The sequence below is a fragment of the Aethalodelphis obliquidens genome, unplaced genomic scaffold (assembly GCF_003676395.1).
Source record: "Aethalodelphis obliquidens isolate GAN/ISIS:26980383/991018 unplaced genomic scaffold, ASM367639v1 scaffold88, whole genome shotgun sequence".
In the NCBI taxonomy this organism is placed as follows: Eukaryota; Metazoa; Chordata; class Mammalia; order Artiodactyla; family Delphinidae; genus Aethalodelphis; species Aethalodelphis obliquidens.
This window is the reverse complement of record NW_020838032.1, coordinates 379185-496555: the sequence shown is the minus strand read 5'-3', so window position 1 is coordinate 496555 and position 117371 is coordinate 379185. Positions and strand designations below refer to the sequence as shown.

General features: G+C 39.4%; 1 protein-coding gene across 11 annotated transcripts; it reads right to left on the bottom strand.

The window, feature by feature from the left end:
- Positions 1 to 2227: 2227 nt before the first annotated feature.
- On the bottom strand, positions 2228 to 103480 carry CDC14B (cell division cycle 14B). 11 transcript variants are annotated; one of them, XR_003430277.1, is made up of 15 exons: positions 103155 to 103436; positions 63614 to 63704; positions 62995 to 63070; positions 60563 to 60655; positions 41240 to 41316; positions 35491 to 35557; positions 32835 to 32897; positions 30662 to 30749; positions 30146 to 30376; positions 27166 to 27304; positions 26834 to 26993; positions 26025 to 26122; positions 16347 to 16463; positions 15949 to 16153; positions 7739 to 11418 (listed from the first exon to the last, which is right to left on the bottom strand). XR_003430277.1 is itself a non-coding variant. In XM_027094239.1 (14 exons), exons 1-14 carry the CDS (start codon positions 103312 to 103314, stop codon positions 3719 to 3721), a joined length of 1476 nt encoding a protein of 491 aa, XP_026950040.1. In that variant the 5' UTR covers positions 103315 to 103436; the 3' UTR covers positions 2228 to 3718. The 11 variants fall into 11 exon arrangements, 10 of the variants coding, with proteins under 10 accessions (XP_026950040.1, XP_026950039.1, XP_026950041.1 ...); XM_027094239.1 differs by lacking the exons at positions 7739 to 11418; positions 15949 to 16153; positions 16347 to 16463 and adding exons at positions 2228 to 3791; positions 4770 to 4829; XM_027094238.1 differs by lacking the exon at positions 15949 to 16153 and having other exon boundaries at positions 103155 to 103480.
- Between the last annotated feature and the right edge of the window lie 13891 nt (positions 103481 to 117371).

Here is a 117371-nt window from a genome sequence, read left to right as displayed (position 1 = left end):
AAAGACACAGTGAACGTGAGTACCTGACCTGAGAAGTCTCGTGAGAGTGAATGTCGTGTTCAGCCGTGATAATCAGCGGGTGCAGCGTGAAGATGTGTCACTGCTCATCAGGCTTGAGCTGTGTCACATGAAGTCCTTTTGCCTTGCCCTGGCTTTGAAGATTGGCAAAACAGATCCTTCTCAAGAAGATCCCCTTTAGTGTTGTGAATAACGATGGAAAAGCCCATTGCGCTGGATTTAATGTATTTGCAAACACTGCGTCCTTCCCAAACACATTGAGGATGCCCGTACCACGGAGCAGTCTCGGGTCTTGTGGTCAGAAAAAGTTTGGGGGAATAGGGGACGGTTTCTGAGCCCGCTAGCGGTCTTCATTTGCTCACCAGGACTACCTCTTGCCAATCTGGTGGGGCAGATGAATGTCAGGCTTCTGTCATGTGGTTGTCCACAGTCCGGCCCCAGAGAAGACAGAGCAGAAGCAAAGGGCAGGGGAAATCCATGATGTGCTGTAGGGAAACTCAGGAGGCAGGATTGTGTATTCGGACCTATATACAAGGCAGAGCCTTCCACGTGACAGTGCCTTGCGAGACTCCTTTGAGGTGCTTGGGTGTAGACGTGTTGTCATGAGGCAGGACACGTTTCTGGCTGGTAACCTTAATACTAAGCAAACTAACCCCATTAAAGAAAACGTGTGAGCCTAACAGACTCTCTTGGAAAGTGGGAGGTCAAGCATGTTTGAATTCCAAGGGCAGGTGTACCAGCCCCAAGCCTGACTTGGATCCCTTCTGATACAGGCGCTCCCTGCCGGGGCTCCTGAGGATGAGCTGGTCCCAGGACCTGCATCAGTAGGAGGAGGTGTGACCCCTGACAGGTTTTGGTGCCCTGCTTCGACTGGAATGAAAACCTAAGTCACACAGCTGACAGGGTCTGGGAAGAGGCGGACTCACTGCAGAAGCTGCTCCTGGCTGGGAACCTTGCACTGGATGGTTTGAACGTCTGGCCAGGCTACTTTGAAAAGTACATCCTTAGCCTAATGTTACTGATAAGCATTTGACATCTTCATCCCGTGCAAGGCAGGCTCCTCAGAACCACAGAAGCCGCAGCAAGCACCCCGTTTTCTAGTGCTGGTTTCTAGTTGAGGTCCTTTCCTTCTCTGTTCCCTCGCTCCTCCGTGCCAGCCCAGGGCATAGGTGTTTCATAGGTGAAGGCATTGTTTCTCCTTTGGAACCACACCATGTGTGGTGTTGGCAAGGCCTACGGAGCAGCAGGACCCGGGTCTCAGAAGCTGGGAAAGGACAGCCCTCAAAGTGAAAACAACTACCATCTTCTAAGCTATTCAGGAGACAGCCACGCTGCCCTCCCTCTCAGCAGAGCATGACCCAGCAGGACAAGCAGAGGTTCACTTTGAGAAAAAAATCTGCCCACTTCCCTTTCACTGCTGCTGCTGCTGCCACCCTCAGCCTCCATGGGGATCACACGCTGAACAGCTTGCAGGGTCCTGCCCTCCTCACCTCCACATCCTCCCGACATCGGCCTGAAGTCGGGTACTTGGGTTGCCGGCACCACTGCCCACAACGTGTCCCAAGTGTAAGGCTCTGCCTGGCTCTCTGTATTTACGCAGTAAGGAGAATGAGGAAGGAAAAAAGCAGAAAATAAAGAAATGTTTATTGTAAAATACAACACGGATAAAAGTGCAAAAACTTTGTTGTAACCACCACCTAGGTCAAGGAGCCAACTCCAGAAGCCTGTCCATGCGACCATGCCCATCACAGCCTCCCCTCCTTCTGAAAGGAGCCGCTCTCCTGACTTAGAGGAAGCACTGCCCAAGGATGCACCCCTAACAATACGGCTCTGCCTTTCGCCTGAATGGCCTTTAAATCTGAAGGATCCCCCTCCACCCTCTTTGCAGAGCCTGGGTAACCTGAGGAAACAAGCATTTCTTGAGCAACTGCTATGTGCTCGTCTGTACTTGTCTCATCACTTTTCAGTCAGGGAACAGGAAGGGACATTCGTCTTCCTTGCTCCCTAGCTAGTGTTTGGGCAGGGATGGGGTGAGAAGATGATTCGGTGCCCAAGCTGTGTTCTTTCTACACACTCCTGAAATTTCCAGTTAATTGATTAGTCCCTCTGACAAAGCTTCCGAGAGAGACAGGGAAAGAACAGAGGACACATGGACCTCTGTGGGGGCCCCGAAGGACCACATGGGGCTGTGTGCTGCCATTGCCATGCCAATGCCACACTGTGACACGTTCTCCTGAAAACATTTGAAGTGCTCTTAGAAAGCTTTATTAGGTCTCCTGCACAGGTGGAGATGCCAAGACTTGAGAGGCCATGAGACCAGGTTCAAGGCTGCCGGCAAGGCGCTGGTGGAGACAGGAGCAGAAGCTGGGCTCTCCCAGGGGCCTCATGGAGCCTGAGGTCCGAAGCACTCCAGGGGCCTCCGCTGGCCCAGGCGGCCTCTGCCCATCTCCTGCTGCTCTGGGAAAGCCTTTTCCTTGGCCATGGGTTTCCCATGACTCCAAGGCAATAGGACTTTCCCCAACCAAACCACAAAGGTTCTCTAACCCATCACAGCTTTACCACGGGCAAAAGTGGCCCCATAGTGTGGGGAGAGCACCAGCTGCCTTGTTTCTTCGCAAAATGTGGCCCCATTTCAGAAGACTGACTTGGAAGCACAGTCATTTATGAGTTGGGAAACGCCTGTCATGAGAATGGAGTGGCATCAACTTACACATAAGTCCCTCAGGGGGCTCTGAGAGTTCTCAAATGTTCTCAGAAAATAGGAAAACTATTTTCTTGAGAACAGCCACCCTGCCAGAGGCATCGAGGATACCTCCAGAGAGGTGTGCACTGCCCAGCCCCGGGGGACCTCACTCACCTTGATGAACCACCCACATAACTGTGCTGGGGGCTCTGGTCTGCACTTCACGCACCTGCTCAGATAGGAGCAGCATTAGAGCAACAGGGAGGAAAACTTAAAGTACCTGAGGTGAGGCCTACATTCTTGGCAATGCAAAATGATCAGAACCTACGTGTTCTGGTGGTGAGGGGAAGTGAGAGTGGAAGTGAGCGGGGACGCCAGAGAAGTGTTCAGTAAGAGGGAGAGGACGGTGGGTAGAACGGAAGCAGGAGAAAGGCAGAGCCCAGGTGGCCCAGCGAAGGAAGTGGCAACCCAGGGTCCTGGGACCAGGGTGGAAAGACATCCTTCAGGGGTTTTCACCGAGGATCCTGAAGGCCCAGAAGGGGGCGTTGGGATGACTGGTGAATAGGCTCCTTCATGGCACACGTCTAGGGGGCACCCTTCACACTGCACCTGTGTGAACAGCACCTCTGGATGCTGTGATGCCATGGAGGGCCTGTCTATGAAGTCTTCAAAATTTTGCTTTTGGGGGGGCCATAGGGACCAACTCCCATCAGATAGTCACAAGGACCTCTAACGTAAGAAAGTTCAAGGAATGCTGTCGACCTGGACTCAGGATTGCACCACTACCAGAGGGGGTGCCAGCCTGGTCATGTCCCCAACCCAGTCCTCCCCCCAGGTCACCTACAGGAAGTCACAGCTCTGGCTTTGGGCTGAAATCTCCGTACCCAGTGGAAGAATGAGGCAAAAACTCCTTTGCTGTGACTCTGAGGCACGGGCCTGAGGAAACAGGTTTAAACTGCACCTTGAGAACATCTCTGATGGTGAGCGCTGTGGTGTCCAGGAGAAACCGCTGAAGATCTAGTCCCTGCGGATCCCGAGCCAGATTAAAAGTCGGTCTAGAAAGCTTACAGCCCAGGACATCCAACCATCGCTGGAAAAGGTGGGAGACACACAGAGTTGGACTTACAACACCAGAACCTGTCTTAGGGGGGTTACTAGTTTATTATGCTGTCTGGAGAAAAGACCCCAGGGTTCATCCTCTAAACTCCCTGGTTAACCGCAAGGCATCACGCTCCCTGCCCTCACTCCTGTCCTGCCAATGTGGAGGGAACGCTCAGCTGCCGCTTAAGGACGTGCCAATCACTGGTCTGCCTAGGGTACTCTGTGTGTTGTCCAGCTGTCACAACAGACCCGTCACAGGGATGGAGACAACAGGATGGGCAACCTCCCCACGGCTGCTACACTGATAAGCCAGGGCCAGGCAGGAAGGCCCCGCCTAAAATCTCAGGGTCCCCCAGTCTCATGAATACTCATGAGCCCTATACCCAGGGTTAGCCTCTGCTGCCTCCTATATAGATGAAACCTTTTCTCCGACCCCTTCCTCTGCCAGCTGGGGCTTGGGCCAGAGCAGAACGAGGCAGAACAATATTCACTTTACAGGGTCCCAAGAGCATCTGCTGCTGTTTCTGTGACATCACAAGTAAAACTGTGAACCTAATCAGCAGTTCCCAACTGGGGGCAGCACTGCCTCCTGAGGGTGGCTGAAACTATGGTGGTGGGGTGGGGGGGGCGGGGGGTTGGATTACTCAACAGCCGGGACATGACTGGCATTTAGTAGGTTGGTGGGGGGTAGGTTTGCAAGGAATGCCAGACTGGCTGCATTCTCTGGAGTCCTACACAAGGAAGAACTGTCTGCCTGAAAAATCATCTTGCTTTACATAGGGAAGCAAACCCACGATGAAGAGAAACCATTGTCTTTCTACAAGTAAAACGACGCACAAACCTCACTACCTCCCCCACTCTTTCTATTCCCACCCAAAGGCTCTCCTCATTTAACCTATGATATTTGGCCATAATAAGAATCAGAGGGGCCAAGGCCAGGCTCCCGACCTGCAGGAGGCCTCCTTACCTGGGCACCTCAGTGTGGATAGAGCGCCCGTCATCCGGAAGCATGTCAAAGTCATGCAGACTTTCTAGCAAAGAAATGAGACACAGTTAGAGACAAGGCAAGGAGACCAGACCTGCTTCAGGGGCAGCGCAGAAGGATCTCCATTCCACACGGACTGGGCCAGCTTCCCCATTGAGGGAGCTGGGGTTACCTGGAGAGGAACCTGAAAGGGGATCCCAGAGTCCACGTGCTTCTCCCATAAGCTGAGAAAATGGTGAGACTATATATAACATAGGGGCGTATCATGCCAACCACTTAGAAGACAAAATGCCCCGAATCTGAATAATGGGGCAGCTAAAAGATAGGACAATATATAGCAGGGAGTGATGGTGACCACGACCCATGGTCCTAGGGCCAGTGTCCTCCTGTTAATGAACCAGCTCAGCAGTGTCACAACAGCTGCTGATGGGGGACAGAGGGAGCACAGAATGTATCATAGTCCTTTTGAAGAGCATTAAGCTAATATTTTAATTTTTAAATTAAACATAATATATACGGGTCTTAGTATGTACCAGGTGCTTGTTCTAAGTAATTAGCAAATATCAAATCATTTAATCCTCATACAGCCACATTAGATATTGTCACTCTGGCCCAAATCACACAGCTAACAAGCAGCAGAGCAAAGGTTTACACCCAGTCTGGGTCCAGAATCCGTGTTCCAAACAATGACACCAAGCTCCTTTTTGATGCACTGTACAACGAAAGCTATAAACTTTTGCTATATCCCTGACCTAGAAATGCCTTTTTAAAGAATTTATCCCAAGAAAATAAGCAGCACCACCCAGGAAGAATCTACATATGGGAATATTCAAGCAGTGGTATAAAGGTAAGAGGTTGGAGACTACCTACATGGGCAACAATGGGGAGAGAACGGTTATTGAAGTCATGGCATATTGCAGAGAAGGTAAAAATCACATTCGTGGAGAATTCCTCCCACTACACAGCTTTCCAATGCACCCACAGCTGCACTGAAGACCCACGGGCAGAGGAAAAGAAAGCAGTGGTGGATGTTATGCTCCACGCTGGCACCGGGCCCCATACTATGCCACAATCGCGTACTTCGGTCTCTCTTAATCCAAACACTACGCGTTTATTGGTCCAATTTTACGGATGAACAAAGGGAGGGCCAAGAGGCAGATAAAGGATCCCCAAGTCACGGAATAAGCGGCAGAGCTCATTTTAGAACGCACATTGCTAATTGCTCTTTCCATTATCAACTTGCTATTTAAATAAACTCATGGCGCCTCAGGAAGGGGCCTTTTCTACTTAACTATGCCCCCGCTCTGCCTTGAACAAACCACTCTCAAGAGACTCAGAAGTCAAAATAGTCTGACCTCTTCAAAAACTTACACCATGATACTTACATGGAATTATGCTACAGGTACCAAAAATAGTGGATACTGAGGGACCATAATCTGCTATCAAAAAATTGGTCATCACCTAATTATCTAGAGAAAATTACCTTAAATGTATGAAAAAATTAATTTATTGAAAGCTGTGTGCCAAATGCTGTTTTAAGCACTTTCCAAATGCTGTATTATCTCATTTAATTCTCCTTGTAACTGTTAAGGTGGGAATTCTCTTTATTCCCATTTTACTTGAGAAACAGAAGCAGAGGGATTTAGCAAATTGTCCACGTGGTAAATGAAAACTGGACAGTGGTCAACAACAGAGAAGGAGACCAAGAACCTACAGGGCCGGGGTCTCAGAGGCTGGTTGCCCACACTGCACAGTCCTGGAAGCCACAGCTGCTCCCACGAGAAACAGACACGCCCTATGGTTTCATCCAGAGCCTTGCAAGCCTCAGAGCCTTGCTGCCAAGCCTGCCCCTTTCACACTCTCATGTACCTTGAGTTGCTTGGCCCATGCCAACTGAGCTCCAGTGGGTCAGCAGGAGGGCACACGATTCAGCACGGGTCTCAGGGTAAACCATAGAGGGGCAGGCAGACGCTGCAGAGCCTGGAAATCGCTCTTTGCGAGTAGTGGTGTGCAGGAGGAGTTTGGATAGGGGTGAGAAGACAGATCCCTTTGCTTTGTACTTTGAAAACTCATATCCTAGCACAAATCAAAGCTAAGTTCCTTGGGGGAACTGGACAGCACTCCTTGACAGACTCCTACAACCTAGACACAACCTCTGCATGATGGTGTGGGCAGCTAGGTCTTTTAGGATTCCGCCCTGCAAGAGACCGACAGGGAAGGCAGGTGATTAACCCTGTGGATGCCATCCTGGGTTATACATTGGGATGTGAAGTGCTCTAGCACTGGTCCTGCCCTTTACTCAGCACTTTAATCCTGACCTTGGCAGGCAAAATGAAGGGGCTACGGTGCATATAACCTACAAGACTCTAAGGGCCTGACTTACTTGTGTCTTATCCTTAGCGGTTTCCAGAAAAGTCAAACCTTTGCATGCCTTGAGCTGGTTAGTGGGTGTGTGTGAATGCGTTCTTAGCAGGAGCCCCCTCACTTGCTTACTGTCTTATCCTGGGGAAGATGTTATGGACTAAACTGTATACCCCCAAATTCTTAAGTTGGAGCCCTTCCACCACTACCTCAGAATGTAACTAACTGTTTCTGGGGACACTGGCTTTAAAGAGGTAATTAAGTTAAAATGAGGTCATTAGGATAGATCCTAATTCAACCTGACTCGTATTATAAGAAATGGAGGACAGACAGAGGGACACCGGGGACTGGAGGGCACAGAGAAAAGGCCAAGGAGAGAGGCATCAGAAGAAACCAACCCTGCTGACACCCTGATCTTGGATTTCCAGCCTCCAGAACTATAAGAAAATGAATTTCTGTTGTTGAAGCCTCCCAGATCACAGTATTTTGGTATATAGCAGTCCTAGCAAACTAATACTACAGAGGGTTACATCCACTTTATACCGCCTACCATGATTCAGAATGATAAGTGAATTAAAAACTCAAAAGGCTGTTTGGTTAATACTTTTAATTACATGATTATAATTATACAATTTCCACTATTCAACATTTCGTATAAAACCAGTTACAATACACAAATGTGACAATATGTATCAAACTATATAGATATGCAAAGTTTACACGCCATTATGAAGCTTTATCTTAAAAATACCTTCAGGAAAATAAACATTCAACTAGTTCTCTCAGCTTTATAAAATATGATTAGAAATATACATTTTAATTAAAAAAAATCAAGACAACGATTGATCCAATACTGATTAATCAGTCACATTTTAAAAGTTTTAATAATCTATACATGAGTGCAGGTTAGATAAAAGTCTGCAAATCATTAATATAAAACTGCAGTAATATAATCAGATGAATATACCTGCTGACAGTTAATTCTACTGGGCAATTAAGGAGGTAATTTCCTACACAGATTAGGTGAACTGTCCAGTCAATTAAACACATCTGTAGTATTTCCACTTAGTGACATGGCGAATACTCAGATCTAGGAGAAAAGGAAGAGCAGCAGCTAGCCCCACAAGGACAGTTTCGGTGGGAAAGAACTAGGAAAGAATGAAAACATGTTTTTAAAGTTGTTTGTGATGAGCACTGCTTTCCAAAATGCAATCATCACTTCAAAAACTGTATGAAGAGAAGCAGCTCAGCCACTTTCTGACAAACATCAAAGGAACGCAAGGCCCACTGGTCAAGCAAGGGAAGGGCTCCCGGAGCTCTTGGCATGACGCGGCCCAGAACACCAGATGGTCCAAACGGTTCACCCAAGGGGAGACACTTGGGGACTCATGAGAACACTTGGGGACTCCTTCAATCTTGTCGGGGCCCAAGAGGTAGAAATCACCCCTGTGAGAGGCGGAGGAGGGCAGGGAAGGAAGTGGGTGGGGGACAGGCTCAGAGGATCGAGTTCACAGCAGAAAAATTCTGGAGACTAGAAGAGTGGCGGGCCGCTTAGATGCAGCTACGTCTTGACAAGTAAGGCTGCTTGTTTTAGTGAGGCACTGCTCAGGATCCGTCCCTCTTCACCGACAGGTTAGAGGGATTTCTAGTTTTCCTGTAGCATTACATAATGGAAGTCTGTCTATATGTCTAGGTACCCAGTTTGGCAGACCACCCTTCTTTTGGACCGTCCCTAACTCTTGATGGTTTGAGTCCCCAGAAAGCTTCAAGGGCACCTAAAAATATTCATTTCTAATTTTAATTCCAATGGAAACTGTCTTGGTGTACTTTCAAAGTTATTTAAGGCTCTGAAGTTAAAGAAATCTCTCCATCTGACATGCCCTGTTTCATATTCCATAGCAACAAGATCTTCTATAACAAATTAAAAATGAGAATCTCAGGAGATTCTTGGGTATGTTAAAGTTTCAGTTGGGGGCGGGGGAAGAGTCTACTTTTATTCACAGCAGGAGGAACTTTCCATCCATCAGATGCAGAGACTTCCTAGGTTCCAGATGTCCCCATACATTTAACACCGCTATATACGATCCGTCTGAAGCACTATCCCAGATTGTGGGTTCCAAGGAAGGCTTCTTTAACAAATGACTAGTTTGCGATGACTCATTTCAGTGAGCCCGTCAAATACAAGGATTTTTAGAAAGAACCACAGTGACAGCAATTCTAGCTGGACACTTGAGCAGCCACACAGAAAGGCAATTTGTAAAACGAAAGGTACATTGAAGCCCAAGAGACACCAAATGGCTTATTCACGGTGAGGGTGACGGCACGTTTACTTGTTCTGACCAGCAAGAACGGTTCAGACGGAAGTTTGATTTTCACAACTACCGGGATTGTTTATGCAGGAGATGGCCTTTCAAAGTATAAAGGGAAGAAGAGTTGCCCTGAGAATTCAGTGTTTAATGCCTGGGCACAGCTTCAATATTTAGTATCATCTCCCAGACCAACACAGCAAACAGAAGGTTTCCCCTCCCACTCAAAGCTTAATGAAGAGCTGTCTTCCCTCAGGTAAGTAGGTCTTTATATTTATGAACTTCCAGGGATAGAAAAACACTGTTTTTCTGAGGTCCAGTCCTCAGAAAAAAGCTGGCATGGCCCTCATGGTGCCCAATGAGGAGCACCTCAAACAAATGCTTGTTTGGCCAAAAACAATGGCATCTTCCATCTCCCCTCAAAACTAGGCAACCTGACAATTTACTCCAAGAGAGTAAATACCAAAATAGATCCACCGTCCTCTAATTACTTTCTGCATTAGCAGACTTTAATCTGTTTATTCCAACCACTCCTTATTCTTCCTATTTGTATTAAAAAGGCAGCTTTTTAAAAATGGAATTGCCTACTGACCTGATTCATTCATCTTATAACGTGAAGGCATTTTGCCTTTTAATATTGTATCATCTCCCCATTCTCCAGACTAGGACAGGCAAACACTGGTTAGCAATAACTAAACCATTCACTTCCTATGGAGGTAACCAAGATGATTACAAATATTTTTTTCTTTTGGGACCCACTTTTTTTTTTTTTTAGCAGCAAATAAATTCTGTTTTATGATTGTTTTACATTACAGACTCTGCTGTGTTTCTGTGGGGTTGAGGGGAGAAGGCACTCTGCAAAGAGTTATTAGTTGTATTCCCTAACCAAAGGCAACAGTGAGTTTCTTATTTACAAACAACTGAAATCCAGATACGAATAACTGTCACTGAAACCAAAGGGTGTGTGAATGGCCTTAGGTCATTCACATAACAAAAAAAATCCACAATGCCACAGAGAAAGACCCTAACAAAGTAACTTTTTTAAAAAGTCACCATTATTTGGGATCACTGTTTCCAGGGGAAACACCAACAGTGTGGGGGTTTTTCCTGCATGGAAGGAAATATGATTTTAATTTGTATGACTGGGCAACCAAATAGTGGGCAGCCTTGGCATTCTTCAGTCCCGAAATGACAAACGAATGACTTAACAACAGTCTTCCAACTCTGAAGCCAGTTTCTCCTCCTGAGTCTTCTAAAGCTACTATTAACATTCTCTTGAAAGTTTTAGGTTACCAAAGTACCGCAACATGCAACAGCCTTCAAATGTGGTTTTCACAGATTCTTGTTAATAAAGCACTCTTTGGTGGAAGACAAGCAGCTTGGGTACTTGACAGAGTTAACATTATAACAGTATTACAAATACTAAAGTGAAGATGATTAAACCAAATAGTATCAAATTACAGAAAGTACCATTTCAGTAATGCTTGTTTTATCTTTATAAATTTTGACACAGGGTGAACAGCAAATAAATAAGTAAAAAACCTCCATCAGACCCTCAATTCTTCTGAAGGCCAGCAGCTAAACTGATTGCCATCACAGGGACACACCTGCACCACACAGACTAGTCAGCTCTCCTGATAACAGAGGGCTTTGATATTTACACCTGAGACTAATTTACAACAGCTTTTTTTGTTAAAGACATTTCTATAGAAGGAGAGTTGGGCCCTCTTCAAGTCATTCACTTGTACCCAAACTCATGTAGTTATTTAAATTCCAGTGGACATTTTCTTCATTGAATAAACTTCTTAGGTGGAAAGCAGCTAAGGCTTTTGCAATTCTGTTTTGTTTCCAAATAAATTGTGCTAAAGTCCCGTTGTAGTTTTCTGTTCCTAGAGTCTTCCTTCAAGTTCTGGTCACAGGTTTTTACTTAACGCAAGACTGTTTTAGTCCTTGAAATGGAGGGACTACAGGGGAAAAAAAAAAGGATTTTACCATGAAGGCTTTTAAGTGTCCCATATGTAGTTATCAAAGACAAGGAAGGCAACATAATAAAAATATTGACATGCTAAAAAGTATACACTTTGTATAATTCTTTAATGACAGATACTTTGGAAAAGACAGTACAATATCAACCGTAAAGTAAAGACAAACAGGAGAGAAGAGGCAGAGCAGAAAAAGGTTCAGTTCTGCAAAAAATTAAAAAACAATAGAAAAACAATAAAAAAAGAAGGGAGTGCAAAAGCGGCCGAGCAATGAGAGTACCATAATGCCATGAAGGGCATTTGTTGCAAAGCATTCCTTTTCCTTCTTTCCCTCTGAGGAATCAGGCTGTGGGAAAAGTGGAAAGAATGAAAAGATAAAGAAGTGTTACTTGATTATTTCCAAAGCCAGAAGTCGGTCACAGAAAAAGCTGGGGCACAGCACGCAGTTTCCAGTTTAGCAGAGCGCAGCAGGCACCCCGCACCTGCTCCCACCTTGCTCCGCACTGCTGCACAGCTGCAAGGGGACAGCCGCCGACCCTCTTCTGTTCGTGAATAATGGACCTACATTGAGCTTCACCCTACCTCCTTTCTTTCCTTCCCCAACTGATCACTTTAACTTTCAACGAAATAGCAACTTTCAGAGAACAACTAAAGCAAAAGAAAAGAGAGAAACCAATTCCAATCTGGAGGTGACCCCCACTTGGATGATGGTAACGGTGCTCTATCAGAGCAGCTCATCCGAATCAAACATTTAGTTTTCCGAGACCCCAACAGAGAACTGAGTATAAAGGTCCAGGTTAGTTGGTGGAGCCAAGAGGGAAAGTATCTGAAATTTCAAAGGGAGATTAATATTTTAAAGGAACAGAGGTAACCAGCATAAAAGAGTACTTAGATACAACATTCTGGGGCTTCTACAGTGATATAGTTTTTAACCATAATGGCAATGACAAAGAACTAAAGCCCAGAGGTGATGGAACAGACACTGAGATCTGAGACTCTAAGGAAGAAGAAGCAGTGACAGGTATGATGATGGCAAACGTCACAAATGAGAAGACTTAAAAAGCCAAAGTCCTAAATGTCGTTATGCCAACTGAAGGGCTTGTGAAGAGACTCATGGTTTCAGAGGCTGAAGAAAGAGCCTGAGCGTTTACCTTCCTCCAAACTATGAATAATTAGGTACAAAATGCCCCAAAGCAATGAACATTGGTTTGGTTTGGCAGGTGGAGCAGAAAGTGATGGTTCCCAATGATGCAACTTGGAATAAACAAGGCACTTATACATGACAGTTTTCTTAGAAAACAAACGAAGTTATAATTTTTTTTAAAAAAAGAAACAAAAGACTGCCCCAAAGAAACAGTATAAGCTTACAGAAACATGCACTCAATGGGTGAGCAGGGTACAGACATGAACCGAATTGAATGACATCAAATGAGGTGGCTACAGGTTGTCAATCGGGGGCTCGATGATGAAATGTTCGAGACTCATTCTCAGGGAGCCCTTCAGAGTTGATACAACAACACTAAAAAATGGGCCAATTCTATTTAGCTGGTTCTTCAGTGGATTAATTATTAAAACAGAAACATTAAAATGGGTTTCTAGCTCTAACAGGAAGTGGGAGGTGTAGAAGCCCATTAATTTACTTCTCTGGACTGAAGAAAGGGGATGAGGAAGGTGCTACACAGGCTCCTCTCAGCACCCCATCCGCCACCAGACGCTCCAGTGTTTCCGTGCCTGAACTGCCACAGCTGTGCCAGAGCAGAGCTTGTCACCCACGATTTAAGCTTAGATGTGGCTAATGTTCAATGGATACATGGGAGAATAATCAGTCACCTGCCATGAGAGAAACATGGTGGCAATTCTTCCCCACAACTCATATTTTTTCAGTCTCCAAATAACTGTTCTTTTAACATGTTTGTGGAAAAGTTCTTCCAAGATGTAAAGCCTCTCAGTAAACTGTCAAAAATCAAAAGAGCCAAAACAATGGAAAGTGAATGTTGGTGAGGTCTTCATCCTGGAAAGCCTCAAAGAGTAGAATAGAACATGGAAATGAAAGGTCAAGCTCTACGGCTCAATAGAGATGATGATGATGACGTACAAACAACATCAACCTGCAAGAGAGAAGGCCTCACAAATGGGAATAACAGCAGACTGGCAACCCTGGCGCCTTGCAAGTGTTTATGAATGTACACGGAAATGGTGCAAAAATGGTGTACTATTTTGTGTGTGTGCGCGCGCGTGTGTGTGTGTGTGTACTGCTGTTCAAAGAAAAGATTTCTATTCAATACTTTAAAATTACTCAACAATCTTAGCTCATATTATTTTGTCCTGAATCAGATTATGTACAATTGTGTTAATTCTCTCACTACCCTCCAACCACAAACGAATACTATCCCATAGGACAAAAACTTCAGGCTACAGCTTGGGTGCTGACTCCCGTTATTTCCTAGAAGCAGGGAATGGGACCTGTGCATAACGTATTTGCCTTTCTCTGGTGAGCTGTATGTGGTCACAGTTAAGGTGATGCCAATACAGGTCAAAGCCCAGAAAGAGGTAAAGGAGACCCGGCATGGAGGGCATGGTTAAAAGCACTGTGAAGCCCAATTAACTCTCGTTGTTTTACTTCTTCGCCCCTCCAAATCTCTGAAAGTCCATTTCAGAATTTAAAAGAAGTTTTTTTTGGTTTTCAGCACTATCCCGAATGCCTGAAAACTGCTTTCTTTGGGCCATTTCAATGTTTGGTCAAGGTATTCAGTCTGAACTCTACTTTAGAGCCCTCAAAGCAACAAGTCCAGGGACCTCAGGCAGATGCTCACCGCAATCAGGAACCACCTCTGCTGAGAAGCACAAGTTTAGATCACTAGACAAGACCTAGATGGAAAAACTGCCATACGGCCACACCCTAAGAGGAACGTGGTATGACCAGGCAAGTGCAGTCCCGGCTCCAGGACTCTAGCCAACTCCTCTGAAACCTGCAGAGCGCCATCCAGAAAAGCAGAGAGCAGAATTAAATGTGCAAAACACACCCGGCTGTGATAAAAGTCTGAAAAGAATATGTCCATTCAAAACATGTCTAACTATCATCAACAGCAGGCCCTTTATTTGAATTTTTAATAATTTAATTTCCATAAAAGTGTCAAAGTTAAAAAAACTCGCATTTCCCCTCATTTACTGTAGAAAAGTTAGAAGAAAAGAAAATGATAGAAAAAAAGAAAAAAAATCCCCAAATGCCCTACCAACCGGAAGAGCTGTTAGCGTTACGGCATATTTTTCCTTTATCTTACTTCTCTACATATATATTGGATTGGCCACAAAGTTCTTTTGGGTGTTTTGGTAAGATGTTACGGAAAAACCCGAACGCACTTTTTGGCCAACCCAACAGAAATGTCCACATCTATAAATATTTAAGCTTATAAATATTTACACACCTATACACTTTTACACACACACACATATATATAAAGTCTATTTTACATTTACAAAATTAGAGCAATACTTCATAATTTTTACGTGTAGCCCTTTTCACTTATTGCTCCGTGAGCCATTAACCCAGGTCATTAACTTTCCTTTGAAAACATGACTCGCAATTCATTTGGCAGAATTCATCAATCATTTCCGATTTCTTACTATTATAAATAACATTTCTGATATTATGTTATAATGTACCTAAATCTGACTTTCTGTCAGTATTTCTCTAATATTCTTCTCAGTGAATGAGAGTACAAAGAGTATGAATATTTGATACCTTTCTAATGAAAAGTTTTAAACCCTAAAATCAGGAGTCAGTGCCCAATTCTCAAATACTTGTATTGAGGCACTATCACGTTCTCTGACACGTAAAAGATTGTAGTAAAACTGTAAAAAAGAATCAGCAAAGAAGGAGAGTGGCGGAATGGAACAGTTCCTTACAAAAGCTAAACACACAGAGCTCTCTAGATTGTCAGTGAGTCCCTCAGGACACACAGGCTGCCGTGGGACTGCACCGGAGACTACCTTAGCACTGAAGGTCAACGCAGGCCCAAAGCCTCAAAGATCTGAGGGCAGGGAAGCCAAAAAGAAGCAAGGAAAACTGTGAAGGACGTTTTAAAGTCTGGTTCAGATTATCTTCAGCTTGCTCGTGGTCTCTATAAGACAACACTGTGCCCTGAGCATGGTACTGTCATGCTCAGGACCGCACGGGTTGCCAGCTCAAGGCAAAGATACACAAACACAAAAAAGGTGCCTGCCTGCCTATGCCTCCTGAGATGATAGGAAGTGGGCAAACTGCTCTCCCCTAAATGGGGATCTGTTTTTGGAATATGTTAAAAATGAAATGTCTCAGTTCATGATAAACATCCAAAAACAATGGTGAGTAATGGATTTGGTCACAGAACATGTCCAATTTTTTGTGAAAGCCTCTATTAATGAAGGAAGTGAAAGATGCTGGGCCAGAAAGTGAAAAGGCTAGCGCCCTTGGGTATATAGAGACTGTGGCCAAGAGGATAGTCGCTAGGTAAAGAAGGATCCCAAACTCACGGGAGTTCTCATTTTTCCACCATCACACTTATTTACAACTAATTCTCCAACAATTATGATGGATCTGATATACAGACAGAAAGATTTCCTCCAAGTCCTGACAGAGAGCTTTGGAAGTTCTTAATTTAAGAACTTAGAAGTACAGCATTCTCAACTTTCCCATATCATGACCCAGAGACCACATTTCCAGTGTTGAGAATCACCTCTGTAAACAAAACAAAACAAAACCCCAAATTAAAATGGTCCAGATTTTCTTAGATGATGAACAAGTGAAACATTTTTGATTAATTTCCTACCACAGGGACTCTGCTTTCTCCTGTCTTCATTTCTATCTCCAGAAGATTAAACTGGAAAACCAATGCTTAGAACATTTCAGAAGAGTAGGATTCTTTTCTCACCTTTTAAAACTGCTTTTTCTTGAAGCAGATCTGGTGGTTCTTTTAGTAATGCCTGCACTGCCAGAAATGTTAGGTTCAGATGTTTTACAGCTCTGAACACTGGACTGAAGAATTACTCTGAAAACAGTTGGAAAAAGATAACATTATATTCACTGAAGCGATTTGCAAATACTTGACAGAGGAAGGCATTTTTGCACTTTAGTGCAAACTATTTTCTTGAGAACGGACAGGATTTTCCATAAGCACATTTGCCAAAAAAAAAAATCTGAAACACACTTTTACATCAAGGTCTTTTGAAATAAAGCATCTCATTTCCCTATGAAGGTTTACACAAAGATAAACAAAGAACTTTGCTTTTGGAAAATGAAATGACCTGGCATGTCAAGCGATTCCCACACCAAAGAAATCAATCAGTAAGACAAATTTTTGTGCCCCAAAGTAAAAATAAATTCTCAGAATTCTAGTCATGAAAACAAGAAATCATTTAAAAACCCCAAATTCTAAAGACTACGAATATAAATATATATACAGTATTCACTCTTCAGAGCTGGAAGTACAAGCAATTGACATCAAATCAACAGTAATTTTTTATAACATTTCAAATTTTAAAAGTATGTTCAAACAGAATTTTTTGGGCTGGCTTACAACCACTTACAAAGTCACCCAGTACCATTAAAGTGAAGCTGTTTAAATTTTGTAAAACTTGATTTCATTAAACTCTAGATATCTCAAGGAACTGAGACCTATGGGAGTAGACTGCCCAGGAGGCAAATTCATGAATCAGAAAGAACACCCTCAGATAAAGCCCACACAGAATACCTGTTCATAAGTAGAGGGTGTTTTAAAATTCCTCACTGAATTGTCAGAGGGACAACAGCAGAAAACACCAAAAAATTTTACAAGCAATTCTTTTCTTCAAGAGATAATGACTAAAACACTGAACTGCATACATACACATTTACATATACTCAACTTTTATTTATCTGTGAGAGAAAATACTTTAAAAAGCTTTCTCCTCTCATATCCAAACATAAAGGTGAGATAGCCAACAACAACTTATGAGAACCCAGCTCATGCGTAAAAAGAAACCATTACAACGAACTAGCAGCCAGTCCTACCTCCTATGCCTGTGTTAACACCACATTAGTTAATAACCAAAGCCAGGTCCTTAAAATGTAGTAAATTCTTATAATCTTAATATTACTCAAACCATAGGATATTCAACATTTAGTAAAATACTAACTTCTCATCATTAAAAAAACAATGGGTTGTACTGCACCAGAGCAGAAGTCTGGAGGGCAGTAGTTTTCGAGCCATCTGGGGGAGAGGAGTAGAAGGCTGAGGGAGGGAACTCCTAGCCTAGCTGTTTCTCTTTATCCAAGAAACATTTCTGAAAGCCTTATGAATCAGGCCTTCAATCTCACTGAGGGAAACTGATCCTGGGTAAATGAGCCAATGCTTGATTCAGGATTTCTGATAAAGTTTTATCATCCTAAATGCTGACTGTTTTAACAAAATAGACAATGTATATGCAGACATAATTATATTATCGAAGAGGTAGTACCAACTGCCCCGGCATATAAATTCTCTCCTTGAAAACAAGGATTTATTTTTAAATTCTTTCTGATTGTGTAAAGTGAAGAGGAAATATTTAGTTGTCTTTGTTAAGAATGTGAATCTAGAATTTTTCATTTAAAAAAACAAAACAAAACGGAAACCAACTGCAATGCTTCCATGGCTATTTCTAAGGCCCAGGCCCAGGGCTTGGTGCTGCCACTGCTGTCCCGAGGGCTCTCACCCACTCAGTGAGGCTCATGAATTTTATCTCCATTTTTTACAAATGGAGAAAATGAGACTCCTGTTGGCTTTTTTTTTTGAAATACAAAAACTACTTTTCAAATAATTTGAGGCCACTTAGGGTCAAAAGTATCAACCATCACACTGTAAAATCATTAATATGAGGGAAAAAACAAGAGCCAATATACATTGCCTGCTTAGGAAATTTACCTCCTGATTTCTTAAGTTAGCTATTATGTTTAAATACTATTCAAAACAAGAAATTACTGCTAAATCACATTTTAGGCTGATAGGAAACATCTTTTTAAAAGTACTTATTTCTCTATAAAATTAGTATAAACAATTCATGTGAAGTAATATACTATTAATAGCTAATAATTTAGGTGCAATTTTGAAAATGAGAGCATGCTAGAAATTTGGAATGCATTAATCTCATCAGTAAAGATTCAGGTCACCAGTTATTTACATTAAAAACAGAGCAGTTATTACATCTGTAGGTTATGCATCAATAAAGTGCGAAGGAAACACAGCAACTACACTTAGTTATTACCTGAGATATCCTACAAGTTAACACCCTAAGGTGGGTGAAGCTAGTAAACGTGTGAAGTATTCACTCTGCCACAGGGATGTGGGAGCTCACCACCCCCCACCTTGCACACTAGGCCAATCACACGGCTCTGCAGGACAACATTTAGCAAATGTCATTTCTCCTTTCCATCTTTTCCTGATAGAACCCTCAGTCCTACCTTCTATCTCTTGCCCATACTAGAGTTCGTTTTCTTCTCTGCAGTATCTTTTGAGGCCCAATATTTTCCGATTTTGGATACAAAGATAGCTGCAACTTGAGGCAAAGCAAAAAATGGAAAAGCCAGGTCTCTCACCTATCAAGTCACAGAGTACTTTGAAAATAAATGTTCATTCCAAGAAGAGAAGCCATCAGCACAGCCATGCCCTATTTACGCTGGTTGTCCACCACTGATACAAAAAGAGCCTGCAACATGATGGGCCTGAGGCCCTGCAACCTGCAGAGATGCTTTTCCCACTGTCTAAAAGGTCTGAAGCAGCGTGTGAAGTGCTGTTATAGGGAAGCTCTCCAGGCATGCCAGGAAACAACCTATCAGGCGACACTACATCATCAGCCAATAGAGGTGAACGTCAACAACAGTGCCCATGAGTAGTCACCTCAAAGGATAATTCTAAGGATTATATCTGTTCACATTATTGTTATTGTTGAAAGCTTTTGTTTCTGTAAATTCCAAATTAATCAGGGCAGGCTAAAGTGAATACTCTGCTTTGGGCTAGAAATACAATGGCAAATGTCAGTAATAACAAAAAACGTTATGTCTTACATAGAATATTAAAAAGAAAAGAGCCTGATAGAGACCATTTTTTAAACTTACCCTGCAAAAAATAATACAATCATGAAGCACCTAAACATTATTAGCAATGACCCCGCCTGTTTGAAATTGCCACTCGGAATAGTTTGAGAAGGATAAATCTATGCAGTGTGTGATGGCCCTGAGTCCAAATGTGTGACATCTAGGCTCGGTAAAAGAAGTAAACGAACAAAACACCTAAAGGGATAATCCGTATCAGAAACACAGTATATGTGCCTATGTAATAAGCTTGTTATTAATAAGATTTTTTTAAAATGTCATATATAGGTTCATGTTAAGCAGCTTTTCCTTAATTTTGAAAAGAATGGCATCTGCTAGTTTTTTAAATCTTTTCTAGCCATTTGAAAACATTCAATGAACCACAAAGTACTAGAGTTGGTTGCAATGGAATTTTACTTTGGAGGAGATCCTAGAAGGCACTTTTGTATTCCTTTATAACCCCCAAGTCCAAGTTGGAACAAGACAAGAAATTCTTAAAATTTGAGCTAAAGAAAATGTTTCAGAGAAAAAAAGAATGCAGCCTAGACATAAGAGGGTAATGGTGAACCACAGTCTCACAGGATACACCCTCCTTTCTGTGCTCTTGGTCTTAACATGATGTTCCCAGGAAAGTTTCTTGTCACATTCTTCTGCAGAAAAGGAGTCTCTTCACTGTGAAGGTATTCATTTAATGATGAAAGATATCAAGAGAATACAAATTCTGCCTCTATTAACCTAATAAAAGCATTCTGGTTACTTTTGGGAAAGGAGGAAAGTGGGAAGGAAAAAGGAGCACAGTGACTGTCATGTGGAAACACAAACATAAACAAAGGACTCCAGTTTTCTCTGCTTTCCTATTTTCATTCAACACCAAGTGTTGAAAACTATACTTAACTGTATTCCCTAAAGGGGAGGAAGTGAAACAAGGAAGAGGAGAAAATTCTGCATATTCAAGACAGAATATTTATTAGGGAAGCAGGTGCCTGCTGAGAGAGCACCGTGTACAATGGCAGAATCAGAGGTGAAAAAGGATGCAATGCTCACTAGACCTCATGGCTACAAAATAAAGTCTTTACTAACAGCAGAAAACCAGCGGGAAAATTCTTTTTGCTAGATTGGAAAGGATATATTAACAATATTTACTCTAGAAAACAGGAAAGTTGTACAGACAACTGACTGAAAGAAAACCACCCCAATTACCCCAAACTAACTATACATTTTTGATGAGAAAAAGAAACTACGTCATTGTCATCATAAATCGCTATTTCAAAAAATCTGTTAAGAGTAAGCACATCTCAAACGAAGCGTGTTACTTTTAATATCCCTGATATGAAAGTAACAGAGAAGACTTCCTTCCCTGCCACCAACCCATGAAGTGCAAAGATTCAGAATAAGAACCTTTGAAAAAAGGCAAATCAACAAAGCTAGAAGAGCTGATAGTGAGAAAAACATGCATCATGAGAAACACACTGGACACCAGAGGTGAGCGCTAGTAGAGAAGTGGAATGGGACACTTACACAGCAGCTATCTGTCAAGGGTCCTGATGGCTACTGTGTTCTTAAACCATCGAGACAGAATAGCAGGATGGGGAGAATGTAGTCACAAACAATCCACCAGATGACAACACTACACAGTGCAGAGGTCAGCACAGCTAGGGAACATCTGGAAAGGGGTGAAGGGGAAAGAACAGATGTTCAAATTGGGAAGCCAAAATAAATAAAATAATAAATAAATAAAGCCACGTGTGAAATTTAGATACCCTGCAATGCAAAGGAGCAGGAAACAGGGATCAAATTTTGCCATTTTACGTTGGAAAAAAATGCTGTCTTCAGTTTTAAACCGATTTGATATTTGGTAAAGAAAGACTAGACCCAATCTCTAGTTGGATAACTACCCCACGTTAACTTAATTGTATGATACTGAAATTAGAGTCATAGCTATGCGATTGAAATTCTTCAAAAAGCGTAATATGCACACAGAAAAGCAAATCACAGAGAAAAAGGAGGCAAAACCAACCAGACAAACAAACAAAAAAAGCCCTGAACTGACACAGGCATGTGTCTGCTTTATAGATTTTCATTTGTTCCTCTAGTAAAGCTCCTGACGTGAGAATTATTTTTCAATGATGAAACACACCCACCTACACTGTACTGTTAAAGGTGGTTTTAAGGGATTTTCAAGGCTAACTATATCTGTATTTTTACCTGTTCCCATAGGATGCGCTTCCACTCTTCATGCATCATTTCCTTTGTCCCTAATAAACCTAGCAGAAATCATCAGCACAATGCAGAAAAATAGGCAGCATGGATGAAGTTACAAAATCTACCCAATCTGTTTTGGCACAGACAATAATATACTTGCCGTCATGTCCTGAAGATCACTTCAAGATCATGGTGCTACATAATTTCCTGTCCTCATGATAGTCAGGATCAGACAAGCTCTCTGACAAAATTACTAATTTTACTGGGCTTCCCTGGTGGTGCAGTGGTTGGGAGTCCGCCTACTGGTGCAGGGGACGCGGGTTCGTGCCCCGGTCCGGGAGGATCCCACATGCCGCGGAGCAGCTGGGCCCGTGAGCCATGGCCGCTGAGCCTGCGCGTCCGGAGCCTGTGCTCCGCGGCGGGAGAGGCCACAACAGTGAGAGGCCCGCGTACCGCAAAAAAAAAAAACTACTAATTTTACAATTTCTAACACTTAATTCTCCCCAAATATTGACTGTAAAACAGACACCAATGACTGGATTACTTTATGTACTATAACTTTCTTTTAAGAATCACCAGTACTCATATATTTTTCATTAACTTTCCCTCTTAACATTTTCATTTGGCTAAGTACCAACAGTGAAGCAAAATAACATGTCCATGCTGACAGATGGGTCAAAATCAGGAGGCAGGAATTGAATTTAGATTTTTCAACCCAAGCTGCTGCTGTAAACTCTCTCTCAGGGGACTTTTAAATATTTCTAAAATCACAACAAACACTTGGCAAGGAAAGGAAATCTCCAGTTGACCTCCTCTTCTAGGGCCAAAAGAGCTACAAATAAGAGCAAAAATGAGAAGACTGTAACAGCAAAGAGGGTCTGAAAAAGCAGGAAGGGATAAGGAAGGAGAAGGAAGGAAAATCTGCTGTGACTAATCTTAAATCTCTCAGGGTGTTTACGCATAATTGTGTGTATGGGAAGAGGGTGGTTTGGGGACTATTCTATTGTTTGGGGGATTACAATTACAATTAAAGGGAATCTGGAGCTAGCTTTTTTTTTTTTCTTTTAACTTTTACCAAGTAAAAGGTTGTTTTAGGGAATTCCCTGGCAGTCCCAGTGGTTAGGAATATGCTTTCACTGCTGAGGACCCAGGTTCGACCCCTGATAGGGGAACTAAGATCCCACAAGCCGCAAGGCGTGGCCAAAAAAAAAAAAAAAAGAAAGATTGTTTTAACACATGCCAAGAATGCCAAGAGTGCTTCAGAGCAAAGGGCCAGTGTTCTTTACTCCTTTTAGGGTAAGGTGGGGTGTAAATAGATAACTAAGCAAATGGATAGCACAGAGGCTGGTCTTTCCTCCACTGGTCTTTGCTAGTTACTATCATTTAGCCATCCATCAACTACCATCCCAGGGAACCTCACATACCAAGATAAATGTCATAGCATCTAGTGTCATCTTCTGGTTTCCAACAATATTTCTAATTTTAGTCTACATTTATTGTTTTCTTTTATGTTTCCACAAATCCATGAGCTATGGAAGAGACTTTTATAGTCTCATTTTTCTAGAAAGGAGCATCAAATGATTTGAACTCTTATAAAACATATTCACAAGACAGCAGACTCAGAGTAACTAAAGAAAATTTCCTATAAGCCCTATCGAACTCCAGAACCTTTGACTAAGCAGAATTCCCATCCCTGACTCCCAGCTTGACTTTTGAACAGAAGGCAACAAGCTATTGAGAAATAAACTGATGCTGAAGATTCTTAAAAACAGAACAAAAAACCTGGACATGACTAACGCAGCCCACAAAATCATCCACCTTCTAGGGCTTGTGATTCCAAGTGTGGTCCCTGGACCAGTAGCATCTTTTAACACCTGGAAGCTTGCCAGAAATGCAGAATCAGATGGTACCGAAGACCCACTGATCATTATCTGCATTTTAACAAGCTTCCCAGGAGACTCAAATGCACACTGAAGTTTGAGAAGCACTGTTCTAAGGCACTAGCTATTTCCTCCTGTCTAAAATTGGGTTCAGAATGATTATTTGGAGGGACCATACTATTTCTAAATAAAAAGAACCATTAAGGGCTTCCCTGGTGGCGCAGTGGTTAAGAATCCGCTTGCCAATGCAGGGGACACGGGTTTGAGCCCTGCTCCAGGAAGATCCCACATGCCGTGGAGCAACTATGCCTGTGCGCCACAGCTACTGAGCCCGTGTGCCACAACTACTGAAGCCCGTGCGCCTAGAGCCCATGCACCGCAAGGAAGAGTAGCCCCCGCTTGCCGCAACTAGAGAAAGCCCACGTGCAACAATGAAGACCCAACACGGCCAAAGATAAAATAAATTAAAAATAAACTAATTTTAAAAATAGTAACTAAAAAAAAAAAGGAACATTAAGACCTTAAATGAAGACTTATAATGAAATTAAAAACAAAATGGCATTTGGAATTAAATAAATTATTTAAAGCATTCTAGTTGATTGAATGCACAACTAAACAGCAAAGAGAATGCTGAATTAATGCCTATATCAATACTGATGCCTTTCATTCACATAGCATTTTATTTTGGAAAACTCATTCCTTTACTTTGGGTCTTTTAAGAATCTCCCAAGGTAGTGGCCCATGATGACACATCCCTTAAGTGTAATTCTACTTTGGATTTTAAGATTATGAGAAGATACCAGTGAAGAACTACTTTTAATTAAAAAGGCCTGTTCTTCTCTGCCATAACCATTTACTATGTCATAGTTCCTTGCCATATTACAAGATGCTTACTGAATACTAAGATGACCTATCTCCATCACCAAAAAAGGGGGGGCGGTGCAAAATTTGACACCCACCCCACAATGAAAGGTACTAGAAGGAAAGAATCCATTGGTATAGGTGGGAGCATCTACTAAAGAATACCCTAGAGGGCTTCCCTGGTGGCACAGTGGTTGAGAGTCCGCCTGCCGATGCAGGGGACACGGGTTTGTGCCCCGGTCCAGGAAGATCCCACATGCCGCGGAGCGGCTGGGCCCGTGAGCCATGGCTGCTGAGCCTGCGTGTCCGGAGCCTGTGCTCCGCAATGGGAGAGGCCACAACAGTGAGAGGCCTGTGTACCAGCCACCCCCCCCCAAAAAAGTACAATGGTCAAGTTTTTGATTCTACATACCTTTCTAACAATCCTGTACATTCCATGAGATTGAATCCCAACTAACACTTACAGAAGCAAGTATAAGTGGACACACACACAACCCAATAACTATAAAACTTCCTAACTCCATACTAAACCTGCTTCTGTAACTTGAAAAATTCCTCCAACGAAAAATTAATACAAAAATATAGTTTAATCAATTCATTGTTGACTTAAAATAACGACATTAAGCCCCCACGTCACCACTAATTAAAGTTTACCATATCAAAACAAATTATGTGTAATACGGTAGTAAATTTAAAGAAATTAACAATTTTAATAACTGGACAAATCTACAGTTATTCTACAGTTTATATCTTCTGTCACTCTCTTGAGGATGTAACATGTTTATGAGAAATGGAATACTGTGTGTCATATCAGTAAACAAAGGATGTCACGGTCATCAGTGATTATAGCCACAAGCCAACAATGAGCTGGTGAGCCCTGAGGGAACTCAGGAAGGAAGGAACACCTGCCATCTAGCAGCCATCAGACTGCAGCCACTCCCACTCCCCATGGTGAGCCCTGAGGAAACTCAGCATGGATACTGGCCCCAGAGAGCTGAGGTGCATATCAAAGGAAGGATTTCAGTGAGCCCAGACTCTTGCATCTTCCCATACATAGAAAAGCGCTAAATTCCTTAACTTGGGATATCTGTTTTCTCTTATTAACAGTAATCTTTTGACATTCAGACTACCTTTGCTGCAAAACTCCTATATATCCTGGCTCCCTCCTCGCCTCCTTGGAGCAGTTCTCTCAGGGTAACTTGAGATGCTGCCTCCCGGGCTTCTTCAAGTTCTAAAAATTTCCTCCAAATGAAACATAACTCTCAACTTTTAGGCTGTGAATATTTTTTTAGCCGACAGTTATTATCCATGGAGAAAAATCACTCTGAATAGTGCTTTCCTATCTATACGAGCTAGCGAGGTTGCAACACAAGACAGAGATAAACAAAGGATAGTTAAGAGCTTCTTAGGCAACACCCTTAGATTTTCAATAAAGTAGATATTCATTTCAAAGTGGCATAATGGGCATGCAACCATGGAGAAAATGTACAGGAAAAATTGCTCATGAAGGACCTTATACACAAATTAAATAACTACAACCACACGAAGGAAATCAGACTCACGTGAGGGGAATAGCGTTTGTTTTTGATTGTCTTCTGCTTTTCAGGGCCCGAAGTCTATCACCTTGTGTCACTGCATTGATTTCGTCATCATCACTGTACTGTGTAAGTAGAAAAACACTGAGCTAATGATTTAAGCTGTACTTAGTAATGCAGCGAAGCATAGCAGCTACATTTACCCATACAGATCATACACAGACACACATAAATATACTTCAACATTCTGATGAACTCTAAAATATTTTGCTGCTTTCAAAATAAAGGGACAGGACACAATTCAAGACAACCAAAAGTTGACTTTCATAGACAAAGAACCCAATAGCACTCTTGTTATAAAACATTTTGACAGTGAAGAGGCATAATGGGTTTTCAGTATTGAAAACACTCTCTTTTAAATTCCACAATCTACTTACCACCACTTAATATAGTACTGCTACCCCCTAAACTCTTGGTTCTTTAAAGTTCCCATCTGAGAACAATTGGTTCCCTAAATCAGCTACCATGAAATAGGAAAAAAATGGGGGAAAGGGGTGTCACGAGGTCCATCTAAAGAGTGTATTTCACATACCTCTTTTTATCACCAGTGCCTTGTGAGTAAACAAAAAATAAACTTTAGTTTTAAGGACACATAACCTTGTTTTAACTATTTTGACTAAAAAGTTTCTAGAGAGGGCAATAAGTACAAAAAATGTGTGATGATAATCCCTCAAAATGTGCTTTATTATTTGTATCTACAATTTTCTCCATGCCCTAAAAAGTTCTCAGCAGCATCTAAAGCAATGACAACAGTGTGATGGGGGTGGTTCGATTACCAGTTCATGTTCTTGCTTGTCTTCATTCTCGACCCCATTGATTGAAATGTCATCAACAGCCAAGAGGAGTTTTGAGACAGCTGCTCTGTGTCTTCCATTCTCCTGACCCTTTAACTTTTGACGAAAATAGTCACCTTCCATCCAGAGGCTTGCCTGTTTCCTACAGTATTTAAGTAACAAGATCAAAATACAGCCTTCCGGAAAGATACATACAAACAACTTTCTCCTACTAGACTATCTGCTGTTACTGGAGCCTAAGGAAAATTCTACTTCCCATCACTTTCCAGACCCGTGCGTTCCTGAGGAATTACAAAAGCTCTCCATCCACTTACATCATCAAAAATTGTTGCTGAGGTCCAATCACTGAGCCAGGTCTGCAGATTCTGACCCAAGCAATGGCCTCGGTTGCTGTCATCCTGTAATGCTTCATGATGTAGCAGGCTATCAAAGTGCCTGTTCGTCCAAGGCCAGCTAGGAAAAGAAACAAACCAATGAGACCTGGTGTCATGTGCTCCAGAATTTTGTTGGGCAGGTAGGATTTTTTTAAAAAAGTTTCCCATGATTCTGCTCCCCTCAACAGTGGTTCTCATGTTTTGATGCACAGTACAATCAACGGGAGAGTTTTTTGTTTGTTTTTATTATTATTTATTTATTTTAGGCTGCATTGGGTCTTTGTTACTGTGTGCGGGCTTTCTCTAGTTGTGGTGAGCGGGGGCTACTCTTCGTTGCAGTGCAAGGGCTTCTCACTGCGGTGGCTTCTCTTGTTGCAGAGCACGGGCTCTAGTCGCCAGGGCTTCAGGAGTAGTGGCTCGTGGGCTCTGGAGCGCAGACTCAGTAGTTGTGGCACACAGGCTTAGTTGCTCCGCAGCATGTGGGGTCTTCCCGGACGAGGGCTTGAACCCGTGTCCCCTGCATTGGCAGGCGGATTCTTAACCACTGTGCCACCAGGGAAGCCCAACTGGAGAGTTTTAACTGGTATGTGATGCAGCCTGGACACGGAGATTCCTAAAATCCCTCACATGATTCTACGTTTAGCCAAGATTGAAAATCACTTTCTAAGCGATGATTCTCAGTAAGTGCAGTGTTTTATACTCTGGGTTTTCAGTTAATGGAACCACCATCTTTCCAAAAATACAGGCTTAACATCTTGTACTTTCTCCCTCATCCAACTGTTTTTTCTACTCTACTTTTAAACCTATTTGCACGTGGACTTTTTTCCCCACTCTGTTCCTGCTGTCTTCCTTTACTCTCGTCTAGACTAGTATCATTACCTCCTGTGATGGTTAATTTTATGTGTCAACCTGGCAGGTGTATTTGGATGAAATTGGTAGACTTTGAGTAAGCCAACTGACCTCCGTAATGTGTGTGGGCCTCATCCAATCAGTTGGCAGTCTGAACAGAACAAAAATACTTGCCTCCCAGAGTTAGAGGGAATATTCTACCAGACAGCCTTTGGACTTCAACTGCACCATTGGCTCTCCTGGGTCTCCAGCCTGCCAGTCCACACTGCAGGTTTTATGGTCACCAGCCTATATAGTCACATAAGCCAATTCCTTATAATAAATCTCCTTCTCTCTATATATACATCCTACTAGTTGTTTCTCTGGAAAAATCCCACTAATACAGATTTTGTGAAGTGGCATGCTACTGAAACATTATGTAAAAATGTGGAAGTGACTTTGGCATTGGAATTCTAAAGGCTGGGAGAGTTTTAAGGCACATGTTAGAAAAAACCTAGATAAATACACCATTATAAAGCAATTATACTCCAATAAAGACGTTAAATAAAAAAAAAAAGAGAAAAAACCTAGATTGCCTTGAAGGGGCTGTTAGTAGGAGGAATACAGACGTTAATGGTGATTCCAGTGGACTCACATGGAAACTGGAAGAAAGGCAATCCTTGTTAGAAAGTGGCAAAAAAAACCTGGCTGAATTGTGTTCTAGTGCTTTGTGGAAGGTAGAACTTCTGCATGACAACCTTGGATAATTAGCAAAGGAGATTTAAATTCATAAGCAAAGTGTTAAAGGTGCAGCCTGGTTTCTCCTGACTGATGTGAGACGAGAGAGATGAATTGAAGAAGTAATTGTTAAGCAAAAAGGAACGAGAAACTAAACATTTAGAAAATTCTAGGCCTATTCATTTTGAAAAAAGTAAGAAACTGTGTTCTGGATACCAAGGGTATGACTGAAAAATCAGCTCCATAAAGATATTACCCATGGATTTAATCAGCCATCTCGGCACAAGCTAAAAATACTGATGGGATTACACTGGAAGACTGCCAGTTTGGACTAAAGGGGACAGAAACAGGATGAAATAAAGGAAGGCTTTTACGTTTCAGGGATCCTATAGGACTGGACAACAGAGGTAACTGGTTGCAAACATGGCTCATCCTTCAAAAGAAGGTTAGTATGACCCTGAGGGTGATGCAGAGATCAGCTTCCACTGCAGGGGGCACAGGTTCAATCCCTGATCAGGGATCCTTGCATGCCATGTGGTGAACAACAACAACAAAAGACAGTTGTTTTAACGTCTTTGTCTAGTGAGTCTCCCATCTGGTCTTTCTTTGGGACAGTTTCTGTTGATTCATTTTTTTCCTTTGAATGAGCTATCCTTTCCTGTTTCTTTGTATTCCTTGAGATTTTTTGGTGAAAACTGGACATTTGAATCTTATAAATGTGTGAACTCTCAGGATTAGATTTCTGATATTCCCCAGGTTTGCTGTTTAGTTTTTCTTCTCCCCAGTGTTGGCTTTTTCTTAACAAAAATGTATCCCTTGCCTTCTTAGTTAACTAACAAAAGGAGAAAAGTTAAATAAATCCTAGTATATTCATACGATGTGTTATTACACATTCATTCAATAAATATTTATTAAGTGCCAAGCACTGTTCTAGCTGCTGAAAGCCTAGCAACTTGTTAGAATATAAAGTCCAAAAGATAAGCTCTTGGAGTCTGCTCTGCTCACTGACATATGCCAGAACCTACCAAAGTAGGCACTGAATAGATATTTGATGAATAAATGAATGTGATAAGCCTTTGTAGTATTACCCATGAATACAGCTTAATTTACTAAACTTTCCATATGAAATTAGGGTTTTAAAAGCATTCTTTATATGTACAGCCTTTTTATGCCAGTCATACCTCCATAAAGTGGTTTTAAGAAAAAAAAGTAAATCACAAAAGGAAAAAAAAGCACTCTATAAAAAACAAAGGCATCTTCATGTGTCCTTGCATATAATCTAAACGAGTATGGTATGTTTCTACACACATATACATTCACGTCCACCATTTCTTAACCAACACTAGAAACATACCTTTACAGTGTACTGCAATGGCACCCTCTGCATTTTCACAAACATCCAGAAATTCTTTAACAATGGCATCAGTAGGCGTGCTGCCATCCGCAAAGAAAAGATCATAGTGATCGAAACCAGCGTTCGTAAAGCGTTTGGCATCATACATCCTTTTATTCAGACGAATAATGGTAGTAACGTTGTGATTCTTAAAATACGGAATATAAGCCTCAGGAGAATGTTGGTGGTAACCTACATAAAGAAATTCACCAGATGCTGTAAAATGCAGAAAGAAAACAATGGATAACAATTTCACTTGTAACTGGGTGGAAACAGTATCTGGACTGGGGATTGAATACCAGTTTGATTATAACTGTGAAAAAAATAAATTTAAAAAGTTAAAATCCAGGCAGAATGATGTGCTAAAATGTCCAAGTACACTTAATTAAGACAGTCGAGCTTTGGCCTCTTTTAAAAGAAAATACTGGATGGATACTTTTAATAACAAAACTATACTGGTCCCATGTATTTGCATACCACTTTCAAGTCTGGTTCTTGAATGAGGTCCACAGAAGGCAAGAAATCGGTCTGGTATTATCCAATTTAAATCTCCATTTTCTGCTTTCTGCATAGGGAAGACCAAAACAAGATCAATGTATGTGTATGTACACGTGTACCTAAGAACAGGTAAGAAATAAATCAAGAGTTCCCTTAAGATCTATAGGCCAGGCAAGTAACCCCAAACTGATTTAGTTGACTTAATTATCAGCCAAGGGAATGGATGAGTTCATTCCATGCTAAAAGATGTAAGCAGGAATGAGGACTACTGTTGCCACATGTTCTGATTTTGAAGTAAAACCAGAAGTTTGGAGATTTTAATGAGAAATGTGTGATAGATTTCATTGAATCACAGGCATCATAGATTGTAAGATATATCCTGAATTCAGAGAATTCCTATTCAAAACAGGATAAAATGGGCATCGTGGATTCAATGAAAAATACTAATCCAAAATTTCTAAAAATACTTATAGAGACTAAACAAAGCTACCATGGTGGTCTGTAGCTACCCTGTGTCTCAATGCAGTTTCACTGAAAGTAAAAGTCATTTGTGGGTGACCCTGCTACTCTCCCGCAATGCTGCAATTTCCGCATTAGCGAGAGGGAAGCTAATTAGCACCTATATTACTCCTTAGTAAAAAACACATAAAGGCATCACTGTGCTACACTGAAGGAATAGCAACTGGTGTTTTTCTTAGTTTTGCTTATCTAAAAAGAGAAAGTATATTTTATTTTAAATGTTTAATTTTATAAGGAGAAGCACAAAAAATGGTGTTAATAACTCAATTATATTCAGTAGTTAAGATGGTAAATAAATATTGATGTGTATTGTACTTTATAAATGTACTGCTATTACAGAGAAGTAAAGGCAGGGTTGGCCTAATGAATCACACAATATGCTTTTATATGTTTGGTACATCACAGTAATGACTAGTAGTAACTATGAACCCAATTTATCAATAAAATAGTTCAGTTATACTTAGGAGTTTAAAATAATAGTTATTTTAAAAATTGATTGTGAAAGAACAGTTATCTGAGGATTCAAGATACTGCTGAATAAAGTGCCATCTGTGGAATCATTCCAATATTAGTGAGACTGTCTGCTCAAGATAACTATAGCAGGATAAAAAAAAACAAGACTCCACAAGTATTCTTGGCTGGAAAAGACCTTTAGCATAACATCTTACTCATTATCTACTTGGAAGGTAGAATGGTAGAATCAAATTACACATTAAAAAAAAATACACTACTTTAAAAAACATAGAGGACACCTGTGGTTTTGCCTGCCTGGATTCTCTCCTCTCTGTGCCCCCCCCACCCCACCTTTCTTGGTCTGTATGATTTGATAGGGCTGACCCGATTCCACTGCTGTGATGGCCAAAGTATTCTATACCTACTCATCCCCCACACCCACCAAAAACACAATCTAGTTCAGGGCTAGAGACATGATCTAAGCCAGGCCAAGGAGAGGAGTTCGAGAGTCTTCTGCTGGAGCTATGAATTTTCTTTTCCAATGAGTTGGGTAAATCAAACGGGTAAGTCAAAGCTGTTGGTAGCCATCTTTATCCCAACTGGGGAGAACTGACCTTGGAACAAAGCTAGCTTCAGCCCAATTTCTGGTAAGTGCTTGAGTACCTGAATCTGGTCATGAGTGAAGTTACACTAGCTCCTAGACTTTTTATTTACGTAAATCAATAAATTTTCCCCACTTTATTTAAGCCATTTGTGTTTACTTTTTGTAATTTGCATCCAAAGGTGTCTTGACTTCACAGAAACAATAGGTTCTGACAAAAACAAATATTTTCCAGAGTTAATTAGATGTATAATGGCTATTCATTTCATCAGCTCCTATGCTAAGGGTTTAACAAACATTATCTCATTTAATCACTGTATGAAAGTCATCAATAATAAAAAAAATTTAAACTAAAAATTAAAGAAAAATGCCAGAGCACACTCATTCACTCTGGAAAGATGTATCAAATGCAAAAATCAATGTGAACTAGGACTGCAGAAATAGGAATAAGAGAAAAAAAGACGAGTTTTTTTCACTCTATACACATCTAAATTGTTTGATTTTTCAAAAAATAAGAATACTACTTCTGGAAGTAAAACATGCATAAAAGAGTTAAAAACAATATCCTTGAAAACTTACTTCATAGTATTCATATTCATCGAGGTTAAAGGAGTTGAAATTAAGGAAGCCATACTGCATTGCCTAAAATCCAAAGGAAAGCTTTTAATAACAAAGATGCAAATAAGGAAACAGTTTCCAATCCAATTTCTTAATAATAAGTATCAGGAGGCACCCCAGAAAAACATTCTTATATTTAGATTATGTTCCATTGAGTAGTTTTCAAAGGAGGTGGGCTATGTCTTTTAAATGCTTCCATTATCAGGAAAATTAGTTATAACAGTATTTATTTTAATGAAATTTTATTTTTTATTTTCCTTCATCAGTCATCCTATCCATGCAAGATCTAAATAATCAAGCCTTCAAAGTAATCCTACTCGTTTATTAGATCAACATCATTCAGGCTTCAAATATAATGCATAACCCAATGGTTGCTAAATAAATAATATAAAGGAAAGAAACCATGGGTTAGTTTATATCAAACAAATCCCACACATTTCATAAACATCTTCACTTTCAAATTCTGAACAGTCTTGAATTAAAAGATTAATGTTCCCTATACTAAAGACAGCCCAGAGATCAATACTAAAAGGCAAACTTTTGAGGGAAAAAACCCTTGCTTCAATAAGGAAAAATATATGAATTTTCTCTTCTACTCTGTAGCCTCACTCTGAGTTGCAATGCGCAGAGCATCATGCTAAGCAAAATAAGCACAATATCTATTTTCTGAGACAAGGACAAGCTGGCAGCCTCTGACAACTGTTCTCCCAGCTTACTGAGCCAGACAGTATGTAAGCAACAATTCTTGATCAGGAAGGTATTCTTGGTTCAAAAGGGGTGATTCTGCAAACCCAGTGTGCAAAATGTAAACTACTGAAATATGAATGAGAAATAAGAAGGCTATAACACCAAACCAAAAAAAAACTCATTTTGTAAAATATAGTGGCTTAAGTCCTAACTCCAAGACCAAATCCACGATGAATTTTATTTCTTTGAATTTGGAGTACCCAATATATGTCATATTTGGACTAGAATGATACATAATAATACAACAACAGAGTGACACAATAAAATAACAGAATGATACCATAAAATGTATCAGTTTGCAGGGAATTTCTATTATTTGAATTTCATAAGGAGACCCTATTAGAAGTAGCACTTAAAAAAAAGCACTACTAAAATCAAGACATAATTATTGATACATTTATAAAAATTTCAAATATATAATAATATTCAAAATCAGTCACAAACAGAAAATGTTTAAATGTAAAATCAGAAGCTGTTGTCTCTTGAATAAAATTAAATGTAGCATGAAAAAAGCAATCTTTGATCTATAGTTATAGCTAATTAAACTGTGGATATAACATCTGATAAAAACAAAGCCAATGTTATAGTAGACCATCTCCAAGGCCCTCATAAGTGTTTCTTCTTCTTCTTTTCTTTCTTTTTTTTTAAAGGTGCTGGGAGCAGAGAGAAGGGAGCCCTAGGGTCAAGGACAAGGATGCCTGGCTACATCAGCAGTTCCCTGGGGTCCATCTGGCAAGGACTGTAACTGTAACTAGAAGGGGTCATCTATACCTACTATCTCCCCATCTCCTGATCACCTCCTCTGCCCATGACCTGCCTAAACTGTGGCCTCATGGAGCTGTCTCAGAGCCTGCAGCAACTACCTCCATCAGCTCCATACACCACAGAGTTGCTGGGCTCAGTCCCAAAATTAAGGTCCATCCTCATTGCCTTATATAGGAAAAAAGATATAATAATTAATCTCTGAAGTTGTACTAATTAAGTCTCTCAGTTTAACCCCTAAAATTTCTGTCAAAATTCTCAGAAAGCCACCATGTTCCATTATACAAGAAAGTAAACCTGGGTTCCTTGTGCCTCTGAGAATACAAGTCACACAAACTTGAGATGTTTTCGAAGGCTTATTTGATCCAAGGGCTACTGACTGACAATTCTAGTTTCTTGCACGGCCCTGATGTTCAAGAAATATACCTAAGGGAGTGAGTGTTATAACCAGGGTCTGCTGCATCACATGACTCCAGGGGACCCTGTTTATTTAGAACGTGGTATGACGGTTGTCCCCTGGAGTCAAAGACAGCAAGTAGCCCTGGTTATAAAACACAGGAGTTATTTTTAAATAGCTTTGACAAAGCAGTAGTGACCTATACTTAGTATTATATAAAACCTAGTAACAAACTAATGGGCTACTCAAATACTTCTGTTGAACTAGAAATTGAATGCTTGAAGATACAAAAACAAAATATTTGACAGTTACTGTGTTATAGAAATGTCTGTTGTAAACAGAATCGATGGGAATCAGACCCATAAAATACATAAATCAAAGAGAACTTAGAAACCAGTAACCTATTTACTTCTTGTTTTTCTTTGAAATCATAACACATTCAAAACGAATTCTGAATTTAGAAGCTAATTACAAAACTGTTTCTTATTGTTCCCTGTGTTCAAGTGGCTTTTCCCCCAACTCGTGCACAGAAGCACTCAGATTCAGAATAATCTGTTTTCTAGTTTAGTGTCATTCTAATGTTGGCAGGGAAATGGGATACCTCTCACATCATATACATCTTGGAAGATCTTTGAGGAAGAAGGCCTGTCTTCCTTGCACTGTACTTCAGTTCTCCAGCACAACACTGGGTGTATCCTACGAGTCACTTACCTTCTTTACTGCATAAAAACAGTCAAGAAGTGTAATGTAGAAATTGCAACTCCCATAGGCAGCATCTCTGAAATTCCAAAAGTATTGAAATACATAGCTCAGTTAATTTAATTTTCTGCTGTACACTTATCTCAAGACAAAGTTGATTAGAATTTAAAATCAAACACATACTCAGGATCAGTCTCAAAAAAAAAAAGGATTCCTGCCTTTTGGTTTTTAAATAAAGGATAAGTCACTGTTATACAGTTCATTGTAATTTCTACCTATTCCAGTAGATACTGTTTTACAGATGTGGATCAATAATGACCACATCTTAAATTTCAAATGATCTGTCTAGACTGTTTTTGGCTTTAATAGTTGAGCTTCAAAAGTTCCTTCTTGAGTTCAACTTCTCAATAGTATGTACTCCTCCCCTCAAAAGGGAAAGGCATTTGATCTTTTTCTTCCAACTGGAGAATACTGTGTCAAACTGTTAGCAGGAAAGACTGCTTTTTGATTCTGTATATGCATGTTGTGTGCGCATGTGTGTGTGTGTTTATCTCCATCCACGTAGCAAAAAAAAATTTGGAAAGCAAGATAATATTTGAAATAATAGGTGCAAGCTAAAAAGCATTTTGCTCCTCTCATTATGCTCTTATACTTTTTAACAATTTAACTGGATAACTTCTTTCTGGTTCTTAAAGGACAACAGTACCAATAAAACCACAGAAACTAAGGAGTCAACTACTGTCAGGAGAATCACTCTACGTTGGAGAAGTGCTTAAAATTAAGTTAGACAGCCCCACCCAACACTGCATCAACACCTGTTAGTAATCTTACTACAAATGTCTTATGTCAGTTAAGATTTTGTCCAGAAAAATAAGGTACTCCTCCATTCCCACCTGCTTCTCCTTTTTGGCTAACTTGAGTCATTTCATTACAAAGTGAAAATTTTAAGAATTAGGCAAGATAAAAATGAATTTTATTATGATCATTCTAGGCATGCCAAGCAACTGTGCCTATCAGAATGGTACTCATTTGGTCCCTATGTGGAACCAGGCTGCTACTGGAGCCATAATTAATTGCCCGCCGTGGTTGGGCTTTCACATTGTAATTCACTTACCTGAAAAATTAAGGCATGTTTAAAATGTTTAGTTCTTGTACAAACTTTAAGAATATAGATTATTATAGCAACATTAACATCAAAGAAAAGGGCATCCTTTTTAGCTAAGACACTTTTAGACATTACTGTCTGAATTGGTTAGATTTACTTCAGTATATGTTAGGCTTCATGAGGACTGGACGCAAGGCCTTACAACGTGCCATTTTTGTTCTGTAAGCTTTTGAATTTAAATGCTGCTCTTCCAAAAGCTAGGAAAGGTCTCAATGCAACCGAGAAAATGATTTTTACCAATAGCTTACTGGCAATATTCAGGAAGGAGGAAAATAAAATGACCTGCACCATTACTTCTCAGAATATACTCCCTGGGCAAGAAGCACCAACATGCACCCCACTTGCTGGAAATGCTAATTCTCAAGCTCCAACCCAGACCAGTTCTAGGGGTGGGGCTGGGTCCTCCAGGTTCTTGTGATACACGTTCAAGTTTAAGAACCACTGACTTACAGGATCATCACAAATAATGTTTTGTACAAGTAACTGTTTCATGCAATAAGGAAGGTTTCTAAGATAAAGAAGCTAAGGTAGGAAAATGAAGTAGTTTAGTCTAAGTCAAAATGATCAGTGGAAAGACGATGAACTCTCAAATTGCATCCCAATGTTTTCACCACGTCTCCTCAGTTAGCTATGATTATTATCTTCTTAACCTATGATAATTCTTTTCCAATCAAGTTAAAGCCATGTTGATTCAGTTTTTGTGACAACTTGATGCATTTATTCAATGCATAACTTGGAATAAACCTACTGTGGGCCAAGCCCTGCTCTAGTCAAGCTTTGATCTGAGCTTGGATAAAGTTTTGCCACATTATCTGAAGAGACAAGAATCTTTCTTTATTCACTCATGTTTATTTCATTAACACCTCCAACTTTAAACACATCCACACCTCCTTCCTCCCACCCAAGCAATCAGACTTCTTCAAAATAGCAGCTATGAATCTGGATATAAGCCTTTGTGAGGGGGAAAACCTTGTCACAGATCATTTAACAAACTTGGAAAAGCAGATGAGAATCAATAAAGGAATACTGCTTAGAAACTGCAAAACAATGTCAAATACTAGTTTAAAAAAATAACAGTTTTCAGAGCAGCTTGCATTCGTAACAGCCTAAAACTACAAATAACCCAAGTGTCCATCAAAAGGATAATGGACAAATAAACTGTGGTATATTCATAGAATGGAATGCTACAAAAGCAATAAAAAATAGGACAAACTATTGATACTAACACCTGCCATCACATGGATAAATCTCACAGACATTATATATTTAAAACACTAGATCCCAGCTCTCCAAAAATGTATACTCTATGATTCCATTTATATGACATTAAAAGAAAAGAAAAACTTTTAGAAAGGGGGTAGAAGAGAATCTTCACGGAGGCTGACAATTTTCTGTATCTTGAACTGGATGGTAGTTACATGTAAATATGTAGGAGTTTATTGTTCTGTACACATAGGAGTTAGAGTTGTTAATTGTGTCTAAGTTATACATGGTTTTTAAAAGGAAAAAACCATGAATGTTTAACAAATGTTATCTAAGGATCAGCCACCAAGTGTTTCATAAGCAGGATGTTACTTAATCCTCACACCTCATTAGGGTGATCCTACTATCATTCCCACTTATAGACTAAGAGACCAAGGCTCACATTTGTAAAGAACCACGGAGATATTAGTGGCAGAACGGAGAGTCAAACTCCCATCTGTCTGATGTCAATAGCCAAGCTATTAGCAGCTCTGCAATACTACCTCTCAAGAAAATAAAGAACAGAGCCCTCCCCCCAAAAAAACCCAAAAAAACACACACACAAAAAAACAATTAAGAAGCAAGGAGTATTATAGGTAATACCAAAGAACAGAAGTATATGCTCTTCATATAACAATGATCCAAAAGTATCAAGAAAATGTTGAACTATATTTTATACTGTTTTTTCAGGTAGACAGGTAGAGAAATGTCTAATATAATTCATTAAGAAATCATATATATATATATATATATAGTTTTTTAAAACTCAGTGGTTGAAGAATTATATGTAACTTAAATTACATCTAATTAAATATTGCTAGGAGCCTAAAAGGAGTTATTAAAGACAAGTGAACACTATTCTTGCACAATCCCTTGTTAGCAGTTATATTTATTCTATGCTCTTGAATTGGCAAAGATAAAAGACTATAGTGTAATTTCTGTCAAAATATTATCAGGTTTTATTAATCCTGATTTGCCTACTTTCTTTTTTTTTTTTTTAATATTTATTTATTTATTTGGCTGTGCCCGGTCTTAGTTGTAGCACGCGGGATCCTTGTTGTGGCATGCAGGATCTTCAGTTGTGGCATACAGGATCTTTTAGTTGCGGCATGCAGGATCTAGTTCCCTGACCAGGGATTGAACCTGGGCCCCCTGCATTGGGAGTGTGGAGTCTTCACCACTGCACCACCAGGGAACCACTGGACCACCCGCCTACTCTCAATTAGTAAGTTCTTCAGAACAGTAAAATGTGGTGAAGCACAGATTTTTAAATCTGTCAAAGGCTGATACTTTTGTAAAATACAATAATATTTGTACTATTACATACCCACAATAATGCAATAATCTTATTTTGTAAGTAAAAATGAATTATTAGAAAAACGAAAGGAAAAAACACATAAATACAAGCTTAAATTCTTCTATTATTTGATTCCACAGACATAAAAATAGTCTATTAAATTGCTAAAAAGTCTGTAAAATCTTACTCGCAATTCCTGTACTTATCACAAGCTGGTAACAAAAAGTTCACAGACTGGCACTAGTTCACAGGCCACACTTGGAGAATCATTAAATGTCTGGCATCTATGACTAAAGAGATTCAAATTTCACAAACCTGAACTGCTTCTAGCTAAGTCCTGTTTTTTAGAAAATTAATGATTTTTGTTCCTGGAACCAGAAGCAACTAACTACATTTTTCAGTGCCAAACTTTAAGAATTTAAACATGGGTACGGCAGTAGACAACATTTATTCTATTTTTGATGCCTGTATTTAAATTAACACAAAACTTCTCTTACATTAACAATGCTTCATGGATCCTTACTTAGATTATGTGAAATGTGTAAGCTTATCCCTGTTTCAGGACCTTGCGTTATAAACTTTAAGAATGGCACTATTATAAAGGATTACTATTATAAAAGAAGAGTTCTGCAGAACAAAATTATCACTACAGCAATGTGCCTATGACTCAGGGACCACAAACACAATCACTTCTTCTGAAGGAAGTATACGGTTGCTGTTATAAGTTGAGAAGAAAAATGGAGCACTCTCCAGTTTAGAAAATAACCTTCATCCCTTCCTACCCACCACAAAGAATACTTAAGATGATCTCTGAGCTAGGAAGAAAGGCAGAGTGATACAGGGTCCAAAGCAATTCTTCTAATTGGCTAAATCACTAATATACATGCAGTCTTTAGTGCAATACATAACTGAACTCTGCAGACTATCCTAACAAAAATCTCGAATTCATGGAGTACATCCATGGACAGTCCTACAGAGTTATTTACGAAGGAGACAGATTCTGCATAAGGTTAGGGACACTCACCCCAAAACTTGTCCACAATTAAGTCAGGTTCATAACCTCCCCTTTAAAGGCAAGCCCACGTCTTCAAAATCAGGCATTTGAGGTATATGCAACAATTCTAAAACTAAGTTTAACTAATTTGCAGGCGGAAGAATAATGCAATATTTGAAATTCTCAATACAGTATGCAATGAGTAAAATCACTTCACACACTTATTATACTTAAGCACCATACAAGTATTTAATTATACAGCTAAGTCAAGTGTTTTGATAAACAGGAAGAGCAACTTTTAGAACTTCATTTGATTTTTAAAAAAAGAAAAAAAAAACACAAGTTTTTGGGTTTTTTTTTTTTCCAAAGTATCTTCAACACAATCACCTGGTAACTTTGACATAAGGATGAGGATGTCATTAACTTATATAAAGACATTACTTATCTACCACCTCTATGACACAGCCGTTTTGGTTTTTCAAGTAGTGGTGCTATATTAGCAACCTCACCCACTATTTCTGCTGGCTGTGTCCCTAGGAAAAGGGGGTTCGTTTCTGCCCCAGAAGTAACTCCTGATTATTGGGAAAAACTTATTTCTTAACTCCTCAGGACCAAAACTCCGCAGTACTGGAAAACGGTAGTTTGTCATACTATAACTCCAGGATTCTCATCTGATTACAAAGCACAGTTTCCATCAGTGAGAGTGGTTCTGACTTCTCATGTCGGAGCGATTCACCACCACTACCCCTAGCACCACCACAGACATCTGGCAATGTCTGGAGACATTTTTGGCTTTCACAGTTAATTTTCTGGGGTGAAGGTGTTACTGACATCTAGTGGGCAGAGGCCAGTGATGCTGTCAAACATCCTGCAGTACACAGGACAACCACCCCCCGACAAAATGTCAATAGCATCACTGTTGAGTAACCTAGATCTATGGTGTTATTTGCACCCACCTCAAAATAACTATTTATGAGGTCTTCTTTTTTCAGAAACAACTATACCAAGATATTTCTGGCAAGGGCCTGATTAAATGAATCTACCATAACATTCTTATATTTACCTGAAAGGAATATAGGATGTATCTCCAAACATTAATATTCTATATGCTTCTTCTGGAGTTTTCCCCAAATATATAACCTACATTTGAAGAGAGAAGAAAAAGACAATTTACTTCTAAATAAAGATATAGTACTGTCACTGAGAAGTAAGCTTTGTACAATCTTTAGCCAATCAACTGAGCCTGATTCTCTAGCCTTCCCAAGAATCCTATGAGTTGCCCACTACCCAGTCAGAGAATTCCCCTTTTGTTTAAATCTGCTGTCACAGCTGGTTTCTGCTGCTTGCAGAGCCCTGACCAGCAACTTTCTACAACAGCCTTTTGTAGTAAGAAGTAGAGCATTTCAAGAACAGATTTTCTAAATCAAGATGTTAGACTGAGCACATGCTTTGACCTCATGTCCTTTCTAAAAATACACCGAAATGATAGTAAAGAAGTGTGTGGGAGATGGGGATAGGGGATGGACTGGGACTGGGGGGAGGATGAGAGCAACATAGAATCAGGACAAACATTTTTATTAACTCCATCCATTTAGATTTAACAACGTACAATATTGTACGGGTTTCCTATAAAACTTCATTTGTTTACTATTGTCATTTGCTTCTTTTATCTTCAGAACTACGTTATGCTTCCATTTTTATCTGGTAGAATACTTCAAGTGGGTTCTTCAGCATTTGAGGTCCACAGCTGGTGGACCTTTTTGTAGTTCCAAAGTATCTTGTTTTCTGCCCTGACACTGGACTATGTATATGGTTTCAGGTCTGCAGTCCTTTTCTCTCAACAGTTCATAGATGTTGTGCCACTGTCTTCTCACTTCCAGTATTGCAGAAGTATTTTACTGGTCTCATTCTCTTCTCCCCCTCCCTCTTCCTCACAAGCAACCTGTTCTAGAAACTTGGAGCTTGAGAATGTCCACTGGCATCCCTCTAAATAAGTCATCCCCCTAAATAAGTCATCCCCCAGCCCCAATTAAGTTTGCCTCGGACTTTCTGACCCTCGCTCTATCCGAAGGCACATCTTTTTCCAACTCAGAATCTTCTGGCAGGACATTTTCCACCCATACATGAAGGCAAGGGGTGAGAGAGGCCACAAGCATTAGATTTGGCACACGTATTATTACCCAAATTCAATTCAATTCTTAAGCTTACTTTGGGAGAAAATACACTTTAAATTTTGACCAGTAAAAATAAATAACTAAAAAATTTAATTACAAACTTTTTATCTCCATTACTTAAATTTATATAAATGAGCTGTTTCTTCAACAAAATTCTGAAGTAAGAACCCATGTCTTATGTTTCATTGTAACTCCAGATTCATATTGGGTTGGCCAAAAAGTTCATTCAGCTTTTCCATCCCATCTTACGGAACAACCAAATGAACTTTTTGGCCAACCCAATACCTTTTATATGGACTCAGATTCGATCCTTAATTCATTGAACTTAAATCTACTTATAATAGAAAATTTTAAAATAATTGATAAAAAGTTAATACAAATATATCATTGGATTAAGAAAAATTATAAAAATCAAAGACCAGCACGAATCTTTGAAACTTAGAGAAGGATATATCTTAAAACAAGTCAGCTTCCAGAGGGCATTTTACCAATTTTGTTTTAAGACTCATAAATGGAAATGTTTACCCTGTTTCTGAAAATGATTTTATCCCATTTACTCTAATAATACAGAACTATAATTAACTATACAGAATCTTCTAACATTTATCTATAGCAGCATACAAACCCTCAAAGAACAATCAATCCCAAGAACAAAAGAATGCCTTCTTACCTAGTATCAAACAAATTTTCAAAGTACAATATTACTGACTCAGAGAAGGTTGTAATTTATCATGAATTAACTAATCAAAATCATCTATAATTGCACTCAACATTATATTTATCTATATATTACTTATTTAGATCTTTTAAGGATCAATCTATCAATTGACTTTCTATTGTCTTACTATTTATTTGGAAATAGAGCATACCAGTTCCTTTAAGAAAAACTAAAAAGTCTTTTAAATCTAGTGCCCCCCCGCCCCGTTCTCTACATTTACTCCTTCTCTTCTAGTCTCCAACCTGCTTCCTTTCTCTTCTAAGACTTAATGAATAACTTTAGGAAAGCCTTTTCATTTCTCCATTCTATTTTAGGTCTTCCTAGCAGGACTCCTCCAAAAAATTTCCTCTAAAAAACAACAACAAAAACACAAAACAAAACCAAATAAAAAAATACCTTGAGGCCAATGAGGGTAAGAATAGGATTTGATTCACTGATGTACGTATATACATACATAACTTAAATAAATTAATTAAATGAAATCCAGAAACCTCATTCAGATTTTCCCTAAATTTCTAATACGAAATTCTCTCAAATTATATAAACTTTTTCTTAAGCACCAGGTGAAAGATAATTCCTCCAACTCAAGATTGCAGTTCCTTGGTTTCTTTAATAACTAAAATTGCAATGGTATTATTTCCTTCTAACTTTCAAAACAGAAATAGTCTCTAATACATTAAATAATTGTGGGTTAGCCTTGGAATACAAATTCAGTTCAAAGAACCCAAGAAAAATGTAACATTTTTTCCTATGGAGAAACAAAACCTATATTCCTAGTGATGAACTTTTAAAAAACATAACCTTTAAACCCAACTGGGGAATGCTTATACGTAGAGATTTTAGGTACAATGTAATAAGTTGAAGGAAATTTACAGATTCAGAATAAGTTTTTTACATGATGCTATGGTCCAAATGTTTCTGTCCCATCCAAAATTCATATGTTGAAATCCTAACCTCCCAAAAGTGACGGTAGTAGGAGATGGGGCCTTTGGGAGACAGCCATTAGAGTGAAACCCTCGTGAATGGGATTAGTGTCTTATAAAAGGGACTCCAGAGAGATCCCTAGGCCCTTCCACCATGTGACAGCCCTCACTGGACCATGCTGTCACCCTGATCTTGGACTCCCAAGCTCCAGAACTGTGAGAGATAAACTTCTGGTGTTTATAAGCCTCTGGTATTTTGTTATAGCAGCCCAAAAGGACTAAGACATATAACAATCAAAGAAATGTCTGCTAACAATCTATAATTCTTAATTTTACACCCACTCATCTTCTCTAGTCAAAAGCCCTTCCCCATTAAAATTATTATAAATTTGTTACTTGAGAAGAATCCTTAAAATGGCTCCTATATTAGTTCTCAAATTAGTAAACTCGAAATCAATGAGATTTTATGATGTATCCGTGTGATCCCAGCAACTTGGAAGCTATGTGCTTCTCAAATTTTTTTAGTGTATTTTCATGAAAAGCTATATATATAGCATGGCCACTCTAACTGCACATTGCTGTCCAAAAATAGAAAACAACAAGAGATGAACAAGAGAGATACTAAATAGCTGTGGTAGCCAGCTTCCAAGACAGCCCCTACGATGCTCATCTTCTGGTATTTCCACCCTCAATGACTAGGTCACCATTGTGTAAACAATAGGATACTGCATTAATGGTAGAGTGGGACACCTGAAGCTAGATCACGAGGACGTTGTGGCTTTTGCCTTGCTTTCTTTAGGACTCCTCACTCCAAGAAAATCAGCTTCTTGTTTTGTGAGCGCAGCCCACGTGGTGAGGAACTGAGGCTCCTTGCCAACAACCAGTGCAAACTTGCTGGGCATGTGAATGGGCCATTTGAGCAGTGGACCCTCCAGCCCTAGTCAAGCCTTCAGATGACTGCAGCCCAGCCAGATCCAGAAGCAGACCCCCCCCAAGTTAGCCAATCTCAAATACCTTCCCCACAGAAACTGTTTCAGAGAACATTAATTGTTGTTTGAAGTCACTAAGTGTTGGTGTAATCTGTAAGGCAGCAATAGATAATACAGCAAGTAACACAGTAAAGAGTGAGCAATTGATCATTTCAGTTTGTTGAAAGTAGATAAAGTTTTTAAAAATGTGACAAGTGCAGAGATGTAAAAGTAAGGAAGCCCCGTGGCTTAGGAAACATGAGTAAGGAGAACCTGCTGTCTCTCTCCAGGGTAAGGAATCTCTCTGAAGGAGCAAAAGGCAATCTCACAGGAAAAATAAAGTACTGGGATAGAAAATACTTAGGAAGTTGGTAGTGCTTTTCAAAGTCATGACACAAACTTTCTTGGTTTTGTTTTTTGTGGGGTTTTTTGTTTGTTTTGTTTTTTTGCTGAACAATATTGCAGCCATTAGAATTCCACTGCCCCCATTTAAAAAGTTACCATCTGCCTAACCCAGCCCTGTGAAAACTTCTGATCTTGAATTGCTGATCAATGTTTCAAAACCTAGGAGAGCCTCAAGTAGCAATGGATAAATTAGTGGACTGAAACAAAAAGATCACAACTTGATCATGTATAGTTTTAATCTTGACAATTCAGGTCTCAAAATAATAAAGCCCAGTTATTTAGACACGTACTTCTCATTTCTATTCTCCCACAGAACATTTTGAAGTTTAATCTATGTACTTAGAGAAGCCTGTGGTAGAGTTTAAAAAACCAAAACATTGAGGGGGACCTTCAAGATGGTGGACGAGTAAGACATGGAGATCACCTTCCTCTCCACAAATACATCAAAAATACATCTACATATGAAACAACTCCTACAGAACACCAACTGAACACTGGCAGAAGACCTCAGACTTCCCAAAAGGCAAGAAACTCCCCACGTACCTGGGTAGGGCAAAAGAAAAAACAGAGACAAAAGAATAGGGACAGGACCTGCACCTCTGGGAGGGAGCTGTGAAGGAGGAAAAGTTTCCACACACTGGGAAGCCACTTCACTGGTGGAGACGGGGGTGGGCTGGGGGGAAGCTTCGGAGCCTAGAAGGACAGACAGCATAGCAACAGGGGTGCAGAGGGCAAAGCGGAGAGATACCCACACAGAGGATTGGTGCCGACCAGCACTCACCAGCCTGAAGCATGTCTGCTCACCCACCGGGGCGGGTGGGGGCTGGGAGCTGAGGCTCGGGCTTCAGAGGTCACACCCCAGGGAGAGGACTGGGGTTGGCTGCATGAACACAGCCTGAAGGGGGCTAGTGCGCCACAGCTAGCCGTGAGGGAGTCCAGAAGAAAGTCTGGAACTGACTAAGAGGCAAGAGACCATTGCTTCGGGGTGCGCAAGGAGAGGGGATTCCTTCCCTGTCTGCCCACAGTAGGCAGGGCACCGCCTAAACGAGCTCCAGAGATGGGCACGAGCCACAAATATCAGCTCGGACCCCAGAGACGGGCATGAAATGCTAACGCTGCTGCTGAGGCCACCAAGAATCCTGTGTGCAAGCACGGGTCACTATCCACATGCCCCCCCACCCCACCCCGACCCAGAGCCTGTGCAGCCCGCCACTGCCGGGGTCCTGTGATCCAGGGACAACTTCCCCAGGAGAACACACGGCACACCTCAGGCTGTTGCAACATCACTCTGGCCTCTGCCGCCATAGGCTCGCCCTGCATTCCAGTTATAACTACCATACCCCTCCCTCCCCCGGCATGAGTGAGCCAGAGCTCCCTAATCAGCCGCTGCTTCAATCCCACCCTGTCTGGGTGGGAACAGAAGCCTTAGGGCAACCTACACGCAGACATGGGACCAAAACCAAAGCTGAGCCCCAGGAGCTGTGCGAACAAAGAAGAGAAAGGGAAATCTCTCCATGCAGCCTCAGGAGCAGTGGATTAAATCCCCACAATCAACTTGAGGTACCCTGCATCTGTGGAATACCTGAACAGACAACGAATCATCCCAAAATTGAGGCGGTGGACTTTGGGTGCAACTGGGGTACGCTGTCTGCGACTGACTTCTTTCTGATTTTTACGTATATATTAGTACAGATTTTAGCGCTTCTTATCATTGGTGGATTTGCTTATTGGTGTGGATGCTCTCTTTTTTTAAAAATTACTTTTACATTTTTATTTGTTTAATTTTTTTTACTTTCATAATTTTATTTATTTTTTAATTATTTTTTTCTTTCCTTTTTTCTCCCTTTTCTTCTGAGACGTATGGCTGACAAGGTCTTGGTGCTCTGGCCTATGTGTCAGGCCCAAGCCTCTGAGGTGAGAGAGCCAAATTCAGGATACTGGACCACCAGAGACTTCCTGGCCCCACATAATATCAATCAGCGAGAACTCTCCCAGACAACTCTGTCTCAACGCTAAGACCCAGCTCCATCCAATGGCCAGCAAGCTCCAGTGTTGGACGCCCCATGCCAAATAACAAGCAAAACAGGAACACAACCACATCCATTAGCAAGGAGGCTGCCTAAAATCATACTAAGTACACAGATACCCCAAAACACACCACTGGACACAGCCCTGCCCACCAGAAAGACAAGATCCAGCCCCACCCACCAGAATATAGACACCAGTCCCCTCCACCAGGAAGTCTACACAACCCATTGAACCAACCTCACCCACTGGGGGCAGACACCAAAAACAAGAGGAACTATGAACCTGCAGCCTGCAAAAAGGAGACCCCAAACACAGTATGTTAAGCAAATTGAGAACACAGAGAAATATGCAGCAGATGAAGGCGCAACATAAAAACCCACCAGACCAAACAAATGAAGAGGAAATAGGCAGTCTACCTGAAGAAGAATTCAGAGTAATTATAGTAAAGATGATCCAAAATCTTGGAAATACAATGGAGAAAATACAAGAAACGTTTAACAAGGACCTAGAAGAAGTAAAGAGCAAACAAACAATGATGAACAACACAATAAATGAAATAAAAATTCTCTAGAAGGAATCAATAGCAGAATAGCTGAGGCAGAAGAACGGATAAGTGACCTGGAAGATAAAATAGTGAAAATAACTACCGCAGAGCAGAAAAAAGAAAAAAGAATGAAAAGAATTGAGGACAGTCTCACAGACCTCTGGGACAACATTAAATGCACCAACATTCGAATGATAGGGGTCCCAGAAGAAGAGAAAAAGAAAGGGTCTGAGAAAATATTTGAAGAGATTATAGTTGAAAACTTCCCTAACATGGGAAAGGAAATAGTCAATCAAGTCCAGGAGGCACAGAGAGTCCCGTACAGGATAAATCCAAGGAGAAACACGCCAAGACACATATTAAACAAACTATCAAAAATTAAATACAAAGAAAAAATATTAAAAGCAGCAAGGGAAAAGCAACAAATAACATACAAGGGAATCCCCACAAGGTTAACAGCTGATCTTTCAGTAGAAACTCTGCAAGCCAGAAGGGAGTGTCAGGACATATTTAAAGTGATGAAAGGGAAAAACCTATAACCAAGATTACTCTACCCAGCAAGGATCTCATTCAGATTCGAAGGAGAAATTAAAACCTTTACAGACAAGCAAAAGCTAAGACAATTCAGCACCCCCAAACCAGCTTTACAACAAATGCTAAAGGAACTTCTCTAGGCAGGAAACACAAGAGAAGGAAAAGACCTACAATAACAAACCCAAAACAATTAAGAAAATGGTAATAGGAACATACATATCGATAATTCCCTTAAATGTAAATGGATTAAATGCTCCAACCAAAAGACATAGACTGGCTGAATGGATACAAAGACAAGACCCGTATATATGCTGTCTACAGGAGATCCACTTCAGACCTAGAGATACATACATACTGAAAGAGAGGGGATGGAAAAAGATACTCCATACAAATGGAAATCAAAAGAAAGCTGGAGTAGCAATTCTCATATCAGACAAAATAGACTTTAAAATAAAGACTATTACAAGAGACAAAGAAGGACACTACATAATGATCAAGGGATCAATCCAAGAAGATATAACAATTGTAAATATTTATGCACCCAACATAGGAGCACCTCAATACATAAGGCAAATACTAACACCCATAAAAGGGGAAATCGACAGTAACACAATCATAGTAGGAGACTTTAACACCCCACTTTCACCAATGGACAGATCATCCAAAATGAAAATAAATAAGGAAACACAAGCTTTAAATGACACACTAGACAAGATGGACTTAAGTGATATTTATAGGACATTCCATCCAAAAACAACAGAATACACTTTCTTCTCAAGTGCTCATGGAACATTCTCCAGGATAGATCATATCTTGGGTCACAAATCAAGCCTTGGTAAATTTAAGAAAACTGAAATTGTATCAAGTATCTTTTCTGACCACAACACTATGAGACTAGATATCAAGTACAGGAAAAACACTGTAAAAAATACAAACATATGGAGGCTAGACAATACGCTACTAAATAACCAAGAGATCACTGAAGAAATCAAAGAGGAAATCCAAAAATACCTAGAAATAAATGACAATGAAAACACGATGACCCAAAACCTATGGGATGCAGTAAAAGCAGTTCTAAGAGGGAAGTTTATAGCAATACAATCCTACCACAAAAAAACAAGAAAAATCTCAAATAAACAACCTAATCTTACACGTAAAGCAACTAGAGAAAGAAGAACAAAAAACACCCCCAAATTTAGCAGAAGGAAAGAAATCATAAAAATCAGATCAGAAATAAATGAAAAAGAAATGAAGGAAACAATAGCAAAGATCAATAAAACTAAAAGCCGGTTCTTTGAGAAGGTAAACAAAACTGATTAGCCAGTAGCCAGACTCATCAAGAAAAAAGGGAGAAGACTCAAATCAACAGAATTGGAAGTGAAAAGGGAGAAGTAACATCTGACACTGCAGAAATACAAAGGATCATGAGAGACTCCTACAAGCAACCATATGCCAATAAAATGGACAAATTCTTAGAAAAGCACAACCTTTAGAAAAGCACAACCTTGTGAGACTGAACCAGGAAGAAATAGAAAATATAAACAGACAAATCACAAGCACTAAAATTGAAACTGTGTTTAAAAATTTTCCAACAAACAGAGCCCAGGACCAGATGGCTTCACAGGTGAATTCTATCAAACATTCAGAGAAGAGCTAACACCTATCCTTCTCAAACACTTCCAAAATATAGCAGAGGGAGGATACTCCCAAACTCATTCTACAAGGCCACCATCACCCTGATACCAAAACCAGACAAAGATGTCACAAAAAAAGAAAACTACAGGCCAATATCACTGATGAACACAGATACAAAAATCCTCAACAAAACACTAGCAAACAGAATCCAACAGCACATTAGAAGGATCATACACCATGATCAAGGGGGTTTATCCCAGGAATGCAAGGATTCTTCAATATATGCAAATCAATCAATGTGATACACCATATTAACATACTGAAGGATAAAAACCATACAATAATCTCTATAGATGCAGAAAAAGCTTTCGACAAAATTCAACACCCATTTATGATAAAAACCCTCCAGGAAGTAGACATAGAGGGAACTTACCTCAACATAATAAAGGCCATATATGACAAACCCACTGCCAACATTGTTCTCAATGGTGAAAAACTGAAACCATTACCCCTAATATCAGGAACGAGACACAGATGCCCACTCTCACCACTATTCTGGAAGTTCTAGCCACAGCAATCAGAGAAGCAAAAGAAATAAAAGGAATCCAAATCAGAAAAGAAGAAGTAAAACTGTCACTGTTTGCAGACGACATGATATTATACATAGAGAATCCAAAAGATGCTACCAGAAAACTACTAGAGCTATTCAATGAATTTGGTAAAGTACCAGGATACAAAATCAATGCACAGAAATCTCTTGCGTTCCTATATATTAATGATGAAAAATCTGAAAGAGAAATTAAGGAAACACTTCCATTTACCACTGAAACAAAAATAATAAAATATCTAGGAATAAACCTACCTAAGGAGACAAAAGAGCTGTATGCAGAAAACTATAAGACACTATGAAAGACATTTAATATGATTGAAACAGATGGAGAGATATACCATGTTCTTGGATTGGAAGAATCAATATTGTGAAAATGACTGTACTTCTCAAAGCAAACTACAGATTCAGTGCAATCCCTGTCAAACTACCAATGGCATTTTTCACAGAACAAGAACAAAAAATTTCACAATTTGCATGGAAACACAAAAGACCCCGAATAGCCAAAGCAATCTTGAGAAAGAAAAACAGAGCTGGAGGAATCAGACTCCCTGACTTCAGACTATACTACAAAGCTACAGTAATCAAGACAGTATGGTACTGGCACAAAACCAGAAATATAGATTAATGGAACAGGAAAGAAAGCCCAGAGATAAACCCATGCACATATGGTCATCTTATCTTTGATAAAGGAGGCAAGACTATACAATGGAGAAAAGAGAGCCTCTTCAATAAGTGGTGCTGGGAAAACTGGACAGCTACATGTAAAAGACTGAAATTAGAACACTTCCTAACACAATACACAAAACTAAACTCAAAATGGATTAAAGACCTAAATGTAATACGGCCAAACACTATAAAACTCTTAGAGGAAAACATAGGCAGAACACTCTATCACATAAATCACAGCAAGATATTTTTTGACGCACCTCCTAGAGAAATGGAAATAAAAACAAAAATAAACAAATGGGACCTAATAAAACTTAAAACCTTTGCATAGCTAAGGAAACCATAAGACAAAAAGATGGCCCTCAGAATGGGAGAAAGTATTTGCAAACAAAGCAACTGACAAAGGATTAATCTCCAAAATATATAAACAGCTCATGCAGCTCAATATCAAAAAAACGAACAACCCAATTAAAAAGTGGCCGGAAGACCTAAATAGACATTTCTCCAAAGAAGACGTACGGATGGCCAAGAGGCACATCTATTAAGATGCTCAACATCACTAATCATTAGAGAAATGCAAATTAAAACTACAGTGCGGTATCACCTCACATGGGTCAGAATGGCCATCATCAAAAAATCTACAAACAATAAATGCTGGAGAGGGTGTGGAGAAAAGGGAACCCTCTTGCACTGTTGGTGGGAATGTAAATTGATACAGCCACTATGGAGAACAGTATGGAGGTTCCTTAAAATACTAAAAACAGAACTACCATACAACCCAGCAATCCCACTACTGGGCATAAACCCTGAGAAAACCATAATTCAGATAGAGTCATGTACCACAATGCTCATTGCAGCTCTATTTAAAATAGACAGGACATGGAAGCAACCTAAGTGTCATCGACAGATGAATGGCTGAAGAAGATGTGGCACATATATACAATGGAATATTACTCAGACATAAAAAGAAACGAAATTGAATTATTTGTAGTGAGGTGGATGGACGTAGAGTGTGTCATACAGAGTGAAGTAAGTCAGAAAGAGAAAAATAAATACCGTATGCTAACACATATATATGGAATCTTAAAAAAAAAAAGTTCTGATCAACCTAGGGGCAGGACAGGAATAAAGATGCAGATATGGAGAATGGACTTGAGGACATGCGGAGGGGGAAGGGTAAGCTGGGACGAAGTGAGAGAGTGGCATTGACATACATACACTACCAAATGTAAAATAGCTAGCTAGTGGGAAGCAGCTGCATGGCACAGAGAAATTAGCTCAGTGCTTTGTTACCACCTAGAGAGGTGGCATGGGGCAGGTGGGAGGGAGGAGATATGGGGATATATGTATACATATAGCTGATTCACTTTGTTATACAACAGAAAGCAACACAACATTGTAAAGCAATTATACTCCAGTAAAAATGTTTTTAAAAAATTACACAAGTCGGGCTTCCCCGGTGGCGCAGTGGTTGAGAATCTGCCTGCCAATGCAGGGGACACGGGTTCGAGCCCTGGTCTGGGAAGATCCCACATGCTGCGGAGCACCTGGGCCCGTGAGCCACAACTACTGAGCCTGCGCGTCTGGAGCCTGTTCCGCAACAAGAGAGGCCACGATAGTGAGAGGCCCGCGCACCGCGATGAAGAGTGGCCCCCACTCGCCGCAACTAGAGAAAGCCCTCGCACAGAAATGAGGACCCGACACAGCCAAAAATAATAAATTAATTAAAAAAAAAAATTACACAAGTCATCATATCTCAGAGTTAAGTATAACAAAGGATATTTAAATTCCAACCCAATAAACCAGTAAACTAGTTTTTTGACAGAATTTTCAGAATTTTTATTTTTTAACATCTTTATTGGAGTATAATTGCTTTACAATGGTGTGTTAGTTTCTGCTTTATAACAAAGTGAATCAGTTATACATACACATATGTTCCCATATCTCTTCCCTCTTGCGTCTCCCTCCCTCACACACCCCCCATCCCACCCCTCTAGGTGGTCACAAAGCACGGAGCTGATATCCCTGTGCTATGTGGCTGCTTCCCACTAGCTACCTATTTTACGTTTGGTAGTGTATATATGTCCATGCCCCTCTCTCACTTCAGTAAACTATTTTCAATTATTCTTCATGGAGAAATGTCACAACGTTTCCCATATTTAATTATTTTCACATCAGCCAGATGACACAGTCATCCCAATGCCAAGAACTTGATTGATCTTTTTTAAAAAAAATCACTCTATCCAGATTAACATAGAATTTTCATGAATCTATGCAAATTGGAAACAGGCTTAAAGATTCAACTGCTGAATAAAAAAGGTGAACAGGGAAAAGATTATATATAATAAGCAATTTTATGTGATAAAGTAAGTAAATAAGATAAAATCACTCTCACAGCTCCTGCACAAATACCAGTAAGAAAAAAAAAGCATAAATCTCTCTAAACAATTCAGATGGCCTTATATTTCAATAGTTTTAACTTCTCAAATTACTTTTATTTGTATGTATAGTATGCTGGTATAATGATGCTCAATTTAGATAAAAGGAAACTGGAACTCTAGAGTAGCAAACACATCTTTACCAAGGCCAGACTAATAAATGTGAGGGAATTGGCCTTGGGTATAAGCACACATGGATATATTCTATGTGAGTGGCAGGGACTTTTTTAAGACAAAGCAAAAATCTTGAATATTTAAAATAAAGGCACCTCATTTGTAAACATTGGCAAAAACAAACTACTAATTATAAATACTCTGAGTTATATAACGCTGGCAGGCTACTACTTTCCAACCTCTGGTGTTAACTGCTCACCCAAGATCACACTGCTTGTTATTGATGGAAGAGGGCCTACTGTTCAAGCCTTATTTAAAGATAAGAAACCACACTGTGTAAAAGAAGTACTGAAACAAGAATAGGATCCAAAATTACACAGAACTTAACAGATCTGCAATCAAAGATCATAAATGGTCAGAGGGGCCATTTCTCTTTACTCTTTCGCAAGACTTGTTAGCCCCTAGCAAGTCTCACAGGCAGCTGAAATATCAGATAGGCTCAGTAAGGTGAAAAGGGAAGTAAAGTTCTGATGAATGATGGGGACGACAGCCAGCTGCCTCCACCACAGGGCCTTTTCCTATGGCACAGGGACATGCTGGCCCCTTTCTGTGGCTCTGGTGCACCTCACACTGCCTGGTGTCTGGTTGCTATTTACCTCTGCCTGGTTGCTGTTTGCTCTGCCTTTCACAGGTACCCAGGAAGGGTGTTTGCCCAGGGATGGGTGTTTACAAAGACTTTGGCCATCCCACCGGGTTCTGTCTTCCAGTCTCTGTTGCCCTGTCTAGACTGCTATTTGCTGAACTGGATTCCCACCCACTGCTTCCAGATCCTCTCCCCTCAGCATTCCTTGTCTTAAGTTCTTGTCTAATGCCTTCACCCTGTAGCTACCTTAACCCAGCACTGAGTACTCTGAGTCCAAAATAATTAAATCATTAAGAAAAATGGAAAACAGGTTCAAAAGATCATCGTTAAGTAACAAATGAAGCCCCTGAGCTCTTATTACAACTGTTGAAGCAATCTCAAATTCAATGCAATTTAGGATTCTACTCAGATTGCTGAGTTAATATATTCCTAGAATTTAATTAGTATCACAGTTTTTAGTATAAGTGTTTACAAGGTAAACCATTCTGAAGGCTATAAAAATTGCTTAAAATAAAAATATAATACAGTGATACATTTTAAACAGGGAATCTATGTTACCACAATTAGCTCTACCAAAGTAATCTACTGAACATTATAGGAGGGCAAATTTTCAAATTATGTACCAACAGTTTGCTTGTGTCATTTATTTTACACTCAGGATGCTTTAACCACAGAAAACTGTTAGAAACAATGGTTAATTTCCCAGGCAAGCCCTCAAAAGTACATTTAACCTATAGAAGAACTAAGTACTATGTATCTATAGGAAAATATAAATGCTGGGGCAGTAAGATGTAACCAAAGTTGATAATCAGTAAGATACAATGGTAACTTTCTTGTTTTTTAATATAAAATGCAGATTTAAGGTGTAATAATGGTAGACAGAACCAAAAAAAGAGAAAGAGAATGACATCTAGTAAATGCTTAATTTGTGCCAGAGAGTCTACCAAACTGAAATTAAAAGCTAGCTCAATCTGAACCTAAATCCCTAAACTTCATCCCCTATACAATGGCCTCTTCCAAATAACTGTTCGCAACTAGGTATTAATGTTTGCACCTACTGGCGCAGTGGTTAAGAATCCACCTGCCAATGCAGGGGACACGGGTTCAATCCCTGGTCCGGGAAGATGCCACATGCCGCGGAGCAACTAAGCCTGTCACCACAACTACTGAGCCTGTGCTCTGGAGCCTGTGAGCCACAACTACTGAAGCCTGCGTGCCTAGAGCCCGTGCTCTGCAAGAGAAGCCACTGCAATGAGAAGCCCGCTCACAGCAACGAAGAGTAGCCCCCACTCGCCGCAACTAGAGGAAGCCCGCACACAGCAACGAAGACCCAAAGCAGCCAAAAATAAAATAAATATATAAAAATAAATGAAAGTCTAGTTGTAAGTTCACCTATTTCAATTCTTGATTTTAATGGCTGCTGTAACTAAAAAAGATACATTACCATGATACGTAAATGCAAATGCAGGAATGATTACACTTACTTTTTTAATCCCATTCAGCAATGATGTGCATTTGGTTAGTAAATGTCCAACTTCCCAAATGCTAATCAGGTGTTGGGAAAGTGCTGCACATTTTTAAAATGTTTAGCAAATGAGTTCAAAACCCAATGAAACATTATTTAAATGACTTTAAATAAGGTTTTAAAATTTTGTTTTGTGGCTATTCATGTAATACTTCAAAAACTGGTGATTAAAGGGAAACGGCCACTCTTTCTGCCTTCTCGGTAGGAAAATTCGTTTCAGGGTAACCAAAGAGCCCCAACTGAATGAGGGAAAGCTCAATTTCCATAAAAGTAAGCCAGCTAATAAGTGAAGGAGGAATGAAATAATTAGAAAAACGTTATACTGAAACCCTAATAAAATTATTGATTCAGGCAAGAATGATCAATTGTTGTTTAAAACACCAACATGCACGGTTGATGGGGAACTGAATATACAAACAGTTCCAAAATAACACCACACAGAATGCTTAAATCATAAGGAGAAAACAATATATTGAAGGGCTTTGATGGTTGGCACCTAATCCAGTGGTGCCGTTTTTAGCACCACTAATGGTAATTTAGGTATTACATGTCTTCTTAGGGGATACAACATACACTACTAATGCGCAAGCCTATAGGTAAAACTTCCAGTTCACAAGAAATACAAAGAATGGAGAAACAAGTTAAAAAATACCACAAAGAAGAAACCAGAGAAATTCAAAAGGTGGAACTTTCTACAAGAAAATAGGTCTGGCCTCTTTATAAAAATCAGTGTTAGCAAAAAAAGGACCATGTGTGAGAGAGATTAAGGACACTACCACCACATGCAGTGTGTGGTCCTGGATGAAATATTGGTTTGGACACTTTGGATCAACTGAGAAAGACGAATACAATCTGGGTATAAAGATGATAAAACATGTACTAAAGTGAAAGAACAGATCACTAACTAAAAAAATCAGGTGATAAAATTATACTGGTGAATGTATCCTACTTCTATAAATAAATATAAAAGTATTTTTTAAAGGAAGTTTTTCTAAATTTCTCAAGGGTACAAATATGGGTTTTGCACATGACATTTTTTATAGCAAAATGGCCAAGTTTCAAACTTTTATTTTAGAAATACACTCTCAATCGTTAATTTGTTTTGAAAAGCACTTACTTTGCCACTTAGAATTTCACCTTTACTTGAAATGACAGGTTAAGTACCGCCACCCCAAAATCTGGCTAGGAAACAGCCACTGACTTATCACAACAGGGTAGCAAACTTATTATTTTGTAAAATGATATGGTTCACTTACCTTTTTGTTAAAAAAAAAAAAATCCAGTTATCTTTTATGTCCCTCAACTCTTTTATGGTGAGTGGTACAAAAAGATTTTTAGTGGCACCCTAATTTGTTACCCAAGAATCTACCATTTCAGATAGTTGGCAAATCCATTTGCCAGGCCACATAAACTGTAATATTTAGAAATACAATGTATTTGAAAAGTATGGGCATGTCAATCCTATTTTAAGTATTTGAGTATTTTAAGTATTTATAAAGCCTAACCTCTTCTGTTTTTAAGGTAAAATAATAAATATAATTACTAACACTTTATTCTCTCACTCTCTCCACATCCCCTATTAGGTCCTTTTCAGTACACAAGAATGAAGGGAGAATGATTCCTTTCAGAGGCCCAGAGTTTAAAAGGACAGAGTCAGTCCTTTTAAATAGAATCAGTCCATTTGGAATACTTCCATCCTGTCTGTACTTCCTCCAGACTTTGTTTTTGTTTTAATATTACCACACCATCCTCTAAGTCAGTCATTAAAAAGACTTATTATCTCCCAAATTCCTCAAACAACTCCAGAAAAGGTCATCAGGCCTGAAGATCAATTTTGGGGGAATTCTCACTCATCTCTACAAATCTTTAATCAGATGATCCAATAGACTTCAACCAGATTAAACCAACACTACTTACTTACTTTTGATGTTTAATCTTTTGGGGTATCCATATCACATCTTGACACTCCTTTCCTCCTATTAATAAACCTCCTCTTCTTAGAAGTTTTTCTCCCGTTTCCCCACCTAGCATCATTACAGCTCCAAGCTCCTACTTTAGCCAGCCAGTCATGGTGCAAAGACATTTACTACAGCCAAGAGCTGTAAACCTCCTGCCAACCTGGCTTCTAACTGAACAAAGGAATGAGCTCAAGTTCATTCCTTGAGTCCAAATCGCTTACCTGGCACTTTCCTAACCAATCAAATCAGTGCTGACCTGGGAGTGTAAAATCCTGGAAGGATTTCTAAATGTAAAATATATTAACTGTAGAAAAATAAACTTCTGCATGCCAAAATACAACCATAAACAAAGTCAAAAGGCCAACACCAAACTAGGAACAAGCATGCTAACACATTTTCAATCAGTGTGCCAAGGGGTTACTGCTTTTTCACTAGCTATAAAAAAACAACAGCAACAAGACCTAAAAAGAGAGATTTCTTTTCTCTAAAATTATCAAGTGTTTTGTTTCTAAGACAATGCTTGGTTTGCATGATGCCCACAGCTACCCTCTAAGGGGTTCTTTCACACTGAACTTACCATATCTGGCTACTCAAGACCCCACCGTTTTAGGGACATCTCATCTAACAAAGAAAGACAAATGACTGACTCCAGCGCAGCCCAGGCAAGCTCTGTGTGCTCTGATCAGGAGAACATTCTCTTAAGTGGAACTGCTTCAGCCATCCAGATTTTCTCCTGGGCAGTGTAATGACTTTTACTGTTACACCAGGGCCATTTCTCCACGGTTCCCTTTAATACTTTATGAACACCAAGAATTCTGGCTGTGTCCCTTTTCCTGTAAAGCTGTCACAGTTTACTCTAATCCATGGCATTCCTCTCCCCAGTGACTGGCCAAGTAATGGGACCAATTACCCCAGTGAAAACAGCTACCTTCTCCATTCTTTTTCTTGGGACCCTGCAGAGGCTCTTTCCACCCACCCTCCCCCCTCAGGATTTTTGCTGCTAAGTACAATAAACATCAGGAGAGATGACAAAAGCCAAAAAACAAACAAAAGTCCTTATCTGGGTAAGCTTAAAAAAAAAATCAATTTTTAAGAGATATAATCTACAACCTGTGTTTCATACAGAGATGATAATAAAACTTAGTTATCTCAGAAACATTTCTCTCAGTTACTTTTGTGAGCACAAATATAAAAACAAAACCCAAAAAGGCCTTAGTCATTGTTAATGATATACCTTAAACGTAGAAAAGGAAACTACCCAACTTTGAGGTGCAATTTCAACTAGTACCACCAAATTTTGGTCTTATCATTGTAAATTCCAGACGTTCAAACTACATGTCAGAAAATTTTAAAAGAAAGCATGACAGAACCAAGTAGCAACCTGGGACAAGAACTTACCTCAAGAACTCCAACACCAATCCTTTTTTTTTTTTTTTTTTGTGGTACTCGGGCCTCTCACTGCCGTGGCCTCTCCTGTTGCGGAGCACAGGCTCCGGAGGCGCAGGCCCAGCGGCCATGGCTCACAGGGCCCAGCCGCTCCGCGGCATGTGGGATCCTCCCGGACCGGGGCACGAAACCGTGTTCCCTGAATCGGCAGGCGGACTCCCAACCATTGCGCCACCAGGGAAGCCCACCAATCCTTTTTTATCTGGAATAACTACTCGATATTCTTCTCCACTGAGTAGAACAGCTAGCTTCCACACCACCAAAAACATGAGGACCACCACTCTGGAGGACCTCTTAGCTTATGCAGGAAAACCTGTTACTTAGGTACTCCTGAAGATGAATGCAGGCACTAGACAAAATCTGCCTCTAAATAACCACTTTCCATGATATTTACAAATAAATGAAATTCATAACTCATGAAATACTGGCTATTCCAAAGCATACTTCCAATGACCCAAAAAGACCAACCACTCAATGTTGTATGTAATCTACACAGTATGTTACCCATTTTCCTACAGTACCGACATGCCATGTCCTTATGGCATGTTTTGGTGTGTTTAGAATCACACCTTATTTAGGAAAACATTGCCTGTATTCAAATTATACAGCACTCTTACCTCATGTGATACACTTTTGATGTTTTTTGTTTTTGTTTTAAATCAATTATTGGTCCTGATTCCACCTTCACAACTTTACTAAATGGATCATGAGTTAATAAAAACACAGATTTGGGGCATTATTTTCTAACCTTAAGTGCCGTAACACATAAAAAGGTTTTCACACTAGTTGGTCAATTTTTTTAAAAATAGACTTTTTTAGAGCAGTTTTAGGTTCAGAACAGCAAAACCGAGTATAAGGTACAGAGATCTCCCACATACCCCTTCCCCCCTCCATAGCCTTTCCCAGTTGGTCAATTTTTATAAAGCAAAACATGTTCTTTCTGGAAAGAAATCAAGATGTCTAAGAAAAAGTAATTTCAAAATTTCAACCACAAATTTAAAGTACCACTGTTGTATGTATTTTCACTAATACGTTAGAAAAGTAGTTAAATACTTACCATATAACATCCAACAAGGAAAGCAGCATTTGCCTGTTTTCTCTGATCAGGGCCAGTAAAATGAATAATTTTCTTCCTCATCATTGTAATGGACTGCATAAAGATAAACAGCTGTTAGTATTTCCTTTCTAATTTCAAGTTTTCTAAAACTTTATTTTGTGATTAAAATAAATTCCAAACCTCATAATGTTGAAGCATTCATATTAGCAAGACTTAAAAAGATAAACTTTGATACCCAAAAATACCATGTACCTTCCCATAGAAGACACACCCTTGGAGTAGAACAAATGTACAATTAAAGGGTGGGAGAAGAGAAACCTGAAACTAATATGATATCATAAATCAACTACACTTCAATTTTTTAAAAAGGTAGGACAGGAGCTATGAACAGATACACTTTAAGTATAGACTACCTCTGAAAGAATACATAAAAAGCTGGAAAAGGTAGTAGGAGAGACCTTTTCTTTCCTTTTCCTACTGTCTGACTTTTTTTGTTAATCTCTCCCCAAAACCTTTAAATTAACATCAAAGGGTATAAGAACGGGCAAAAATAATTCATTCTGTTAGAAATCAGGATAGTGAATGGGGTAGGGAGGGGTGGAGTGAGGAGGGTGGTACAGAGATAACCAAGAGAGCACAAGTGGGCTCTTCTGGAGTGTTGCTAATGTTCTGTTCTTGTTCTTGATCCAGATGACTATCCATGTATATTCAGTTTGTAAAATTCATTGAGCTGTATATTCACGATCTATACATCTTTCTGTATATACATTGTGCTTCAATAAAAAGTTAAAAATAAAAAGGATATGGAATTTAAAAACCAAAGGAACACATGATTTATTAGCTCTTCCTCACCTGTACTTCACAAATGTGAGTAGACAACATTTCAAGTAAGGGTAAGAAACAGGATATATTCAGTTGAATAAGCACAGTATTCTTTTGCTTCTGTGAGCCAATGTTTGGGTATTTCAATGATGAATGTTACATATTTTCTTTTAGTTGTTTACATAGAGTAAGAAATCCAAGTTGATTTAAAGAAAAACAACAACCCAACCAGCCCTCAAGCAGCATACACACAAGACACTCTTAATAGAAATTCTCAACACACTTTTACCTCTATTAATTGAATAGGAATTAAGTTTCAGTCAGGTGGGATGGTCAACACTGCAAGCTGTTCTGGTAAATAATTTTTTTTTAAAGTTTGAAAAAAGGACAAATATGTTCTTGGTTGACCCAAAGATAAAAGGATGGCCAAGTATGTTTAAAACAAACAAAAAACTTTCAAAATTAAAGTAAAGGAACACCAGTAGGGGAAAAGGAAATTATTTTTAGCTTCTCAGCCCTGTATGAAACAAAAAACCTGCCACTGGCAACTGGAAAAACGGGATGGGGGGAACATAAATACCCAAGGCCACAAATGCTTATATTCCTGTTCCAGGGAGGAATAAAGTCCAGAAAGAAGAGTCTCCATCTCTGTATACATCTCTAGTGAATACAAATTTAATAGAAAAAAGAGAAAGCAACGCTGCAACTTCCTTTTTACATATTAGTAACTTCTGACAGATGCTTCTAGCATTTATGGTGTGGAATTTTAAGTTTGATGTTCAAGGGGAAATAGATCTGCCTTACTCACCCATAAATTTTTAGTATAATTTAATTTTTAATTGAAAATGAATTTTATTTCTGTGTCGTAGTTTAATAAGTAATCAGCTGAATAAACTTTTTTTAAAAAGCACCTGCCCCCCCAAATCCAGTATTTCTACTTGAGAATATACAGTGACTCTTAGAATTGCTAGCAGTATATGAACACCTTTTATTGTACATGACCAACAATTCAGAGTTTTTAAAATAAATGAATAAGGTCTAAGTTCAAACTAATAGTAATACACTCTTACAATTCAGTGATACAGTCTTAAAGACTGTATGCTGTCTGCCCTTGCTTCTCTGCTCCTTAATCATATGCGTAAAGGGTCATAGTGAAGAGTCACAAGTAGTACAATATCATGCGAGATTCATAATGAAATAAAGTAAGATGAATCCAATTTCTCTTAGTTTTCCTAACACCCCCTATCAAAGTGAAGGCAGAAAGAACAATGACCAAAGGAAGGAAAGCTCCTCTTGTTAGGTGACAGCTCCACTGGCTCAGACAATAAGAGGTTCACTTTATTGACTATCTGAACTTTGGTTTTTCAAGTATATGAGCATCACCAATCCAAACCAGAACCAAATGACCCAAACTTAAGCCATTCATCAAAACTCTGGTAAACAAATAGATATACTATGACTTTATAAAACAATAAACCACATGTATGTCTCAAACACCACTCCAGTGAAAAACATGACATTTCCCTTTTAAAAACAGATTTCCCTTCCTCCCTGCAAGATCAGGCTAACAATGATTACTTAAGTGAAATCTTCCGTAAGGAATACTTTACCTTTAATTTCTTATTAATCTTGCAGCAATATCTGTAAACCATTGCTAGATTGAGTGGTCCAAAATCTGCGTAGAAGCTGCAAAAATGAAAAACAAAAATGTGTATGTATATTCCAGATGCTTTGAATATAAATGCCTTTTTGTAGCTACAACATCAAAATAAAGCAAGAAAGCACACACCAAATTATTATAGGTCACACAACTTAAAGGTACTGCCTTACTAATGGAAGAAATACTCTGGTAAAAGATGACTATTAAAATACCTGACAAGTGTTAAAATGCCTAAATCTAACCTCAAATAACAAAAACACTTTCTGAATAAAAAAGCTGTTTTTCCACACATTTTTTTCCACTGGCAAAAACACAACATCTTAGTACTCTAGTTTATATCTCATTATACTGTAAACTGTTAGAATTTCAAATGTAAATTGTTAAATTTAGGAAGGTTCTTTCATTCTGATTTTTTTCCCTAAGGATCTATTTTATTACCAAGGGTTAAAGCAAAAAGTATCCTGCAACTAACAGTCAACGGATTTGTAATGTTCCAATTTTATAAACATACCTTTAGATTCTTCAAAATAAAAAAAGTTACTAACAATCTTTGAAAAAGCAATACTTACTTTTCATATTCAAGTTCATTATCTATGCTGAAATAATGTACATTTGATGAACTCTTTGGTCTGCTGTAGAGAATGGCAAAACAAAGGCGATCTGAAATGGAAAAATTGTAATGTTCCTTCCTTCACATCATTAAAAAACGTTTCATATATCATGTTGCAACTCTTTTCAGATGAAGTCAAATTTTTATTTTTTTCCCATGCATGTTTCAGATGGTAAGGTTATCAGTGAGTAACTTCAAAATGTTCTGGCTATTTTGGTGGGTAATAATAAGTAAGCAATTTTTAAAAAGGAGAAATTGCCTTTAATATAAGTTTCAACAGCGGTAAATGACTTTTCATACAGCGATACGGCTTGATTTCTGGAAAACTTTACCCTGGACTAAGAAATTTCGGTAAATGGCAGCATGCATTTGATAGCTAGACCACCAGCCTGGATGACTTTCCCTATGTTTCGCTATGTTTTCAAGACATCCTGAAAAGTCATTTCAATAAGAAACTATGTTTTAAGTAGAGAGAAAACGCTTTCAAAATTGCTTCAAAATTAGTTTACGGCTATAACACACAAAACAAACCACATGTTTATCCAATGTTCTTAGGGGTCGCTACTTATTTTTTGATTCGGAATCACTACTTTTGTAATGATTTTTACAATCGGACCATTCATTATAGCAGAGGCAAATAAGAGTATTCTGCAGGATGAGTATGAGATGAACCTGCGTTGCATAAAAGCAGTTAGGCTGCTGTGAGGTTTAGCAAGAATGGTAACAGGGTAAGGTTCAGAGGCGCCACCCTTCCTCTCCTGCCCCACCCCAAAAGGAATTGCCTGAAAATCCTTGGTGAAGCAAAGTCATCCTTAATACCTAGCAGTAGTAATACTAGTAATAGTGCTAGTAGAATACTTAGATTCAAATTGTGGCAAAATTAAGTACAGCCCTTAAAATAGTAAGGAACAAACGACGCCAGCTGGCATCCTTTCCCCAAATAGTCATTTAAACAATTTTTATAATAGTAATTTAAACAATTCAGTACACACAATTGCTGTATTTATTTCCCTATAAACGCCTCAACTTAAATGTCCTGCAACCACAGACACCCAAACGGATGACGGGGCTGACTCCTTTTCAACCAAAAATGACCCTTGATCCCCATGCAGTGACTACGGATTTTGCTCCCTGAGGTGGAGAGCCCACCAGCCATGATGTAAGGACACAAGGGTCCGAACTGCACACATCTGTGCAGATTCGCTCCAAGGCAGGACCACGCCTGGTGACTAAGAGTCCCAGGAGGCCACCCACTCCCAAGAGACAGCATCGGCCCTGGCACCGAAGCTTAAAGGCACATCTTGGTCATCAATGGGGGCCTCCTCGACCCCCGTGCACTGCCCGATGCCCTCTAAATAGGGGGTGTCCCGAGGGCGCGCCCTCCACACTAACCTTTGATCACCTCGGTCACCAGAAGGGTCCCCGCGCCCTTCAGGCTCATGATCCACAGCATCTGGACGGCGGGGCGGAGGGAAGGACCGGGTGTCCAGGGAGCAACTCGCAGAGAGAGGAGGGCCGTGACTACACCCCCGAAGTTTAAAAAACAAAAAAGTTTAAAGGGACACGCCCAAACACTGGGCACAGCGACGCCCTTCGGCTGGCCACCACACCGCAAGCCCGGGAGAGCCAACCCGGAAGTTCAAAACTTCTCAAACTCCCCAGATGGAGTAACGAGGGAGCGGGGCGCGGAAACCAGCCCCAGGCGCCGGGGCTGAGCTTCGCCCCGCCTCGGGGACACCTGGCGGTCGTCTGCGGCGCCAGGGCGCTCTAGCGCCGCAATTCTGCGCTCAAAGTCGGCGTGTGCGGCAAAGGGTCAGACAGGCAAATGCGAAGAAAGCGTTTCCCAAAGCGACTAAAAGGATTTCTCGGAAGAGAAGGGTTCAGCGGTGGATCTGACCCTCAGCCTCGTGCTTGGCCGCCCTTGCCTCCGCCACCAGGGGTCACTGCAGCCAGGCTGGGCTGAGAGGCCAGCGGCCAGGCTCGAGGACCCCGGCCGGCCTGGAGCTCCGTTCTCTCTGGAGTCGAAACCCGCTGAATGCCTGGCTCGCCTGAGTGCTGGTGTCTCATTTAAAATGCAGCACTTTAAAACTGTTCAAAATTTAAAGGTATGCCTAAAGCCGAGGTCATTCATTCCTTTAAGGGCCTCAGATTTCGCCTCAGAAAAATACTAGGATGGTTGAAAAAAATTCTGACACCATGGTAAACGACAATTTATTTTCTAAACCTAAGTTCCTATGTTAGTATCAAGTGAGAAAAAAATAAGTTGCAGTATGAGTACGGTCCCAATTTTGTTATCTATAATATGGTAGTGGGATTATGGTTGATTTTTATTCCCTCCTGTATTCTTCTAAATTTCCTACAGAAAAGTGTTACTTTAATAATCCGTGAAAAAAATTTTCAATGATTCTCCCTTAAAACGAACAAGCAATACAGTAACAACTCTTTCCCAAGAATTACACTTTATTTATCATCTCAATACAATATACACATTATATATCACAATATATACATTTTTGCCTCAAAAGTAAAGCTGCATACCTACTACCCTTATTTAAACTTCCAGATCAAAGACTTTAAATGTAAAAAAAACAAAACCATTAATTATTTTTTAATAAAGAATGCCTTTCTAAATGAAACAAAATCTAAAAGCCATGAGAATCTGTTAAACTAATAAGCATTTTTTAAATGGTCTTCATGGCAATAAACACAAATTCAAGGGATAAACTGGAAAAATATTTCAAGTACATCTCAAGAAGATGCCCAACTTCAATTTTATGTTATTGCAAAAATGCAAATTTAAACTACAAGGTACTACTTTTCCTTCAGACTGGCAAAAATGAAAGGAGTTTGATAAGGCACTGTGTTGGTGAGGTGGGGAAACAGGTACTCTCACTGCCTGTGGGTAAGATCATAAACTGGGACAACCTCCATGAAGGGCAACAAAGGGCAATTTAGCAGAAATTTCCAAGACTGAAAATTGAACACGGGCAAGATTGCCAAGATGGACAGCGTTATAGGTGTTTACAGGCTGGATGATTTATAGGTGCGTATTTAAAACACAAATGTATATGATTGTATACGGAATCTTGCATATCTCTGGAAGGAAACACAAGAAACTGGTGTTTGCCTTTATAAGGGGAAACTGAGTATCTGTATATAGGGAAGGGTAAGAAAGATTTATTCGTTTTTGTAACTTTTGAATTTTGTAACATATATTACCTATTCAAAATTATGAAGCTTTTGAAAAGTGAACCTGTGGGCTAAAAGTGTTTTCCCAAGGCTGACTCTTCATCAAGATATGAAGCATTCAGTAAACGTAGTATAAGACAATATGGAAAATGTCCTTTGCACACATTTAAATAACAGAACTTCTTAGTAACCTCTTGCTTGCTACCATCTCTTGAAATCCAGTTTCTTTTAACAAACCCAAATAAAACTGGAAGGAAATGGGGAGAGGTTTTCCCTCCAAGTCCAAACCTGAAATTCAGTTCCCTAGGAAATATTTTATATATTACAGGTCGGGGAGGAATCACTGATATTTTATGTCCAATTATCTCTGCACAATATATTCTCAAAATTCTATTGTTAGAGTCATATTGTGATAAACCACAACAGAGGCTAGAGTGCTGGGATGAGAGCTATTTATTAGAAACCTGAAGCTAGAAAACAGGTCTCTTTACGTTTTGCTTAAAAGTTCGTGATTAGGGCTTCCCTGGTGGCACAGTGGTTGAGAGTCCGCCTACTGATGCAGGGGACGCGGGTTCGTGCCCCGGTCTGGGAAGATCCCACATGCTGCGGAGCGGCTGGGCCCGTGAGCCATGGCCGCTGAGCCTGCGCGTCCGGAGCCTGTGCTCCACAACGGGAGAGGCCACAACGGTGAGAAGCCCGCGTACCGCAAAAAAAAAATAAAAATAAAAGTTCATGATTAAACTTATAATCCTATTGTAAACACACGTATCCTCCCTTTAATGTGTATGTTGTCAAAAACTGAAGTGGTAAACTCTCTTCCCTCTATACCCCATCACATAATGTCACCATTCCTGCTTCTTTGACTGATATGATACAGTAGAAAGAAATGAAATCTCATGGTTTTAAAATACTGACAAAAACATTCAAAATCCATCCTTGTGCCAAATTTGTCTACAGTTCTGATTTGGCTTTTGGGACTCCAGTTTACTACTTCTTTCTTTAATAAATATTTGTTAAATAAATGAATAACATTTTCCTGCATAACAACTAGCTATCTGGGGGACAGTTAATCATAAAACAGAGAGAGGTATGTTCTAAACCAGAGGTCCCCAACCCCCAAGCCACGGACCAGTACTGGTCCGTGGCCTGTTAGGAACCGGGTGGAACAGCAAGAGGTGAACAGCGGGCAAGAAAGCAAAGCTTCATCTGTATTTACAGCCGCTCCCCATTGCTGGCATTACCACCTGAGCTCTACCTCCTATCAGATCAGCGGTGGCATTAGATTCTCATAGGAGTGTGAACCCTACTGTGAACTGCGCGTGGGAGGGATCTAGGCTGCGCGCTCCTTATGAGAATCTAATGCCTGATCATCTGAGGTGGAGCTGATGCAGTGAGCTGGGAAGCGGCTGCAAATACAGATTATCATTAGCAGAGTGGTTTGACTGCACAGACCATAATAAATCAATGTGCTTGAATCATCCTGAAACCATTCCCTCCCTCCCTCGCCCCATCCTTGGAAAAACTGTCTTCCACGAAACTGGTGCCTGGTGCCAAAAAGGTTGGGGACCACTGTTATAAACCAATTGAGAAATATATATAGCAGTCAGGTGGCAATGATAATACAGTATCTACGTTTTAGTAGAAATGATTAAAATACTCTACTATGGACACAATGAACTTCTCACTATTTCTGTTCCCCCCCTGGAACTAGACTGACTTCACAAGTCCTGGCAGAGGAAATGGAGAAGTGCAAGGCTTCTCTATTGGATAGGGAAGTCTGCCCTTGGTGAGCTAACTGTAAGAAAAGCAGAAGAGAGAATCACACCCCTCGGGAACAAGAGAGAACAGGCCAAAGAACAGGCTCCACCTGAACAGTGACTGTCCCTCAGAGAGGGTCAATAGCCATCGCTCTCATCTATTATTAGTCCCTCATTCTTTGAGATAAGTAGTGACCAAGGGGAGCAGAAGAAGAAATGTTCATAAAACTACTGATTAATAAAAAGAAGCAGTATCCCCTAAAACAATGGCAGCTAACAATTATTGAGAGTTTAGTGCCAGGTATTATATTAATAAGCTCATTACAACCTGCAAAGCAAATACTACTACAACTATCAATATTTTCCCAGAAAGGAAACCTAACCTTAAAGAGGCAAAATGACTAACCTGAGCAGAGTCACAAAACTTGTACAGTAGCAGAATTAGGATCTGAACACAGACTATTTGGGTGAAGCCTGAGATTTTTAAATTCCTGCCTCAGAGACTTGCCTTCATATAAAGCAAGAGTAATTAAAACAATACTATTTTAGCACAGAAACATGAACCAAGGCATATATGAAAACCTAGTATATGAGAAAACTGGTTTTTCAAATCAGTCACAAAGAAAGCCATATTCAATAAGGGACAAATGTCAAAGTATGAAAAGAAAATGAGGTTCCAATCTCACATACTATATAAAACAAATACCAGTTGAAATAAGTTTTTAAAATCTTTCAGGTAACTATAAAATTATAGCAAATAATTTTACAATTTAAATGGGGTTTTTAAGCATGACAAAAAACTCAAAAGTTATAAAGGAAAAAAAGCAACAGAAACTTACAGAAAATATATAATAAAGGGCTAATCATCACAACTGATAAAAAATATCTGTAAAGCAATATAACAACCCAACAGAAAATAAAAATCTATAAAGGCTACGAACACTCAATTCAGAAAAGAAATACAAATAGCCAATAGCATATTAAAAGAAAATTAATCTTACCAGTGGCTCAACATTAAAAAGTCCAACATCATGAATAGATTACAGAAAAAAGCCACATAATTATGTCATTAACTACAGAAGTCATTAAAATCAACTCATTCCCAATTAAGCCTTTATACAATGGGACTAAAAGAGAACTTCCTTAAACTGATAGATTATCTTCCAAATACCTCTAGCAAAATATAATACTTCATGCCTTAACTTTGTAAGTATCTCCCTGAAACTGTGATTAAGAACTTCCAACAAACAAAATTCCAGGACCAGATGGCTTCACAAGTGACTTCTATCAAACATTTAGAGAAGAGTTAACACCTATCCTTCTGAAACTGTTCCAAAAAATTGCAGAGGAAGGAAAACTCCCAAGCTCATTCTATGAGGCCACTACCACCCTGATACCAAAACCAGACAAATATACAAAAAAAAAAAAAGGAAAATTACAGGCCAGTATCACTGATGAACATAGATGCAAAAATCCTTAACAAAATACTAGCAAACCAAATCCAACAATACATTAAAAGGATCATACACCATCATCAAGTGGGATTTATCCCCAAAAGGTAAGAATTTTCAGGGACTTCCCTGGTGGCGCAGTGGTTAAGAATCCGCCTGCCAATGCAGGGGACACAGGTTCAAGCCCTGGTCTGGAGAGATCCCACATGCCGCAGAGCAACTAGGCCTGTGCCCCACAGCTACTGAGCCTGCACTCTAAAGCCCACAAGCCACAACTACTGAGCCCACGTGCCACAACTACTGAAGCCCGCGCACCTAGAGCCTGTGCTCTGCAATAAAAGAAGCCACCACAATGAGAAGCCCATGCACTGCAATGAAGAGTAGCCCCACTCACCGCAACTAGAGAAAGCCCATGTGCAGCAACGAAGACCCAATGCAGCCAAAAATAAATAAATAATAATTTTTTTAAAAAAAGAATTTTTCAATATCCGCAAATCAATCAGTGAGATATGCCACATTAACAAACTGAAGAATAAAAACTATATGATCATCTCAAGAGATGCAGAAAAAGCTTCTGATAAAATTCAACACCCATTTATGATAAAAACTCTCCAGAGAGCTTCCCTGGTGGCGCAGTGGTTGAGAGTCTGCCTGCCCACGCAGGGGACATGGGTTCGTGCCCTGGTCCAGGAAGATCCCACATGCCGTGGAGCAGCTGGGCCCGTGAGCCATGGCCGCTAAGCCTGCGCGTCTGGAGCCTGTGCTCCGCAACGGGAGAGGCCACAACAGTGAGAGGCCTGTGTACCTCATAAAAAAACAAACAAACAAAACTCTCCAGAAAGTAGGCATAAAGGGAACCTACCTCAACATAATAAAGGCCATATACAACAAACCCTCAGCTAACATCATACTCAACGGTGAATAGCTGAAAGCATTTCCTCCAAGATCAGGAAGCCCACTCTTGCCACTTTTATTCAACACAGTTCTGGAAGTCCCAGCCATGGCAATCGGAGAAAAAAAAGAAATAAAAGGAATCAAAATTGGAAAAGAAAAAGTAAAACTGTCTCTATTTGCAGATAATATGATACTATACATAGAAAATCCTGAAGATGGTATCAGAAAACTACTAGAACTCATCAATGAATTTGGTAAAGTTGCAGAATACAAAATTAATACACAGATATCCCTCACATTTCTATACACTAACAACGAAAGCTCAGAAAGAGATATTAGGGAAACAATCCCATTTACCATTGCATCAAAAAGACTAAAATATTTAGGAATAAACCTACCTAAGGAGGCAAAAAACCTGTACTCTGAAAACTATAAGACGCCGATGAAAGAAATCGAAGATGACACAGATGGAAAGATATACCATTTTCTTGGATTGGAAGTATCAATATTGTCAAAATGACTATACTACGCAAGGCAATCTACAGATTCAATGCAATCCCTATCAAATTACCAATGGCATTTTTCACAGAACTAGAACAAAAACTTTTTAAATTTGTATGGAAATACAGAAGACCCCTGAATAGCCAAAGTAATCGTGAGCAAGAAAAATGGAGCTGGAGGAAGCAGGCTCCCTGACTTCAGACTATACTACAAAGCTACAGTCATCAAAACAGTATGGTACTGGCACAAAAACAGAAAAGTATATCAATGGAACAGGATAGAAAGCCCAGAAATAAACCCACGCACCTATGGTCAATTAATCTACAACAAAGGAGCAAATAATATACAATGGAGAAAAGACAGTCTCTTCAGTAAGTGGTGCCAGGAAAATGGGACAGCTACATGTAAAAGAATGAAATTAGAACATTTTCTAACACCATATTCAAAAATAAACTCAAAATGGATTAAAAACCTAATGTAAGACTGAAAACTCTTAGAGGAAAACATAGGCAGAACACTCTCTAACAAATCGCAGAAATATCTTTTTGGATTCACCTCCTACAATAATAAAAATGAAAACAAAAATAAACAAATGGGACCTAGTTAAACTTAAAAGCGTTTGCACAGCAAAGGAAACCATAAACAAGATGAAAAGACAACCCTCAGAATGCGAGAAAATATTTGCAAATGAAAGAACTGACATGGGATTAATCTCAAAATATACAAACAGCTCATACACCTCAATATCCAAAAAAAAAAAAAAAAAAGAAAAGAAAAACCACAATCAAAAAACGGGCAGAAGACCTAAACAGAAATTTCTCCAGAGAAGATATACAGATGGCCAGAGGCACATGAAAAGGTGCTCAACATTGCTAACTATTAGAGAAGTGCAAATCAAAACTACAATGAGGTATCACCTCACACCGGTCAGAATGGCCATCATCAAAAAATCTACAAACAATAAATGCTGGAGAGGGTGTGGAGAAAAGGGAGCCCTCATGCATTCTTGGTGGGAATGTAAATTGATAGAGCCACTCTGGAGAACAGTATGGAGATTCCTTTAAAAATTAGATATAGAACTGCCATAGGATCCAGCAATTCCACTCCTGGGCATATACCTGGAGAAAACCATAATTCAAAAAGATACATGCACCCCAATGTTCATTGCAGCACTATTTACAATAGCCAAGACATGGGAGCAACCTAAATGTGCATCAACAGAGCTGATAAAGAAGACATGGCACATATATACAATGGATTACTCAGCCATAAAAAGAATGAAATAATGCCATTTGCAGCAACATGGATGGACCTAGACATTATCATACTAAGTGGAGTAAGTCAAAGAAAAACAAATATTATATGATATCACTTATAGGTGGAATCTAAAAATATGATACAAATGAACTTATTTACAAAACAGAAACAGACCCACAGACTTCAAAAACATACTTATGGTTACCAAAGGGGAAAGGTGGGGGGGAGGGATAAATTAGGCATTTGGGATTAACATATATACACTACTATATATATAACAGATAATCAACAAGGACCTACTGTATAGCACAGGGAACTCTATGCAATATTCTGTAATAACCTATATGGGAAAAAATCTGAAAAAGAATGGATATATGTACATGTATAATGGAATCACTTTGCTGTACACCTGAAACACAACACTGTAAATCAACTATACTCCAGTATAAAAATAAAAATTAAATTAAAAAAATAAATAAAAGTTATTTTAAAAAAGCGACTGGGAGAAAATATTTGTAACTTACATAACAAAAAATATACATATTATACAAATATTTTTTAATTCCTATGAAATATCTTTAAATTGCAAACAGTCCCATAGAATATTGAGTCAGGTATAGCAAAGGTAAGTCAGAAAAATAGAAATGACAAAAAAAGGTGAGATGTTTAAACTAACTAGTAAACAGAAAAATAAAAAGTATAAACAATGACATTGTATTTCACACCACCAAACTGGAAAAAAATTTAACAGTGCTATCAGTTAGGGAAAGGTTGTGGGGAAATTGTTACCTTTATACAAGGAAGATGGGACTGAAAATTGGTAGAGGTGTTCTGGAGAGCAAGCTGGCAGAATCTGTTATGCATGTATCCCTTGACCCAGCCAGTCCCCCTTCTTCACATCTACCTCAGAGAAAAAGTAGCATATGACAAGTAAGAAGCTGTAAGGATGTTTACTGTAGCACTGTCTGCAGTAAAAGTAAACGGAACTATTAGCAATAGAGGAATAATTACATAAAACTGTGGCAGTCATACCACGACTTAAAATTAATGAGGTAGATCAATATGAAATATTTCCACAGTTATACAAAGACAAATTATTTTTTAAAAAACTAGTTGTTCAACAGATACATGTAAAAATGATAAAACAAATTTAAGCCACAGGCAAATTTATTTGAATGTAAATAAACAGAAAAGCAACTGAAACAATACCCCTACCAAACTGCTTAAGGAGATGGCACTGGGATTGGGGGATGGTGAAGGAAATTTTCACTTTATCAGTATTTACTTGGGTTTTTAGAACATCTTGGTGTTCATTTATAATTGAAAATATACTCTTCTGGAGAGTAAGGGAGGGATGGGGAATGAAGTCTTTCAAGACTGTCTTCCCCTCAACCTGGGTACCCTACTTCCCTGATAATACGTGTGGGAAAACAACAGCTATTTCCAACCAGGACAAGATCTACCACCACAGTGCAGACAGTTTAAATAAAGCATCAGCAGCTAGTATTTTTTTTTTTTTTTTTGCGGTACGCGGGCCTCTCACTGCTGTGGCCTCTCCCGTTGCGGAGCACAGGCTCCAGACGCGCAGGCTCAAAGGCCCTGGCTCACGGGCCCAGCCGCTCCGCGGCATGTGGGATCTTCCCGGACCGGGGCACGAACCCGTGTCCCTTGCATCGGCAGGCGGTCTCTCAACCACTGCGCCACCCGGGGAAGCCCAGCAGCCAGTATTCTTAAATGGAAAGATGAGTTAATAATCCCAGCCAGTTACCTTTCACGATCCTTCCTTATGTTGGTCTATCCTTCATCCCTGGACAGGAGATTCAAAGTTGTTTGACTCTCAGTACACTTTAAGGGGAGTGACTGAGGAGTGGGAACAGTAAGAGAGCTGTAGCAGCTGTTTGGTCCTTCTCTTTTAAAACAAGAGTGAAATCTTCCTGTTGAAAAAAATCATAAAGTACTGGAACTTCCTCGGCGGAGAAGTGGATAAGACTCCACGCTCCCAATGCAGGGGGCCTGGGTTTGATCCCTGGTCAGGTAACTAGATACCACATGCCACAACTAAGAGCCTGCACATCACAACTAAAAGATCTCACATGCCGCAGTTAAGACCTAGTGCAGCCAAATAAATTAATTAATATTTTTAAAAAATCACAAAGTACTAAATATTCTGATGAAATTTACAACTGGTAAGTATATTTTATCGTTTTTGTTTAAATCGAATGGATATGTGCAAGCATTCTCCTTATGCTTAATCACACAACCTAAATTTTCTAAACAATTCTAATTTCAAACATTCTGTTCCATTCCTAAGAGTAACCCTTATAACTATCAGATGCATTTATTTGCTTAAAATACAGGTAAAACATTCTCTGAAATCTGGATTCTTGATCTCCAAGAGCTTAATCAATTCCAGGAAGAAATACCTACACAAATAACAATACTAAGATTAGTTTGAAATAGAAGTAGATGTGAAACTGAGTTTTTTACAACCATAAATTCCTTTTGTGATCTTTTTGATCACAGCATATAACAGCATAAAATTTATCATCTTAACCATTTTTGAGTGTAATGTTAACTATATATATATACCTTGTTGTGCAACAGATCTCTAGAATTTTTCATCTTGAAAAACTGAAACTCCCCCCAATCAAGATAGATATTTTCATTACCACCACCATTTATTTTCTGTTTCCAGGCAATTGGCTACTTTAGATATGTCATAATTGGAATCACACATTATTTGTCTTTTTGTGACTGGCTTATTTCACTTAGCATAATGTCCTCAAGGTTCATCCACGTTGTAGCATAGGACAGGGTTGCTCTTTTTTCTTTAAGACTGAATAATATTCTACTCTACATATATACCACATTTTCTTTATCCATTCATCTGTCAATAGACATTCTACCTCTTGGCTATTGTGAAAAATGCTGCAATGAACATGAGTGTGCAACTATCTCTTCAAGAGCCTGTTTTCACTTCTTTTGGATAAATACCCAGAAGTGGGACTGCTGAATCATATGGAAGTTCTATTTTTAATTTTTTAAGAAACCTCTATACCCTTTTCCATAGCAGCTGCACTATTTTCCATTTCCATCAACAGTACAGAAGGGTTCCAATTTTTCCACATCCTTGCCAACACTTGTTACTTTGTGCATGTGTTGGAGGTTTTTTTGTTTTTGATAGTGGCCATCCCAACAGGTATGAGATACCTTATGGTGGTTTTGATTTGCATTTCCCTAGTAATAGTGATGTTGAGCATCTTTTTCATATGCTTGTGTGAGATCTTAAAAAAATTGTATCAATATATGTGTGTGTATATTTAGATATACACAGATATATATATATCTGCCGCCAGTTTTTGGCACAGTTCCTAAAACCCTTGCAATTTCTTAAGTGATGAGAACACTAGGAGTGTCTTTGATTCTAATATTTGGTCTCTGACCCTGGTTCCTGACACCAAGATACCAAATCCGTTAGAATTTCCTGGGTAGCAGGAGAGTCTCTTGTTCTAATGAGGTGACTCTGGTGGGCTCCAGGATGTGTATGGTCCCCAGAAAGACCAAGTCATATTAGAAGCTTGAAGTTTCAGCCCTGCCTCAAATTCTCTAGAAGAGAGAAGGGCTGGAAATGAAATTGATAACTGATCATACCTAAGTCAGGAAGCCTACATAAAAATCCTAATAGTATGGGGTTCAGGGAGCTTCCAGATTGGTGAACACAGAGGTGTTGGGAGAGTGGTGGGCCCAGAGAGGATGAAAAAGCTCTGTGCCCCTTCCCACATACCTGCCTTCTGCGTCTCTTCCATGTGGATATTTGTCTATATCCTATGTTACATCCTTTTATAATAAACTGGCAAAGAGTAAGTAAACTATTTCCTAAGTTCTGCGAGCCACTCTAGCAAATTAATCAAACATGAGGCAGGATCGTGGGAACCTCTGATTTATAGCTGATTGGTCAAAGCAGAGGTAACAACATGGATTTTCGACTGGCATCTGAAGGTGGGGTGGGTAGCCTTGTGGGACTGAGCACTAACCTGTGAGATCTGACACTATCTCCAGATAGATAACGTCAGAATTAAATTGTAGAACACCCAGCCGGTGCCAAATTGCTTGGTGTGGGGAAAACCAGAAAGGTCAGAAGTAAAGTGTTCTGTGTGAGAGTAAAGGAGACAACACAGGAGGGAACACTGGGAAATATCTTCCCAATACAATCTGTTGGCCATTTGTATATCTTCTTTGGAGAAATGTCTATTCAAGTTTTGCCCATTTTTTTTTTAACATCTTTATTGGAGTATAATTGCTTTACAATGGTGTTAGTTTCTGCTGTATAACAAAGTGAATCAGCTCTACATATCCATATATCCCCATATCCCCTCCCTTTTGCGTCTCCCTCCCATTGGACTGTTTATTTTTCTGTTGTTGACTTGTAGGAGTTATTTATATATTCTGGATATTTAACCCCTTATATTAACTCATTTATCAAATACGTGGTTTGCAAATATTTTTCCGATTCCATAGGTTGCCTTTCACTCTATTGATTCTGCCCTTTGATGAGCAGAAGTTTTTAAGTTTGATATAGTCTCATTTGTCTGTTTTTGCTTTTGTTGCCTGTGCTTTGGTACCATATCCAAGAAATCACTGCCAAGTCCAGTGTCATGAAGCTTTTTCCCCATGTTTTCTTCTAGGAGTTTTATAGTTTTTGGTCTTAACTTTAGGCCTTTAATTAATTCTGAGTTAATTTTTGCATATGATGTAAGGTAAGAGTCCAACTTCATTCTTCTGCATGTGAATATCCAGTTTTCCCATTACTATTGTTGAAGAGACTACCCTTTCCCTATTGTGTAACCTTGGCACCTTGGTTAAAAAGCATTTGACCATACCCATGATGGTTTATTTCTGGGCTCTATTCTGTTCCATTGGTCTATGTCTGTCTTTAAGCTAGTATAATACTAGTTTGGTTTTTTTGTTTGTTTGTTTTTACTTTTTAAAATAGCTTTATTGAGATATAATTTATGTACAACAAAGTGCACATATTTAAAATCAACTTTGACATACATATACACAATGAATCAAGATAGATATTTTCATCACCACCAAGTTTCTTCTTGCTCCTTTGTAATCCATCCCTCCTTCCTTTTCCATCCCCAGGCAACCACTTATTTATATTTTGCCACTTCAGAACAGTTTGAAGATTCTTAGAATTTTATATAAATGGAATCTTAAGAGTATGTACTTCTTGGTGGAGTTCGTGTCTCCCCACAACTAGGGCACCTGCCAGATGCTGGTGGGGAACCTCGATGCCCAAGGAGACGGGAGGAACCCCCAAGTGACCGGGTAGGATGTGGTGGAGAGGCAGAGGGAAGGAGAAGTGGGGGCCGGGCAGGACCAGCACCCCTGAGGGGTGGCTGGGAGAGGGGAGGGGTTCCCATGCCTGGAGGGACCCTAGAGGGCTCAGAGGATCAAGGGGGAGTGCAGCTAGCATTTCCCCTGCCCAATCAAGCCCTGGGAAACCTGATGAGCCCCTGGGCCGGGTCCTCCGACCTCGGAGCCCCCTCCAGCCTCATTGGTCCCAGGGATGTAGGAGGGAGGTGGGGGATAAGAGGAGAGGCAGACCAGGAAGGGCCCTCCAGGATCAGAGGATCAGGTGAGAGCGTGCCTAGCATTTCCCCTACCAACTCAGGCTGGGGGAGCCAGCTGGGGTCCCAGGCCTGGTCCTCCACCCTCCAAGGCCAGAGGCACTCCTGGGCCCCTCCTGCCCCGCTGGGCCTAAGCCCCACCCCCACCGCCACCCCAGGGCTTTTTCCAGCCCTGTGGGTCCTAAGCATAGGCCCCGCCCCCACCTAAACCCCGCCCCTGCCTAAGCCCCACCCCCCACAGCCAAGCCCTTTTCCGCCCTTTTTTTCTTTTTCCTCTTTTTTGCTATTGTGGTTCTGTTTTACCTTCTGGTTGTTGTTTCACCTACATTTTAATTTTTTTTCTAACATATCTGTTAGTTTTCTAACCTTATTTTATTTTTTACTCTCTTATTGTTCTGCTACTTTTTTTCTTTTTGCAGCTCTGCACAACTTGCAGCATCTTGGTTTACGAGCTGGAGGTCAGGCCTGAGCTCCTGCGGTGGGAGTTCCAAGTCCAAACCACAGGAAAAACAGAGAACCTCAGACCCCAGGGAATATTCATCAGAGTAAGGTCTCCCGAAGGTCCTCATCTCGGCACCAAGACCCACCTCTACCCAACAGTGTACAAACTCCAGTGCTGGAAGCCTCAAGCCAAACTGTTCCTGTCCAGTAAGACAAGAAAACAATCCAAACCATCAAAATAAAGAAGAAAAAGAGAGGACAAAAAAAATATGTCACAGATAAAGGAGCAAGGTAAAAACCTAAATAACCAAATAAATGAAGAGGAAGTAGGCAACCTACCTGAAAAAGAATTCAGAGTAAGGATACTAAAGATGAGCCAGAATCTCGGAAACAGAATGCAGGCACAGATCGAAAAAATACAAGAAATGTTTAACAAAGATCTAGAAAACAGAAGAACAAACAAACAGAGATGAACAACACAATAACTGAAATGAAAAATACACGAGAAGGAATCAATAACAGAATAACTAAGGCAGAAGAACGAATAAGTGGGCTGGAAGACAGAATGGTGGAAATAACTGCTGAAGAGCAGAATAAAAGAAAAAGAATGAAAAGAAATGAAGACAATCTCAGAGACATCTGGGAAAACACTAAATGCACCAACATTCAAATTATAGGGGTCCCAGAAGGAGAGAAAAAGAAAGGGTCTGAGAAAATATTTGAAGAGATTATAGTGGAAAACTTTCCTAACATGGGAAAGGAAGCAGCCACCCACCCAAGTGCAGGAAGCGTAGAGCATCCCATACAGGATAAACCCTAGGAGAAACACACCAAGACACATATTAATTAAACTAACAAAAATTAAATTCAAAGAAAAAATATTAAAAGCAGCAAGGGAAAAGCAACATATAACAAAGGGATCCCCATAAAGTTATCAGCTGATTTTTCAGCAGAAACTCTGCAGGCCAGAAGGGAGTAGCAGGATATACTTAAAGTGATGAAAGAGAAAAGCCTACAACCAAGGTTACTCTCCCTAGCAAGGATCTCGTCCAGATCCGACAGAGAAATCAAAAGTTTTACAGACAAGCAAAAGCTAAGACAATTCAGCACCACCAAACCAGCTTTACAACAAATGCTAAAGGATCTTCTCTAGGCAGGAAACACAAAAGAAGAAAAAGACCTACAAAAACAAACCCAAAACAGTTAAGAAAATTGTAATAGCAACATACATATCAATAATAACCTTGAATGTAAATGGAATAATGCTCCAACCAAAAGACACAGATTGGCTGAATGGGTACAAAAACAAGACCCATGTATATATATGCTGTCTACAAGAGACCCACTTCAGACCTAGGGACACATACAGACTGAAAGTGAAAGGATGGAAAAAGATATTCCGTTCAAATGGAAATCGAAAGCTGGAGTAGCAATACTCATATCAGAAAAAATGGACTTTAAAATAAAGGCTGTTACAAGAGATAAGGAAGGACACTACATAATGATCAAGGGATCAACCCAAGAACAAGATATAACAATTATAAATATTTATGCACCCAACATAGGAGCACATCAACACATAAGGCAAATGCTAACAGCCATAAAAGGGGAAATCGACAGTAACACAGTAATAGTACGGGACTTTAACACCTCACTTTCACCAATGGACAGATCATCCAAAATGAAAATAAATAAGGAAACACAAGCTTCAAATGACACATTAGATCAGATGGATTTAATTGATATTGATAGGACATTCCACTCGAAAGTGGCAGAATACACTTTCTTCTCAAGTGCACACAGAACATTCTCCAGGGGAGATCACATCTTGGGTCACAAATCAAGCCTTGGAAAATTTAAGAAAATTGAAATCGTATCAAGCATCTTTTCTGACCACAACGCTGTGAGATTAGATTAGACTTTTTCAATTGTGGGGAAAAAAACTGTAAAAATCACAAATACATGCAGGCTAAACAGTGCACTACTAAATAACCAAGAGATCACTGAAGAAATCAAAGAGGGAAAAAAAATACATAGAAACAAATGAAAATAAAAACACGATGACCCAAAACCTACGGGACGCAGCAAAATCAGTTCTAAGAGGGAAGTTTACAGTAATTCAATCTCACCTCAAGAAACAAGAAAAATCTCAAATCAACAATCTAACCTTACGCCTAAAGCAACTAGAGAAAGAAGAACAAAGAAAACCCAAAGTCAGTAGAAGGAAAGAAATCATAAAGATCAGAGAAAGAAATAAATGAAACAGAAACAAAGAAAACAACAGAAAGATTAATAAAACTAAAAGTTGGTTCTTGAGAATATAAACAAAATTGACAAACCTTTAGCCAGACTAATCAAGAAAAAAAGGGAGGATGCAAATCAATAAAATTAGAAATGAAAAAGGAGAAATCACAACTGACACTGTAGAAATACAAAGCATCATAAGAGACTACTACAAACAACTATATGCCGATAAAATGGACAACCTCGAAGAAATGGACAAATTCTTGGAAAGGTAAGATTTTCCAAGACTGAACCAAGAAGAATTAGAAAATATAAACAGACCTATCACAAGTAATGAAATTGAAACTGTAATTAAAAATCTTCCAGCAAACAAAAGTACAGGACCAAATGGCTTCACAGGAGAATTCTATCAAATATTTAGAGAAGAGCTAACACCCATCCTTCTCAAAATCTTCCCAAAAATTGCAGAGGGAAGAACACTCCCAAATTCGTTCTACGAGGCCACCATCACCCTGATACCAAAACCAGACAAAGGTATCACAAAAAAAGAAAATTGCAGACCAATATCACTGATGAACATAGATGCAAAACTCCTCAACAAAATATTAGCAAACAGAATCCAACGATACATTAAAAGGATCATACACCATGATCAAGTGGAATTTATCCCAGGAATACAAGGATTCTTCAACATACGCAAATCAATCAATGTGATAGACCATATTAACAAATTAAGGAATAAAAACCATATGGTCATCTCAAGAGATGATGAAAAAATTTTGACAAAATTCAACACCCATTTATGATAAAAAAAAAAAAACTCCCCAGAAAGTAGGCATAGAGGGAACCTACCTCAACATAATAAAGGCCATATACGACAAACCCACAGTAAATATCATTCTCAATGGTGAAAAACTGAAACCATTTCCACTAAGATCAGGAACAAGACAAGGTTACCCACTCTCACCACTATTATTCAACATAGTTTTGGAAGTTTTAGCCACAGCAATCAGAGAAGAAAAAGAAATAAAAGGAATACAAACTGGAAAAGAAGAAGTAAAACTGTCACTGTTCACAGATGACATGATACTATACATAGAGAATCCTAAAGATGCCACCAGAAAACTACTAGAGCTAATCAATGAATGTGGTAAAGTTACAGGCTACAAAATTAATGCACAGAAATCTCTTGCATTCCTATTCACTAACAACAAAAGATCAGAAAGATAAATTAGGGAAACAATCCCATTCACCATTGCAGCAAAAAGAATAAAATACCTAGGAATAAACCTACCTAAGGAGGTAAAAGACCTGTACTTAGAAAACTACAAGACAGTGATAAAAGAACTCAAAGATGACACAGATGGAGAGATATACCATGTTCTTGGATTGGAAGAATCAATATTGTGAAAATGACTATACTACCCAAAGCAATCTACAGATTCAATGCAATCCCTATCAAATTACCAATGGCAGTCTTCACAGAATTAGAACAGAAAATTTTACAATTTGTATGGAAACACAAAAGACCCAGAAAACCAAAGCAATTTTGAGAAATAAAAACGGAGCTGGAGGAATCAGGCTCCCCATGTTAAACTATATGACAAAGCTACAGTAATCAAGACAGGATGGTACTGGCACAAAAACAGAAATAAAGCTCAATAGTACAGGATAGAAACCCAGAGATAAACCCACGCACATATGGCCACCTAATTTATGACAAAGGAGGCAAGGACATACAATAGAGAGAAGGCAGCCTCTTCAATAAGTGGTGCTGGGAAAACTGGACGGCTACATATAAAAAGATGAAATTAGAACACTATCTAACACCATACACAATAATAAACTCAAAATGGATTAAAGACCTAAATGTAAGACCAGACACTATAAAACTCTTAGAGGAAAACATAGGAAAAACACGCTTGACATAAACCACAGCAAGATCTTTTTTGACCCACCTCCTAGAGTAATGAAAATAAAAACAAAAATAAATAAATGGGACCTAATTAAACTTAAAAGCTTTTGCACAACAAAGGAAACCATAAACAAGAGGAAAAGACAATACTCAGAATGGGAGAAAATATTTGCAAACGAAGCAATGGACAACGGATTAATCTCCAAAATATGCAAACAGCTCATGTAGCTCAATAGCAAAAATACAAACAACCCAATTAAAAACTGGCCAGAAGACCTGAACAGACATTTTTCCAAAGAAGACGTACAGATGGCCAAGAGGCACATGAAAAGATGCTTAACATCACTAAATTATTAGAGAAATGCAAATCAAAACTACAATGAGGTGTCACCTCACACCGGTCAGAATGGCCACCATCAAAAAGCCTACAAACAATAAATGCTGGAGAATGCTTTTGTACTGGGAACCCTTCTGTATTGTTGGTGGGAACATAAATTGATACAGCCACTCTGGAGAATAGTATGGAGGTTCCTTAAAAAACGACAAATAGAACTACCATATGACTGAGCAATCCCACTACTGGGCATATATCCTGAGAAAACCATAATTCAAAAAGAGTCATGTACCACAATGTTCATTGCAGGTCTATTTACAATAGCCAGGACATGGAAGCAACCTAAGTGTCCATCGACAGATGAATGGATAAAGAAGATATGGTACATATATACAATGGAATATTATTCAACCATAAAAAGGAATGAAACTGGGTCATCTGTAGAGATGTGGATGGACCTAGAGTCTGTCATACAGAGAAAAGCCAGAAAGAGAAAAACAAATATTATATATCAATGCATATATGTGGAATCTAGAAAAATGGTACAGATGATCCTCTCTGCAGGACAGGAATAGAGACATAGACGTAGAGAACGGATATGTGGACACAGTGGGGGAAGGGGAGGGTGGGATGAACTGGGAGATCAGGATTGACATATATACACTACCATGCATAAAATAGATAGCTAGCAGAAACATGCTATAAAGCACAGGGGTCTCAGCTTGGTGCTCTGTGACAACCTACATGGTTTGGATGGAGGCGGGTGGGAGGGAGATCCAACAGGGAAGGGATATAGGTACACATATAGCTGATCCACTTCACTGTACAGCAGAAACTAACACAACATTGTAAAGCAAGTATACTCCAATTAAAAAAAAACAACAAAAAAAGAGTATGTTTGTCTTTTTACCAGTGTTCTTTCACTCCACCTAATGATTTCAAGGTCCATATGGTTTGTTGCATTTATCAATAGTTCTCTGCTTTATATTGCTGAGTAGTAGTATTCCATTGTATGGATATATGAAAATTTGATAATCCATTCATCTGGTCATGGACATTTATGTGGTTTCCAATTTTTGCCTATTACAAAGAAAGCTGCTTTGAACATTTATGTATAAGTCTGTGTGAATATGTGTTACCTTTTCCCTTTGATAAATACATAAGAGTGGGATCACTGGGATATGTATGTTTAGCTTTCTAAGCAACTGACAAACTGGTTTCCATGGTGGTTGTATCATTTCACACTCCTTATGGCAGGGTATGAGAGTTCTAAATGCTCCACATCCTCCCCAACACTTGGTATGGGGAGTTTTTAAATTTTTTCCCTTTTTATTGGTGAGTACCACACTGTTTTGATTACTGTAGCTTTGTAGTATGTTTTGAAATCAGAAGTGTGAGGTCTTAGCTTTGTCTTCCTATATGAATTTTAGGATGTTTTTTCAATTTCTACAAATATGCCATTGGGACTTTAATAGGGACTGACTGAATCTGCAGGTCGCTTTGGGCACTATGGACATTTTAACAATATTAAGTCTTCCAATCCACAAACATGGAATGTCTTTCCGTTTATTTGTGTCTTTGCTTTAATTTCTTACAGCAGCATAAAACCCTAAGTTTTTTTTTTTATGTTTCAGCTCCAGAGTTTGTTTCTATTAATTTATTTATTCATTTATTTTTGGCTGCGTTGGGTCTTCGTTGATGCACGCCAGCTTTCTCTAGTTGCAGCGAGCAGGGGCTACTCTTTGTTGCGGTGTGCGGTCTTCTCATGCAGTGGCTTCTCTTGTTGCGGAGCATGGGCTCTAGGTGCACAGGCTTCAGTAGTTGTGGTGCGTGGGCTCAGTAGCTCCGTGGCATGTGGGATCTTCCCAGACCAGGGCTTGAACCCGTGTCCCCTGCACTGGCAGGCAGATTCTTAACCACTGCGCCACCAGGGAAGTCCAACCCGAAGTTTTTAAAAGACCATTTTGCTTCTCAAGCAAATTCCTACTCACTTATCAAATAAAAAAATCTATTCACTGAATACAATCACTATTAGCCATACTAACTTACTCTACATAGTTCAAAAACAGGTAGCTAAACAAGGATATTAATAGAGTCTTATTTACAAGGGGTAAATAAGAAAATAGCAATAAGATCAAAATGATCAATCCCTAAACTTTAATAATTAAAAACAAAGCCATGAGGTAATCATCTACACTGTAAATGTAGTATTAATGTAGTTACAGTAACTCCTCAGTCTTTATTCTAACATCTAAACATTGAACTGCCACTTCTACTTTCCAAACCCTTTGGTAGGTGCTGTGCAGTCAAAGTTAAATAAAATTAAAACATTTTCCATAAAGAGTTCAGCTAATTGTTCAGAGAATTGTTAATATGTGAAATAAACAGAAGAGAAAAAAATCACATTCATAATAGTGACAACAAAGATTAAAGTACCTAAGAAAAAGTTTAACAAGTGTAAGACATTGTATGGTATGAAATCTTAACACATTACTGAGCTACCGAAAAGAAGACTTGAGCAAACAAAAAGATATACCATGTTTGTGGACAGAAGAGCCATCATCCTAAAGATTATTTTTCTCCAGGTTAATTCATGTAAGAACTAGCAGGATTTTTTGTTTGTTTATGTAATAGACAAGTTGATCCTAAAATTCATATGGAAAAATATGTAAGAATAAACAAACAGGAATAGCTGGAGGAAAAAAAAATTTTAAATGAATTCTAAGAAGGAGCTAGCACTACCAGATTATTACTCCATTACTAATACAGAGTGTTCCTAGTGTCTGATAGACATATATACAACAGAAGTTCTGAAACAGACCCAGCCATATACAGGAACTTTTTGCTTGATAAAGATGATAAATCAAACCAGATGTCGAGTAAATAAATGGTATTAGGTAGCCATCTGAAAAAGTAAATAAAAGTGGTCCCATGACCTTACAGCAGAATAAATTTCAAATGGAGAAAATATTATGTAAGAAAATGAAACATAAAATATATAAGAAAACACATGATTTCCACTGCTAGCCAAGATAGAATAACAGGGACCAGATTTACCATTCCTCCTAAAAAAATTTTTTTTAAACAGACAAAATACATTAAATAATGGTTTTCAGGACTCTGGATATCAGGCAATGGAGGACAGTGATCCCCAAGACACAGTAAACAAAAAAAGGCGAGTCCCGCAATTACCCCAACTTACAGCCACTGCACAGAGAGGGTAAACCAAGGCAGAACCCAGCAGACTCCATGTTGAGATGAAGCTGAATCCAGGGAAACCAAGCAGCAAAAGTTCATAGTACAGAGTACCAAAGAGAAGGAAGCTGCACAGAGAGGGAACCCTGGAGATTTGTAAAAACTCTCAAGTATTTGAGCATACAGAACACGCATGTTAGGAAACCACTGGAGCCCATCTGAAAGGATTACAGCAAACAGTGTCTGGCATTCACACAGGCTGGGAGAGCACTTGTTTTCCAGGCCATTTTGTGAAAACTCCTAAGTTACAGGGCATTGGATAAGACTCAGGAAGGTCTTGCCTCAATAATGAATAATTAGTCCTCAAATGAATACCGATCCAGGCCCACCTAATAAATCATAAAAGCAAGAACTGAAAGTATGAAACTAGTAACTTAACTGCATCCCTGAACAAAACTCAAGAAGATTTATAAAAATACAAAAATAGGGCTTCCCTGGTGGCACAGTGGTTGAGAGTCTGCCTGCTGTTGCAGGGGACACAGGTTCATGCCCCGGTCCGGGAAGATCCCACATGCCGCGGAGCGGCTGGGCCCGTGAGCCATGGCCGCTGAGCCTGCGCATCCGGAGCCTGTGCTCTGCAACAGGAAAGGCCACAACAGTGAGAGGCCCACGTACTGAAAAAAAAAAAAAAAAAAAATCCAGCGTCCACTAAGGTAAAATTCAGCATTCGAAGATTGCCAGGCATGCAAGGAAGCAGAAAAGCATGACCCATTATGAAGAGACTACTCAGTGAATCAAAATAGACTCAGAACTGATGCACAAGTTAGAATTAGCAGAGAAAAACATTAAAAGTTATCATAACTGCATTCATATGTTGTTAGTAGATGAAAATATATGTCCACATAAAATATACGTCCACCTAAAGTTATATATACACACATATAAGTTTAATGTGATCTAGTCATACAGTGGAATATTATTCAGCCATAAAAAGGAATGTAGTATGATACATGTTACAACATGGATGGACCTCAAACATTATGCTAAGTGAAAGAAACTACTCACAAAATATCAATAATAGTATAATCCCATTTATATGAAATGTCCAAAATAGAAAATCTATAGTGACAGAAAGTAGATTAGTGGTTGCCCAGGGCTGGGATGGAAGAGAAGGTGAAGGGAATGGGGAATAACTGCTATTAGGAACAAAGTTTCTTTCTTGGATAATGAAAACGTTCTAAAATTAGATTATGAGGATAGTTGCACAACTCTGTAAATATACTATTTATCCCCCCCAAAATACTATTTTTTAAATATTTAGTATTTCAATACTACATAAAATATACTATTACAAAAAAATAAGCCACTGAAATGTACACTTTAAATGGGTGGATTATATGATATGTGAATTACATCTCAAAGGGCTATTATTTTTTAAATACAGTAAAAAAATGTAGACATGGAAGATATAAAAAACGCCCAAATCGAGCTTTTCTAAAAATGAAAACTACAATCTGAGATGAAGAATATTGGATTTGATTAATGGCTGATAAGAAAATAGTAGTGAATTTGAAGGCATAGCAGTAAACCTATCCAAATGAAAGTGAGGGAGAGAAGGAAAAAAAATCCAACAAAACTGAAAAGACCATCTGTGAGCTCTTGGACAGCTTAAAATGGCCTAATGTACAGGTAATTGTATATTAAGGAGGGGGAATGGGCAGAAAAAAAAATTTTAAGAAATAATGGTTGAAAATTTCCTGAACTGATAAACTCTTTAAACACACAGCTCCAAGAAATTCAAGTCCTGAGCACAATGTGAAGAAAAATATGCCATAATCAAATTCTCAAAACCAGTGAGAAAGAGAAAATCTTAAAAGCAGCCAGAGGAAAAAGTACATATTACATACAGAGAAACAAAGATAAGGACATCAGATTTCTTGTAGGAACCAATGTAAGTGATAAGACAATAGAACAATGTCTTTACAAGTACAGAAAGAAAAAAGAAAAATGCCAAACTTGAATTCCATAATAAGCAAGAACGTTTCAAAAATGAAGGCATTTTTAAACATTCAAAATGTTTTTTACCTTTTTTACCAAAAAGGTAAAAGAGACCCAACTATAAGAAATGTTAAAAGACAGAAATAAAACCAAAAAAACACCATCCTTCAGGCAGAAGGAAAATGATACCTTTTGGAACTCTGGATCTACACAAAGGAATGAAGGGCACTAGCAATGGTAACTACATGGGTAAATATATAAGGTTTTTCTCAATTGTATCTCTTTAAAAGATGATTGTTTTAACAAAAGTAATAACAATATATTGGGTTGGCCAAAAAGTTCATTCGGGTTTCGGTAGCACGTTACGGAAAAACCCGAACGAACTTTTTGGCCAAAGCAATATTGTGGGGTTTATAAGATATGATATGTGTGAGTAAAATGCTTAAGAACAACAGCATGCAGGCCAGTGCAGGAGAAATTAAACACATGAGAATTCCTTAATAGCTTTGTTGAGATCAACTATGACTTAAAATCCAGAAGCCATAAGAGGAATGATTAGCAGGTTCACCTACAAACTTTGCATGGTAAACACACGTCACAACCACAACTATAAGATAATCAAAAGGCAAATGACAAATAGAAAACACATTTGTAAATCATCACAGATAATAATTTCCCTAATAATATACACAGGGCTCCTGGAACCAATCCCCGACGGATACTGCGGGACAACTGTATTTACCTATACAAAATATCAAGTTTATGGGAATTCCCTGGTGGTCCACTGGTTAGGACTCCATGCTTTCACTGCCAAGGGTCCGGGTTCAATCCCTGGTCAGGGAACTAAGATCCCACAAGCCTCGCGGTGTGGCCAAAAACAAAAAACAATACAAAATATCAAGTTAAAAAAATTATAAAACGGTACTTCATGAGGGGACAAAGGGGATGAAGAGAGGTTATTCTAAATAGCACTTATATTTACAACCTAGAGACCATGATAGGAATCCAATGCTTGGCTGGGGAGGGTCTACAACCTAAATATTTCTACCAATTTTATGGAAATTAAGGTACATTTTCCTTAGGAGAGGAGCCACAAGGAAATACATTATTATATAGGCATATAATAGAATAATATGCATCCAAAAGAGATACATATTTAGACACATACTTAGGACAATGAAAGATTCTGCTATAACATATGAAGTGGAAAAAAGTAATGATAAAATTACTTAGTGTTTATCTTATTGATATAAAAATACATCTCTCTATCGAGATACCTATGTATACAAATATACACTGAACAATCTAAAAGGCTAACTGTGGTACTCATTTGTTTGTTTTTTTGTTGTTTTTTTTTGCGGTACGCGGGCCTCTCACTGCTGTGGCCTCTCCCGTTGCGGAGCACAGGCTCCGGACGCGCAGGCTCAGCGGCCATGGCTCACGGGCCCAGCCGCTCCGCGGCATGCGGGATCTTCCAGGACCGGGGCACGAACCCGCGTCCCCTGCATCGGCAGGTGGACTCCCAACCACTGCGCCACCAGGGAAGCCCTGTGGTACTCATTAATGCTGTTCACCTAACAGGCACATTCCTGTCCCTCTGTGGTTGGGTGGGACCACATGGTTAATTCTGGCCAATGAACTATGACGAAAATGAGCATTTAATTGTTGATCATGACCCTCCACAGCATTCTTTTCCCCTCTGGCACAGGGACCAGCAATATTAGAGACCATTGCTACTTATAAGCCTAGGTCCCCAATTACAGGAAGCAGAAACCCCTGCCAACCCACAGTGGCTGTGAAACAGAAACAAGAATTAAATCTTTATGTTAAACTGCTGAGATTGGGAGGGGGCTTGCTATTACAGTATAACCAAGCCTAAACTAACTGATAGAGAAAACACCCTTGCTAGTAGCATCACTGATCTTTTTCTTTTCTTTATGTGTTGTCTTTTTAAAAAATAATGAGCACCTATATCTTAGAAACTTTATTGGAGGTGGAGGACAGACACAGGTTTTAGCATGGGCCTTAACATGGAGCATACACTGACTAACCCAGAGGCTATTATCATCACATCTTAATCTAGAGCATCTTGAAAGCATGGCCCACTAGGATCCTCCAACTCACTTTATTCCAACTCTGGGCTCAATGAGCAACCTAAGAGCAGTGAAGAAAAGCAAGGTAGAGATCAGTGGGAATAATGGACCATAATTTGTATGAGAGGATACAAACACACAGACATCTGTATACACATATATACATATATTTGTAAATACATAGAAAACCTCTGGTAAGACACAAGAGGTCAGCTTTGTCAATTGATTCTGAAGAGGGGAAATAGGCAGCTAGGTGACAGGTGAAAGTGGGAATCTTACTCTCTGCTGTTTACGCTTTTGTATCTTTTAAATTGTGAACCATGTGCATGTATTATCTATTCAAAAAATAAAGAAAAGAAAAAACATAAAAGAAAAACAAGCAACTCTTGTTGAAGAGTATACTGAGTGTTGTTTAGTGGGCCGTATTTCAGAAACAGAAAGCCTAATAAAGGGGCTTGCACGGACCAATGATAAACGTGTCAGGAACCCAGGATCAGGAATGCACCTCAAGAACATGGAACAGGATTATAGGGCAGGAAACATCACCAGCACTAGTTTTTCTAATAAGTCCTAAAAGCTGCCCACTCATATTTAGGAAAATGATGAAAAACTATTTCTAATGTCTCCGAAGTCAAGGCTTTTATTACTGAATCTTGATCCCCTGTGAAAGCTTCAGCATTGTTAAAGTCTACCTCTCACAAGATTAGCAGTATGACTATTTTCCCCCTCTGTTAAAGAGACTGAATTATTGTTTCCAAAGAAAAATGAAAAGGGACTATGCAAAGCTTTAATAATATGGGAAAAGCATCCAAAAGGCAGGAAAATAACTCTTACTTACACAAGGTAAACTGTGATTTCCCTACTTTGTGTAACACTTTGTACACGCATATGATACATTGATTATAAACTCCTGAGCAATTAAATCAGTAGATTTATTTATCTTGAACCACTCACAAGAGTACCTAATGCTTGTTATCTGGCCTTATTGGAAATAAATGACATAAGGTGGCTGACTTCACATGTATGCATAAACTCCATGTAGCTGGGGGTGAGGAGTTCTTGGAAATGGTACTTGCATGGAATCCAGAGTGTCCAAGGAGATCAGTCCTGGCATTCTACATTGGCAATGGCTCAGCTCCTTCCAGTCACTTCACATTTACTGCAGTCAGGGTTGTCTCTGGCCATAATTCTTCTAGATGCTAATCACAACTGTTAGTTAAATCTCCAAGCTACAGGGATCTCTATAAAGCCTTTCATAAAAATCAAAGAACTTCCAACTATCCTTAACTGCACACACATCTTTACCTAGTTTCCTTAAACAATTCCTTGCAAATGGTTCATTAAGCGCGCATCATAAACATCCAGCTTAGTACTCTCCCACTGGTTCTTTCTAACAAACCCGCCCTGTCACGTGTGTGCCTTCTCCCAACATTTGCTATCAGAATTGCCTCACCAGGACACAGCACAGTGACAATAACACACTCAACTTGGGATAATGGTTGAGGGCTAAATAGCTAAAAAAAACACTAATAGCACTAAGAGCTCACAGAAAAAATTTAACCATACTATGACCGACTGCAGGAGTCACCGCTCCCACCCTCCCCTTCGCAGCACACATTGCAATTATACCAACATTTCTTTCAGGACTTTCTCCCACCTGCAGAGCCCATTTGGCCTGCCCTCACAGCACTTCAAAATTATCACTCACCCTCTGAGTTACTAGTGTACAAATATCCCAGCCCCCTTCCATCCTCACTTGTTCTACACTGGCTCCCAGATTTCCCCTGTGGGATCAAACTACAGCTACCACAGTAAGTAACTTGCTTGCTAATGAGCGGTCTATGGCCTGCACCTCCTGATCCTCTCACTTACCTACTTCACTTTGAGAGTTGCCTGGGACCATCTCCTAAAGAAAGTGCTTGCCTTGGAATCCTTGACTCAGTCTGTTCTGGGGGAATCCGAAACAAGACATTGACTGCAGTTTTATATATGCCTATTTATTCTTAGTAAAATGTTTTGAAGACAATATAATTACAACAAAGCAGCACTGCATATGGTTATGTTAAATGGGGTGTGTAAAAGGTACACAAAAGAAATTGGCATTATTTAAAAACTGCTTTTGTGGCATAAAACAAAATTTATTAATCCTTTTCATAAATCTCTATATTAGAATAATACTTGTTTTCTGAAATCATTTTAAAATACAGTCCTTAATCCAAAGCATGGATATTTTTTAATAATCCAAGTTTATTGCTTACCCTTTGGAATAGCCAACATTTTTATTTTGGAAATTCGCAACAGTGTTCCACAAGAAAAAAAAAAATTCCTTTAGCACTGTGCCTGGAAATGATTGTCTTCTGAATTTTTAGCCTCTAAAAATGTATTTGTTCAAAATAATCTGAATAGATCCTATTAAATAAAGAATGTTTTAAGGTTTGTCTTCCTTTTCCTGCCCTCTTGAGTAAGAGAGATTTCACTAAATAAAGTATTTTTCCATTTTGGAGCAAAGTTATTATTTAATTCAGGTTAACTGCTGAATACAAGAACAGGACAGGTCGGGGAGGGGGGTATCCCATGCTGGGATAGAGTCTATCCCCAATCCCAGCAATCACCCTTCACACATACAAATGCCACCACAGTAGTAGCAATGGTATTGTCAGGAGGAAGGAGAAAGCAGAGACTACTGTGTGTTACTGTGATCAAGAACAGTTCCTACTGGTTCTGCAGGGGAATATAAGAGAATCTTTTAAAACATAGCTCAAGCCTCCTTTCCAAGGATCACATTCATTCGGAGGCATCTATCTTTGAGTGTCCATGATATTCACAGATAAGTTCCTCTATGTGATACAGAAGATATATAGATATCACCCAGTTCCATGTACTAGTGTCACTTTCCAGAGATCCGGGGTCAACTATGAAATCTCTATCGCAGCTCTTGCAGCACCCGTTGCAAGGATGAGACTATAATACGCACTCAAACATATCCTGAATGGATATGTTTTTACTTCAAGCCCTTTTAGTCACAATAGTTTAAAACTAGAATATAATACTGGAGTTAAAATCCCAACCTCAGTTGTGTTTGCTAGCTAAATTCTAAGCTTTTTTGACAGTACACTGTCAAAAAGGAAATAAATGAATGTTAAGATGCTTGTTTCATGTATTAGGTGCTTCCAAAAAGCTATCTAATGACAGCAGTACAATAAAAAAATTCTAAGAGCAGATTGAGAACAGCTCCCCAAAATGTAAGACCATAATGTTAATTCTGCTACACATTCGTGTCAAAGCAATTCTTCCTCAGCACCTATAAAAGAATGTGAAAATCAGAATGCTTTTCAGTTTAAAAGTCACACATACCAAATATAGTTCTTAAAATATTTAGCCATCTTTAGTGCCTCCAATTTAAGAAGCAATACTCAACTTAAAAGGTGCTCTATAATTACTTCTTACCAATAAATAAGGTATTCTTAAAAATAAAACAAAGTATCTCATTTTAAGTTATGTCCTGTGGGATACTTTGACATTCAAATTAGTGATACAGAATTAATTGGAATTCAGACCTTTCACTTTGGCTCTGTGTTAGTAGAGGGATAGTTTCCAGGATATTATTAACTGTATGCATATATTCATATCATACATATATATGATCAGTTATATACCAAAATGAAGCTTTTTCTCATCTTTTAAAGGTTAAAACATACATGCACACACACACACACACACACACACACACACACACGAGAAAGACACCATACGACAGGTCATTTTGACCACATATTGAAAAAAATAACTCACTTTGTGTAGGAATTATCAAGTAACATTTCCATCACTAATTTCTCTCAAACTGACACTGTTTAAATTAAGAGAGCAAAATTACATAATGACTGATTCCTTCACTGCCTGTCTTCATTGAGATGATGACTTAAGAGTGTATGCCTTCTCAATCTTTCAGTGATAATGAGCATGTTGTTATTAAATCTTCATATCCCCTCCTCCTCAGTAATACTTGGCCCACTGCCTTGTTCAAAGTAGTTGCTCAATAAATATTTGTTGAATAAATTCCATAGCACAATTCATACGAATACAAATGAGGATAAATGAGCAAAATGCAGAGAATGATTCAGCTGAGATGGTCCTAAAATAGAGGACTTTGCAGAATTCATAATGTGTAATGATATTATAGCATTACGGATTGGGTATAAAAAGATCAATGTCATAAATTGCATAGCAGTGCCAAGAAAGTAATTTTACTGTCAAATTAGAACTTGAAGGAACAACAAATATCACTGACATCAGGAACAAGATGTTTTTCTCTTTTGTGAAAAGTGCACTGTCGACCAAATTTTAATGGTGTAAAAGTAAACTACCTGAGAAATGAAATCAATATGTGATATTATGCAATTAGAATGAATTTACCCTGCCTAGCTTCCTCAGCTTTTCAGCCTCAAAGACAATGGGACCAAACCTTTGAACTGACTGGTGAATAAAGGACTCTTAAGAGAATTGCTCCTCTAGAATATAAATGATACTAAGAATTAAAGGAGCTGAATAAAAGATGAAGAGGATAAAGTCAGAAAATTTTCAATTGAAAATAATAAGTATATGGGGCCATTCAGATTTGTTCTTTTGGTAAATGGCCTTGGTTGAGGAGCCTGAAAATCAAAGGGAATCAGAATATTAAAAAAAAAATTTTTTTAATAGGATACAAAAGAACTCCCCTGTCCCCAAAGTTCAGGTTGGCATTTCATGAGATTTCCCTCTTACCAAACACAGTAAGTGAGATATATGCCTGTCCACTAAGCAAAGAAATGCCCAGAAATAACTAAAGTAACCGGGGGGTGGGGGGGGTGGGGGTGGGGGGATCAAGAACAGCTGTCGTAACAACTCATTCTAAGTATCCTTTCAGCAAGCGCTTACAAAAGTGAGATTTAATTAAAATAAAAATTTAGTATTACCAAAAATATCCACCATACAAAACATAGCATTCATAATTACCCCATAAAATATCACAGAAACTACTTCCAGCATTACCTGTACACAGAAACCAACAGAACTTTTCATATAAAGACAGATTTCAACTTAAGTCGTAAACATATGAAAGATACTCTACAGTTATAGAAAACTAAAACTGCTACCTAAGACTAAAATTAAGACAAGCAAACAGGAAGAGACGGAACCAAGAATCACAACTAACAGATTAAATCTACAGTTTTAAAATCATCAAAGAACTGCAAAGTAGAGTCAATGATCTGAATACCTTTGTTGGAGCAGTATCCATGAAAAGCTATAGAAAAAAAGAGAGAGAGAGAAGGGCGTAAAACTTTCAAATAAACTAGAGAATTCAGATGAGATGTACAAATTCCAGTTAAATAACCTTGTGTTTCAGAAGTTAAAATCAATTTTATTTTGGAAATTGTTTTCTAAGGTAATCCCTGGCTAATACGGTACTCAGCACTTCTACAAATTAAGTGACTAACCAACCTTGGAAGCTAAAAATCAAAAAATGTAAAGAAACAGTATTTGAAAATTGGTTAGCTCCTGCCGCACCACTTTCTTTGTCTCCATACAATCTCTCCACTTTTGGCCCAGAGTTAACCCTGGACCTACTTACCTCACTCATAATGGTACCTGGCCTAAGTGAGGACTGGCTTTTAAATACTCAGATAAACCAATCTACCCATGTTTTCATTTCTTTTTAAAGACAATTATAAAAGTAATTTTAGTGTGAAGGACCTTAAAGGACTTACTAAGATTAAAATAAAAATATTCTGTAGCTAGGATGGGAAGAAAAACAAAATACTGGCTACTAAAATTATTTTTTCCCAGTGTAATAAAGAAAATAGATTTAAAGATATCATTTCTTATTTATCTTATTTTCTAACTCCCACCCCTTCCAAATAAATTGGGTCTCTGTGCCACACATTAAACATTAGAAAGGCCTTTTGAAAGGTAATTTGTTTTACCCAAAACAAACACCCTGTCTGCCAATAATATGCACTACCAGTGTCAAAGCTTTTGGATCTGTGAAATACTCTTTTAAAACGGATGTACTAGGGCACAGTCAGGCTTTAAGTTAGCCACTCTGAAAAATTTGTATTTTATCAGTAAATAACTTAACACACTTTTTAAAAATAACCTTCTACCTGAGGCTCTCCCATGAGGACTTTTGCATTTTTATGAAGAACCACCCCCCATAAACTTAGCTGCAATTTAATAGTAGCAACATACAAACTCTTCAGTATAATAAAAGCATGTAATAATAGCCTCCGAAGAGTTTTGGTTTATTCTTCCTCTTACAAGAAATCTTTAAAGTGAAACTGTAACGTTTTTCCCAAGGCAGAAAAGATTATCAACACGGCGCCAAACCTCCTCCACGTCTCTGACAAATACTGAGCCAGCCTCATCTGCAGCGTTTCTGCCCTGAAGATTACATTCAGAAGCAGGGAGAGGAACACACTGCATTTTCACTGTTTTGATTCACCGAACCTTTTGTGCAAGTACACGTATGGGGGAAATGTTTGCTTCTGAGCCTGAAACCCTCCCAACCATGATGACTCAGTGTGCCCTCTGTACCCCCCGGGGCTTGCCCACTGCTGGCACACTTGTAATACCAGAGATCATTTATGGAGCCCCGGTTGTCAGCGAGGCACCAAGCCAGGCACTTAACATGCATCCCCTTCATTTCATCCTCCCAACAACTCTGCAGACTTTTTATTTTTAAACAGATGAGAGAATCCAGGCTCCAAAAGGTTATTAAATCTGGCTGTGTTCAGCCCCTGTGTGGGGAGACACCAGCTTTCCCTGGTGTCCTCGAGCCTAACTACCAGAATTAGCTCTTCAAAAACGCTACCATCAAAGTTTTTCTTCCCCAAAGATTTCAACCAAGATATGGTTCCTCTTCAGATTAGCTCTCCTTCAAATCCTCCAAGTTTTATTTTCTCAAGTAAAGCAGAGAACATAACCTCTATGAGAGCAGGGACTATCTCCCAGCAGTGACCTATTTTATGCACTTGAAGGAGGAAAAAAAAAAGGCTGGCAGAATAGATATTCATTACATGTTTGCTGAAGGAATGAAATATCTGGAAGATCAGGGGTGTAATGATGGCCAACTTGGAAAATAGCATGAGCTCTGAAAGACCTGAACTGTGTAGTTAGTTTGCTCATTTTTCCAAATTCACTAGATAATTATTCATCTCTCTAAATTCAACTTCATAGATACTACTTATGGAGTATCTACTATGACATCATCTACTAGCCAAAGTAGCAAAGGACTAACTAGTAGATGTTCAAGAAATCATTTATGTGTAACTGTGAAGCAGCTTTATCTGTCAGAAAGAATAAAAGGCAGGTGATCATGACTTTCCCAAAAAGAAACTGCATTAATTTGCAGTTTGCAAATTTGCAAACTTATTTTACAAATTTGCAAAATTACTTATCTCTGGTCTTGGCTTCTTCACAGGGAAAAATGGACAACTGTGAAATTCCTAGGGGATTTCTTAAAAGCCTTTCAAAAAATACCAGGTCCATCAATTCAGAGTTCCCAGGAGACTATCTCAGAAATTTCCAAGAAATGTCATTGGTATGTGCCAGTGCCTTCTTTCCATCCTAAAAATCCACAAAGTGGTTTCATTCCAGCTCTCCCCAACCCCAACAAAATTTGGAGAAATTCATTCCCATTCTAAGGCACAGCGCAGTTAATTTGTGCTGTCAACTCCTGGCATTAATACCATCTCTGTGGGACTTCCCTGGTGCTCCAGTGGTTAAGACTTTGCAGTCCCAATGCAGGGGGCCCAGGTTCAATCCCTGGTCAGGCAACTAGATCCCGCATGCCTCAATGAGGATCCCACATGCCGCAACTAAGCCCAGTGCAGCCAAATAAATAAAGAAATATTAAAAAACAAAAAAATACTATCTGTGTAACCCAGTTATTCCACCTCCCCCTCATCTTTATGCCCAAACACTCTTTATGTGGCAGCAACACTGAAACTGTTAAGTTTTTGCCTTTTTATTGGTGCCTAAGGAATGAGACTCAAAGCAGATGACTAACATAATGCCATCAGAAGTAAAGATGTTGAAGAATTAAGCGAGCACATAAATCAAGAAAGTAAATTCACATTACGCAGAGAGTAAGTATAGACATAAGTCATAAGTAAGAAGAAAAATGAACAAACACTACAGACTTTGATGAGTTTCAGTTACTGAAACTCAATCTACTACATGAAACCGTTGAAGAAAAATTAATTTATTTCCTCCTTGAATCAGTGCCCCAGGTTAACAGCATTCCTTTTCTATCAAGAAAAATATATTTCTATCACTGCAAACAATGAATACACATGACTATTTTACATAGTAAGCATTCAAAAAATACTTCAATTAATGAATAAATTTTCCCTGTCTAATGATGTCTAGCGTGATTTTTAAAATCCTAAAAAGAAGGGGGGAGGAGTAGTGCTGTATCTGTTTCATTTTATTTGATGAGTATCCAATACACCATTAATCAATGCTTTTAAATAACCATCCTGACCTCAATTAGAGCTTCTCCAATAAAATTAGTTACTGTTATAATATAGACACTCTTTAAAAGGTAGAACATAATGGCAGACACTGAAAAAAAGTATTTTTCAATTTAAGACAAACCACCAAGAATATTTTTTAAGCCAACAGTTATTGACAATTTTTGTTACTAGTCAGAAATTAAAAAAAGTAAAATAAATTGAACTTCTGTACCAGCTATTAAATCCTATAAATTATCAAAAACAGATTATGCAGTAATGTTACAGCCTTTAATTTTTTTTCTATATTAATAAAGAGGAAAGGAAAATGTGCAATGTCATTTACAGAGGGCCCTATTTAAGGGACAGGAATGTATAGAGATCAAAAAAGATTCAGACTTCTGGCCACAAGGAGGTTCATAGGAAAATCAAAAACCTGACTGTGGGGAATTTCCTGGTGGTCCAGTGGTTAGGACTCCGCTCTTTCATTGCCAAGGTCCCAGGTTGGGGAACTAAGATCCCACAAGCCGCATGGGCAAAAAAAAAAAAAAACCAAAACCAAACAAACAACAACAACAAAACCTGACTGTGTCCAACATTTTTTCCCTTGGTATTTCTCTCATCTAGATACCTAGCTCCAAATCCAACTGAAAGCCCTCCTCGCTTCCCTTCTTGCCCCTGCTTCCTGACTGATAACTCATTAGGATCTTATCTTTACTCAGTTACCTCTTTAGCATTAACATATACAGTTTATACTGTATTTATAACCTTTCTTTCACATGGTGCACTGGAACTGCACCAGGAATACAGGTAAAATTCCATGTCATTGCATATGGCAAGAACTGAATGAATGGTCAATGAGAGGTTGATGGGGTCTGCTTAGGAATAAAACCTGGGTCAGTCTGCTCCTAGTAAGAGTAGTGTCCAGTATATCGGGGTGGCAGGATAGACAATAAATAATGACCACATAACAAAAGAGAGAGGAACAAAAATAGGAATTAAGCCTCCTATGTTAAATGTACACACATGAAATACTCTGGGATCTACGGGAATTCAACCTACAGATAAAATAGACTGTAATAAAAATGTGAAGGGACCAAAGTTTAAAAAAAAAAAAAAGTAATGTATTTAAAGGCAGAGTGGGCAGAAGTAATAATGTTTACAAACCAACCCCACTGGGAAAGAATCTTCACAATCCTGTAACAAGTGTTGGTGAGAATGTGGAATAATCCATACATTGCTAGTGAGAATGCTGGTGGTACAGCTGCTTTGGAAAAAAGCCTGGCAGTTACCATGTGATCCAGCAGTTCTACTCCTAGGTATATACCCAAAGGAATTCTACTCCTTGGTATATACCCAAAAACTTGTACGTGAACGTTCATAGCAGCATTATTCATAATTGCCCCAAAAGTCCACTCACAAATGGATAAACCTATATATACTTTGGCCTGGCCTCTTCACTTCAAGTTTACACAGTCACACGTGTTGGTAGACATGTACACTGATGCTACTGCAGCCATTTGCAGTAGGGATTGGAAAACCCCCAAATAACCATTTATTTATTAGCATTAAATAAATCACAATTCAGCCATACAATGCCACAACATGCAGCCATTAAAAAGAGGACCGCTCTTACTGGTATAGTACAATTTGTAGAAACTTGAATATGAGTAGAAAACTGAAGGGAAAGAAAATATTACCAGGCAAGGGGGACTAACTATATTTATATATCTCCTTTAGTAATGTTTGACATTAAAAATGCGCATGCACTGCTTTTAGAAAACAATAACTGAGGGAAAAACAAGTTGGGAAGGATGCTACCAGGTCGCCATTTGCTGAGGATGAGGCCTCAAGCGTTTCCTACAAGCCCAGTAAAAAGAAATCCTCACCTTGCATCCAAAGTTACTTTGTCTTGTATATCACACCAATCAAACTGATTAAGTATTATTATTCCCAGGAATACAAGACTGTCACTAAGGGACATCTGGAGAAATCGTAGGGGAAGTTGATTTCCTTAACTCCCCTGGAGTGATCTTACACTGAGATTGGACCCTTTCATTATCTGGGCTTGTCATCTAAATACGAGTATTATGATTTTATATAGTGCACCAACTATTTCCTCAATATTCTGCTTGGTGACGTTTTCTGAAATTAATTCATTGATCACTACCTCAGGAAAGCCAGCCACATTGCATCTTTTTTTCCATAAAGAAGCAAGATTTACCCCAATGACTTTGCTGTCAGACTCTTCCTTTTTGATTGGAGACAAGTGTCTCCAATAGGGAACTGTCTAAACAAGTCATAAAACATACACATATATATAAACAAGTTATAAAACATATACATATACATTTAAATCCACATACACCATTTTATGGTTTTATACTTTTAAACCGTATCTATTTTGGCAGAAGCAGTAATTAAAACCAAATGAGGCAGTTCTGCATGTACTAATACAGAACAATCTTTCTGCTAAGAAATACTGTGAAAACAATGTGCAAAACAACGTATTGTATGCTGCCGTACTTATGTACGGTAGAGAATGTATACGTGTAACCATGCAGTCTATTTCTGTAAGGATTCACAAGAAACTAGGAACATAAGTTGCCTCTGGGGAAAAACACCCGGTGGCTGAGACCAACTTTTCACTATATATAATACTCCTCTTCACCTTTGTAATTAAGAATTCTGTACCAAGTAAGTGTGTTACTTGCCCCCAAATTAAATGCTATTCAACAAGGTCCTTCGAAGAGGTATACATAACAAGGCATAAGGCCTGTGTGGGTCCTGCACCCGCGGCCCTCCTCTGCGGGGCCATCTCCCCGGGAACACACAATGTGGTGGGATCTGGTCTCAGCCTCAGCAAGTGGGCTTTACCTCCTAAAGCGCCAGGCGCTACGGTGGATCTGGGCTGGTGCCAGCCGGAGACAGGTACTTAAGGCAACCCCTTCCTGCCTACCTCCTCTGTCGCCAAGGTCCATCCACTCAACGCCGAGATACCTTCCGCTCTACTCTCAACTTTCTGTGAAATGGACCTTAGTTCCAAAACAACTATCCATCGACCTAGAAAATAATTTCTACTAAATTTCTGTGTTTGAGCATCTTCTTAATTAATGTTCTGACCACTCCAGCTTACCTGGTTTATCAATGGGCGGGAAACAGTTTATAAAAATCCAACACACCGAGGTTTACACACTCTGCGCCACAGAAAACAGACTGAAAAATCCCTCAAAATTGTAGACAAAGCGTTTCCACAAACATTATCTCATTTAATGCCTTCACACGCTTCAGTGTCAATCCTGGCAAACCCAACGGCTCCCAAATTGGATTTATAAAGTCTTCAAGAATTGTAGAATAGGCACTAATAATAAAGCAGTTATCAAACGGCTGCTTTTCTACCTGTGATTTCTCAAAAGTGACAACTCTGGGCATTCATCAAGCTGACCGGTTCAAATGCCATCTAAGTGACACTCCGGAAGCAAGGCAGGGAAATTATCCCTAGGAGGTCTGGGGCGTGCTCATACGCGCGCTGGGGAGGGGGCGAGAGCAATGAGGACCAGGGCAAGGATCTGGCTTCCGCGCCGGGCCGGGGAACGCCGCCCCAGGCGGGAGGGACTCCATTTCCCACAGAGCAGCGGAGGTTTGGCAAACGCCAAATAAACACTGCAGCTCCCGCGCCGGCGTGTTCAGCGCGCTCGGGGAATCCTTTGGAGTGATTCGGAGGTTCATACTCCTTAAGGGCCAACCGAGCTTGCAACCCGGGAGGCGGTATCAACTCGAATTTAGGAAAATCCCGAGGCGCCGAGCAGACGCCCGCAATTTAGAAAGGTGACCCCTGGGGCCATCTTGCTGGGGTAGGAGGGTGCAAAACGGATAAAGTTACAGCTTGCAACAAACGCAGAAGAAAACTCGGGGTAGGGGGGCGCTCCCAGGGCCCGGATCCTGAAGGGGGTGTGGCCGGCTCTGGCTTTTATGGGGGTGGGGGTGGAGGCGTGTCAGTCTGGCCCGGGGAGGCGCCTCTACTGCCCCGGGTGGGTGGGCTAGGACCCCCGCGCCGGGTGCCGCGTGTCCGGGGTGCCCCGCCATGCGATCGCTCGCCGGCTCACCGGTGATGTCCAGGTACAGGTCGTCCTGCCGGTCCAGGTGGTGCAGTTCCTGCGACGTGGAGCTGCGGCTCTTCTTCACTCCCGGCGAGGACGACGAGCACCGCCGCGAGCAGGGGGGCGCGGCGGCCCAGTTCGGCCGCCGCTCGCTCTTCCGCTTCATGGAGGCGGCCGCGGCCCGTCAGGGGACCACGACCATGGCCTCGCGCGCCCGGTAGCCCGCCGAAGCCCCCGCTGGCCCCGCGCGCGGGCGCTCAGGGCTGCGGGCGCGGAGCGGCGCTGCGCCGACTGCAGGCGCCGGCGGAGCCCGGCGGGAGGTGGCCGCGCAGGAGCCGGAGGAGGGGCCTGGCCCACCGCGGCTGTCCCGCTCCCTCCTGCGGCCGCCGCGGGACCCGCGCCACAGCCCTCGCTACAGCGCCTCCTGCCGCTGCCGGCGACCCCCAGCCCGCCCCCAGGTGCCTGCAGCCCGCTGGCGCGGCAGAGGCGACGGTGCTGCCGCCGGCGCCTGGGGCTGCCCGGAGTAACCGTGCGCGCCCACCGCAGCCGCGGACGCTGCCGCCGAGGCGCCCGAGCACAAGGGCCGCGGCTCCCGGGGACTCCCGGAGGGTTGGTCCGTAAAGCTTCATTCACAAAAAGGGGCCCACAACCCTCCTCGGGGCCCGCAGACTGAGGCCTTTTATTGGTCAGTGAGGCGTGACGTCACAGACACGGAGCTTTTCTACAGGCAGGTAGCCGGTGACGCCATAAAGAAAAGTCTGAGTGATTCCGCCAATCAAAGATAAAAGTGTGCTCGCCACCCTACGCAAGACCCCCAACTTTTCTGTTTCTTCTGTGTTCCCCTAGTGCCAAGACCCCAGTTCACAACTTCATTTAGTGAGTCACCAAAGCTTTACACAGCCCTACCCTAGTAACTTAACTCCAGTTCTTTGGCCTGTATATTTTTTAAAGTATTTCTTGGTTTTCCCAGTAATAGCGCCAAGTGAAAGGGACTCTTGCCATGGCTGCTGGCTTGGAAGAATATGGACTTCTTAAATTGTCTGCTGTTATATAGACTTAAGGTAGAGTTGATGTCAGAATTTAGGAACTATCTAAATCAGCTACGGTCTTTTTATTGACCTATGCCCAGGATTCAAATAGACCAAGCAAAGGCTTCTTAAGGAGTCAATAAAACTACCGTGGAAACACGATATAATGTAAAGGTTTGCACCTCGAAGTTCTTCATCTCGGAATCCTATGCCCGAATTGACTCAGTAGTTTTATACACCAGTTGCTATGTTTTTCTTACCTAAGGTATCAACAGGTCCAATTATTGAAATATTGAAGCAAGTGGCGAATTTAATCCTTTAACTTTTATCTTGCAAACTGTATAATCATATTTCTTTTTTTTTTTTCTACTGGGTTAAAATAATGCCTGATCTTTCTAGAACTTCACCAAAACTGTCATTTTGGAAGGCTTTTAAATGAATTTCCATGGTGGCATAGAAAAGGGTGTTAAGACTGGAGGGCAGTATTTCGATTTCATACCCCAAAATTCTACATCGTGCAAGCTCTTCCTAATTTTTCACCAGTATTTTAATGTTTTACCCTGCAGTTCTGCAGTTACTGCCAACCTCTAGAAGAAAAAGATGAATTTGAGTCAGTCACCCAGGAAGCCTCTCAGAAATGCACATTTCAATGGAGTACCTGGAGGGGGCGGGAGGCTGTTTGACTTCTATTGTTGAAGGCTTTTACCTTAACACTACCAATTAAGGAGGAATGGGGGCTGGGGGAAAGAGGGCTCTGCATGACAGTGGCATTTGAACAGTCTGAACTAGAGATCTGACACTTAGACCAGAAATTTAGTAATCATGTTCATTCTTCCCATTTCCCATAAGGAAATCAGTCAGTGAAGGCCTTAAATTAAAAATGGCAAAAAAAAGAAAGGCCTACGTGTTGTCTGTAAGGGCAGCAAAGAAGCAAGAGACTTGGGAGGCTGTGAAGTGCTGTGCAAATGAGTCTAGGTAAGCAGAAACCTACCTATCCCAGGTCCTCTGTTCTGACCGAGAAGAGGAGGCCTTTGACACTGGCCTAGAGGCTCAGCGGCAGAAAGGCTGCCATTTCCCGGACTATCTGGCATTTTACAAGAGTAGGTCTTGGTTTTTGTTTTGTTGTGTTGAGGTATAATTGACATATAACACTGTATTAGTTTCAGTTGTACAACATAGTGATTTGATATCTGTATATACTGCAAAATGATCAAAATAACTCTAGTTAACACTGAGTAGGTCTTGTTTTGAATAGATAATACTTGGGTGTTGTCCACTTGGCTCCTTAGATTAAAGAAATTCAAGTACGCTTTGACATTGTATTTGTTTGAGAGTGACTTATCTAAATGTCGGACTAAGACTAAAGTGCCAAGAAGTTCACCTGTATCAGTTTGTTTTCTCTCACCTTCAAATACAATTTTTGGGCTAGAAATTCTAATGAAATGTATATGATTTAAATAAAAGAAAAAGTGTTATAAATACAGATAACTATACTGTTAAGTATTTTCACATTTCAAAAACATTAAAATTTTATGGTTTTGTTAGTATAACATCATTAGGAGAGAAGTTATATGATTACACTTTGAAATTATGCAGAAATATCTTCCATTTTGGGGAATAGATAGTCCATATGCTAAGTATACATATTGAAGTTTAAAACCTTATTTATATTTTGTTTTTAGGTCGTGTTTAGATAGTGGCAGAAAAGTGCTATTTCTTACTGATACTTGTTTTGTGTGTAGCATGTCTTTTGAACAAATTGACTCTTCCCACTATTCAATAAGCTGACCTCTGGGCTCCTGGGCTCTGAGAATTTGGCCACAGGAAATGTAGTTTAGTTTGCTTGGTTGGTTGGCTAGTTTGTTGTTCAGACTGACCATTGATCATAGAATTTTAGAGCTTGAAAGCACCTTAGACAATATTTGGCGCAAGGCTGTTCTTTTACAGTCAGGACATGGGGACCCACCTAAGTGGCATTGGCAGCCCTGGGGCCAGAATCCAGACACTCTCCAGGATTCTGATTGTCTTTTGGTTGTTTCCTCAACATCAGGGGCAACACAGTGAAAAGCTAAATAAAAAGGGAAGGGAGGGGTTCTCTAAAATAGTCCTTTCTACTAGGTAAATTGACCCTGAAAGGAAAACAATTATGGAACATTTTCTTATACATTTTAGGTAACTCGTATTCTGAAGAATGTAAATCTTGCCCTAAAATTAGTAAAAACTGGTGGGTATATATATGATGCTAAAGTTTCAAATGATAATATAAATATCAGAATCAGTGAATTACAGCTTTAATTATGTGAAGATAATTTGTTTAAAGTCAAATTTCCATAAAAACTAGAGGGTTTAGGTAGCAGGCATATGGGAAAACACACTAAAATCTTCACTAGCATATTTAAGAAGAGTTGGTTTTATTTCATTGGCTATTCTGGTAATCTCAGTGTTAATCTGAAATCCCCTATGTTCCCGACCCTGAGACTGAAAATCTCTTAGAACTGCAAAAAAGGAAGAAAATGAATATATATATATATATATATATATATATATATATATATATATAGCTACCACCACATGCTGGCCACAGTGCTAAGGGCTTCACACAAATGCCCTGTTTGATGGTATTGTTCTTATTTTATTGGTGAGAAATCCCTCATTTGACAGGTCAAAGCAGTCATCCCACCCACCTTCTGCTGTGAGTTTGGTTTGAAAACCCATGGCTCTTTCTTGGGGCCAGCATCGTGCATCACAGGTTGAGAACAGAGTTTGAAGGGATCTTTCCTTGTAGGTAGGTTTCTGAAATGGAATAACCTCTATAGTTGTGTAAATATTGTAAATTTTGATTCATTTTTTGGACCTCAGATCAGACCCTAACATTGTGGATTTTTAAAACAATATTCCTGATGGTAATTTGGATTTTTTGGTCATGTACGCTTCTTCCCACCAAATAATAATAATAGTAATAATAATGGAATAATGGAATGCTGGGGTGGAGGTGGGGTAGAAAATGAGGAGAATTCTGGTTATTGTGAGTCTTGTGATCAAGTATGACTGAGGATGCTTTCACCGCAAAGCCAAAGAGCCCTGTCCCTAGGGGGCTGAGTGAGCAGTACCAAACTCTTTCTCTCACATTACCTTTCGAAACATGCTGACATGCCTTTGACATACTGTCAGATATTCAGTATGTCAGTAGAGTAGAATTTAGTAATTTGGAAAAAACGGAAAATGATACATGTTAATCAGCACATTCATGCGCTCCTTGACTAAACACTTCTACCAAGACTGAATGAACATACATGCTCAATATTAGCTTCTTAAATCTAGGTCTTATTTTGTGATAGTGGCTTTTTACCTCAAAGATTTTTTAGTAAGGAGTTTTTCTTTCTCCTTGATTTTATAGCATATGACCAAATAATGCATGAACATGTGGTTGTATTTTTTTTAATTTAAATGAGAAGCAGAAATATATATATATATGTATATATATGTACATACATATATGAAAGTTCTCCTTCACACCTCAATCCTACCTTCCTACATAACCACCTTTAACAGTCTATATTTAGATTTAAAAGATTTGTAAAAATAAATTGGTTTATACTGTGCATATTGTTCTGTGAACTTATTGTTTTCACTTAATACTGTGTCTTGAAAATTATGTCAGTCCTTATGGACAATTTCATCCACTCTGATGGTTGCATAGGCTTCCCTGTGTTTTCCATATTTATATTCCTATAGATAGACACTTAGGTTGTGTTGTGGGGAGTGCTATTACAAACAGTCCTACAATGAATATCCTAACATATGTAATCCACAGGAGACAGAATTGCTGAATCAAAAGGTATTCACTTTTAGAATTTAATAGATACCAACAATATTTTGGGTGTTTCCCCACACCCGCACCCTGAATCACTGGATATAATTAATATTTTTAAGTTTGAGGATAAAAATGATATCGGTTATTTTCATTGCATTTCCCTGATTGCTAGTGAAGCTAAGCATATTATAAAGTGCTTATTAGATGTTTACAGTATACTTTCTAAGAATTTCTTATTTATGTCCTTTGCTCGTTTCTCTGTTTGTTTTCACTTTCTTTTAAATTTATATATTATGGGTATCATCCCTTCAATCTTGGTTGATATTACCTGTCTGTCTATTCTTTGTCATATTACTCTCTTCATGTTGCTACAAAAGTTTTGTGTTTTAATGTCAAATCAATTTTACCAATCTTTTTAAGGCTTCTAGATGTTGTATCTTGTTTGTCCCATCCCAATATTTTAAAAGCATTCTTTATTTTCTTCTATTTTTTTAGAGATGTTATTATAGTTAGGTCTTTAATCCACTTGGATTTTATTTGGAGGATGTAGGATAAAGTAGGCATCTATTTTTTTCCCCAACATTTCTTATGATATAGTCCATCTTTTCTCCAGTGATTTGAAATGCTACCCTTTTGTATGTATAGTTTTCATATATACTGTGGCCTGATTCTAATCTCTGTTCTTCTTTATTGATCTCTTTTGTCTATTTCTGTGTCTATGCACACTATTTAGATTACTGTAGCTTTATAGAATGGTTTGGTGTCCAATGGGATTAGTTCCTCCTTACAGTTTTTCTTTTCCAAAAATATTTTTATAAAACTATCACCACTTTAAACCAAATGTTAAATGTCGCCTCTCTAAGACTGAGCCAAAGAGAGATGATGTGCCTCTTGATGAACACAGCATCACCCATGAAGTATTAGAGCCAAAAATGTTTACCCTGAATCTAATCAAGTTTTGAGATCTAATTTCAGTTTACAGGAAATATAGGGAGTAGAGGAACAAGTTAAATGACTTATAAGGAAACAATCTAACAAATCCTGAATGTGGGACTTTCTACAAACTGTTTCTTCAACAAGCAAATGTTGGGGGAAAAAAACTGGAGTCTACTGAGTGAGGGGATCTGTGGTAAATGAAAAGAGCCTTAAGAAGCATAACAACCAAATGCAATGCATATACTCTCCAGCTGTAAATGACATGTTTAGGACAACTGGAGACATCTGTATATGGATTGGGCACTAGGTGATATTAGGAAAATGTTGTATGTTTGGGGTATGATAATAATAATATGGTTATGTAGGAGAATGGTCTTATTCTGGTGGTATGGACTGAATTGTGTCTCCTCAAAATTCATATTTTGAAATCCTAACCCCCAGTGTGATGGTGTTAGGAGATGGGGCCTTTGGGAGGTATTTACGTTTAGAGGAGGTCAAGAGGGTGTGGCCCTCATGTTGTGATTAGCACCCTTATAAGAAGAGGAAGAAAGTGAGGACACATCTAGAAGGTGGCTGTCTGCAAACCAGGAGGAGAGTCATCACCAGCAATCGAATCCACCAGCACCTTTGATCTTGAGGAGATAGCAGTGAGCAGTGGCTTGAAGCAAGATCTTAGTTCCCTGCCCAGGAATTGAACCTGGGTAGCCTGGGTGAAAACCAGGAATCCTAGCCACCAGCCCACCAGGGGCTAGAGGCTACAAACAAAGTTGCCCTGGCTCTTGCCCCTGTTGAAAAATGAATTTCTCAAGGAGGCAAAAACTGTAAAAACAGGTACAAAGTTTATTATTAGAGACACAGCACAACAAGTGGGAGAGCACACAGAGAAAACAGTTTGTTTTAGACAGAGGCAAGGCAGATATAGACACCCTGAGAGAAGGGGTGTGGGAGTCCTCCCTAATGAGGAGGAGTGCACCAGAGAAGTGATTCACATCACTTATATAGGGCAGTTCTTCCAGGTCTTTGTTTACCTTTGGCCAATTATCTCATTTCTTTTCCACAGGGACCTGTCCTAGGCCCCTGCCTGACATGCATGCGTATCTTTTTGCCAAGATGGATTACAGTACAGAAGCCTATGAGGAGGCTGACACCACCTATTATGTGGTGACGCCCCACCCCCACCCCTTGACCCCCCGAGGAGCCTTTCTGCGCATGTTTAGTCAGGGAAGTCTCCTTGACCTCAAGAATGAGAAATATGTGGTTTCTTTATCTTTTATCCAAGCGGGGCTCAGCTTCTCCTTGCTCCTGCCATTATCTTTTTCTTGAGTATCACAGATTCCAGCTTCTCAGCCTGAAGCCCATCTATATCTCCTGCCTCACCTTGATCTTAGACTTCCCAGCTTCTGGAAATATGAGAAATAAATGTCTATTGTTTAAACCACCCAGTCTGTGGTATTCGTTATAGTACCCAAACTATCTAATACATCCAGTAAGATGCATACTGAAGAATTTATGGATAAAGTGTTGAGTGTAACCCTTTTAAATGGTTCAGTAAATGTGTACCCTATATCACTTTCTGTCTGCCTGTCCATCTATCTAATGCAGCAACTATGGCAAAGCAGTAAGAATTGTTGAGTCCAGGTAGTGGTTACTTGTTTTTTCATTGTCTTTCTACTTTTTTCTGTGTTTGGAATTTTCATAACCAAAGTCAATTTTTCTCTATAGTCTTAGATATTTTTAAATTCTTACTTAGATTTTTCCTGGGGTAGCATTCAATTGCTAGACTAATTTGAGGAAAATTGATATATTTACAATATTGAATTTCTTTAATAGAAATTTCATAAAATATCAAATTTGTTTAATTAATGGAAAAGGTATAGCTTCCAATTTATTTAAGTCCTCTTATGCCCTTCAGTAAGTAAATCATCATAGGTTTATTATGAGGCATTTCATGATTTTGCTGCAATTGTGAAAGGGCCTCTTTTTTCTCTTATACGGTTTCTACTTGGTCATTGCTGGTGGACAGGGAAGCTTATTGATTTTACGTATTGTTCTTATATCCTACGATTGTTTCTACAAGGTACAGCCTATATCCATACTAAGAAATGCAAAGTTTTTATTTCATTAAACATATATTTCTCAGCTTATTTTCTCAGACAGTATTTTAAATTATTGTCCAGACTAATTTCAGTTCCTTCTCCTGGCTTCTCACAAGGCCCAGAGGTCTACTGGAGCAAAAGAAATTACACCTATTACAGTCTGACCAAAAAAGAGAATCTACTACATCTGGAGCACTTTTATTTACACCAAGGCCGAACACAACTTCGAAATTAAACTCTTCTTTATTTTAGCCCAATTTCTGGGCAGTGCAGTCTCTCATCATCTCATTTTTTTAAGTGTAAAGGAGGCCTTGTGAGGATTTATTAACCTATGTTCAGAGTAAACTCTGGGGGTACAGTTGGTGATTTCAGCTACAGAAGTTTCCTGCTGTATCTACTTCCAACAGGCTTTCAAAAAAATCAAGGTATAATTAACGTACAATAAAAGCAAAGATTTTAGGTATTAGCTCAATGAGTTTTAAAATTATATACACCTGTGTAACCACCACCCAAAACAAGATACAGAATCACGGACCTTTTAAAAATACCATCCATGCAAAGGTGGGCCTGGTTCCCTGTGTCAGGCCTTTATCCTGACAATCCCCCTTACCATTCCAATCCATTCCCCCACTCCTCCATTGCCCCTGCTTACTGCTCTCCATCATCTCTGACACCCCTTGGTGCTATACCTCAGCTTCTGAAACTTTCCTCCTGCTCTCTCACCCTGACTGAATTGGGTGGTCTCCGCCGGCTGGAGTCTCAGTCTTTTTCTTCATACGGGACTTGACTGTTTTCTCTTGGACTCTGCAAAATTTGCTGCAGACCCAAGTTGTCCCTGCCTTTGGGCCCAGCTGCTGGGCTAAGCCCACCAGGTCTCCTCCCACTGGGGCTTGGTGGTGGTAGGATAGAGCTTGCAAGGTTAGTAATCAGGAGAGATAACCAGGTAATCTGAAGTAGCTAATAGCCTCCTTCACTTTACTACACACATTATTCTTTCCAATTGTTGCAGGACAAGAAAGACATCCTTGTCTGACTCTGCCTCATCCACAAAGAAGTAGATTAAAGGCATCAATTTCAAGTCACTTCTCTAATTGTAGAAGTGTAACAGCAATTTATTCTTTATCTCCTGTTGTGGCTAGGAAGGAAATTCCTTGCAAAGATTTTCAGAGAAAACTAGCTACCAATTTCAATACATTGGGTGATTTTTCTGTCTTTTTGTTATAAATTTTCCCATCTATGAGGAAATCGTAGCCCAGTCTTGGTTCTCCACTTGCACCCACTATTTCCTATAGGAGTAGGGAAAGCAGGAAAGAGTAAAATGCACAGATCTATCCTTTTAAATTCTTACATGGTGAGAGGTTTTCACTATTCAAGACTTTTTTTCTTCTTCAATGATACAAGAGCACAAATGGGCAGATTAAGTTGGATTCTTCATTAATTTCCTCTTTTCATTTTTAAATACAGATTCAAGTGAGCAGTGAATTATTTTATCCAAACGTAGGGACTACGCAAAAGAAAAAAACAGAAGCCTGAAACGATCCATAATATAGGCAATCAGTTTCTAGAAATTGTATGTCAAAGTGGATATTCATTTAACGATATTTATTGAAAGAAAAGCAATTGTGTTTTCACATTTAATGTATTAATTCTTTTAGTTTGTGCACTACTAAAAATTACACTTAAAACCTATGCTTCTGACTTAAATCTAGCTGCCAAAATAACACTAAAATATATTTAGAGAATCCAAGTGATGAGTTTGGGGATCAGACTTGCTCTGGACTATGTTCCCCCCTGCTCCCCTAGTACAATTTCAAAACGGCGAATCTAGTAGCATCATATTATCAATTAAAATGTTCTAATAGCTTCCTGCCCCATGTAGGGAAAGTCTTCTTGAGTTTATTTTCTGCACCATCCTATACATTTCTATGAGAGTGATCTTTATTTTCTGTCTCTTTTTTCTTCAGGTTTTATTAAGATATAATTGACATACAACACTGTGTAAGTTTAGGGTGTACAGCATAAGGATTTGGGACTTTTAATTTTTAAAAGTTTCAAACCTATGGAAAATTTAATTTAGGGGAAAAACTTTAGTATCTGAACCATCCAAGAGTAAGTTACAGACATCATGACTGTATTTCCTAAGAACAGGGACATTTACTTACATAACCACATTTACTTACATAACCATGTAACATTTACTTACATAATAACAGGGACATTACTTACATAACCATAATGTCATTGTCAAATTCAGAAAACTTAACATCCTTACAATGTTATCGAATATGTAGTCCATCTTCAAAATTCACCAGTTGTCCTAATACTGTCCTTTATAGCACTTTTTCCCCTGACCCAGGAAGAAATGCTTTTCCTAAAGATTAGCCTCAGGATGTACATTTTTTGCAGGAGTTCTCTGCTGTGATGGTGTATCCTTGATGTATCAGATTAGGACTCCAGGATGTCAATTTCCCCCATTCTGGGTAATTCGTGAACTTTGATTCATTAAGATGTTGTCTGTCAGATTTTCCACTGTAAAGGTGTAATTTTTCCCTTTGTATCTAATAAACAAGTTGTGGGGAGATACTTTAAGACCACAAACTTTCACCCAGTGATTCAGTACACATTGATGATTCCAAATGAGTTGTTACTATTCTGTATTATACTATACAATGCAGACTGGTGATTTTCTAATTGTCTTCTACATTCATTAGTTGGCATCCTAGACCTAAATAGACATTTCTCCAAAGAAGACATACAGATGGCCAACAGGCACATGAAAAGATGCTCATCGTCGCTAATTATTAGAGAAATGTAAATCAAAGCTACAATGAGATACCACCTCACACCGGTCAGAATGGCCATCATTAAAAAGTCTACAAATAATATGGGATTTCCCTGGTGGTCCAGTGGTTAAGAGTCTGTGCTCCCACTGCAGGGGGCATGGTTTGATCCCTGGTTGGGAACTAAGATCCCACATGCTGTGGTGTGCGGCCAAAATAATTTTTTTTAAAAAGTCTACAAATAATAAATGTTGGAGAAGGTGTGGAGAAAAGGGATCCCTCCTACACTTTTGATGGGAATGTAAATTGGTACAGCCATTATGGAAATCAGTATGGAGGTTCCTCAAAAAACTAAAAATTGAGTTGCCATATAATTCAGCAATCCTACTCCTGGGCATATACCCAGACAAAACTATAATTCGAAAAGATACATGCACCCCAATGTTGTTTGTTTGTTTGTTTTTTGGCTACACTGTGAGGCATGTGAGATCCTATTTCCCTGATCAGAGATCAAACCCATGCTCCCTGCAGTTGGAGCGCAGAGTCTTAACCACTGGACTGCCAGGGAAGTCCCACACCCCAATGTTTATTGCAGCACTATTTACAATAGTCAATATATGGAAACAGCCTAAATGTCCATCAACAGACGAATGGATAAAGAAGATGCGGTATACATATACAATGGAATATTACTCAGCCACAAAAAAGAATGAAATAATGCCATTTGCAGCAACATGGATGGACCTAGAGATTATCATACTAAGTGAAGTATATCAGAAAGAGAAAAACAAATACCGTATGATATCACTTATATGTGGAATTTAAAATGCGACACAAATGAACATATCTATGAAACAGAAAGACAGACATAGAGAACAGACTTGTGGTTGCCAAGGGAGAGGTGGGGGAGGGAAGGCTTGGGAGCTGGGATTAGTAGATGCATAGTATATATAGGATGGATAAACAACAAATACAACACAGGAAACTATATTCAATCTCCTGTGATAAACCAGAATGGAAAAGAATATGAAAAAGAAAAAGTTATATATATATAACTGAGGCACTTTGCTGTACAGCAAAAATTAACACATTGTAAATCAACTATATTTCAATAATTTTTTAAAAAATTCGTATTCAATAGAAAAAAGAGCTTTCTTTTCTCTCCCTTTTATGTATGTATGAACGTATGTATGTATACATGTAGGTGGATGGACGGATGGATGGATTATCACTTGTTTTCTACAATGTGTTATAATCCCTTACATTGTATATTTTGATGCTCAAATTGTCCCAGATTTGACTAGTGGGTAGCTCTTCATACTAGCTTCTGTGTCTTTTTGACATGTCCTCATCAATTTTTTAGTGCTTTCTTATGTTCTGGCACAAGAACATGTGTAAGTTGTCCTTTCTGAGCCCTGGTCCTAGAATCATCCATTCTTTCAGGAAGGCCCAGTTCCCTTCATTGGGTAATGATATTTAGAAAGTATATGAGACCTCTGTGATCTGGCTTTGGTCTCATCTGAAAATCCCCTCCTGTGACTCTATCACTGCCTCCTGTGCTCAGCCACATAGAGTCCCCAAAGTGCCGTGCTCCTCCATATACTTGCTCTTCCTGGATGCCCTTGCCACTACTTTTCTGTATGGCCAATTCTTACTCTTTTTCACAACTATTCAAGTATTAACTGATGTGTGGTCTTCTCTGACCACCACAGAATCCTACCCTGAGCTATGCTCCTTGCAGCACTTCCTCCAGAACTCCTCTCACACGGTAGGAAAATGGCATCTCATTGTTTTAATTTACATTTGCCTGATTACCAGTGTAACTGAGAATATTTGCTTTGTGTGTGGGAAATAGAAAATAATATGGTTCAAGATAACAGGAGAACTGGGATTATAAAGCAATGAGGTTGCTATTCTTTGTGGTACTGCAGTTGAAACTTCTATAACCAATTAGTATCAAATAATGTAGAGAAGGTTATAGTGCAGTGACAATTTGGATGATTATTATTTATAAAAATAACTATTTAATTATTAAATAGATAATACACCCACATGGCTCAAAATTCAGAAAGTGCAAAGTAATAGACAGTAAAGAGTCTCCATCCCTCTGGCATTTGCAAATCACCTGGCTGCCTTCCTATAGGTAAACAATGTTTTCAATTTTTTTATGTATCCATATATAGTCTATGTAAATGCAAGCATATACTGGTTATTATATACGCTATATGTGGTTTACTTTTATATCTTAAAACAAAATGACCTAAAAAACTTACAAGCAGAATGACTTTTATAATTTTTAACAAAGATATGTAAGATTACACTGCAGTCCATAGATTCTAAGTCAATATTAGAATAATATCTCAACATTAAGAATTAGCTACATTTTTTCCCTAAAAAAGTGGGAGAAAGATGCTTAAAATGTTTGTGGTCACAGGTCTCTCTACCAGAATGTCTCTGGTACTATATTTTATTTTCTTCATTACAAAACATAGATGGATCATTGTTTCCAATACATTTTTGAGATATAATGGACATGACATATTAATTTCAAGTATACAACATAATGATTTGATATCTGTATACATATATATACATTTTTTTTTTTTTCCGGTACGCGGACCTCTCACTGCTGTGGCCTCTCCCGTTGTGGAGCACAGGCTCCAGACGTGCAGGCTCAGTGGCCATGGCTCACGGGCCTAGCCGCTCCGCGGCATGTGGGATCTTCCCGGACCGGGGCACGAACCCGTGTCCCCTGCATCGGCAGGCAGACTCTCAACCACTGCGCCACCAGGGAAGCCCATCTGTATATATTTTTAAATGATCACAATAAGTCCAGTTGACGTTCATTACGGTACAGAGTTACAATTTTTTTTTCTTGTGATGAGAACTTTCAAGATCCATATTTGAAAAACTCTATTCAGATACGCGATACAGTTATTATTAACTATAACCACCATACTGCATGTTATATCCCGATGACTTATTTATTTATAAATGGGAATTTGTACCATTTGAATTCCTTCATTCATTTTGCCTACCCCCTTAGCCCCAGCTCAGGCAACCAACAATCTGTGCTCTTTATCGGTGAGTTTATTTTTTTGTTTGTTTGTTTTGTTTTGTTTTTAGATTCCACATATTAGTGAGATCATATGGTATTTATCTTTTCTGTCTGACATTTCACTTAGCATAATGTCTTCAAGTTCCATCCATATTGTCGCGTGTCAAGAGTTCATTCTCTTTAATGGCTAAGTAATATTCCATTGTGTATACATATATATATCACATCTTCATTATCCATTCAGCCATTGACAGACACTTAGGTTGTTTCCATGTCTTGGCTACTGTAAATAATGCTGCAATGAATATGGCAGTGCAGATATCTTTTCAAGTCAATGTTTCTATTTCCTTCTGATAAATACCCAGAAGTTGAATTGTTGGATCTTATGGTAATTCTGGGGGGTTTTTTTTGTTTTTTTTTCAAATTTCATTTATTTATTTATTTTTGGCTGTGCTGGGTCTTTTCTGTGCGTGGGCTTTCTCTAGTTGCAGCGAGCGGGGGCCACTCTTCA

Bases quoted from the DNA above. Each gene is read 5' to 3' on its own strand.
- CDC14B (XM_027094236.1), bottom strand. From the start codon at position 103,314: ATGAAGCGGAAGAGCGAGCGGCGGCCGAACTGGGCCGCCGCGCCCCCC. The intron at 35,558-41,239 runs GTAAATATAAGA...TTGGAATTTCAG, and splicing joins ACATCCTATATTCCTTTCAG to AGATGCTGCCTATGGGAGTT. The intron at 32,898-35,490 runs GTAAGTGACTCG...TTTGGATTTTAG, and splicing joins GTTTTTATGCAGTAAAGAAG to GCAATGCAGTATGGCTTCCT.